Source organism: Astatotilapia calliptera, unplaced genomic scaffold (genome assembly GCF_900246225.1).
Source record: "Astatotilapia calliptera unplaced genomic scaffold, fAstCal1.2 U_scaffold_9, whole genome shotgun sequence".
NCBI lineage: Eukaryota > Metazoa > Chordata > Actinopteri > Cichliformes > Cichlidae > Astatotilapia > Astatotilapia calliptera.
Window position 1 is genome coordinate 366,763 of NW_020535833.1, and position 144,179 is coordinate 510,941.

Below are 144,179 nucleotides of genomic sequence, written 5' to 3' on the forward strand. Positions count from 1 at the left end.
AAGGAAGCAGCGCAGTATATTCACTGAATTATCATCAATTACAAAAGAGAAAAAGGACGATTTCTAAGGATTATTTTCTTAAATGCAGTTAGAGTGTGGCTGGTAAAGATGGAAACATACAGAATGTAAACTGTGTGAGTTTGTGAACTTTGTTAGTAACAAATGAGGTAAAAAAAAACAAAAAGAGAGACAAAAACTCAGTATTCATTAATAATTAGAAAGAAACATTCTGGTCGTGGATTTTTACAGTTTTAGTTCTGCTCGCTGTCATCATCCTAATCATCATGATCAATGGCGAGGTCCTGAGGTGGGCGGGGCTCTCTCTGGTGATGTCACCATGAAGGAACAGCATATGGCACGTGTTGGTGAAACATCTCAGTACACTGGTGTAGTTTCCTCTCCAGCTGTTTGACATGTGACACTTGAACATTAAGGGGAAGAAGAAGAGACAGTGTTAGGTCAGGTGACCACATGGTTTCTAAAGTAACTGACAGGAAGTAACCAGGCCGTCAGAAATGGATGGCATGTGTTTAGAGTTACTGGAGTTGGGTAACTCTACTTACCAAAAGCAGCAGCACACAGATGAAGGATCAGATGCTGAATGTTGCAGGAACATGCTCATGTGTGGTGGTCATTCAATGCTGCAGGTCAGACAGTCCAAGACTGATATGCTGCCCATCTGAGAGTTTGAAAACACACATGCAAAGATTTATTTTGTGTTACAGTCAAAGTTGGATGTTCATTTTTGTCCTTTAAAAATGTTTGTGTATTTGAAAGCACTAACATTTAAGGATGACTTGGATCGTCTCCTTTAAAGGGGAGACAAGTGTATCCACTGATCCACGTCACTTTACCTGGATGATGACTCCTCCCCCCTCACTCAGAAACACTCCTAATATAACCAAGCAAATAAATAATATTGAAGATTTACTTACATCATTACAAAAACAGCAAAAACATCTCCCTTTGATTCTATTTCTCCATTCCTGCTGAACATCAGGCAACAAATATCTCAGAAAATCACAGTAAAATGTAAAGCACATGTTTTCTTTGTCTAACCTCTGCAGAGCCTCTGTCAAGAAAAACATATCTGTAAGCATAAAACAAATATACGTCACTGGACAAACCTCGGTCAGTTGATTTCCTCTGTGCAGTGCAGACGAGCATCAGTCAGCGAGTCAAGGTGGTGAGATGGACTGGTGTCCTTTGTGACTCTGCTGGTTCTTCTGAGGAAATACCACCGTCTCTCCACACCGTCACCATCTGTGAGCACAAACTGCTGCTCTGCTCTGCCAGCATGTAGGAATCACATATCACACACAGGGGTGAAGAAACATCAGAGCTCAACTTTGGATACTTTAGATCTAAACAGATCAAAGTAGCTCTTAGCTTCAACAATCAGTGAACAGACAAACAATGATACCATACTGATTCTGTATGAATACAATATGGTATTTTCAATACAGGTGTCAAATTAATTTATTAAAACTAATACAGATATATGTATATTTTTTTGATAAATTAGTTTGCTAAATTATAAGAATATATTTTTATTTTTTTTCATTTAACAATTGCAACTGAAAGAAATTAAATATTGAACAAAAATATATTGTCACATTCTGAGCATGCTCAGCACGCTGACAGACTTGAAGTTGCTACAGATTTTAAGAAGTGATAATTATGGGGAAGAAACTTCTCTTTTTCATGCGTTTAATCAAACATTTGATGCCTCAGCTGTCTCAGTCCTGTAGCGTTCTGCAACTACAACTAACCTGAGGCTTGGATTTGGCTGCAGGTGCCCCTGTACATCCTTCTCAGCAGCACACATGTGGGTACCATTTAATCCCACTTCTTCCTGAGCTTTGCTTCATCACAAGACCAAAGGTGCATCCCGTGTCACAGTCTTATCATCATCCAGAAGAAACATTTGAAGAAACATCCTGGAGAAGAAACATTTACGCGCCTCCTGGTTTTGTTTTCTGATCCTGCGAAAAGACTGAGGACAACAAAGCCCAGAGAACACGAGATACACAACATCCAACAGACTCAACAGCCTCCATAAATGAAGAGCACCAGGTTGGTTCAGTTATAGTAGATATGAGCATACTTCACATTACTGGGTATGAAACTTTGAAGATGCAGAGCATGATGTCCCATCATCAGACTGTAAACAAACATCCACCAGGCTTCTTTGTTGCCAAAATTGATGATTCTCCTATCAGGGATCAGTAGCGTGTATTAACCTGTGGTATAAACAGCAGTCACTGAAATATTACTCTTTCAGATAAGAAAGCCAGGGTGGGAGGGATCTCCGCAAACTGACTTAGGTCTGCAAGTGTGAAGCTCAACAAAAATCTGACTCTCCAGTCACAGACAAACAAAAACTCCAGCTGGGAGATAGAAAACGCTGTCTGGGTCTTGCTGGATGTTGCTGGTCAGAGTCCCACATTAGCAGAGTGCTTCTTGGTCCCACTGACCCATGTGGACAGCGACTGTGGAGAACTGTTCTGGAAAACAGAAAAGAGAATTAAAATAACAAAAAGCCAAACAGGATTTCCACAAAGACTCTCTTGGAATCAGCAATCAAAAAAACACTGGTTCATATTAAATATGAACAGGTTCCTCAAATGTACGCAGTTCAGATCTGATTTAATTTAATTTCCTTCACACAGCACATTCGTCCAGGCTGACAGGTAAACATAGAACTAATCTCAGGTGAGATGACTCAGAGTAGAGATTCAGTACACTGTAAACCCGAATCAGTTGACTGAACTTAAAACATTTGTGGAAACTGATTACCTCAAAAGTTTTAAGTACACAAACTCATCTTTTCTAAGTATGGGGTACTCAAAATTTGTATTTATTGTTAACTTAAAAATTTTAAATTATATTTTTATTTTATTAATTGAGCTTTACTTAAAAACTATATACTTTAATTTTAATATTTTTGTGTTTTTTGTAGTTTACTATTTTGATCCAACACAATGCAATTATATTACAAACTAAACGCAAATTATATGATTATTAATTAAAAGATATTTATTTTTAAATGTTTGAGTGTAGACTAGTAAAAAAAATTGGAGAAATTCATTTACATTTTGTTTATTTAACATTGTTTATGGAAATGTAAAAACATCACTTAGTGTTTTTATAAAACCACTAACATGGACATTGGCACCATAAAGTGAGCATTATAAATTCAATGTAGAACATGTATCTTTTTATAACATCACAAAGGACAACATCAGTCCTAATTGCATCTTTCTCAAAATACATAAATTCAAAACAAAAAGTCAAATACTAATCACTTTTGTTTGAAAAAGAAATGAAAAACAATTTTATAAAATGGGTACAAATAAAGATGATCATCTTCCAAATAACCAAAGCAAAATTAGGTAAACTGATGGATTTAAATCCACCTAAAGTCTGTAGTAAACTTAAAGTGCTTTAAATAAAGTGCTTAAAACAAAGTGCTCAGTAACAGAGTGCATGTCCTAACAAACATTGCCTTATATTCCTTCTAGAACTACTCTTTCAGCAACAAATCATTTTTAAGAGCATGTAGGCAGGGTTTCAGAGGTTTGCCGTCATCAAGCCCCATGAAGAATTTTTGGACAAAGGTAAATGTGTGAACGAGCTTCCTGGGGTAGTCCAAATGCAGAGCATAGATCAAGCCAAACAATAAGGCAAATGCATCTGCAAATCTGGGAATATCACGCATCACCAAGTCGCCTTCCTCCACAATGGCCATGCTTGAGGAAGTAAAATGGACTGGACTGGTCTGGGAAGCGCCGTCGGTAACCACTGTGAGAAGGGCAACTGGAGTGTCAATGAGGGTCGACTCATCCAATGTGTCCGCCTGGAATAGACACAGTATCAATAAGTAAGGTTGGTTTGAGAGAATGTGACAAGCAAGACCTGTAATCTAGCAAAAAATTCAGCAGTGTAGTGGGTTACTTTGTAACGGGTTAGGGTACTCTACTTTTTTGAAAAATGTACATTAACGCGTTAGCTTCTTGCATTACATAATTAATATGTTTGTTATTTTTCTAAAAAAATAAAAATAAAAAAAAGAAGTCATTTTTTATTTTATGACTTTATCTCAAAAAGAAACTAAAACTTGACTTCAGCCTTGTTTTTGGGGCCACCTGCAGCGTAGCCGAAGTGCTGTGATACACCTGTGCCCTGCTCCTGACCCTGTGTGTGTGTGTGAGGGTTTTCTAAAGAGAGGGTATTTTGCTTGTACAATTTGGTAGCTGCTAGGGTATTAAATTGTATTTTAAAAAAATCCATGGTGTTTTATCTCACTGGCAGAATTTAAGTGATGCAAAAATACACTTACATTACATGTCTTAAAGAATTCTGGGTCCTCCTCCCGCAGGTATACAGGAAGGGCACGAAGCACTGCAGTGCGTTTCACGTTGATATCAGGCGCCTCCTAAAAAGGGAAAAGAAAAGTTCATTGAACACAAAGTTTTCAGGTGTCATTCTTTGGGGAGAATACATGTTTATGAAACTGCATGACATGTGACTCTACATAATTTTGGAGACATTTCTTTTAAGACACAACCTTTCTGTCTCTTATGACAAAGAGTCTGTTTCTTACTCATTTGACAAAAATCCTACACAGTATTTTAAAGTAACATACCAGATCAGAGCTGTAATCTGTATAAAACACAAATGTTCAAAGCAAGGAAAAATTGAGTTTTTATCGGTGAAACTTTTAAGTTGTGGTAATTTTATCATTATCAATATTCACCTGAAGATCATAATGATTCAGGATGGTTCGCAGAGCCTCTGATATCTTGCCAGTCCGTGCAGCCTTCCGTCTGTATAGAGCCATAAGTCGTGGTGTGTGTCTGTCAAGTTCAGCGTAGAACTGGTTCCGCAGGTTGATGTTTGTGACTCGGTGGAACTCCGCACAAATCTAAAATAAAACAGGACAAAAACATCCAACATGAAGCCAAATTACTGACCAAATTTACATCTTATCATTAAAGAGGAATTGCCCAACTTCTGTCTAACCTTGTTTTATAGATGTCCTATGAAGTGTTTTTTTTTTTTTTTTAATTGGACCCGAACCACAAGCACAAGTGTATCACAAAGCTGACATATATTTTTGTTTGTTATCTATTATTTATTTATGTGTTATTTATTTATTATCTGAATCTGAAGAGATCTGCTGAACTTGCATTGTTTCATGTTAAACTGAAGAAGAAGAAAAAAAATCAAAGCACAGATACCTGAGAGTCAAATCGCAGAGCAGGCCATTTCTCTAAGAAGTTCTTTACCATTGGGTTGTCTTGAACTATTTCATGGCGACGAAGTGCGAAGGTAGTCTGCATCAGTTTTTCAATCATTACTTTGTTGGGCTCAGTCTTCTCAACCTCATTTTTTATCTGGACTCTCATATCCTCCAAACTGACCTGATCTTCTCCTCTTGGAAAGTTTGGGAGGTAGTTCACCTCAGCTCTTCTGGCTCTTTTTATGTTTGAGTGGGGATGCTCTCCTTCAGTGTTGTTAACACTCCTCCTGCCAGCGTTGACAGACACCTCCACACATCCAGATCTGGCTAGCTTGGTGCGATAATTTCCCATCTTGAATTTTAAACTGGTCTTCCAACCATAACTTCCATTCCTACTTCCAGGCTCTTTAAGACATGGATGAGTGGTAACAAGAGCTTCTGCTGCCAAACCGACATCTCCATCACTCGGATAGGCTTTGAAGGTGTGCATCGCTGAAGCCATGGTCTCCAAGATGTTGTGCTTTTGGGCTCGAGTCAACTTCAGATGTTTTCCAGACATCTCAAAGGCTCTATTTCCCTCCTCAAGGAGATGTTCAACTTCGTAAGAAAAGGTAGGTACTGGGAAAGTGTCAGGCCAACACTTCAGACGCTGAGCTAAAGGCACATGAGGAAGGATGTCTGTATCAGAACTTGCACAAGAACTGACATCACTTTCAGATCTCACTACTTTTAGTGTGCCCTTCTCCGGCAACTCTTGAATATCCAGTAGGCAGGTAAGTTGCCCATCAAAGTCGGGGTCTTCGTATTGTAAGGTAAACTCAAAGTCCAGCCTTGGGTTGAGCTTCTCACGGAGTATGGTGATTAGTTCTTCCACCGACTCAGGCCGCTTAGTTAGAGAAACCTTCACAACAACATCTGTGGTGAGGTAAACTCTCAGCAGGAACTTTTGGGATACTGCCATCATCCTATGAATAAAACAAGGAATGGAGATGATTTTTAAAAAACGAATCATCTCATATATAAAAACACTGTACATCATACCATTAACCTTATTATGGTCAGTGATAATTATATACTCAGCCATCATTACAGCTTTCAAAAATTTCAAAAGTACACTGTACATTTCATGACAAAATAAACACTTAGCATGGTAAAAAAAACCCTTACAATTACTGCTGTTTACTTTGAGTGCAGTCTTGAATTCTATGGCCGATCATCCAACAGTCCAAAACATAGGTAAGAATTTCAGATGTTACAAAGTCACAGGCCATCATTCCATTTAGTCATGGTAAACAGTAACCCTCTTTTAGTTTTAAGTTTTTACCATATAATCAGCATTGTCTCACCATGTATAAATTCTGTTAAGTTGAAAAAAAAAAAAGAAGCACAGAATACATATGAATTTACACTGCAGTCATTTTAAAAAACCAAGCCAAACTGCGGGATAAATCTTTACAAAGACACATTGTTATGCAATCGTACATAATACATCAGTGAGATACTTGTAATATTACACAGAACTTCTACTTACAAACTACTTCTTTTACAGGCTGCTGCTTAAGATAGAAGTTGCCACTGCTAGCTAAGTCACTTTTGAATGATGCTAATGAGAAGAAGAAAAAACAACGAACAATGAGGCTGCTGTTGTAAAAACGCCAACTTTCTTGCGTTGGCAATGGGTCGTTAAAATATCACTAAGACCCTTTCTTTATGTGCAATTCTTATTAAAACTGTGTTTTAATCGGTTAAAACTGTAAAACTGACGATATCATCGGTTTGAAAAAGAGCGCGAACAACAGCGAACAACAGTTCACTACCTGGGTCTGTGCTGTTTAACACAACGGCGCATTCAAAAACAAGTTGATGGCTGCAACATATTAATATACTTGCTTTTTTACGGAAAAAATAAACATAACGAAGGTTCCGTTTTACTTACAAGTTTCTCCAAATGTGCTCTCCGGTGTTCCAGATCTACTGGCGTTTAGATCAACTGGCGTTGGTCGAACAGATGTGTGTCAGTCTTGCGTTTCAGGAGCTGCTACCGACAAACCAGCAAAAAAACGCCAAATGTGTCATCTGTGTGACATTTGTGAGGTTGTCTCAAACACACTCCGTCAGTCTTGATGCTGTTGAACAACAAAATGCTTAAAAATGTGGCGAGTTTACCTGGTGATATCCTCATGCGCGACGCGATCGCGAAAACAGCAAACAAGTAACACCACGCCGTTGTTGTTCACAGGACAGCAAGAGTAAACGATCGGGAGACTCTTGTCGTCGTTATCGTTCCCCTCGCACGGTTTATTTCTCCGAATTCAGCGTTTTTGCTTCACAACTACAGCGTGCTGTTTACTTTGTGCACTAACATGGAGTCAAGTCAACCAGCGCCACCTCTGGCCAAGTGCCACAGCCTACAGCCAGATCAACCTGTGACACACATCTGCAGCACGTTTGAATTCGTGTCATGCACATTTGTACCTTTCAATTGTGTCTGTTTGTGCGTCATGCAAATAAACCTTTGAAATGAATGAAATGATATCATATATTCCTTATTGGCCTACATTTGTACAAAATTCCAAATTATATACACAAAGTCATAGAAATCACCACTCCAATTGGTCATCATGATTTTGATATTCTCTTTTTCCATAACAATGAAATACACCTTGGACAAATATGACACATCAATATTTCATTAGTGTTGTAACATCACATGTCGCTAGCATAGTCTGTCTGTGTCTTTTCCCTGAAAATGAATATTTCCAGCCAATATAGGCAATTCATCAACATGGCTGGAGTTATATACAGTCTGTATAAGTGTGGTTAATCTAATGAACATTTGTAAGGAGACGGCAGTTACTGTGAATTCACAGCAGTTACACAGTGATTAGTAATAAACAGCCAGTGAGAGTGAGTGGATATGACTGTTCCCACCACTAACACATGACCATAGCCCACTACTAGATTAACTTGTGACACATCTGCACCTGCTGCTATGATCACAGTGAGTAGAGGCTGAGTGGCTGCACTTACCCCTGGTACATCCAAATCTGCCCACAAACATGTTGAAAGATGCAATGCCAGCAATGTGGATTGTCAACACTAAAAACAATCAGTAAGCAAAGACAACAGGGATCATTTGTTTCTGTTTATTTAGCACCCACAACATTTGTAGTCGCCTTCTGCACAAGGGAAGTCCACACACACCGTGTGGTACCACTTTCCACAGAAGGTGCAATCTGCAAGATTGAATGAGATTGTCAGAGTCATTGTCTGGCTGTTTATTACTGATCACCTGCTGTACATTCACAGTAACTGCCATCTCCTTACAAATGATCATTAGAGTAACCACACTTATACAGACTGTATATCACAACCAACTCTAACATGTTTGTTTGCAGAGGGCAGACACAGACAGACTACGCTAACGACATGTGATGTTACAACACTGGTGAAATATTAGTGTGTTCACGACATTTTTCGTATGGGCAAAAGTATTGATATCAGGATGGTGATTCTTATGTGTATGTCATTTGGCATTTTGTACAAATGTAGGCTGATAATAAATACATGATATCATTTCATTCATTTCAAAGGTTTATTTGCATGACGCACAAACAGACACAATTGAAAGGTACAAATGTGCATGACACGAATTCAAACGTGGTGCAGATGTGTGTCACAGGTTGATCTGGCTGTAGGCTGTGGCACTTGGCCAGAGGTGACGCTGGTTGACTCGACTCCATGTTAGTGCACAAAGTAAACAGCACGCTGTAGTTGTGAAGCAAAAACGCTGAATTCGGAGAAATAAACCGTGCGAGGGGAACGATGACGACGACAAGAGTCTCCCGATCGTTTACTCTTGCTGTCCTGTGAACAACATCGGCGTGGTGTTACTTGTTTGCTGTTTTCGCGATCGCGTCGCGCATGAGGATATCACCAGGTGAACTCGCCACATTTGTAAACATTTTGTTGTTCAACAGCATCAAGACTGACGGAGTGTGTTTGAGACAACCTCACAAGTGTCACAGGTGACACATTTGGCGTTTTTTTGCTGGTTTGTCGGTAGCAGCTCCTGAAACGCAAGTCTGCCACACATCTGTTCGACCAACGCCAGTTGATCTAAACGCCAGTAGATCTGGAACACCGGTCGCTCGAGAAGGGCAGCCATATTGAACAGAATTTTCTGTCAAAGTCGTTCAGGTTAGAGAGAAAACGTCATGACGTCATGACGTACAAATGCGGAGCTCGAAAAAAAAAACATTTACTCAAAAATCATAATTAAAAAAGCAGTATTTACTCTTAACTTCTAAGCCATGTACAATTATAACTGTTTGAATCGTTAAGAGAACAGAAAAGTTTTAAGTTGTTTCAACTTTGTGATGCATTTCAATTGTTGTATCCACAAACTTTATAAGTCAGGTGGACTGTTGGGGTTTACAGTGTAAGAAAGATTGCAGGCTCTAATATTATTACCACACAATCCAAGGACACACCAACAGCTCAGATTTCTAGAACTATTTAAACAAATGTCTTCTGAATATTTAATTCAGGTTCACAGTGGGAGGGTGGGGGGTGGGGTGGGGTGTCGTGGAATTTTTAAAATAAAGTCTGCAACACAGAAAGAGCTGTGATCAAGCTATTTATTACTGCGCCAACACACATGAAACATCACAGTTCAGTCATGTCAGCGCTGCCACAGAGGTCGTGCTCCTCCTCCTTTATGCATTCCAAGGAAGAGGGAGGAAATTAAACTGATCACATCACACTTCACGTGTCTCGCTATGAAACCTAACGGATCAATGGTTAAGCTGTTTTGTGCCCTTGGCCTTATCACCACCTGTAAAGGGAGTTGTTTTCTCAAACTGCTGACGCTGAAGTAAGTTCATCTAGTTTTAGAAACATTCACTGAACAGTAACAGTGTCACAACTAAGCATATGCATAAGCACTTAAATACTTTAAATGAGAATAACAGAACATTTCTATTACAGAGGTAGAGCCTGTCCCAGTAGTCACAGGTAGAGCACACCTGGACAGGTCACCAGTCTGTCAGAGGACTAACACAGAGACAGACATCAGAGTAACAAATCTATGTAAAATTAATGTAAGTTTGCTGCAGCTGTATGTATGAACATGTGTTTCTGTGCTCACAGTCCACCTCTCAGGAACCTGCAGTTCACTTTTAGTCTAATTTAAACAGACCTCACAAAAGGCTGATGTGGCTGGATCAGTAGTCTGATTTAAGTACGATACCTTTGGCCAGGGATTCATCTGGTGCATCGCTTCACTGCAGTCTTACGTATTTTCCCCACATCTGAATAAAAAAATACTGATATATACAAATAACAGCTTCAGCTGATGCAGCCTGACTCAATCCTAAATGTTCAGCACACAGAGACACAGAGGTGCCGTTTAAAGTTTAGTGATAACCTGAGTCACTGATCATTTGCAGTATTACAGAGTCTGGCAGTCTTTGCATGATGTCCACGTCACTGTAAGTTTCTAGCTGACTCTCAGGTGTGACAGGTGTGCCAGCAGGAAAGAGTAATAATAACCTGCATCCTGAGGTTTGTCATGCAGGATTAAAGGAGCCAGGCTTTGTTCACACAGCTGGGATTGTATTTTACACTGACCCTGGGTCAGTATAAGTATCATACAGTTTAAACGAAGCACTGAAACTTGCACATATTTATTACAGATGCACTGAAGCTAATCGAGATATTTGCTGTCAGTCTGTGGCTGCGATTAATCACCTTACTGAAAACTTTATTAACTAGTAACTTCATCAGTCATGACAGAAGCTAATATTTCTGTGCTAACATCGTTTAAACAGTAACAGCTTTACTCCAATATAAGCTAACGTTTACACCGTAACTTTAAGCTAGCACCATAAAGACGGTAAAACACGTAATAACATCTACAAATGCATCTTAAAGCTGTTATATTAGCACTCGGTGTATTACTAACATCACCACATTAACATTACTGACACTCGCTGACTTTTAATAGTCATTCTATGAATGCTGTCCGTTTAAATGGTCTTACCTGTAAACACTGCATATCCACCGGATTCCAGCCAGAGTGGATTCTGGAGTCTTCCACGCTCCTGTTAGTGATCCTCCATCTGGATGGATGAGAACAACCTTTTGAACAATCTAGCAGGAGATAGCCCATATCTATGGGACTGATTTGTGCTAATAACGCCCATTGTATGGACTGATAACAGCCGAAGCGGGTGAATAAAGTCACCCAGTAGCGAGCTGTGCCATTACCCAGCATACATCACTCCCTCCGTAAATGCAATAAACGATACAAAAGTATGGTTCTACCTGTTTTTCAGGTAGTTGTTTACATTATATAATTTATTGTGTTCTGTATACGTCACTACAAAGTGATTTCGGAAATATATAAATATACGGACAACAGGCTCTTCCGCGGCAATCTCTTCAATCGGAGGACCCTTCACGTCAATTCCCGACGCGAGGGGGGTACCCTGCGCGTCCATAAGTGCAGCAGAGGGAGCCTGACCATGCGTCACACGTTTGACGAGTTGGGAGTGAGAACGTGTTGCCTCCACAGGACAAGACTCAGCAGTCCATCTGCATCTTAAGGATAAAGGACACTCTTTCGAGGATGCCAATGTTCACATTTTGGACAGAGAGGACAGATGGTTTGAAAGAGGAGTGAAAGAAGCCATCTATGTCCACTGTGAGTGACCATCTTTGAACAGAGGCGGGGGTTTACGACACCAACTGTCTGCCATCTATAATCCAGTTTTGAGATCCCTTCCCAGATGCCTTAACGCCCACTCACATCCTGGGCCATCTGATCTCAGGAATTCGCATGATAAGGTGGGGCCAGGTTTCACAATGAACCCACCCGAAACTCTGGCTGATTGGGACCCACACCCAGTTTCGCACCTTGGCTCAGGTGATTAGAGGATCATCAGGGGGTCCTTTTGTCCCTCTGTGGGGGGACACTCCCACTAGGTTTATATCTGGGACTCCCCACAATTTGACCTTAGAACTGAAGAAGCTTCTCGGATGAGAGGTGAAACGTCTTCAAGTAACTTAAAGAAGTCCAGACGCTTTTCTTTGCAAGCTCCTTTGACTACGATGAAAGAAATTCCACTGTCCTTCACCCCAGATTCTCGAGGTTCTAGGTGGGGGGCTGTAATGTTTTATTGCAGATACAAACTATCTGGAAGATCTGCTTCTTTTGATGTAATTTAATGTAAATTAATGAACAAGAAGTTGTTCGGACATGAAGAGAATATTGCGAAAGGCCCACTCAAAGCCAAGTGCATAGCAACCATAACAATGCATGTATTTGTATCTAAAAAATCACAAAGATGAAACTGAAAACTTAAAGAGGGAAAGGATGAAAATGGTAACAGATATGAAAAATCTGAATTGTACATGAATAGCCCAATACTTTAAGAACATTTTAAAGTTTGAATGGTTGTTCTGTTTATGTCTGCATTTAAATCCTAACCCTGAATAAGCCTAGTCGCCCATGACAAGCTCAACTATTAGCAAAGTAATTATGATTTGTTATCCTTGTGAGAAGCATTTTGTGATCTTTTATCTAGAAAGTATTATGTAAAAATGTTACTTATAAGATAAAAAAAACTAATAATTTGCAGAACCCCTTGTGGGTATACATGACTTTATATAATGGAAGTATATCAAACTCAACCAAATGAAAACCCACAGTTAAAATTGTATTATTTTCCAGAAATCACTAAGACACAGTGACACAACACACTGTCAGGCTGTAAGATTAAATATTCTCAGTGAACGTGAGAGTGGAAACATCAACATGTTGCTGTTTTGATGTTATCTATAAACAAGATGAAAAGGAATGTAAACTGTGATCAAGGGGAATTCCCAGAAGTCAAATTGAAAGTAAAAACGGATTTGGAAGACTTTAAAACTGTAGATAGGTTCACATTCTGGCATTGGGTGGCAGGCTTTCTCCAGCAAAGGTAGGTTCATTTTAATCCAAAGCAAAAATGAAATTGTTTCTGTAAACTTTGAATTAAATAGAATAAATACTTCATGTTTCAGTTATGGGTTTTTCGTCTTCAAAACCAGCTGCTCCATCTCTACGTAAGTTTATTCAAAAGCTATAATGATACGAGTTGTCATCCAATAAAAAAATGCACTATACATTGATGTTATTTTCTCATTAAATTGTTTCTTGTCAGTTCTTGAAAAACCATGGAGGAAAATTAACAATGGGTGAGTGAAGCTCACAGAAAAAAAATACATTTGAATTATTTCCTCTGTTTAGTCAGTAAACTACCCAGATTTTCCATGTCTATTCATTTTTTCCATGTAAGGTGTGAGATAATGTAATATTTCCTTTCCTGAGCAGAGAGAACCCAACTGATCAGCATTTTGTGGAGAACTACAAACCTGAGGTTGAAGAACAAAATCTTAGGATCCTTCTTCATGGTCCAGTTGGAGCTGGAAAATCTAGTTTCATCAATTCTGTAAACAGCGTCTTACAAAAGAGAGTATGTTGCAAGGCTTTGGTGGCTAACTCTTGTGACTGTTTCACCAAAAAGGTATGGACAGAGTACAACTATGCCAGTAACAGTTAATATGTGACTCATGTGGAGCAGGGAAATTATTTTACTGCTATTGTTAAATAATTATCATCATGTAGCATTGATATTGCATTCAGAGGTTTAACAGTGTGTGTCTTTCAGAAAAGGCTAAAAGTCACAGGCTGACAGGAAACAGGCTTGCAGAGAATTTGCAAAAGTGAAAGCAGAGTCTTAAGTTATTTGAGCAGCAGGCTAGACGAGGCTATTTGAATTACTAGGTTATTCAAATTGATCATTGCTTTAACAGAGTAACAGATAGCTTTGAGAAGGCCTTAAGATGTTATGCATACAGTTATTATGTTAACTTTGTATTCCAGATGCAGTTATAACTATTTTATACATATTGCATATCTGTGCTTATTTTGAGTTGATGTTCTATTCTAGAAGGTTTTAAGCTTCACTGGTGAGAGTGTCCAGATGATACATGCTGAGGGAAACTAGAACATAGAAGGATAACTGCAATGCATGCTTACAGTACATATAATACATATAATCTAGGAATAGGCCTGAGCAGAGGCCCCAATGTTTCTAGCTTCTTGTTGCAAACCTGTTGCATTTTATTCTACTTGGTAACAGATGATCAGAGTCAATAATTAGCCTCAGAGACCCTGAGGGCTTAAGATTATTACCTTGTATGGAAGGTGTTATAGAAAAGAGAAGTTCTATGTCTGCTTATAGCTATTAAAAGATGTACACGATGTACGAGTAAACTGTGACTAATGTCTGGAACCTATTCTAATCTGTCTGTGACGTATGAAGGGGCGTCATTAATTCAAACCATGATGCTATAAAAATCTGTGTATGCTTTGATTAAGTTGAAGATCAATTCCTGTTCTTCCACGCGTGTAGTCATTAAAATCATTGTTTGACCAAGAGCTTCTGGAGCTTGTTTGTACTCTCCTTCCTCAATATCTGAACCTTAAGACTCACTAAATAACTTGTAGGCAGATCAGTGATCTGGCTTTATCCATGAATGTGCAAGTTGGTGAAGGCTATTATCTATCTTTTACTGTCATGTATGTGAAGTTAACATGTGGTGAGACCTGGAATTGGATAAATGAATGCACCATGTTCCTATCCTATCAGTAGCGTCAATGAGCTAACCTGGAAATAGTTAGTGCTAATTAGCTAGCTATTACTATATACAATAGCTATTGTTGTCTAATTTTGTTAGCCCCTCCTGCCTCACCAGCTCATGGTACCAATGCCGCTTTCTAGTAGTAGTGGCACTTTAGTTTCTCTATCAGATTCGCCCCTTGCTCACCACTTCTGGTTTCAAAAGGCCAAAATAATAACTTAAGTCTTCACATTGAAGTTTCGGTATGAAATTCCACTAACCCAGTGGTGATGCTGTGGTGGCAACAAGTTATAAAAATAACAAGAGCTCAATAGATTGTAAATTTCTTCTGAATTTATAATCATTATGGGACCTGTTTCTGAGAGTGTTTGAATGTTAAAATAAATAAATGTATTCTCCATATGTGATCCACAGTATACAACCTACAAGATCAAAAAGGGAAATGCCTTTTACCCTTTTGTCCTAAATGACATGGTAGGGTTGAAATTCACAACCAGCAGAAGAAACAGAAGGATTCATGTGAAAGATGTCAAACAGGCGCTGAAGGGCCACATAAAAGATGGTTACGTGGTAGAGTTACTGCATTTTTAAAATTCTGATGTTCAGTTAAAAGAAAAGATTTTCATATTATTTTTGGTAATTTTTCTGTAATTCATCATTTTACATTATTTGTTTTATGTTTACGCTTTATCTTTTAGTTCAACCCTGAAAATAAACTGTCAAAAGGCGATAGATACTACAACAGAACTCCAACTGAGAACGACAAAGTGCACGTTTTGGTTTGTGTTGTTGATGCCAACACTGCATCTCTGATGAATGATGCCACTGCGGAAGCAATACAGGACATCAGAGATGAAGCCACTGAGCTGGGTGAGCAAAAATCACTCCTTCTTCTTTTTACAATGGGACCAATTGCCTTAAAAAATCTAATGTAAGCCATCAGTTGTTATTGTTTGTTGCCATTTCAGTGTTAACACCCATCAATAAAGAATAACACTTATTCACATTGTTAAGCTATTAGTCAGTCCTTAATTCCTTCCTTTCCTTAATTCCTTTCTTATAAAGCGTTACTCTTAGTATATAATTTGTAAATACAGATAGAAATGTATTAATTAGAAGGCTCATACATAAAATATTTATGGTATAATTTCTGAAGTCAAAATATGTGATTAACAAAGTAATTAGATACAAATTTACATATATAATGACTAAGCTATGAGCTCATTGTATGTGAGTGTGTTAATAGAGAGTTTAGAAATATTTTTTATAGTTAAGTATCTTGCGTGAGCTCATCAAAATAGAGGATTATTTTTGCCTTATACAGCATTTATAAGTGAAAATTAAAGTACCTGAGGAATTGAACAAATAAGAGCTATCTTCACAAGAGCAAAATGGCACACAGCACAAAGACATAAAGAATTTACAAATTTGCAGAATTTACAAACAGTATACAAACCTAACCCACCTGATATTTGAAGAATGTAGGTAGGATCAGAGTCTAAACCAGAGTTTGTAAGATGGGTTTAAGAGAGAGCTATACTGAACAATTGGAGCCACAGCGCATCCGTTTCTTTGCTAAAACACCCACAGTTTCCCCGTGTATATCCTGTACATTATCTAATACTATTCCCCCAACGTCAGACTCGTATCTGCCACGCAGCAGCTCCAAGTACCTGGTCTTTGGATTCACAGTTATAATCACAGTTCACAAATCACAGTCATTTGGAATTTATCAAATTTTCACGAGTCTCCTCACATTAAAATATCGATATTTTAGTAATTTAGAGTAAATTTGTAGTTTATCATTAACAGCAACACAGTAGAAAGAAACTATAACATTCGGATTGTCTACATTCAAAGGAACTACTTCCTCTTCCGCCTTTCATAGTCATGTACAAAATACGGCTGTATAAAAGTCTAGAAGCCCCTTGGCGTACGCGCACACAACAATGGCTGAGCGTAACTGGAGTCATGCGCGGACTTTTTTTACCTCCACAAACAGCTGAGACATGGTTTGCAATACATGTGGCAAAAAAGTGCTCCAAGAGTGAGGTGTTGTGGACATAATAGGGAGACATTCAAAAGGCATTATTATTGGTCGTCCCGGAGACAGCGGGGGTGTCCAAATTCAGAGGCTGCTTCCACCTGAGGACCCGGCCTTCGCGGTCTAAAGAAAGCCAGGTAGTACGTCATGAACTCCCTCGGTGGAGTGAAACTCTGCCGTCTGCTCCTTGCTATCTAAAATATAACCGGGCGCTGACGTAAATTCTCGACCGCCTCACTCTTCTGTTTAATCAGTTTCTGTTATTCAGCTGTGTGAAAACCCCGGAGGAACCCACCCGAAGGATTAATAAAGTTAAATTTAATGTAATCTAATCTAACTTTAATATCAGCCAAACCGATTTACTCACGAACAAATAAAACACTGAAAAAGCCAAACAATAACATTTTTAAGTTATCAAAGTGACTTGTATATAATTTTTAACCCGAGTAGTGAAAGACCGCAGGGTTTGAAGACGATGTGTCGATCGGCTCAGATACTTGAAGTTTACACAGCTACATTCTCACCTGAAAATATGTTTAAAAAAATTGCAACCCAGAAAGAGAAATAAGAGTAATATTAAAACTAAGTAGCTGCCGTCATTGTTGGAAACTGGAATTGGCCGGGCTGCGCTTTGAATTCTGCGATATGGTTTTTCAATTTGGGGGGGGCACTGAAATTCGGGATTCTCCCGGAAAAATCAGCAAGGTTGACATGTATGGTTGCAGCAACATCACTAACCTTGTCAAACACCTCAGAGTAAATCATATCACAGAATATGACGAGCTATGTTGAGGCGAACTGAAGAGGAGGAGAGGGACAGGTGCTGCTAGGGCGAGACAGACCTCTCTCATGGAGTCCTTTAGTGATGTAGGCTGGCAAGGTGTTCAAATAGCGCGCAACTTCATGTTTTTTTATTTCTATATGATGAACTCTGCATTATTAAGTGATAAAAACAAGTAATCTGATATGCTGTAATCATTATGATGCTATCATTTGAGATACAATAAATAAAATAAGTTTTTGTACAAAGTATCAGTATCAAATCAGTATCGTCGATACCACCCTGAATGTTACTTGGTATCGGATTGGAAAGGAAATCAGTGGTATCGCACATCACTACAGATAGAAATTGGACCACCATCTTTTATGTTCAACTAGAAGTGTTAGGAAACACTTATCTCACATCACAATCCATTTACTCAATATCTGTATTTTATTTTGTCAGATATTCCACAAGTGGCAATTTTCACCAAAATTGACGAGGCCTTTCCTGAGATAAAGCATGATGTGACAAATGTCTACAGGAGCAAATGTCTGCAGCAAAGGGTACATTATTTTAATAGAACTGTATACAGGAATGCATTATAATTAAACTGTCAAAATAATTATCATATTTTTTATATTTCTTGATTGTTTTTTTAATTTAGATTGAGGAGTTCAGCAAACATGTGGGCATCCCTATTAACCTTATTTTTCCAGTGAAGAACTACCACTCAGAAAGAGAACTGAATCCTGACATTGATGCTATAATAATGAACACCATGAGACACATCATTGACATTGGAAATGACTCCCTCAACAGAAAGTTAAGACCCCAGACCTAGACATCCACTGTACTGAAAGTGTGGTTTTGGTTCAAGTGTTAAAACCATCGCAATCATTGTATGTGTTACATTGTGTGTGAGTGAAAAGCATGGTTCCATCAAAAGTCTGAAATCAAGAAATTTAATTTCTATATTTCCCTGAAAATTTCCAAGATATGTTTTAAGACTAGTGGAAAAATATGAATCCTCTAAATTTGTTTTGTAAATGTAAATGTAAATTTTGTAAATGTTTATTATTAAAGTTGTTTTAGTTTCCTGTATTACCAGATGCTCTGTCAAAGGCCAAAGGGAGACTGAGCCCATAAATACATGCTTGAGGCAATCAGGGAGACATGGAAGCCCTGGGTGAACAAAAATTATTCTGACTATAATCAAGGAAACAAAACAGAAGGAACAAAAGAAAAAAAAATGGTAACAAAAAAACCCCATAATTGTAATACACTACATAAAAATGAGAAATTTCTAAAGTAAATAACTGAGATCTCCATAACTCCATACAATATGGGTGTTTGAGGTAAGTCTGGTGTTACAGGAAAAATGATTCTATGTTTCTTTACCTTCTTTTAAATGTGCAAACATCCCCTTTGTCTATGGTTAGATTAGTTTAGAATTATCTTTTTAGACTTTCTCAGCAAAGACATAATGTTTTGGGACATATTGTTTTAGATTGTTTTATCTCTCACAGCTTTCTCCCAGCTCTCTGCTGACGAGACTAGCGCCACATATGGAGTTGTTTATTTTATCTGTTTTGTATTTTCTTATCCTGTTCTCACTGTGTTTCCTATAAAAAAGTGCCCAGCCTCTGTACACGGTGTGAGTTGTTCTGAACAGCTTACCCGTGCGCACGTTAAAGCATAAAAAGTAACCTTGTCTCTTTGTGTCTTTATTTCTCCTGGGTCTTTTACAGAGTTTTCCCCCAACACATCTGTCTGCTTTAGGCTACGTGTTTGTGAATTATTCTACAGAGTCAAATACTTCTGATTTGAGGACTTATTTTTCACAGGAGCTACAGTATCCAGAGTCGTACATAGTGAGGAGGTGAAATTATTAACAAGATAATCGACCTCTGTTGGAGTAGCGTTCAGATAGCTGCTATGCTCTGTGTTGGTACAGGTCATTGAAGATGATAACAGTGGGTGGATTATATTCTAAAACTTTGTTACAGCGCTTTCAGAAATACATCTACTTTGATAAAGTCTACTCTCCACTGCTGTGTAATCAATTATTGTAAATGTAATTAGGAAATGGTCAGACAGGAGAGGGTTTTCAGGAAACACGGTTAAATGTTCAGTTTCTATGCCATAAGTTAAAACAAGATCTAGAGTGTGATGAAAGTGGTGGGTGGGTTCTTTAACATTTTGAGAGAAGCCAATTGAGTCTAATAACAAATTAAATGCCGTGTTGAGGCTGTCATTTTTAGCATCTACATGGATGTTAAAATCACCCACAATAATTATTTTATCAGACCTGAGAACTAAATCAGATCAAAAGTCTGAGAAATCAGACAAACTCTGTGTAAGGCCCAGGTGGACGATAGATGATAACAAGTAAGACTGGTTTTTGTGTTTTACAGCTGGGGTGGACAAGTTTATGATGTTTTTAACGAACACCTTTTATTGCTTGTAATGCACAGACACACCAACAGAGGGCAGTAATATCCCTTCAACATACATTGTAAAATTACTATTACAACACTCCCACTTAATTTTACCATGGAGTTCACTTACTTGACTGCCATTGCTTATTTCTTTCCAAAAAAACAACAACATTATGCACCTATATCACAGTGTTACTAGAAAATAAAATAAAATAAAATAATAATAAAATAATAAAATAATAAAAAAATAAAATAAAACATTTTCTCTTTTGGTTTGAACTTACAAATAAAAATGTACTGTGTCCATCTTAGACAAAACTATAATTCTTCATTAGGATAGTTCACCCATATCCTTTATTTTGTAGTGTTTCTTCAGAGTGTCCTTTAAGGTCTTCATGCTCTCTGCTGATTCTGTAATCAAAATCAGATCATCAACATACAAAGCCAATATTTCCAACTCCTGACCTGTTCTAACAAACACACACTGATCTGAAGTACTCTGTGTAAAACCAATGCTTTTCATGAACTCTGTAAAAGCTTTGCTCCAGCAACGTGGAGACTGCTTCAGTCCATATATTGACTTCTTTAGTTTGCACACTAGATGTTCCTGCCCAGGTTTGATGTAACCCTCTGGCTGCTCCATGTAGATTTCCTCTTCCAGGTGTCCATTCAAGAATGCAGTCACAACATCCATTTGATGCACATTTAGATTGTTTTGCACAGCAAATGATAACAATGTACGAATTGAACCAAATCGTACAACAGCAGAGAATGTTTCATCATAGTCTGCACCATAAATCTATGAATAGCCTTTGGCAACAAGCTACAGGTACCTTGGTGTTCATCTGAACAACAGAGTGGACTGGACTCATAACTCAGACGCCCTCTACAGGAAAGGGCAGAGCAGGCTGTACCTGCTGCGGAGACTCAGGTCGTTTGGAGTGGAGGGCCCCTTCCTGAAGACCTTCTATGACTCTGTGGTGGCTTCTGCTATTTTTTATGGTGTGGTCTGCTGGGGTGGCAGCATCAAGGGTGGCTGTAGCTCAGAAGGGTAGCTGTAGCTCAGGTGATAGAGCAGGTCATCTACTGATCGGAAGGTTGGTGGTTCGATTCCTGGCTTCCCCTAGTCTGCATGCCAAATATCCTTGGGCAAGATACTAACCCGAAATTGCTCTCCGATGCATTCATCGGAGTATGAATGTGTGTGAATGTCAGTTAGAAAGCACCTAGGAAAAATGTGCTTGTGCGAATGGGTGCGAATGGGTGCGAATGGGTGAATGCACAAGTTGTGTAAAGCGCTCAGAAGAGTAGAAAAGTGCTCTATAAGAACCACTCCATCTCTGCCGGGGACAGGAAGAGACTGAACAGACTGATCCGAAGGGCAAGCTCTGTTCTAGGATGCCCCCTGAGTGACAGGAGAATGGCGGCTAAGCTGTCATCCCTGTTGGACAACATCTCCCACCCCATGCAGCAGACTGTGACAGCACTGAGCAGCTCCTTCAGTGGGAGACTGCGGCACCCACGGTGTGGGACGGAGAGATTTCACAGGTCTTTCCTCCCCACTGCTGTCAGACTCCACAACAAAGACTTTAACTGATCAAACACACACATGTGCAATAATCTTTTCTGGCATCGTTGTATTTTTACTCAGTTGTATATAGCATTTTTATTCTATTTTTATCTTATTGTATATTTTATTCTATTTTATTCTACTGTATATAGTATTTTATTTTATTCTATTCTGTACAGTTGTGTACTGTATTTATTCTTATTGTATTCTAATTGCTTCTTAACTTTTGCACTATCCACTTCCTGCTGTGACAAAACAAATTTCCCACGTGTGGGACTAATAAAGGTTATCTTATCTTATCTTATAAATTGGTGTAACTTTTTCCACCTTCCAACTCAGAGGAATGACTACGTGTGTGATTGATGGGTCACAGGCACCAAAAGACACGATTTATAATGCTTCAGGAAATTGGTACTCATCCCTTGCTTTAGAACTTTTTAATTTAGAGATTATACTTTCTTCTTCATTTTCTGCAATTTTTTTGAATACTGAACTTTGAATCTTGAGAAGAAACATCCTTTTTGGTGTTGGTATTCCCAATGTTTCAATCAGTTCTAACTCCATGATGAAAAAACATTTTTTAAAAAGTGACTTTTGTTTATTCATCTGCTGTGGATAGTTTGTCCTCTGCGTATCCAGTTTCCTCAGATTTGCAGAAAATGCTGTGAAACACTTTTAGCTAACAGCTCTGTGAGAATCACCAAGTGTGTAAAACAATCAATGAGCTCTTACTTGGGGTATTTTTCTAGCTTCAGTTAAAAATCATTCTAAAAGTTCGTGTATTTTTGCAGGCTGTTAATAGAAAAAAAACAACAAAAAAATGCAAAGGTACAATTAAAACATGGTTCAGTTTCTAAATTGTCTTCTATGTGTACCTAGCATAAAGTTCTTCCCTTGTTTGTGTGCTTTTTACACTATAATAATTCAGAGGTCACTGTTAAGTGGCTTAAAATGCAAACAATAAATAAATTCTATAATATTTATTTTTATTATTCATTTTTCTGACATTAAGAATTGAGCAGCCATTTCATTTTTTGCCTTCTCATCATATACTAAAAATAAAAAGAATAAACAGCAAAATAAAAATAACAAGCAAAAAAAAACTTTTAAAAAAGTGTGTGACTAAATCTCTAATCTGAAAACTACAATACTGACAACAGAAATTACTTCAAAGGCACCAAATACTAAAACAAAGATACTATGAGTTGACTTCAAACTAACCACAGAGGGACACTCAGGAATAGATTTGCAGTGTGGAGACATGTTGGGCTTTTCCTATGTTGTTTTTGTCCAGAATTGATGACTCTGTGTGTCAATTTCAAAGTTGTAGCTACAAGAAAAAAAAACAGCTTTCAGAGCCTTCAACCTCATTTTACAGTGTCTGTTACTCTGACTGGGTTAGACTCTACACCAGGGGTCCCGAATCCCAGTCCATGAGGGCCGGTGTCCTTGCAGGTTTTAGATGTGTCCTTGATCCATCACAGCTGATTTAAATAGACAAATAACCGTCTTGAAGTTCTCCAGAGGCCTGGTAATGAACTAATCATGTGATTCAGGTGTGTTGGCCCAGGGTGAGATCTAAAACCTGAAGGGACACCGGCCCTCGTGGACTGGGATTGGGGACCCCTGCTCTACACAGAACTTAAATAGTGAATCTCTATCTCTCTCAGTGTTGGAACTAAAGAGATGATCTGCTGTCCCCTGCTGGAAACTTCTTAAAACTGCTTCTTAACTAAAACCATGCAAACTTTCCTGACCCTTGTTTTCAGGGTGGCATGTTATTAATCATGTGCATTTCCCACATAAGTTTTCACAAAGCAGCAGCATGTGTCATGTATAATATGGGAGATACTGTTAGTGTCTCCTATATTAAAATTACTGCTAATCATGTGCATCATTGTTTGAGCTGCTTGTTGCTCCACGTTTATGTCAACATCTCTCACGGTGAGTGGAATGTGAACTCCAAATTATTTAAAATATAGATGCTAAAGTAGATTCAAACTGGCTAAGTGTCAAGGCAATCGAGAAGGACTCAGGTGCAGACTGAGAGATACAATTAAACAGTCTTTTATTAATCCACACTGGGTGCACTAGATACACGTGGGGGAAAAAGTTCCAAGGGTCCACAGGGTCATGGAGCAACAAGATCTTCACACATGCTCCACTCCTCTCGCTCTTCACAGGGTATCCCTCCCACACAAAACTCCATGCAATGAGCCATACTCACGCTCAGGGGTGAGGGTATGAGAGGGATCAGGGAAGTCTACATACAGAGACGAGAATTACTCCAAAGCAAACACAACAAATGTCAGCTTTCTGCAGAGCTGGGCAAACACTAACTTGAGTTACTCAATATTCCAGCGACGTGTAGCCCGCGCCCCTGCCTTATGAAGAGCCAGCAAACAATAGTGAGGAATCACCGGTGATCAGCTGCAGGTGCGTGAGGCAAGGGCGGGACCTCAGTCTGAGCAGGCAGAGTGACAGGAGCAAGAGAGAGGAGAGAGAGACAAAACCAAAACATTTGTTGCCATGATGGGCTGACTAGGCAGGCGCATGACACTAAGATTGAGGATCAGAAACTTGAACCTGGACGACCACACAGGTGTTTGCGTTTGTTACCCACGAGGTGGAAAATAGACCAACTGTACTGTGATGATTTATAGACCGTTACTAACTTTAACTTAATACAAATCAAAATAAAATCCATGTTAGCAAATGTGAAATGTTTGAAGGATTAAAACTAAACAGTTTCTGTAGCAGAAAAGTTTGACCTTCTTGGTTGATGCTGTAAAAACAGTTCCAGTGCGATCCCCAAAGTCTCTCCCTCTGTTCCTGTGGAGGCTTCGACATTATGTGCTCTTCTAAACTAAAGATAATCCATCACTACACTTCACTGCAGATACTAACTGGAAGTTCATGTTTCCAAGAAGGAAAGATTAAGAGACGCTGAAGCTCAGAGCTGTATTCCTTTCAGAATTCACTAAAATGGAACAAGGCAGGATTCATTTAAATTCATTTAAATTCAGTGAATAAAGCTCAAGTTACACCCAGCTGACTGAACATGAACTCTGTGACTCTGAGTCTGTGCAGCTCAAAAGTGATGCTGAGCAGTCACAGCACCCCTCAGCCAATCTCTGCTCAGTGTGCTTGGGTGGTTCTGCTGCCATGGAGATGATGAAGTCACTTCCTGTAAGTGGAAGATCAGATTTTTTTTAAAGAGGTTAAAGCAAGTCATGGGGAGGTAAACAATGAGGTCAGCAGTTTGAGTTTAACATTTAACAAGACTGCAGAGAAAAGCGATGAACAGTGTGGTCATAGGTTTAGTTGTGTAACACACTGACGAGCAGGAAACTGCTTCTTTTTTCTTTTATATCTAGCTGTGTTTGACCTATGCAGGACCGGAAATGTGATTGCACCTCCATACTCGTTTACTACATGCCAAGTTAATGCCATAAAAAGTATGTATCTGAGTTTTAGCACAGACTACAATAACCTCAGTTTTGTCTGAATTTAGAAGCAGAGAATTAGGTCACCTCAGCCAGTCCTCTGCCTCTACCTCTAACTCTGCATTACCACAATATGTGATTTTTGGATTTCAAAATCAAAAAAATACAAGTTTTAAAAATGAGAGAACAAAAAGAAAAACAAAGTATTTTTGAAACACTTAAAAACAACCTGTGACATCCTGCAAAAGTTAATTAAACTGACTCAACAATGACTTAGTGACAGATCGCAGGAAGAAGTGTAACAGCTGAAATCTGTAACAGCAGCTTCATTTTGGTGCCTCTAATGACAGCCAAAGGCCGAGAGCAGCCAATTAGAGCCAGATCACATCTTTGATTCCCAGGCACACAATAACAGGTTAACAATAACAGTAAAGAGCTTATATTTTGTTTAATCTTTGTGATTTAAAAGTGAACACAGAACCAATGAGTCTGATTGTCCCTGATTGATAAAAGCTTATCAAACAGACATTTAAGGCTGCTTTCATAAAGTGCGCTGTGGTTAAGGAGGAGGATCAGTGATCCCTCTAGTTTCCACTGTCGGTTGCTTGGAGCAAAGCTCAGGAGGGTGAGCTGTGTGCTGTTTGATGATTCAACAGGAGTCCAGAGGGAACACAGAGGGAACACAGAGCAGAACAACAGCTTTTATAATCACGTCTGTGCAACAGAAACTAACGGTGGCTCAGGTACTCCTCATATTCAGCATCACATAAATTACTGAAGAGATATTTCAAGTCCCCTCTTCATTTGCTTCTGCACGTCCAGCTCAGGTTCACAGGGAGATGAAGTCTACCCCAGCTGCATTTCAAGTTATCCCAAATACAAATCTCTTTAGGATGTATTCCTCAGATACATTCACTTTACCATTGAAAAATGTGACTAATATAAAATAATCAACCTCCCATCCAAACAAAGAATCTGTGAATTCAAGAAAAAATAAGTGACGATTTTCACATTTAGTTTTTTATCGTTTTTGTGTTTAGTTTTGCAGAAACGTTTCAATCATTTAGCATTTATTTCTTTTAAATTAATTTTTAAAAGTTCAAACTTCTGAACGTCATTTATACTAAAATAAATATTTATAGCAAGTACATGAATCAGTACTTAGTACTTTTCAGCGTACCCTCACAGACGAACCATCATTTCCACTCCGAAGTCAAAGCCGAGAATTTGCCGACTCTGTAACGTTGATCGAAATTTGGTTGGTAAAACGCATGGAGGCGACACCTCTCCTCATCTGCTTTCAGCCACAATGGAAACATTTACAGCCGCTTCGTTGTACTGGGCCGTGCTCTGCGCCTGCGTCCTGATTTGCGCTGCCGAAGGTGAGCTCTGCGTTTCTTCACACTGTGAGCAACGATGCGCACAGCTCCACATCAGCACACTCAACACTGCACCAGAGTATCGCTGATGAACGCGAACCTTTTTCAAACTTTGGGTTTTCATGTTGGTTTGTTTGTTCTGTTCTGTTTTTGTTTTTTGTCTTAACGTAAAACGTAAAATGTCAGTTATGATTTAATTTTCACTTCTCAGTTGTATTATTTTTCATTTTCTGTAAAGTAATGCAAAAAAATCGGGTCCAAATGCGAACGGTTGTGCGTGATGTAAACGGCTCCACCAAGCCCTTCAACCCCAAATTGCGGATTTTTTCCCCGTTTAAAGGTGAAATTTAGTTTATGTACGGACACGAGTCAGCCCGTATATAAGACGAGTCAGATTTAAAAAGCGTCATCACTGGAAAAAAAAAAGGGAAGGAAATTTGTCTCGAGAAAAAAAAAACCCCAAAGAAATAAACAAAAAAACAAAAGAAAATGTAAGATTCGTGTTTATGTCTGCGGTGTGAACCCACAGAAAGCCAAATATGAGTTGAATCTTATATGAAAAATGCAAAAGAGTTTTCAGCTTACTGTCAGAAGCTGAAGCCACCCACGCCAAAGCTTAAAATAAGGCTTTCCTCAACGTTATTCGGGATTTCGTGACTAAATGTGGATGAAAAGGCGTGAAGTAGACGGTTCTTCTGGTTTCACTGTTAGCAGGAATGAAACATCTTAAACCTGCGTCACTTTTCCGGGGCGTGCTGTGCGTCTGCGTCCTGGTTTGCGCTGCTGAAAGTGAGCTCTGACATCAGCCGAGCCTCAGACCTGAACTTATACCTGACTGAGCGAAACAAAGTAATATCTCTCAATAATGCTGAGGTAACTTAAAGAAGGCAGTCTGACTTTAAGGTTTTATTTATCACTTTTAAAGTCCTTCATGGTCTGGCTCCAGAATATTGCACCTGAGCTGCTGTTCCCGTAACAGCCACCGCGTCTATCCCCAGATCCTGCAGACAGAAACCTGTTCACTCTTCCCACCTCACGCGGAAAGACGCACAGCGATCGAGCGTTTGCTCTTAGAGCTCAACTGTGCAACTTGTTTTCGTTTGCATCACTAATTCAGTCTCGTTTTTATCGTAAGGCTTTTGTTTTATTTTATTTATTTTACATCTTGATCTTTTGTGTTTTTCTACACGTTTTATTCATTAAAACCTGATAGATTTTTATGTACATTTTATTATTTTTCATTATTTTTATTTTGATCATGCAGGTCTCTCTTTGAAATGCAATTTTTAATCTCAATGAGATTTTTTTTTACGCGAAGGGTTAAGAATGTTACACTTGAATCTTGTGTGACAAGTTTTAGTTGACATGTAAACGGTTCCTCCTTGTTTGCTCCTCCAATAAGTACTCGACGACATCTTTATTACCATAACTGTTAGAGTGAATTGTTAAACGTTTGTCATTTTTATGTTTACCATTTGTACATTGTTTTAACTCTGATGAAAGAAATTCCACTGTCCTTTCTCCAGGTTCTAGGTGGGGGCTGTAGTCTTTTATTACAGACACATCCTTGTGCTTTTGATGTAAGCTTCCTGCATTTACGACCCTTTGGTCAGCAGGAGGTCTGACACACACACACACACACACACACAAGCACATTCTTACTTAGATACACAAGTTCACACATATACATACCATGCCTTGTCTGGGCGTGGCTTTGTTCTGACGTGTTTTGTGTGAACTGTCTCTCAATAAAAGGCAGCAGGAGGAGGTCAGATCTGCAGGTCATTTTCGTGGTGGACACAGACGAGGCCTCCTTTGCGCAAATAATCGATCGATCGACTGTCTTATTTTTTTCATGATGAATAATTAGCGAGGCTTGTGGAAACACAGACCCAACAATAACCAGTAATTGAGATTGTCCCAAACGTCCACTGTGCATTAACGCACCACCATAATTGGCTCATAATTCCTACTTCTGATTGATTGGCTCTTTTCTAACAGGTGTATGAAAATCTCCCCAAATCTCCAGAAATATATCATAGAAATATCTGCTCTGTGTTGTTTCCTCTTTCAGACCAGAAAATCATCACAGCTGAGTCTGGACAGGACGTCACTCTGACATGTCGAGCTCCAAACAACACCATCATAGCTGTAGAGTGGAGCAGAGCTGACCTGGAGGTTCAATATGTGCTTTTGTATCGGGACGGTCACTTTAATTCACACAACCAGCATCCATCTTTTAAGAACCGGGTGGATCTGCAGGACAGACAGATGAAGGATGGAGACGTGTCTTTGATTCTGAAGGATGTGACGATTAATGACACTGGAACATACGAGTGTCGTGTAAAGACAGGAAATAATCGCAGAAAAAGAGCAAATCTGAGTGGTGACCCCATCAGCATCATCCACTTGCATGTTGATCCTCCAGGTGAGTGAGTAGAGTTGAGTGTGTGTGTGATCAGAGGTGAAGCTGCTTCCTGGTTGTTGATGTTTGTTTCTAAAGATGTTGTTGATGAGACTTTGTAGAAAGCAGCTGGTCTGAGTGATGTGATCAGAGTGCAGTAGATAATGTCTGACAGCAGTTTGAAGAGGAAATGGATTCTGTTCTGTTCTTCACTCATCACCTACCTGACAGCTGACACCTCACACCTGTTTCTCACCTGCAGCTCAGACAGGAGGAGACACAGAGGATGGAGGGAAGGAGGCTGGAGGGAAGGAGGCTGGAGGAGAGAATAGTGGATCTGTTGGACTCATCATTGGTCTTTCAATTGTTGCTGTTGTTGGTTATTTGATCTACAGAAAATATAAACAACGTAGCCAGGACTCATTTTGCCCCACCACTGAACCACAGATTGAAATGTCTGAGATATTTCTGAACTCTGAATCTCCTGCTGATAAACAAAGAGACAGAAATGACCTAAAAATAGACAGCAGTCACCAACACTCCACAAGGATCCCTGATGTCACTCTGACAGTTGAGAATGAACTACTTCATCCTCCTCCTCCTCAGCAAACAGCAGGACAGCTTCCAGAGTGACATCAGAGTGTAGTAGATAATGTCTGACAGCAGTCTGAAGAGGAAATGGATTGTGTTCTGTTCTGGTTGTTTTTTGTTTGTTCATCTTATCTGCACAAAACTAAGAGATCCACAGTTAACACCAGCCTCCACATGAAATGTTTGGACTCTCTCAGAGCTGTCTGTTACTCTAATAAAACTGCCAACAATTATTCTTAAATACTTGTTTTGTGTATTCTTACTTAAAATGGGGGGGGGGGGGGGGGGGGGATGATACATGCAAATTATGTATGTAAAAATGTAAAAAATGTAAAAAATCCAATTAACTACTTGGATGTTCTGTTAACTACAGTGAAACAAAGACAAATGCTGGTTGTACGTCCTTTTGGCCTGAAAATGTTTAAAATACCCAAAAAAGATGTGACGTTAGGACGGAGATAAACCTGGAGGTCAGGCAACAATAATTAACACACCCAATCTGACTGTTTTAAATTGTAAATGTCAAAGTGGTGTGTCAGTGTGAGTCACATTCAAATATTCCTGCTTATTTCAGTGATTTAAAGTCCTTCTAACTGTCCTGCAGCCTCTGGGCCGTTATCTTTTCTGCCCTAGACACCAAGTCTCCTGCTTACAACCTTCTTTTTATGATTCAACAATAAAGCATGTCAAGAAAACAGTGTAACACATTCACAGCAGATCAAGGATACAGAGTGATGCACATTTATCTAATAAGCTAATATGTGAATATGTTCTGTTAACTCAAAAGTATAATGAGAACTAAACTACATACACAGCACACCATCTAAACTAAAGGATAATATATATCCTACAGTTGTTAACATAATTCAACTACATTGACTATGGTCATAAAATAACATATGTTTTACTCATAATCTTCACAACACACAAATGAAGAAAATCTCAGGCTGGAGATGAATAATTTGTTAAATTACAGAACGGAATAAAACACTCATTAGGAGCTGTGAGTTTATCATCTTTAAGTGTAAAACTGACGACAAAAAAGCTGAAGTATGTTTGGCTCTTAAAGGCTGTGCAGGACCCTGTTTGAGCCTGTCAGAGAGGAGGCAGAATGGAGGAGCTCAGCATGTTTACGGTTTGAACTCTCCTGAATCCTGAAACTGTTCTTTTTTTATTAAACGTCACTGTTCATAACAAAGTGTGTTTGTGTTTCACAAGTTCCTAAAAAAGATTTTGAAGCAGTTAACGTGTTCTGTACATGTAGAGGAGCAGATATACAATGTAAGTTGTATTTAAGTCAATGCCTTTAAAAAATCAATTTCTTAGTCAGTAGCAGACTGCCTGAACAGACTGAAGCTTCCTTCTCGTTTCCTGATGTACAATATTCCTGATTTCAGAGGCTCTTGATAGGTTTTGGTTTCAGTCACATCTTTTCTCTGAGCTGCTGAGAACTGAAACTACAAGAAATTCACTTTCAGCCTCTAAATCTGACCACTTAATATTGTTGTAAACATGACCAGCATGTGTCCTCAACACAGACTTTAATAGAAGAGCTTCTGTAGAGCTGATTCACAGCCAGCCTGATTATTCATGGTGCCCTGACTGTACCAGCTGTCTGTGAAAACTGACTTCAGTCAGCTTTCAGTGATCCAGTCACAGTTTGGGACACAGGATATGTGATATTTATATTTCAAAGGGTCTCCTAAGTTTTCATTACATCCTCTTCCAATTATCCTGGTCATGGACATGGGGGGCTGGAACCTATCCCTGCTACCACAAGGTGAGAGACCTTCAACTTATCCAGTGTGAAATTATGGTGGAAAAAAAATCACTTCTACAGCAAAACAATTGGTGATTGGTGTATAAGTGTGAGTGAGTTGAGTGAGGGACATAAACCAGCAGTGGAAGTTCACTCTGTTTCAGTGTCTAAGGAGCTTGAAAAGAAAGCAGCTGGAGTTCTCTAAGTTTCTTGAAGATGTTTCACTTCTCATCCAAGAGGCTTCCTCAACTCCAAAAATCAAATGGTGAAGGTCCTAGTTATTCAAACTGTTGTAGGTCTGTCCCATAAGAGTTCATTGACCCACAATTGATCATGTGCCTCATCACATGAGACAAGGTTTGAAAAACAAACTGGGTAAATGCATTCCTTGACAGATGAACTATGTCTGAGTGACGTAAAAGCACCTTGACTGTGGGTGTTTGTGTGCGTCAGATCTGATGCAGGATTGCATATTTTCACTTTCAGGCATTCCCTACACTCCTCCTCTCAATCAGAATGAATGAGGAGAATGAATGTCGCAAGTGCACATAATTTACAAATGCTGTAACCCATTCACTTTCTTCCGCATATTAGAGATAGGCCCATGAAGCCTTGTGAAGCTTCTGAGACTTCTTTCTCATTGTACAAGTAAAATATATGAAAGTTCCAAGTATCAAAAACAGGCCCTACCAGTGACATCTGGTGGTCAGCTGCAATTATAGCAGCCACAAACTTTCAAATGATTCACGCATCCAGCTGATTCCAATTCCAACACAAAAGGAATAGTTTTAATTAGTTTTAAGCAGCTGTGTTTTCATTCTAAGAGTCAGTGCCCACAAATGAAAGTGTTACAGCATTTAGAAAGGTAAGTTTATGAAGTTTATTTTTGCCACCAGGACCAGTAATAAAATTATTTTAAAAAAGCAGGTAACTGTGTTAAAATAAATCTCATAGTTCACAGTTTTCCCAAAAATTCATTTATTTATCAAATTGCCAAAAAGTGATTTCCAGTATTTTAACTGTTGTTGGTCCATGTCAAACATATCTTTTGTGGAAGATATCAAGTCATTTGAACAATGTGTATATTTGCAGGTTTTGTCAGACTGAGAGCTGCAACACTTTCTCATCCCAGTGATGAACGGGCAGATGTCTTGATGTCAGCTGGGTTTTTGTTATGTTGCTCTCTCTCTCTCTCTCTCTCTTCCACTCCTCTCCAACTGGGTAGAACTTATTAGAGGTCCCCGCATTTGACCTACGCACCTGCAAGTAACCCGTGTTCCTGCATTTTCCTGCCACTATTTAAGGCAACAGCTCTGTGCTACTCAACACTGGATTGGTGTACTACTCTAGTCAGTGTAGCCCCAGTTACAGATCCCGGTGCTCACATAAAGAGCCAAAATGTAACAGAACCAAGTCATATATGGATATTTCACTCAGCCAAAAGTCAAATTTACACACATAGTCAAGAACCCTTTGGAAACAAAAGTGGGAAGGTGAAATTATTGCTTAAGTATAATGTTAAACTTTGTGATGACATCTCATAATAAGCTAAAATGTAACCTTTGTCTGAGTGTGTGATATTAATACTCTAAATGTGACTTTAAGTTTTGGTGATAAATTTCCTCAGGAGGAGCAGTGATGTCCAAAGTGTTCAAAATGTTAGGGAGAGCATTTAGCTGGTGACAGCTGTTGTCTGTTAGCTCTTTTTGTAAATTACACCACTTGTACTGGTATCTAGTATGCATGTTATTTGACTATAATGCTTTACAGGGGGAGAAAAACCTTTTTTACTTGTTTCATTAATTAATTCTACTTCCTAAATAAAACATTTCTGAAGACATTTGTTTTTGCGACAAGGGTTGGAGCAGCAAACCTCAGCAACCCTACTCCCCACGGGCTTGTGTTGGGGTAACAATACTGTGATGGAACAAAAAATGCAAACGACTGCACATGCTTAGAAGAAAACAGAAGATGCACGCAATGTGTGTTTTAATGACATGATTCATATAATATTTTAAATGCATGTTGGCAATTAACCAATTGCTGTTAGTTTGTCACTTTTGCGACCGTTTTGTCATATCTTCCCAAAAACACATCTGTTGTGCTTTATGAACTTTCTTTTCCAACAGGAGGAAAAGAACACATTGTAAGAAAACAAAACAACAAGAATCACCACCAAAGCTAACAGACCACCTGTTAGTCCAATAAATCCTCCATCTCTTTCATCCTTGTTCCCAACGTCCATACCTCCATTCTCCTCATCTCTAAGTACGGTGACCTCTTGTGCCCGACCTGCAGGTGAGAAACAGGTGTGAGGTGTCAGGTAGGTGATGAGTGAAGAACAGAACAGAATCCATTTCCTCTTCAAACTGCTGTCAGACATTATCTACTGCACTCTGATCACATCACTCAGACCAGCTGCTTGATCACACACACACACACACACACACACACACACACACACACACACACACACACACACACACACACACACACACACACACACACACACTCAACTCTCCTCACTCACCTGGAGGAACAACTGTCAGCTTGATTTCATGCTTGATCTCAAAGGCAGAGCTGCTACTGTCTCTTGTGTTTTGTGCGATGATACGACACTCATACGTTCCAGTGTCTTTAATTGTGGTGTTGGACAAAATGATGGACATGTTCCCATTTTTCATCTGCGGATCTCTCAGTTCCACTCGATCTCTAAAAGTTGGATGCTGGAAGGTTTTATGAAGATGACCATCTCGGTAGAAGAAGACGTATCCATCCGACAACAGATCAAGTCTTTTCCACTCTAACAGGACAAGTTTGGCTTTTTTAGGACCCTGACACTCCAGCTGGGCGTTCCTGTCTGCCTGCACATCTATCTCTTTTAAGCCTGAGCAAAAGACAGAATGAGGAAGTGGGACACACAGTCTTTGTGACGTTATAAATGCAGAAACAAGTAGAAAAACAACACCTTTTTTTCCAATCATATCATTATGACAGACAAGCTACACACAACCCTGTTAGATACACAAATACTGTTTAGAACATTTCTCTTTTTTCCTCATGAGTTTTTTGTTTTGAACGAACTAAAATCAACGTCCCCTTTTTGACTCACCTGTAGATGCCGAATTAAGAGACAAAATGAGAAGGACGGTGAGAGGATTCATCTATGACGGGTCGTGCAGACAGTGGAGTTGCTGCAACCTGACCTGAAGGAAGAAATGTATAAATTGAACAACAGCCTAGCTCACTGCTGAGAGCCTAGCTCATTCAGTTCATTCTGCTCTGTTTTATGAAACTCCCAGCATTACTGAGGAACAATAAGATGATCTAAATGTTTGGTGTGAGGACTGAGTTAAGATTATTAGGACAGAGCCAAACGTTTGGCAATAAAACAAGATATTGAATTATTCTTCTTGTGAAATGAAACTCTTAAAAACATATACGACACAAGTTCAGCTGTAAAAATACTCCTGTTCATAACTGTCAGTCATAAAGTGACAATGAGCCTCTTCAGTCAATCAAGAGGCAGAGTTAGTATTTAATAAATCTGGCCCCTAAAATTCCACCGTTCATAATGAAGGATATTTTTCACAGGCTGTTCTCGTTGCATGACCTTACAAGACCTCCGGTTTAGAGACCTTTGGTCTTGCAGTTCATCTTCTGCACATTGCATTTTCAAAACATAAGGCAGCACATTTATAGGGATAGACTAGAGTAAGATAGTTCCAAACCTCAACGCACAACTCTTCTCTTTTCCTGAGTCCTTAGCAATTCTCGTATGCACTTTTCCTTGACCTCTATGGTGCTTGTATTGAGATCAATAAAAAGAGGTTAGGAACAGTGTTGGACAAGTTACTTTGAAAAGGTAATTAATTATAGGTACTAGTTACTTCTACAAAAAAGTAACTGAGTTAGTGAGTTACAAGATACTAAAAGTAATTAATTACTTGAAAAGTAACTATTGCGTTACTTAAAAAAAAAATCTTTAACCCTCTGGGGCCCAGGGTATAATTGGCCATTTTTAACTACTTTTGATTTGACCTCTACATTTCACCTTTAAAAACTATTTACTTGCCTTGCTTGGTCTCATTCTTTTCAGCACAACCTCACGTGTCTGAATTTACGGTTATGTTTTTATTTTGACATACTGTATTAACACATTTGATCTAAAATCGGACAAAAAACATAAAATCCGAGTAGAAAACGTTATATTTTTACTGTTTATCATGACTCTGGTTTTACGTGGCCCATCAACACAATTTAAAACTTGGTATATATCACCTTGTTGCTTTGTCATTTTAAAGTGGTCATAGGATTGGCTTACCACGACTCATTTATTCTTCCTCAGTCAAACAGCAGCAATCATGCTGTTAATAACAACGCTACTTGTAACGCCATTATTCCCATCACTGGTTAGGAATAGGAGATAGGGGCATTTTTGGAACGCACGCTGAGAAATAAAAGATAAAAGTAATGTATTATAGCAACAACGTGTTTCTGTACTATATTTAAACTGCTATAAATGACATAAAATCTATAATATTAAGTGAGGAAGAACATTCTTGTCACACCACAGAAAAACGTCCAACTACAAAAAATGTATTTAATTGAAGTAAAGCGTCTCAGTGATATTAATTTATTATTATTATTATTATTATTATTATTATTATTATTATTATTATTATTATTATTTCTTTTTCAGTGAGATGTGGCTAAGATGGCAGCAGAAATTTTAAATATACCATAACTGTTCTGGATGATTTGGATTACAGGCTAATAAAGAACGCAGATTAAGATAAAGCAGTCATAAGAACACTTTAACGTCCTTTTAAAAATATATATACAAAATAATATAAATATATATATAAATATATATATATAAACCCTTTCTACAGCTCATATACCAATATAAACATTTAAATTAAGCGCCTCCTAAAATCACCTCATTTCAGAATGAATGGATGTAGTGAGCATCTATGTTATGAGCCACGATCTAAAAAAGTGACCCGAGCATCGACACGGGGTGTCATAGTATGCTGCCGTCACTCTGCACGCAGCAGATGAGGAGGACAGGACATTTAGCCTACCTTGTGCAGTTCTATTAGTTTAAATCGCCTTCATTGTGATGAAATTCGCTGACATCTAAGTCTGTCTGACTTCTTCTTCGGTCAGAAAACAAGTCAGTGAGTAATCACAGAAAAACCTGCCTGTTATACCGGCTGTAGCCCCGCCCCTATCACTACAATCATGGAACGATCCGGAAACTGACGTCACAATTTTGAGATAATACTGTGTGTTTTGTTTCAATTGGCAGCAAACTATAAAATAGGGCACTACACTGTGCTTGCTGACCTCATATCAAATTCTGACCTTCTTATTGTGGTTGTCCAAATTCATAGGCTGCATCCTCCTGAGGACCCGGCCCACATAGGCCGCAAAGGCCGAGTCCTCAGGTGGATGCAGCTTATGAATTTGAACACTCCCTTAATTCAGTTTTTGTGTTAATTTTTTACTTCCAGAGCATTAAAACCCAAAGATACAGCTGAAAACTAAAGCTGCCCTTCAAACTTCATTTGATTAAATCCAACAAAACTTCTCTAATGAGAAATTGAAATGAGCCGTGAATCACAAGTCTGTGGACTAGCAGTGCTGGCACTTTTTTCTGTCTTTACTGTCTTTAAATAGCCTCATCATTTTAAATATATCAGCTGTTGTCCTGTCTTACTGAATAGTGTCCTGTTTTTTTTTGTTCTATATATATATATATATATATATATACATATAAATGAAGATAGCACATACGGTGCTATCTTCACTTTTAAAACTAGTTTGTGATTAGTCATTTGGAGCCACTGTCACCCCTTTAACATGAACGTGCAGGGGAAAGCCTGGAAGTGTATCCTGACTGCTGAGGTGAATCAAGATTAGGCATGTGGAACTTACTTCATAGTGCAGCCCTGTGGTCAGAGTTTTGCATTCTCTACAACACTGGCAGTAAAGAATAGGGTTTGCAGTTTTAATGTTCTTTTACATTCACTGCTGCTGTCTTGGGTTGTTAAGTCAGGGTGAGTGAGAAGGTTCCTTGAAAATTCATAAAACTACAGAAAGGGACCCAAATATCAAAATCGGGAACTCCCAAGAGGAGGTGTGTGGGTGTTGCTGTGGTTTTATAGTCGCTTTATGTAAAACTGAAGAAGAACAGTGCACGTGGTTTTGTTCCTGATGGTGCTTTGTTGGAGTGAAGGACACATTTTTTGTTTGCTTGCTTTATAAAGCATGAGGGTTCAGGATTGTTGCACTGAGGTACTGAGGGTTATACAGTATAGTTATGTTTTGTTATGAATCACTACATATAAGTTAGACGTTATTTTGGATTTGGAGAGATCAAAAAGTGTCAGAATCTGAATCGACGTGTACACAGAAGGTCACAGAAATCTTGAAAAAATAAATAAATAGGAAGCTTATACTTCATATATAAACAGTCATTGTATATATAAGAGGTATACTCTCTACTTGTTTTGTAGACACAGAAACAGGAAGGAAGCAGTATGGGGACATATTTGGACAAAACTATTCAGCCACAACAAAATAGGCCACATGCCTTCACTTCAAGCAAGTTTGAGAGGCTGACTCATCCAAAACCTACCGAGCTGCATTCCCCTCATTTATTCATGTTTATTTGATGTTTGTGAGAGCTGCACAATACACACTCTGTATTATATTCTTTCACTCAGATAACTTTCAGCGTGGATAAGACACAAAGAGCAGTTCAAAATATGTCTGTTTGTAAGAGCAGCCCCACAGTGTTGACCCCTGTTGTCCCAGTTGTTTCATTTGTTGTAACTGTTTCAGCTTTTTGCAGATTTAAACAAAGAACAAAAATAATACCTGCAGCAAAAGTATTGTTTAAGTTGTTTAAGACATCTGTTTAATTCTTGTATCTGTTCTTCATCATGTACTGGTAATTATGTACTGTACTGTGTGTACTGTACAGTACGATTATGTATATACTGTATTATGTGGTCATTAAACATTGCTTTAATTACATATTGGAGATAAGAGTGAAGGCTCAGGAATCAGGTGGGGAAAAGTCCAATTTAAATGATTTACAATAGGTAATACTCTTCAGGTGTGTTAGCCTCCTGGAGAGAATGTGCTCGAGGTAGCAGCTAAAACAAAAGGCTGCTCAGTTAAGAAGCATAAACCACTGTGAATTCGTTTATCTTGCTTTGATGTTAACCAAACAATAACAAGATAACACTCAAAAAGGGAGCGGTTGCCAGTGGTGGCCAAGGATCTCTTCTTGTATCTCTGAATTTCTGACTAGTTTAGATTTTTATTAGAGGCCTTGTCACTGCTGCTATCACAGGGTAGTACTTACAGCCTATTCAGGCCACACAGGAAATCCAGCTCTTCCAGGATGGCATAAACATGTGCAATGTTACAAGAGTTCCTGTGTCTCCCAGCACATTCTCAAGAGTGGACCAATGTCTGACCCTCTGTGTGAGGAGGAAGATGAGGAGTACTGCCAGAGTGCTACAAAATGACCCCCAGCAGGTAACTTGTTTCTGAAATACACTAAATGTAGGTGGAATGACCAGCACCATGCAGCTTGATTAGCATGAGGTGTCCTGTTGTCTTCACAGATTAGAGCTGGTTCACTCTGAGCACAGGGCCCTGTGCTTCGTACGTCGCTCACTACATCCAAGATCAAATGAAACATCCAAGACCAAATCATCGCGCTAACCGTGAGCTCGCTATTCCGGTTCCCCGAACACACCTGTTGTTGACGATTAGTACAGCTGGATGAAGTAATGTGCGATCACTGGGTGCCGTAAAAGGGGATACGCATCGATAGTAGAAACATTGATCGGCAACCCTCTGATTGGTCGGCGAAAATGTCGAAGGGGCGCGCTCGGTGTTTTTCGGCAGCAGAGCAAGAACTCTTGAGTGAGGGATTTCAGGAGTTTCAGAGTTTAATTAAAACGCAAGGGAACACTGCAAAGGCTGCAAAAGCAAGGAGAGAGGGCTGGCAGAAAGTTGCTGACAAATCAAACTCGTAGGTAATTCAATAATAACAATAATAATGGAGTGGATTTATATAGCGCTTTTCAAGGCACCCAAAGCGCTTTACAATGCCACTATTCATTCACTCTCACATTCACACACTGGTGGAGGCAGCTACGGTTGTAGCCACAGCTGCCCTGGGGCAGACTGACAGAAGCCAGGCTGCCATATTGCGCCATCGGCCCCTCTGGCCAACACCAGTAGGCGGTAGGGTAGATTTATCATATCACACCATATTATCCAATATTATATTACATTATATTATATTATAATATGTTATATTATATCCCCTTTCACATTAGAGCCACAACAGGACCCACTAGAACATGGGAACAAGTAAAAGTGGAATATAAGAATATTCTACAGAATGGTAATGTTTATCACTTATATTGCTTGTCGTCTCTTGGAAAGAGACCCTGGAATACTCTGTTTGTTTGTTCATAACAGCAACCAAGAAAAGGGCAGAGCAAAAAAAAAGACAGGTGGTGGTCCTGCACCCCCTCGTCAACGAGTTGGTTAAGTGAATAATACCCTCACGGGAAAATTGATATCTCTCAATGAGCACACTGTCACGCTGAGCTAAAGGATCCTGTCTATTCCGCAATATACGCTGGATTCAGAAAACTCTCCTTATCAATCTTGCACCTTCCGCAATGGGTGGCTCGCGTATACGGACAGGACATGGCTGCGACAGGCTTCCCAAATCCACCTTCGCTTTTATAGCCATGGTCTCTCATCTTGATTACACGAAGTAATTTACAATTACTACTCTGAAATATGAATTGCATCTGTAATAATCACATACATGTAATAGAATGTTAATAGTAAATTTCCCTTTTATAGGAAATGACCTGTATGTATCTGTGTGACATCAATACAAGGATCAAGTGCTGCATTATCTTTAGTTACATTGATGTTATTTATTTATGGTGAAACAGTGGTGGAATATCGCTGTTGCTTTCGTATAAATGAAGCGGACATACCTGCGTGGCCGCGATCTAATCCTGTTTACATAAAGTAAACCTGCTCCAGAGCAGGTTTACGCTTACGGCTCTGTTGCTATGACAGCAAGTCTCGGATGAGCTTCGGGGAACCGAACGATCCAGGATCACGCGAAATCGTCAACAATCAAATCCAGCTAACTTACTTAGCGAGGTACGAAGAACGGACCCCTGCAGTGAAAAATCCTGAATGTTACATTTAGGAAGCTGCATGTATAGATATGCATATCAAGTTTATGTTTTTTCCTTTGAGGGATTTTAATTCTCTAAAATGTTATCCCTGTTACATTTTAACCTTTGTTCCCTTAGGACACAGTAGTGTTTAGTAGTTGTACTATTAAAGTTATAGGAATGTCTTTTCTTTCTTTTTTTAACCAAACTGGTATTCTATCAAAAATCAAATATGGATATGTAAATCATTTCTTTTATTTGAACTTTTTTAGCTTTTCCAAAATTAACTTATTTTTTATGTATTCATTGCATGTTTCACCTCAGTTAAATTTCAATCCTTCATTCATATTTAAACTTTTGCTGTGGTAAAATCTTCTCTTAAATCCTTTTCTCCCAAAACTGCAAATATTTTCACAGCAGTTGCTCTTAAAACTTCCAAAATGAACTAAATCTGTCCACCGGCTTTGAAACAACACCTGCTGTGACTTTATGTCCAGAAAAAAGAAACTCAAGCTGAACTGGTTTTGGGCTGTATTTCCATGTAATACCTTTTTTTTTTTCCAGAAGATGGAGCAGTGATGCTGTGTAACCTTTATTTAATTAGGCAAAGAACACAATATTCACAGTGGCAGCAAAGAACTGTTAAAAGTTAAAAACAGCAGCACACATCAGAACCATTTTAAAGATCACAGGTGACTACTTTTAGTTAATTCAAATCCTATTAAACTTCTATTTTTGGCTCCTCCTTTCACTTTAGTGTATTTACTGTATCCTTGAAGTCCACGTTGTTTTTTTAATGAATTCATTTTGATCCACATGTTCTGCAGCTGTTTGCCTTTTGATTTGAAGTTTGCATTATGAAATCCTGATACTGTTAAAGCATCAGTTATAATTGATGAACTCTGTGTAAAGTTTATTAAACAGTTTGGTGTGAAAAATAAAGAAATGGTCTCACAGCAAGTAGTTTGAGCCATGATTCAAACTAATTTAAATGTTTTTAGTGGTACATGTGGAGGTTTATCAGAGGAGGAGACTTGGCTGCTCTCGGCACGGTTCCTGCAGCTCATTAAAAACTCTGAAATGATCTTCAAGGAAAAGATGATTAATTTTTCTTAAAAACAAGATGTGGGCATGAAGTTTGAACATGAGTGTGTTTAAGATGCATTGTGATTAGCATCTCACACATTCCAATAAAGCAGATGTTCCTGCATTGCAACAGTAGTTTGCAGATGTGTTCATCCCTCGACCATCTGCAAGACTCTCATGCAGCACCAATTTGAAACGCAGCCTGGAAAGTGCGTTCATGGCCCTACAGGTTGCCTAAGCACAAGAGACAAATTGTGCAAAAGGAATTGGCTGAAATGGTGAAAATGCTGTTATCATAGGATGAAATGAGGATTTGTTCCTCAGTGTTTGGTCTCCTATGCTTACCTTTTCTCCAGATGATTTGTCGCAGTTGAGAGGGGCCGGTTGTCTTTAAGGTGCTTCCAGGTAATTAAGAAGTGAGTGCAGGGTTCGTACCATTCATCACACTTCTGTTAGGTTTGTTTGAAGACTCGGGCATTTTTCAGCACCTGCTGTAGCGATAGCTGCGTCCTCACACTGCATATGCTGTTTGCCACCTGGATGATGTTGTCATTCATAGTGATACCACGGTGGAGCATGTGCAGTGGGTGGTCACAGTCCCTGAAGTGTGTGGTTGGATGGAGGGACGTACAGTATTTGGGTACAATTTGGGAGCTGGGTATGTGCATCCACACATGGATAAAACAGCAGCCATCGCATCCTGCCTGTGTCCCAACGCAAAAAAGAACATCCTGATAATGTAATAACGGTGAAGGCGGTCGCACTTTTTCTCCTCTCCTTCTTCCCCTTATCTTCCCTGCTTAGCCTCTTGTGTCCTTGTCTTGTCTCGTGTGCATTACTTTTCCCTCGAACAGTCTCTCACTGTCGTTCTCTAAAACCTAATAGAATTATGAATTTGATAACTGGTCTCTGAATGATATTGACACCCTCTTCTCAACGAGAAGTCTGGGCTCGGGAGAGCCCGAGTGCCCTGGAGGGACTTTCCCTGCCAGATACACGATGGATGGGTGGCAGACCTGGAGGATCTTGTGCCTGGCGGGACTGTCTATCGAGGACGCTGAAGATATCTACCTATTCGGAACCATGATAACAGGGTTCTTGCTGATCGGAGCTGGCTTGGCCCTTACTTATCGGAGAAATAAGAGAGCGGAACCAGCTGTTCAAACCCCTAAGCTGACCGCTGGAATTGAGGCGATCGGACGAGGCACGGCCTCTCACACCGAACGTCGCATGGTTAACACCTTGGAGACGCTTACAGCTGCCGTGAAGACTCAAACTAACACCATTGAGCGTATGATGGGATACATCAGAGAGGGGCCTGCTCGCAATGACACCTTTGAGCGAAAGTTGGATCACATCGCAGAACGGATCACTGCAGCTGTGGGGTCTCAGAATCAAAAGAATGACAACACCACGGAACGGAAGTTTGATACCATCATGGAGAGGCTCGCGGCTCTCCAACGGGAGATCGAGGGACCAGTGTCATAGTGCTAAATTCGCTGCTCGCATAAAGGAGAAATCGACAATATTCAACATATGGACACCACGGCGCCAGCTGCTCAGGCCCGAGGCTGGAGCCCACCAAAACAACTCCCTGATAACGACTGTGTGATGACTATTCTTCCCATCCCATGAAGGCCACCTGGGTTGGCTGGCAGACTGTTTACTTAGCCTGATAGAGCGAAGGACACTGTCTCAGCTGGACTCTGGACATGCACACACATACACTTACACTGATAAGCACGCACTCATCCCCCTCCCTTTCCAAACGCCTTCGATGCTTGTTTCCTGCGGGGGAAGACGGCGGGTCTGCGTGCCGCGCTGAAATGGTAGCGCTGTGTAGGATGACTGCTGTGTTCCTTCGGATTACCCCCCACCCCCCTATCCATCCCCTGTGGCTTGTCATGTGCTCTAATGTTGCGATGTGGACATTAATGTGCTCTCTGTGCAGAGGAGGTTTTTTTTTTGTTTCCTGTTCTCATGCTGTCCTCCCATAGGTGCCCAGCGTGAGAAGAGGTCTCTTTTTTTCCTCTTGTACTTTTCCCATTGTTGTGTAATTTTTCAGTGTTATTCTCTGCAACGCTGCCGATCTCCGACTGTATTCCTATGTGATGTGTTTGTTGTGTGTCTAAGTCGGGGGGGGGGGGGGGGTCCTATTCCTCTGCGGGGCAACCTGCATATGGCCAATAAAGCATTCATTCAATTCAATTCAATTCAATTCAATAATGAATTACAATATTCCCGACAAGAAGAAATAAATGCATGAACGAGTTTTTCAGCATCACTCTGGGACAGGATATTTCTGATTTTCAAGATATTGCAGCAATGAAAGAAAGCAGTCATAAATATTTGCTTAATATTTCCATTAAAGGAGAAATCCTGGTCAAAATGACTCTAAGATTCCATATAGTGTTACTGGAGGCCAAGGTATTGCATCCAGAAAAGGATAAAATCCGTAGCTGTTGATAAAATTGGCACAGAGCTTCCCCCATGCATTACCAAAGATTCACATCAAACTCATTCTTGATTGCTTTAATGAACATTTTTTTATTGTCACAGTTTGATACTGATGATTTCTTGTGAACACTCCTTTAATTTAAACCCAGTGACAGTATCAAGTTATTATGTTTGTTTTCATGTAAGTATCTACACTTATATTATCTATCTATACTTCGTCTGCATCCCTCGAGGCCCCATTTGAAGGCTGATTATGTCCCAACATAGGCCAGAATTCATAGCGCAGTGGTGGCTGTGGCTTTTTTTTTCAACAAAGAAAAAACCCCAGCAGATGGCTGAAGCGTGGTGGCCAAAGAATAAACTTTTAAAAGCAAGTATAAAATTTTAGATCACTTATATATCTGCAAAGAACGTTATAACATTACTGTTGGCTACATGTCCACAAAGTTATGTATAGGGGTGGGTTTTTAATTATCGATTTATCGATTAAAATCAGTTCTAGCTTGGATAATGTGATATCGATTCATTAAAATCCTGAATTGATTTTTTAATACAAATTTATTTTGACCAAAATGCCAGAATTTCAGGTTAAACCTCAGAAAATTTCAACAAATAACAACAGCCAAACAGCTGAAATAGTAAATGAGAGCAGGAACACGATTCTGCACAAAGACGTAAACACAAAGCGTGGATCCACCGACGGATCAGAATCAGCGAGATGTCGCCTTTCTCTCACGACAGCACGGACACGGTCGGGGCTGAAAGCCGACAGCTCGCTGATCCGTGCTTTGAGTTCACGCCCTTTTTCCACTAGATTCTGAAGCTGCAGGTTTTGTCTCTCTCCAAACAATATTGACTAAACCAGCAGCTAAAGAAGATCCAACCCTTCACATAAACATCGTCATGAACTTTTGCTGTTTTACTTCCACAACAATAAAATCACACTTCATGCACAGCTCTCTCCCTCTCTCTCTCTTTCTGTCTATGTGTACTTCAAGAACAGTTTCCCGTCAAAAAAATCTGTTTTCTGTATTATTCGCTTGTTTATTACGCACAAGTCTACTGTTGTTTACAGTGCTGTCGGCCGCTGTTTTTTCCCTTTTACCTAATTCTGAAAAGAAAGTCTCATTTCTGCTGTTCAATAGGCTACTGAACAAATTCAAACTTTTTAAAATTATGCGAAATTTCAAAACACTTAGCTGTGTCTCTAATAAAACCTCTGTAACTTTGCTCTGCTTCACTTCAGCAGCATCAGCTAAGGTTCATATGTTGATTAATGGTTTTCTTTCGTTTTCGATGTACTGCTGAATATTTTTATAAAATCCCAGGCCAGGAAAATCAACTTCGTGTTTTTCTGTGTTTTATCCTCAGCTACTTCGACACAAAGGCATCTGCTGTGATGCTCACACCTTTGATAGAGTCTAGCAAGTGTCGGCTTTTTTTATAGATATAAAAATATGGAAATGTATTGATGCAGGACCTGAATGATGATATATGGAATGTGGAATATCTGTCCATGCAGACAATATTGATTTGTAACTTAAAATTTGTTATTTTAACTAATAATCTTGTCAGCATAAAGTTCTTTATTTGGAGCACAGATCTACAAGAAAGATAAGTTACTGAAACGTGCTTGTGCTTAAATTCCATATCACTCTTTGGCAATATTGTGAGTAATGTTAAACTTAAAGATCATCTCTGCCTCCTGATCTGTTTCCTGCTGCCTGCCACTGAAGGCAGTGGGGAGAGGTAACAATTAGGCAGTGCATTTACCGTGGCATATAATGTCATCTTTTCTCATTACACTCCACTTTGACCAGCAGGTTTGTGACAGTTGGCTTAACATACCGAGCCAAGGAATCTAAATATACATTTGGCATCTCAGTGGGGCTACCAAAAGTCATCACCTCAGTCTTTTTATCATTGAATTTTAAAAAGTTAAGAGACATCCAAGCCTTAATGTCATCAAGACACTGAAGTAATGGTTGTATGGAATATGTGCCTTTATGATGTAGAGGGACATATATCTGACAGTCATCAGCATAGAAGTGAAATGCAATGCTGTGTTTTCTCAGTATAGATCCAAGAGAGAGCAGATACAAAGAAAAGAGAAGGGGGCCTAGAACTGAGCTCTGTGGGACACCACAAAAGAGAGGAGCGGAGGACGGCACATGGTCACAGAGACTGACACAAAATGTTTGCCCCGCCAAGTAGGACCTGAACCACTCAAGTGCCCACCCAGTGCTCCAAATGACAGAGTAAAATGCATGATCCACAGTATCAAATGCAACTGTCAAATCTAAAAGTACAAGAACAACACAGTCCCCAGCATCAGTGGCTAAAAATATGTCATTAAAAACTTGTAAAATGGCTGATTCAGTGCTATGAAAGGGTTTAAAACCAAATTGGAAAACGTGTAAAACATTTTGCTTTTTCAGGAAGGTCATTCATTGACTGTCAACTCTCTTTTCAAGAATTTTGGAAAGAAAAGGTAGTTAGAAGAAAGGCCTGTAATTTGCAAGAATCGTAAGATCAAGAACAGGTTTTTTTTAAACAGGTGTTTGACTACAGTGTGTAAAAAATTTGGGGGGCTACATCTGACAATGTGGATGACAAAAATGACAAAAATGGATTGAAACTGAAAAATGGTTTGAAACCGAAAAAAAATGGATTGAAACCGAAAAAAAAAATTGTAAACGAAAACAAAAAAATTACAGTTTCAATTAATTGTTTATTCACTATCAATTGTTTTTTTGGTTTCAATACAAGATTTTCCAGTACATTTATTTCAGTTACAATATTTTTTTTCGGTTTCGCTTCAAGGTGGCATCGTTCTGATTCCATATTGTCCTCCCCACGATGACGTTTTCATCGAGGCCAAGGAAAAGAGATTAGGAAAAGGAGATTGGCGCTACTTTTGAAATAACACTCCACTGGGTTACGTTGTGCAGCTGAGTCACGTGACCGCACAGCAACAAATCACAGCGGAGTCAGATAAAGGGGGCGGAGCAAAGTGTGTATGCAGGAGAGGAGTCGAGCAGAGAGAGCTGCTTTTTTATGAAACGGTTGTAAAGTAGTAAACTTACAGGAACATATACCACTACCAACGTTTGGATCGATATCTGCATCGATCTGCACACCCTTGTCTCCTGGATCGTAGCTGAGATCAGCGTGAACCACGTGGGTCTCTGCTCCCTGATCTGTTTCCTGTTTTTGGAAAGTGTTCCAGCTTCATCACGGAGTTTCCCTCGGTTTGTGGGCTCGTCTAAAGGTAAGCATCGAGCTAACTTTAATGTGGGTTCAGTTTATGCTGAGTTTAGCTCTGTTGAGAATAATAGATTGCTTGGTAGACATTGGAGTTAGACAGACTGTAGAGTTTGTGATTGCTTGCAACATCATAATATGGCGGTTGCTGGGGGGAAAGAATACATAAAGAAAAATAGTCTTGGAATATGAACAAAAGGATGGGGTGCAGGGCAGGAGAACAACCAACCCCCACCCCAGGACCTGAAGCCACAGGTACAAGCCTGGGGGAGCGCAACTCCAGGGTGAGAGTAGTGGAAGCTTGCTGAGAAGGAGGCCAAAGGGCTTTGGAGCGTGATGTCACAGGGGTGGGCGTGGAAAGGATTTTGGCCTGACGCGCCACTTTCTGGGCCAAAGCTCAAGTATGGGCTCAAAATGTGATCATAAATATTTTGTACTTGTAAATCAGGATTTGTATGTGTATGTGTTTACGACTGTGCGTAAACCCCCCCTAATATTGGTATGATCTGAGCTCAGGCACTAAGCAGGACGGGGCAGCTACTGCCTGCGAGTTAGTGAATGGTATATTGCCTGTATTTAGAGAAACTGTGATATTCTGGATTAGGCTCTTTGAAAAGATCGGACGTGGATAGGTGCCTTTATTGAACAGCAGGACATCACACACTAACTTGTTGTTTTCTTAGCGTGCAGAAATCTACCCTTTTTGTTGTTATATATTGGTCAACCAAGAACTAGCCCTGTAACAGGTATGCCCCCCAGGTATTTTACCACTGGGGGGCAACAATTCACTCTATTACAAAACTGTTTTTGTTCATCTGTTTATTTTTTTATGAGCTTTGTTTGATTTGTTGAGTATCTGAGGCTGAGACCGCAAAAACATGATTGTTGGCCTGTATTTATATAGTGCTTTACTAGTCCCTTAGGACCCCAAAGCGCTTTACATATCCAGTCATCCACCCATTCACACACTGGTGATGGCAAGCTACATTGTAGCCACAGCCACCCTGGGGCGCACTGACAGAGGCGAGGCTGCCGACACTGGCCCTCTGACTACCACCAGTAGGCAACGGGTGAAGTGTCTTGCCCAAGGACACAATGACCGAGACTTTCCAAGCCGGGGCTCGAACCGGCAACCTTCCGATTACAAGGCGAACTCCCAAGTCTTGAGCCACGATCGCCCCGCAGTGATGATGTGATGGGATTTCCGGCTCTTTCAGCTCGGCTCACTACAAAGAGCCGGCTCTTTCGGCTCCAAACCGGCTCTTCAGGTTGTTTTGTTGCTTTAATTAATTTATTATTAACAATAATATAAAATTATGCACAAAAGGAATTACTAATGTAAAAAAAGAAGTGGTTTTATTTATATATGTTTATATATAAATATATGCGGTGGCCCCTAGAGACAAAACACGTACAAACTCCAAAACACATTTCTAACGTTAACTGAACTTTCAAAACCGCTACCTAGATCACTTAAATTACACAATTGAAAGCATGTGTGTATTGTTTGTGTATTTATACACAAGCACTCATATATATTCAAATAATTTAAAAAAAAGTTCATTTACCTGTTACTACCACACACCAAATCCGGTCGTTGGTACTTGCTGGCTTGTGTAGCCACAAGATAACAAAGGCTCAACACTGCGCCCAGCATCCTGGAGCACTTCTGTTGTCTTTTGTACGTGATTTGAAGTTTGTATGTGTTTTGTCTCTAGGGGCCACCGTAAATATACTTTTATTTATTCACTCCACATAAAATGTAATAAATAAATAATATAATACAAAAAACCAACTATTTACATTTCAACTTTTAACTATTTAAATTTTCAGCTTTTTTCCTTTTAAACAAATTTAAAGTGAAAGAACACAAAACACTGCAAACCACAACACAATTAAATATAAATTAAAATATGAAAACAAAAAGAACATGCATATTCTCTGCCATTTGGGCCTGCATGAATAAACTTTCTGAATCCTTTATCATCCGCAACTGAATATAGTTTTGGATGATTACTATACCTTTCTAATGTGACGTTGATGTCCCTGGCTGTTTCCCTCCGGCTCTGTTCCTGTGCTACTGCCAGTGTAACTACTGCCCCTCCCCTCTCTTTTCAGCGCAAAGCACAAGGCTCGAGTGCGGAGTGACGCGGGGAAAAAAGTGCGAGAGAGAGAGAGGAAAAAAAAACGGCCGGCTCGCGTCGTTCACTCCAAAGAGCCGGCTCTACGAGCCATTTCGTTCGCGTCCGACACATCACTACTGCAAGTGCGCTGTTGGAGAAATGGAGCTAGGCAGACAGAGGAGAACTGAAGATTGACCAGGTACCAAAGTAAATCATTCATACTGTATAAAAAATGTAAATATGACGGTGTATCACGAAAGATTGATATGAGTTTCATTGATATGAAACTGATCACTTGACCAATATTACGTTACTTGCTCTTCAAGTGAATCAACAAATGGCGAAATGAAAAGCCGAACAACAACAATGCTGTTTCTTTAGAGAGTCTTAGCTTATGTGTGTTTATTTCATATTTTCAGTTCTTACCCTCCACGGCTAAATAAATCGGTTTCAGTAATGCACTGATATACAAGAATGGACATAAGGAGCTTCTTTCAAAGAAAAAACTCAGGTAGATGTTATTTTATATATTATGCTTTGTATGTTGTTCAGTATATCTATGCAAAACAAGAGGACTTTCAATACACAGCAGTATAGTCACAGTTGAAACCAGATATTTACATACACTTTATGGAAAACACAAGAACATTTTTTTTACTGTACAACATCAATTTAGAGTAAACTTGTTTTGTTTTAGATAAATAAATATTGAAATATCTTTTGAATTAGTTAAATGTCAAAATAAAGAGAGACAGAGCTGTCTATTTTTTATCACTTTCATCAAATTTAGGAGTACATATACACTAAGTTTATTGTTAATTAATAAGAAAACTCCAGACGATTCCATTCTGAGCTGAAGAAGCTTCTGATAGGTTAGTAGAGTCCATGTGAGTAAATTGGTGGAACAGCTGTGGATGCATATAAGACAAAACACAGAGCCTGTTTCTTTGAAATGGAAAATTAAGAGATGTCAACCAAAACACCAGGAAAAGAATTGTGGAGCTCCATAAGTGTGGCTCAATTTTGAATACAATTTGGTGCCATTTAAAATTAAGAAATACAGATAGTTTCTCTATTTACTCTTAAAGTTAACAAATATGTTTTTTTATATTTATCAATCTAAAAAAATAAACATTTACCGTATTTTCCGGACTACAAAGCGCACCTGAATATTAACCGCACAAGCTACAATCAGGGGAAAATCCTGTTTTGTACATACATTAGCCGCACCTGACCAAAAGCCGCAGGTGTTTCAATGTTGACTTATCATATGTAAGAGAATATGCACAAAGCGAATTGTCAGGAAAGAGATGGCTGTTTGGAGAAACACCCCTTTTATTAATATTTTGAAAAACAAGTTATGGGTACATATTTGCATAACTTTTTAGGTATATGTGCAAGTAGCAGTAATTACAAGTACGAAACATGTACTGTGCTTCATGAATGAGCAGGGCTCTAGACTAACTTTTTGACATGGGCGCACCGGTACGCCTAACTTTAAAAATTTAGGCGTACCGGCACAAAAGTTAGGCGCACTCAAATTTTTCAACCGCATCGCTTAACATCGCAGTTTTACATGTGCACTTTCTTTGGGGGGGGAAGTCCATACAGACAATATTAATTTCTAAATTATTAACTAACAAACTTGTGCTTAAAGTGCTTTGTCAATATTGTAGAAAATGTTAAAAACTTAATCATCATCTCGGCCTCCTCTGACGACCTGTTTGCTGCTGTCTGCTGCTGAAAGGCCGTGGGGAGAGGGGACACTTGGGCAGTGCATTTACTGCAGCATATAATGTGTTTTCTGGATACACTGTGCTTTTTCAGCATTCAAATATTGATGGCACCGTGTCAGAGCACTGGCTATGAATTTCAGACAGATCAGGCCTTAACTTAACAAAAAAGTTATCAATAGTTCTTTTCATCTTTTCTTATTACCCACAGCTACAGTACATCCACTTCTCTCAGGCCTAGGCTGCTCACTAGGGCTGAGTATCATCACTGATTTCTATAATCCATTCAATTCCGGTTCTCAAAGTCCTGATTTGATTCAATTTAGCCTCAGACAGTCAGAAATATTATAATTCTGATCATTTATCAGTACTGATACACATGAGACTTCATCAGAATTGTGAAAATCACAGCAGATGCCTTTGTGTGAAAGTAACTGAGAATAAAACACAGGAAAACATGAAGGAGATTTTCCTGGTCTGGCTTTTTATAGCAGATAACCTTAAAAATATTCTGCAATTTTGCATAATTTTAAGAAATTTAAATTTCTTCAGTATTGAACAGCAGAAATTAGGCTTTCTTGTCCGAGGTCATTTAAGTGAAAAAAGAAAAAGCGCTGTAAACAACGCTAGACTGGTGGGTAATAAGCGAATGAATAATGCAGAAAACAGATTTGAGACGGGAAACTGTTCCTGAAGTACAGAGAGAGAGAGAGCTGTGCAGGAAGTGTGATTTTTATCGTGGTGGAAGCAAAACAGCAAAAGTCAGAGGGAATTCATGACGACATTGATCAAATGTGAAGCGCAGTTTGCTGCTTCTTTTGCTGCAGGCTCGGTGAATTTTGGTTGGAGAGAGGCAAAACCTGCAGCTCAGAATCAGCGCAAAAAGACGTAAACACAGCGCGGACCCGAAGAATCGCTAAGCTCCGACAGCGTGTCCGTGTTCAGGCCGTCGGGTGAGAAAGCCGAGAAAGACGAAGCTGATTCTGATGTGTTGGGTCCGCTCCGTGTTTAGGTCTTTGTGTGGAATCCGTTAATGAATTGATATCGCTTTATTCAAGCTAGTCACCTCTCTCTTCCACCTGCACTTTCAACTGGACCACGGCCAATCAGAGAGGTCCCGCCCCTGACTATCTCTGATTGGTTTAGTCCACGATAGGGGCATAATGTGTGTCTGTTGTTGACCACACGGAGAGTTACAGAGATTTTTTTTTTGTCACCGGAACAGTTGGTCGCACCTGTGCGACCAAATATTTATTTTTAGTCGCACCACTGAAAAATTTGGTCGCATTTGCGACCAAATTGGTCGCACTCTAGAGCCCTGATGAGTAACAAATGTAGTACATAACAATAACCTACAGCACACCAGAAAAATAGATTCGGACTACCTTTTAGGCTCAGGTGCAGTGACACGGCTTTAACAAGAAGAAAAGTCAGTCATTCACCACCATATTCCTGCGCACTAAAACCACCAAAGTCCTCTTCTCCAGTGTCAGATACGAACAGGCTCAGGATGGCTACGTCATCCACTCTCAGCTTCTTTCCTTCGTTGAACACCCTCAGAAAGGCCGTGGTGTCCTCCTCTCCATCATGCAGCAGTCCAGCCCTTCGACATCCGTTGGTGATCATGGATGTTTTCACACTTTTCCACGCTGTCAGATTCCACCGGTGGAATTGAGCATAACTTGCTTTTCGCAAGTTTATCGCCGCTCGTCATCCACGACTCCCGCTGAACGCGTAGCGTTAATTTGAAGTTTGTTTTTCGTGCTACTTGTACAGCACGGCCAGCCTGGCGGATGGACACGTGACCAACATACCACTCTTGAACCCCGATACTGTGTGTCTGATCACATGCCCTTCCGCCAGGCAACGTAGTGCCGTACAACAGCGGAACAAACAAAACAAATTGTCTTACGATATGATAAAAATCATGGACAATCCATAGAAAAGCCGCACCTGACTAAAAGCCGCAGGGTTCAAAGCTTGTGCAAAAAGTAGCGGCTTATAGCCCGACAATTACGGTAGTCTGATTTGATGTGTATCTTTACCAAGTGTATCTGTTTTGATCTGAAGAGTATGTAAATATCTGGTTTCAACTGTATATTTGATGATTGTCAGCACAAAGAGGGAGAGAGAGGAGAATGAGGACAGAACAGTAAGGGAACAAGAGCAGGTGAGAAACACATGTTAGTCAAATGGTTGTTTACCAAAATCCGTATCATAGGTACTTGTGTATCTCGTACCTGGTGTTTCTTTTCAGGTTTGTTATTTTTCAAGTTATATATTTATTAAGTTATGCAGGCTTATGAAGGCTAAATAATTATATAAACTTTTCTGAATGTAAATAGTGTACTTTTGGTAGAATTAAAAAACTAAGTGTAGTGCGGGTCTATGATGATTTTTAGTGCTACTATCATCTAGTTCTGGTTCTGTCTTGGTTAAGTCCTAAGTGGTCCTGATTTTGAACTGTTGTAGTCCTGTTTTAATTCCGGATCAGTTCTGGGTCTGGTTGAATTGGGGTTTAGTCCTCGTGTCTTGATGCAGCCCCAACTTTGTTCTGCTTTGCTGATTAATTAAAACACTAGTTTAAGGTGTCCTGCATATGTGATATATATTTTTTCCTATATGAAGTCATTCTTCTTTGAACAAAATTCATAATAAAGCCCATTTCAGTCATTTCTACCCTCACTTAATTTCCTTTTGCTGCTCAGCTCTCACACAGTGGCTCAGTTATGCTCCAATTAATCTTTCAGTAATGTCTACCCCCCCCCCCCCCCCCCCCCCCCCCCAAAAAAAAAAAAGAAGAAGAAAAAAAAGAATCCCACATCCATCCTTTAGGGCTAAGCCCCGGGTGTTTCAGATGTCTGCTTCCGCCTCTGGTGTGGACTATGAAATACGGCAGTGGAGTAAAGACCCAGAGTACTTACCGCCACTGTCCTACCCCGATATCTTCACGTATCTTGTTAACCCTGACCCTAACCCTCACGTTCGGATTTCGGAGTGCCCTATGTTTAACGTTGGTAACCAGTCTGGATTTGTTTGATTCATTTCATAGGCAGGCTTCCCTACAGTTGTGCGAAAGAGTTAGCAAATCGTTACATAGCACGTATGTCTCCACAGTCACTCAATTCTATGTTTGTTTGCAATTTCTATAACCTCCAAGAACCCCAACGATAATATTATTAAGCTATAAAGAGTGATATGAACATACAGAACTTGCCGGAGTTAAAATGTCTGGAGCACACCAACAGATATCTGGAGATGGAAGAAAACTGGATATCAAGCCGTCGCATGGCTGCTATCCAGGCTAGACGCCTTCGTTTTGTAAGGTCCGCCATATAAGATAAGATAAGATAAGATAACCTTTATTAGTCCCACACGTGGGAAATTTGTTTTGTCACAGCAGGAAGTGGACAGTGCAAAAGTTATGAGGCAAAAATTAGGATACAATAAGAATAAATACAGTACACAACCGTACAGAATAGAATAAAATAAAATACTATATACAGTAGAATAAAATAAAATAAATATACAATAAGATAAAAATAGAATACAAATACAAATGCTATATACAACTGAGTAAAAGTACAACGATGACAGAAAGGATTATTGCACTTAGTATTATTGCATATGTATGGATGTGTGTGTTTGATCAGTTAAAGTCTTTGTTGTGGAGCCTGACAGCAGTGGGGAGGAAAGACCTGCGAAATCTCTCCGTCCCACATCGTGGGTGCCGCAGTCTCCCACTGAAGGAGCTGCTCAGTGCTGTCACAGTCTGCTGCATGGGGTGGGAGATGTTGTCCAACAGTGATCACAGCTTAGCCACCATTCTCCTGTCACTCACCACCTCCACTGGGTCCAGAGGGCATCCTAGAACAGAGCTGGCCCTTCGGATCACCCTGTTCAGTCTCTTCCTGTCCCCAGCAGAGATGCTGCCGCCCAAGCAGACCACACCATAAAAGATAGCAGAAGCCACAACAGAGTCATAGAAGGTCTTCAGGAGTGGGCCCTCCACTCCAAACGACCTGAGTCTCCGCAGCAGGTACAGCCTGCTCTGCCCTTTCCTGTAGAGGGCATCTGAGTTATGAGTCCAGTCCAGTCTATTGTTCAGATGAACACCAAGGTACCTGTAGCTGTCCACAGCCTCAATGGCCATACCTTGGATGTTCAGTGGTTGCAGTGGAGAATGCTTGTGCCTGCGGAAGTCTACCACCAGTTCCTTGGTTTTACTGGCGTTGATCTGGAGGTAGTTCAGCTGGCACCAGTCCACAAAGTCTTGGGTCAGACCTCTGTACTCCTTGTCGTCCCCATCAGTGATGAGGCCGACTATTGCAGAGTCATCAGAGAACTTCTGTAGGAAGCACTGGATGGAATTGTGGGAGAAGTCTGCAGTGTAGATGGTGAAGAGGAACGGAGCCAGAACCGTTCCCTGTGGGGCCCCCGTACTGCAGACGACCCTGTCCGACACACAGCCCTGAGCCTGAGTCCTCACATACTGTGGTCGGTCGGTGAGGTAGTCCAGGATCCAGGAAGTGAGGTGATGGTCCACTCCAGAGTTCACCAGCTTGTCCTTTAGAACCGAGGGAAGAATGGTGTTGAAGGCACTGGAGAAATCAAAGAACATGATTCTCACAGTGCTTCCAGCGGTCTCCAGGTGAGCGAGGGAACGATCTAGGAGGTGAATGACGGCATCATCCGCTCCAATGCCAGGCTGGTAGGCAAACTGAAGTGGGTCCAGTGATGAGCTTATTAGGCGCCGAAGCTGAGCCAGGACCAACCGCTCTAGGGTCTTCATCAGGTGGGATGTCAGAGCCACCGGCCTGTAGCTGTTGAGGTCCTTGGGGCGTGAAGTCTTTGGCACTGGTACAACATAGGAGGTTTTCCAGAGCTGTGGGACTCTTCCCAGCCTCAGGCTCAGGTTGAAGAGGTGCTCCATCACCCCACACAGTTGGTCCGCGCAGGACCTGACGACCCTCAAGCTGATGCCATCTGGACCCGCTGCCTTCTTGCCATTAATCCTCCTCAGTTCCCTCCTAACCAGGGTGGTTGAGAGAGACAGGCTGGAGCCTTGTGTTGAGTGTGTATTGGATGCTGCATTTGGGGGTGGGGGGGAGTGAGCAGGGTGAATAGAGGAGGTGTGAAGTGTCTGAGGTGGAACAGCAGCAGTGGGGGTGGGTGAGTCTGCAGCCGATGTTGCAGACTGCCTCATGGCTGAATCAAATCTGTTGAAGAAATGATTCAGTTCATTTGCCCATCTCACATCCCTCCCAGCTCCCTCATGATGCTTCCAGGTTGGGAAAGAATAAAAAAGACAAACCCTTTTTAAGCTTATTCCACAGCCGGCAACACGGCAAGTACGAACCATGGCTGTTGTGTGTGCCTTCGCTCCTTTTTCGCTTGTGCTTTGTTTGGACCCGGAAAATGGCGCATCAGGCCAAAATACTTTCCACGCCCACGCCCGTGACATCACGCTCCAAAGCCCTATGGCGGTGACAACTCTTCCACAGTAGCAGGTAGGATTTTTCTTTTTTTGTTGACGGCTAGTTTTACCTTTCCATACGGATGGTCTGTTTATGTTTTGATCAAGAGCCTTTTTTGGGCAGCTGAAGAGGAGAAGTCCATCTTATGGCCAACCTCTGACTGTTTCTTGGTCATATTACCCAGCAAAACCCAGTATCCAAGTTCATCTGTAACAGTCCTTGTGCCACAGATCCGCACTGTTGCTTCTACATTAAACAGAAGAGCAGCGACATGGCTGCAGGTCTCCGCAACTCCGGCCATACAGGTGCAGTGGACGGCTTCAACCTTCCCTGTGATGCTCACAATGACCCATGGTCACAGGTCATTAATCAATGTATAAAACTAAAATAAAATGTATTTTTAGTGACACAGGATAAAAGAATGGAAGTAAGATGTATAATTAGAATTATTTATAATAAATATGAACAAATTATTGCAATTTCTTTAACTGTAGTAGTGCCATTTGTGGGAGCATTTCAAGTTTCCATATATTAATACAACCGTTATAGCCCAAATTTTAATAATCTGTATGCATATGTATCCATAAGGTCCATAGTAACTACATAAATTGGAAAACTTGTAGTGCAATAAACTACAAAAAAATTTAAAATCTGTTTGATTTGTTTTTTTTACATATCTTTTTAGTTAAAATACAATTAAGAGGTGTATCTCTCGAAATTGTAAATAGAAAAGTTTCCAACCACAAGAAATGTATTTTGAGTGTATTTATAATTGTATTTTTGAGATACACTATTTTTTATATACTACAGGAAAAATGGAAATAAATAGTTTATTTTGATGCATTATAATATTTACAACAGTGTAATTTAAGTTCTAAGCATCCCAGAAACAATACGGAAAAGCACAAAGTCAAACATCATCATCATCATCATTTATTTATATAGCACTTTAAAAACACACCTAGTAGACCAAAGTGTTGTACAATACTAATATGCACATGACTTTTAAGAACATCAACATAGGCTTATAAGGCCCACAAAAATGACGTCACTTCCGGTTTCGGGCAGGTAATGGCGGACATGCAATAATTTGCACTGATGTATATGCCAACGTAAGAAGTGTTATGAACATCGGCAAAGCGTGTTTCTGGAATATTATCTTTTTGTTGCTGCAAGTGCTTCTTATGCAAATTTTTCTAAAGCTATACAGGGAGTGCAGAATTATTAGGCAAATGAGTATTTTGTCCACATCATGCTCTTCATGCATGTTGTCTTACTCCAAGCTGTATAGGCTCGAAAGCCTACTACCAATTAAGCATATTAGGTGATGTGCATCTCTGTAATGAGAAGGGGTGTGGTCTAATGACATCAACACCCTATATCAGGTGTGCATAATTATTAGGCAACGTCCTTTCCTTTGGCAAAATGGGTCAAAAGAAGGACTTGAAAGGCTCAGAAAAGTCAAAAATAGTGAGATATCTTGCAGAGGGATGCAGCAGTCTCAAAATTGCAAAGCTTCTGAAGCGTGATCATCGAACAATCAAGCGGTTCATTCAAAATAGTCAACAGGGTCGCAAGAAGCGTGTGGAAAAACCAAGGCGCAAAATAACTGCCCATGAACTGAGAAAAGTCAAGCGTGCAGCCGCCAAGATGCCACTTGCCACCAGTTTGGCCATATTGCAGAGCTGCAACATCACTGGAGTGCCCAAAAGCACAAGGTGTGCAATACTCAGAGACATGGCCAAGGTAAGAAAGGCTGAAAGACGACCACCACTGAACAACACACACAAGCTGAAACGTCAAGACTGGGCCAAGAAATATCTCAAGACTTATTTTTCTAAGGTTTTATGGACTGATGAAATGAGAGTGAGTCTTGATGGGCCAGATGGATGGGTCCGTGGCTGGATTGGTAAAGGGCAGAGAGCTCCAGTCCGACTCAGACGCCAGCAAGGTGGAGGTGGAGTACTGGTTTGGGCTGGTATCATCAAAGATGAGCTTGTGGGGCATTTTCGGGTTGAGGATGGAGTCAAGCTCAACTCCCAGTCCTACTGCCAGTTTCTGGAAGACACCTTCTTCAAGCAGTGGTACAGGAAGAAGTCTGCATCCTTCAAGAAAAACACGATTTTCATGCAGGACAATGCTCCATCACACGCGTCCAAGTACTCCACAGTGTGGCTGGCATAAAGGAAGAAAAACTAATGACATGGCCTCCTTGTTCACCTGATCTGAACCCCATTGAGAACCTGTGGTCCATCATCAAATGTGAGATTTACAAGGAGGGAAAACGGTACACCTCTCTGAACAGTGTCTGGGAGGCTGTGGTTGCTGCTGCACGCAATGTTGATGGTGAACAGATCAAAACACTGACAGAATCCATGGATGGCAGGCTTTTGAGTGTCCTTGCAAAGAAAGGTGGCTATATTGGTCGCTGATTTGTTTTTGTTTTGTTTTTGAATGTCAGAAATGTATATTTGTGAATGTGGAGATGTTATATTGGTTTCACTGGTTAAAAAAAAAATTGAAATGGGTATATATTTGTTTTTTGTTAAGTTGCCTAATAATTATGCACAGTAATAGTCACCTGCACACACAGATATCCCCCTAAAATAGCTAAAACTAAAAACTACTTCTAAAAACATTCAGCTTTGATATTAATGAGTTTTTTGGGTTCATTGAGAACATGGTGGTTGTTCAATAATAATATTATTCCTCAAAAATACAACTTTCCTAATAATTCTGCACTCCCTGTATGTGGAAGGAAACCGTGACCTAGGACAAGCTAATGGCATAAGATGTAAGTACAACTCCTCCGGTTTCACATGCCAAAAAATAATTTTTGGTTCCAGTTCTACAGGGATTTAAAAATAGTTAGGTAAAACGGAGTGCCTTCTCCGACCGGTTGTAAAGGGTTAATTATATATTTTATGTAATAATTTATAAAATTTGGGTTAAAAACAATAGAAGACAAATGGCACTAGACACTTTTCTATTGTCCACACGATAGTGCTGGGCGATATGACGATATCTAACGACTTGTGCGCGCTGACTCCACTGACAAGGTACGAAAAAATGTCACGCTACATCAATAGCAGTAGGTCTTCAGGGATTCTACGTCACGGCTGTATTTCATGCGGGTCCACATTTCCAACGCAATCAGTCTCTATACAGTCTCTGCTATTTTGAGCTACTTTTAAGCATCTTTCTTGTAGTCGTCGTTACAACACAGTGTGTTTGTTTTGATTCATTTCCCCGGAAGATGGCGCAGCGTTCCCAGCGTTCCCAGCGTTCCGTGATGTCAACTCCAAAGCCCTATAGAGAGAGTAGTGGAAGCCTACTGCGAAGGATGCGAAAGGGCTACATTTGCTTGCTTGTTCAATTATTTCCATCATGCTTTGACTGCGGCTGTAACCAGACCTATTCCAGCAGGATTTGTAAAAAGTGTTTTGCCAGACACACAAAGCCGGACAACTTTTGTTCTGAGTCTAAGAAGATTAGAGAGAAAATGATCGGACTTCTCGTGTGGCTAGGTGCTGTTGAGGTTCACTTTCTCTTGACTTCACCGATTCTTTTGATATCCCAGCTGGAGAAGAAGGGTCAGATGAGGCTGAAGTATGTTTCTTCAAAGCTTTATTACCACTGATCCCACTACATGCAGTCACAGCAAACACCAAGTGGTTCTGAGAAGTACTTCTCATACACACACCTTTATAGGCTGTATTCCAATTCAGGGTCTGCAGCCTTGGAGGATGCGGGCCATGCGGGAATCATCCTCAAAGACCGAAAGTGAGATGCTTGTGTAATGGGACAGTCTTGCCTCCATGGCGCTGCTCAGGTTGCCTAGCAACCATGTCACTAACCGCTGAAACGTTTCATACAGCATTGTTTGAAATGGAAGAGAAACAGTTTTTGTTCATCTGTTTATTTTTTTATGAGCTTTGTTTGATTTGTTGAGTATCTGAGGCTGAGACCGCGGGACTGTAAAAACATGATTGTTGGGCTTCATTTCTGTACTGAACAGTCATTTTAAGATTAGCTAGTAAATAACAATTAGCTAATGTTGTTCATGAGACTAAAGTCATTTCATGTTGGTGATGTAAATATTATACTGCCAATATTACAGTTATTATTATATTAATCATTATTAGTTATTACAGCATTGAACTTGAACTCTGTGTCAAATACTGAGCTTCAGTAAAGATTCAAGTTGCATTTATTTATGTCCTATCACCTTAAATCTTCACTCAAAGACAAGTATCTTTGACAGTGTATTAGGGCTGCCACAAACGATTATTTTGATAGTCGACTAGTCACAGATTATTTTTGCGATTAGTCAACTAATCAGATCATCATCCATTGAACGTAAAACATACAGCTTATTGCACCAGCAGCATCTGCTCTTATATAATTATCATTAGCTTACAGCTTTAAGTGTTTAAGGTATGTGCTAACTAAAAATAAAGACAAAATGATAGTTTATTAAATTTTAATGAAATTTGCAGATTGTTTCAGTGAAGTTTAATAAACTCCTTGCTATCTAAAATATAACAGGACACCGGAGTAAATTCTCCAGCATCTCACACTTCTGACGATCAGCTGTCTGCTTGAAGTTTATTCAGCTGTGTAAGAACTATAACTTTAATCTCAGCCAAACCGATTTACTCAGGAACAAATAAAACACTGAAAAAAGCCAAACAATAACATTTTTAAGTTATCTAAGTGACTCATATATCATGTTTAACCTGAGTAGCAAAAGACGGCGGTGGGTTTGAAAACGATTTGCCGGGAGTCCAGTGCTCTCATGGCTCTAGCGAGCCTTGCCCCCGTCTAGCTGTCGAGCTAGTGGTTAACAGACGTCTCCGAAAACGTCGGAGCGCTTTTGAAAATATGTGGTGTCTTGATAAACTGAGCAGATATTTGACGTTTACACAGCTACATTCTCGCCTGAAAACATGTTAAACGTTTATTTTGTGACCCAGAAAGAATAATAAGAGTAATATTAAAGCTAACTAGCTGCCGCCATTGTTGGAAACTGAGCTGGGCTCAGTGTTGCCAACTCCTCAGTAAGGAAAATCGCTATTGGTTGTCCAAAAAAGTCATTAGAAGTCGCTAAATGATGTCATCGCCTAATTTGCATAATTGGTCATGCTAATCTAATTGTAACCTATGTTGTTGGAGAGAGAAATAACATCATGGAAGAGACATAAAGTGAGTAAAAACGTCCTAAATGCAGTTAGTTTATTTAGAACTACAAATTAAATTTCTTTTAGCAATTATTGTTTTTTTTAATGTCACAATTCCAACCCTGCTCCTTTGCCCGGGCTTGGACCGGCAAAAGTGACCCGAAATAGACACTCTGGTGGAGTTACTTTGTGTGTGTGTTTATAAGTAGTTTTAAACCTTGTGATTCACAAAACAGCATAAGAGTAAAAGAAGAACTGACTGCGTTACAGCACCCGCTGCTTGTTGAGAGTAGCGCTTTCACGTCTTTTTTTAAGGGGTCTGAAAACTCGCTAAATATAGCGACCAAGTTGCTAAGTTGGCAACACTGGCTGGGCTGCGCTATGAATTCTGACTGGGACGGAGCTACTTCTTCTTCGGGGTTTAACGGCAGCTGGCATCCTTGTACATGCAGTGCTGCCATCTTCTGTTTCAGTCCGTTATTACACTCTTAAATCCTGCTACTTATTCCTGCGTCTTTTGGGATCTTACAAAGCTTCAAACGACGCGTCGACTATTAAATCAGTCGTCGACGATTTTGATAGTCGACGTAATCGTGACTAGTCGACTAATCGTGGCAGCCCTACAGTGTATATATAGATGTATCGGAATCGGAATCGTGTTTATTGGCCAAGTATATGTGCAGACACATACAGGGAATTTGGTTCCAGTAGATGGTGGCTCTCAAGCACAGCAATGTAAAACACACACACACACACACACACACACACACACACACACACACACACACACACACACACACACACACACACACACACACACACACACACACGTGTCTATATATACACATTACACATACATACACAAAGCTGTGTAAACCAACTATAAATAACGAACCTAAACTTATATACATAAAATACAGAAATGAATGAGGTGGAATGAATACTACAAAATGTACATAAGGTGCAGTTGCAGTCTGGCAGTGGGAGCAGTGTGACAAGTCAACTGTTAAGAAGGGAGATGGCGAGGAGAAAGAAACTGTTCCTGTGTCGGGTGGTCCTGGTCTGCAGGCTTCTGTACCGTCTGCCAGAGGGCAGCAGATCAAAAAGTCTGTGTCCAGGGTGTGAGGGGTCTGTGATGATTTTCCCTGCCCGTTTCCTGGTTCTTGAGAGGTACAGATCCTGGATGGAGGGCAGGGGGGTGCCGATGATCCTTTCTGCTGCCCGTACAGTCCGCTGCAGTCTGCTCCTGTCCTGTTTAGTGACTGCTCCATACCAGACTGTGATGGAGGAGCACAGGACAGACTCAATGACCGCAGTGTAGAACTGGATCAGCAGCTCCTGTGGAAGAATGTATCATATATAAGATACAAATATTGTTATTTCATTTTGTTGGCATTACTAAATTTGGGTCAGTTCTTACATATATTTGTAACAATATATGTAGATTAATGTTGTTCGTGTGTAATTTACGTTGAGTAGGCTAACTACGTTATTACATTAATGCATGTAAGGTGAACTAGCAAACACCGTCATAGTTACATGGCTTTCTTCTTGTCTGATGGCAGATACTCCCTTCACCCTGGCCAAAAAGGCTAAAATGACCAAAGAAAAAATGGAAAACGGCTAAACATGAGAGGTTTTTGGACCAAGTTTGTGTTTTTTCCATTGTTTAAGCATTGCTTCCAGCCAAGAGTGATACCATATATGCCCTATGGCTGCAGAAAAGGCTAACATTGTTATCTTTTTACCAAAAAAACAGCTGAACATGAGAGGGTTTTGGACCAATTTTGTGTTCTCCATTCTTTAAGCACCAGTTTGAGTACCGTTTAAGCACTGTCACCGTTTCAGAAGTACCAGTTTGGTACTGGTATCGGATAGGGCTGCACGATTTTGCATGAAATGAGAATCACGATTTTTTTCCCTTAGAATTGAGATCACGATTCTCTCACGATAAATATTTATTGCACTTATTAACTGCACATCAACTTCATAACAGTTGAGACTGAACATAAAAACAATAAATAAACATAAAAACAACAAATGTCTCACATTTGTTGTTGCTGCAAAATGTTGTACTGCTTGAAATTCCGTCTCCACCGTTGCTCGACACTACGTGTATAGAGCAGGTAGTGCAACAATAGAAAAATAGTTGCGGGACAGCACTGTGTAGCGTTTGTCTAGGGTGTTGATCATTTCCCTAAATCCCTCGTTTTGCACAGTGTTGATGGGAGCCATATCTTTGGTCAGGTGATAAGTAATGGCCTCTGTAATTTCTTTGTGCCTGCGGGAGTTCGACGGGTATAGGGAAGCGCTGTATAAGGTTCCCGTTATTGATGTTTGAGTGGTTGACCGGGATGGATTTTCTCCTGTCACTTTCTCGTCTTCCCTGACGTGCTCTCCGTTGTTTTTTCCCTACTAATTTTAGCATCACACGGCACAGCTTCTGTATCACGTGGTATAAGGCTCCGCCCTTGTCATTTGTTGAGCAGGAAGAGTGAGCGCTTGTTTTCATGCCGATTACGTCCCGGATCAAAATGCGGTACAGTCGTCGTCTTTTTTTTTTCTTTTTTTTAAAATCGTTGTCATTTGGAAATGAGATCGCACAAAAGTATGAATCAAGATCGCGATTTTCTAATGATTAATCATGCAGCCCTAGTATCGGATAAAACCTTAACGATACCCATCCCTACATACAACCACCCTTTACCTTCCCATATGGAAAAGAAATAGTAAAAAATTATATGATTTACTCATGAAAGCGGCCACTTTCTCATTACTTTCATATATTGTTTTAGTAAGTATCCAAAACATAGAAGTTTCATTATATAATTTTCAAGGGGTCTTATATCTGTTTTCACTCTTGTATGCTTTTCATACAAGTTTCACACAAGACGGATACAAACTTTATAAGATTTATATATATCCTTTCCATGTGGGTAGTCTGGGTGGAGTAGGTGGAATCTAATGAGGTGCTTCAGGTGGTACTGCTACCATTGAATGTGAGCCGGACTTGTGGATCTATAGAAGTCCATATATACAGGGTGTAGCATCCACTGGGTAAAGGTAGTGATATGCAGGGGGGTCAGTGGCTTTTTCCCCTTTCAGGTTCTTGTGACAACTGATGACTTTCTTGTTGTAGCTGCTTCTCAGTTTCCACATTGAAGTTTCATAGGTATTGTTGTCACTGAGGAGTTTAGTCATGTTTATTTGCTCTGCTTTTTTTTTAATTTTTATCAGGGATAAAATACATATACTTTTTGTGTCCCAGCTGAGTAACAGGAGAAGAGTCTGGTGGAGCAACAGAGGAACAATTTCAGCCATTTGGACTCAGCTCAGCCACTACAGAGGAAAAAATGACTTCAACACAGAAGGTGAGAAAAATATCACAGTTACACTGTTATTGAAACTGCACAGCTTGTTGGTTTTTAAAAACATGTTAACAGCAGCTTTATCTTTTCCATCCCGGGCTCCTCCATATATACACAGAATCTACATTCACAAACAAAAAACTCAGATGTTACAAGAAGATACAAACATAATTTTTATCGGCACACATTGAAACAACAATATCAAAAATTGAACTCAATTTTTTATGAGTAAAATATTTTCTCCACTTATCAATATTTCTTCAATATGTATTTTTCATTACGACTGTCATTGTAGCACATCATTGAAATGTGATACTATGACCAGAAGGTGGTGGAAACACACCTACAATGTGTTTGTTGACATGTTTGATTCCGCTAATAGAGGGAGTTACAGTTTGTTCCACGACTGCATTTCACTCACTGCCTCTGTTTGTATCTCTGTCACTGCAGGACCAACATGGAGCGAGAAGTCAGCGCTCTCAGGAGGCCGACAAACCTCACAGAAGAAAAGGAGAGAAAACCTACAGCTGTGATGAGTGTGGGAAGGATTTTACCCGGGGTCGAGATTTAAAAAGACACCAACTCATCCACAGTGGATTTAAACCTTACAGCTGCGACTTGTGTGGAAAGTCTTTTACCCAGGCTGGAAGCTTAAAAACACACCAACTCATCCACAGTGGATTTAAACCTTACAGCTGCGACTTGTGTGGAAAGTCTTTTACCCGGGCTGGACACTTAAAAACACACCAACTCATCCACAGTGGAGTTAAAGCGTACAGCTGTGACTTGTGTGGAAAGTCTTTTACAGAGTCTGGACACTTAAAAACACACCAAATCATCCACAGTGGATTTAAACCTTACAGCTGCGACTTGTGTGGAAAGTCTTTTACCCTGGCTGGAAGCTTAAAAAAACACCAACTCATCCACAGTGGAGTTAAACCTTACAGCTGCGACATCTGTGGAAAGTCTTTTACCCAGGCTGGAAGCTTAAAAACACACCAAATCATCCACAGTGGAGTTAAACCTTACAGCTGCGACTTGTGTGGAAAGTCTTTCACCCGGGCTGGACACTTAAAAACACACCAACTCATCCACAGTGGATTTAAACCTTACAGCTGCGACTTGTGTGGAAAGTCTTTTACCCGGGCTGTACACTTAAAAACACACCAACTCATCCACAGTGGAGTTAAAGCGTACAGCTGTGACTTGTGTGGAAAGTCTTTTACAGAGTCTGGACACTTAAAAACACACCAACTCATCCACAGTGGATTTAAACCTTACAGCTGCGACTTGTGTGGAAAGTCTTTTACCCTGGCTGGAAGCTTAAAAAAACACCAACTCATCCACAGTGGAGTTAAACCTTACAGCTGCGACTTGTGTGGAAAGTCTTTTACCCAGGCTGGAAGCTTAAAAACACACCAAATCATCCACAGTGGATTTAAACCTTACGGCTGCGACTTGTGTGGAAAGTCTTTCACCCGGGCTGGACACTTAAAAACACACCAACTCATCCACAGTGGATTTAAACCTTACAGCTGTGATGACTGCGGGAAGGATTTTACCCGGGGTCGAGATTTAAGAAGACACCAACTCGTCCACAGTGGAGTTAAACCTTACAGCTGTGACTTGTGTGGAAAGTCTTTTACCCAGGCTGGAAACTTAAAAAGACACCAACTCGTGCACAGTGGATTTAAACCTTACAGCTGCGACTCGTGTGGAAAGTCTTTTACCCAGGGTCGAGATTTAAGAAGACACCAACTCGTCCACAATGGAGTTAAACCTTACAGCTGTGAGTTGTGTGGAAAGTCTTTTACGTATCGTGTGGGCTCAAAAAAAACACCAACTCATCCACATTGTAGTTAAAGCACACTACTGTGAGTTGTGTGGTAAAGCTTTTGCTCAAAGTCGAAACTTACAGAACTATCTAGTTACCCACTCTGGAATTAAGGCGTACAGCTGCAACTTTTGTGGAAAAAGTTTCAGTGAAAAACACTACCGAAATATTCACCTACGGATTCACACTGGAAATGGTGTTTACTGCTGTGATCAGTGTGGGAAACTGTTTCCAACAGATGCACAGTTACAACAACACATGTTTAGCCACACTGAGGAGAGACCTTATAAATGTGACCTGTGTGAGAAGACTTTTAAATCTCCACATCAGCTGAAAAAACACCAACAGATCCACACCAGAAAGTAACTCTACAAGTGCAGTTACTGTGAGGATGTATTTACCTTTTTATCCTGTATTTTTAACCTGATTGTTTGGAACAAGTCTGATCAGTAAACTTATGGAGTTATACTGAATGAACTGTTTGGGAAAATGAAGACTCATTTTCTCTCAGTAAGCTGAGTGTTATAATGTAAACAGTAAAAGTAATTGGACGTTGGCAGAGATGCTCTTTATTTCAGGCGACATTCAGGATAAAAATAAACAAAGCAGAGCAACATAGATGGATCCAGTTCTCAGCCCTGTCGTCGCTGTGGTGGTGGGAAAGAGTTTCTTTGTAAGCTTTGTGGAAAAGCTTCCAATCATCAACTGGACCTAAATCCACATCAACGCAGCCACACTGGAGACAAATGAACTACTGCAATGAATGTGGGAGAGGCTTCCACACACCAAGTACATTAAAAATACATGAACTCTTTCACAGTGTGGTCAAAAAGCACATCTGTGACTAGTGTGGGTCATCCTTCACCACTGGACGTGAGCTCAATGAAAAAGGATAAGGGAATCCACACAGGAGAGACACCATACAAATGCAGACAATGTGACAAAAGATAAGATAAGATAACCTTTATTAGTCCCACACGTGGGAAATTTGTTTTGTCACAGCAGGAAGTGGACAGTGCAAAAGTTATGACGCAAAAATTAGAATACAAAAAGAATAAATACAGTACACAGCTGTACAGAATAGAATAAAATAATATACTAAATACAGTAGAATAAAAAGCTTCTCACAATCAGGTCATCGTAACAAACATGAATGTACACACATGGAAGTGAACTGCAGCTGTGACCAGTGTGACAAGAGTTTCAGGAATCTCAGTTCATACTCCAAACACAAACGATCCCACGCTGTAAATAAACTGTTTCACTGTTACCAATGTGCAAAAACCTTCACTTCATTATCTGCTCTGTGCAAACATCAGCCTGATCATGCAGGACTGAAATCACTGGATCACAATGAATCTGAAGAGAGAGAAAGATCCTCTTCTGGTTTCAGGGTCAGACTTAAAAACTTTGAGATCAGGCTCCACAGAGTTCAGATGGAATCTCCTGTAAAGAGTGTCAGCTGATGTCACACTTGGATCTGATGAGGTAGCTCTGATTTCTGGACCTGGGGTCCGTTCTTCGTACGTCGCTTACTACATCCAAGACCAAATCATCGCTCTAACCGTGAGCTCGCTAATCCGGTTCTCTGAACACACCTGCTGTTGACGATTAGTACAGCTGGATGAAATGATGTGAGATCACTGGGTGTCGTAAAAGGGGCTACGCATCGATAGTAGAAACATTGATCGGCAACCCTCTGATTGGTCGGCGAAATGTCGAAGGAGCACGCACGGTATTTTTTGGCAGCAGAGCAAGAACTCTTGAGTGAGGGATTTCAGGAGTTTCAGAGTTTAATCAGTTGTAGCCACAGCTGCCCTGGGGCAGACTGACAAAAGCCAGGCTGCCATATCGTGCCATCAGCCCCTCTGGCCAACACCAGTAGGCGGTAGGGTAGATTTATTATATTACACTATATCATCCAATATTATATTACATTATATTATATTATGTTATATTATATCCTCTTTCACATTAGAGCCACAACAGGACCCACTAGAACATGGGAACAGGTAAAAGTGAAATATTAGAATATTCCACAGAATGGTAATATTTATCACTTATATTGCTTTTTGTCTCTTGGAAATCTGTGATGTCTTTTTGTATCGCTGCCTGGTTTGGTAACCTGACGGTGAAGAACAAGAATCGATTGGGACTTCTGGTAAAAACCGCTAGCAAAATTTCAGGGCGCTGGCAAGATGGACTTTTGGCCATTTACAATAGAAACGTGCTTAGAAAGGCTCATTCTATTATTAATTGTGTGAACCATCCACTTCACAGTGAGTTTGAGTTGTTGCCTTCCAGCCGCCGTTTTAGAGTACCTCAGAGGAGGACTAAAAGACTCCAGGTCTCTTTTATCCCTACTGCGTCTTGTCTCCTTAATGGCAAATAATTGTCCTTGAATTTTCTATCATTATTATTGTTATTATTGTTTTATAGTATTGTTCTGTTGTTCTTATCCTCCTGCTGCTAAACTAATGTCCCCTTGTGGGACAATAAAGAAAAATTGAATTGAATTGAATTGAATTGAAATAATCTGTTTGTTTGTTCATAACAGCAACCAAGAAAAGGGCAGAGCAAAAAAAAAGACAGGTGGTGGTCCTGCACCCCCACGTCAACAAGTTGGTTAAGTAAATAATACCCTCACGGGAAAATCGATATCTCTCAATGAGCACACTGTCACGCTGAGCTAAAGGATCCTGTCTGTTCCGCAATATACGCTGGATTCTGAAAACTCTCCTTATCAATCTTGCACCTTCCGCAATGGGTGGCTCGCGTATACGGACAGGATATGACTGCGACAGACTTCCCAAATCCACCTTCGCTTTTATAGCCGTGGTCTCTCATCTTGATTACACGAAGTAATTTACTATTACTACTCTGAAATATGAATTACATCTGTAATAATCACATACATGTAATAGAATGTTAATAGTACATTTCCCTTTTATAGGAAATGACCTGTATGTATCTGTGTGACATCAATACAAGGATCAAGTGCTGCATTATCTTTAGTTACATTGATGTTATTTATTTATGGTGAAACAGTGGTGGAATATCGCTGTTGCTTTCGTATAAATGAAGCGGACATACCTGCGTGGCCGCGATCTAATCCGGTTTACATAAAGTAAACCTGCTCCTGAGCAGGTTTACGCTTACGGCTCTGTTGCTATGACAGCAAGTCCCGGATGAGCTTCGGGGAACCGAACGATCCAGGATCACGCGAAATCGTCAACAATCAAATCCAGCTAACTTACTTAGCGAGGTACGAAGAACGGACCCCTGCAGTGAATAATCCTGAATGTTACATTTAGGAAGCTGCATGTATAGATATGTATATCAAGTTTATGTTTTTTCCTTTGAGGGATTTTAATTCTCTAAAATGTTATCCCAGTTACATTTTAACCTTTGTTCCCTTAGGACAAAGTAGTGTTTAGTAGTTGTAATATTAAAGTTATAGGAATGTCTTTTCTTTCTTTTTTTTTAACCAAACTGGTATTCTATCAAAAATCAAATATGGATATGTAAATCATTTCTTTTATTTGAACTTTTTTAGTTTTCCAAAATTAACTTATTTTTTATGTATTCATTGCATGTTTCACCTCAGTTAAATTTCAATCCTTCATTCATATTTAAACTCTTGATGTGGGCTGTATTTCCATGTAATACCTTTTTTTTCCAGAAGATGGAGCAGTGATGCTGTGTAACCTTTATTTAATTAGGCAAAGAACACAATATTCACAGTGGCAGCAAAGAACTGTTAAAAGTTAAAAACAGCAGCACACATCAGAACCATTTTAAAGATTACAGGTGACTACTTTTAGTTAATTCAAATCCTATTAAACATCTATTTTTGGCTCCTCCTTTCACTTTAGTGTATTTACTGTATCCTTGAAGTCCACGTTGTTTTTTTAATGAATTCATTTTGATCCACATGTTCTGCAGCTGTTTGCCTTTTGATTTGAAGTTTGCATTATGAAATCCTGATACTGTTAAAGCATCAGTTATAATTGATGAACTCTGTGTAAAGTTTATTAAACAGTTTGGTGTGAAAAATGAAGAAATGGTCTCACAGCAAGTAGTTTGAGCCATGATTTCCGATTCAAACTAATTTAAATGTTTTTAGTGGTACATGTGGAGGTTTATCAGAGGAGGAGACTTGGCTGCTCTCGGCACGGTTCCTGCAGCTCATTAAAAACTCTGAAATGATCTTCAAGGAAAAGATGATTAATTTTTCTTAAAAACAAGATGTGGGAATGAAGTTTTAACATGAGTGTGTTTAAGATGCATTGTGAATAGCATCTCACACATTCCAATAAAGCAGATGTTCCTGCATTGCAACAGTAGTTTGCAGATGTGTTCATCCCCCGACCATCTGCAAGACTCTCATGCAGCACCAATTTGAAACACAGCCTGGAAAGTGCGTTCATGGCCCTACAGGTTGCCTAAGCACAAGAGACAAATTGTGCAAAAGGAATTGGCTGAAATGGTGAAAATGCTGTTATCATAGGATGAAATGAGGATTTGTTCCTCAGTGTTTGGTCTCCTATGCTTACCTTTTCTCCAGATGATTTGTCGCAGTTGAGAGGGGCCGGTTGTCTTTAAGGTGCTTCCAGGTAATTAAGAAGTGAGTGCAGGGTTCGTACCATTCATCACACTTCTGTTAGGTTTGTTTGAAGACTCGGGCATTTTTCAGCACCTGCTGTAGCGATAGCTGCGTCCTCACACTGCATATGCTGTTTGCCACCTGGATGATGTTGTCATTCATAGTGATACCACGGTGGAGCATGTGCAGTGGGTGGTCACAGTCCCTAAAGTGTGTGGTTGGATGGAGGGACGTACAGTATTTGGGTACAATTTGGGAGCTGGGTATGTGCATCCACACATGGATAAAACAGCAGCCATCGCATCCTGCCTGTGTCCCAACGCAAAAAAATAACATCCTGATAATAATGAATTACAATATTCCCGACAAGAAGAAATAAATGCATGAACGAGTTTTTCAGCATCACTCTGGGACAGGATATTTCTGATTTTCAAGATATTGCAGCAATGGAAGAAAGCAGTCATAAATAGTTGCTTAATATTTCCATTAAAGGAGAAATCCTGGTCAAAATGACTCTAAGATTCCATATAGTGTTACTGGAGGCCAAGGTATTGCATCCAGAAAAGGATAAAATCCGTAGCTGTTGATAAAATTGGCACAGAGCTTCCCCCATGCATTACCAAAGATTCACATCAAACTCATTCTTGATTGCTTTAATGAACATTTTTTTATTGTCACAGTTTGATACTGATGATTTCTTGTGAACACTCCTTTAGTTTAAACCCAGTGACAGTATGAAGTTATTATGTTTGTTTTCATGTAAGTATCTACACTTATATTATCTATCTATACTTCGTCTGCATCCCTCGAGGCCCCATTTGAAGGCTGATTATGTCCCAACATAGGCCAGAATTCATAGCGCAGTGGTGGCTGTGGCTTTGTTTTTTTCAACAAAGAAAAAACCCCAGCAGATGGCTGAAGCGTGGTGGCCAAAGAATAAACTTTTAAAAGCAAGTATAAAATTTTAGATCACTTATATATCTGCAAAGAACGTTATAACATTACTGTTGGCTACATGTCCACAAAGTTATGTATAGGGGTGGGTTTTTAATTATCGATTTATCGATTAAAATCGGTTCTAGCTTGGATAATGTGATATCGATTCATTAAAATCCTGAATTGATTTTTTAATACAAATTTATTTTGACCAAAATGCCAGAATTTCAGGTTAAACCTCAGAAAATTTCAACAAATAACAACAACCAAACAGCTGAAATAGTAAATGAGAGCAGGAACACGATTCTGCACAAAGACGTAAACACAAAGCGTGGATCCACCGACGGATCAGAATCAGCGAGCTGTCGGCTTTCTCTCACGACAGCACGGACACGGTCGGGGCTGAAAGCCGACAGCTCGCTGATCCGTGCTTTGAGTTCACGCCCTTTTTCCACTAGATTCTGAAGCTGCAGGTTTTTTCTATCTCCAAACAATATTGACTAAACCAGCAGCTAAAGAAGATCCAACCCTTCATATAAACATCGTCATGAACTTTTGCTGTTTTACTTCCACAACAATAAAATCACACTTCATGCACAGCTCTCTCCCTCTCTCTCTCTCTCTCTCTCTTTCTGTCTATGTGTACTTCAAGAACAGTTTCCCGTCAAAAAAATCTGTTTTCTGCATTATTCGCTTGTTTATTACGCACAAGTGTAGCGTTGTTTGCAGCGCTGTCAGCCGCTGTTTTTTCCCTTTTACCTAATTCTGAAAAGAAAGTCTAATTTCTGATGTTCAATAGGCTACTGAACAAATTCAAACTTTTTAAAATTATGCGAAATTTCAAAACACTTAGCTGTGTCTCTAATAAAACCTCTGTAACTTTGCTCTGCTTCACTTCAGCAGCATCAGCTAAGGTTCATATGTTGATTAATGGTTTTCTTTCATTTTCGATGTACTGCTGAATATTTTTATAAAATCCCAGGCCAGGAAAATCAACTTTGTGTTTCTTCTGTGTTTTATCCTCAGCTACTTCGACACAAAGGCATCTGCTGTGATGCTCACACCTTTGATAGAGTCTAGCAAGTGTCAGCTTTTTTTATAGATATAAAAATATGGAAGTGTATTGATGCAGGACCTGAATGATGATATATGGAATGTGGAATATCTGTCCATGCAGACAATATTGATTTGTAACTTAAAATTTGTTATTTTAACTAATAATCTTGTCAGCATAAAGTTCTTTATTTGGAGCACAGATCTACAAGAAAGATAAGTTACTGAAACGCACTTGTGCTTAAATTCCATATCAATCTTTGGCAATATTGTGAGTAATGTTAAACTTAAAGATCATCTCTGCCTCCTGATCTGTTTCCTGCTGCCTGCCACTGAAGGCAGTGGGGAGAGGTAACAATTAGGCAGTGCATTTACCGTGGCATATAATGTCATCTTTTCTCATTACAGTCCACTTTGACCAGCAGGTTTGTGACAGTTGGCTTAACATACTGAGCCAAGGAATCTAAATATACATTTGGGATCTCAGTGGGGCTACCAAAAGTCATCACCTCAGTCTTTTTATCATTGAATTTTAAAAAGTTAAGAGACATCCAAGCCTTAATGTCATCAAGACACTGAAGTAATGGTTGTATGGAATATGTGCCTTTTTTATGTAGGAAGGAAGGTCATTCATTGACTGTCAACTCTCTTTTCAAGAATTTTGGAAAGAAAAGGTAGTTAGAAGAAAGGCCTGTAATTTGCACAACTAAAGAGTTTATTATATTACTCCTTCTGGGTCACAGAACAAACAATTATTATATTTTCAGGCGACAAAGTAGCTGTGTAAGCTTCAAATATCTGCTTGATTTGTCAAGATATCACATATTTGCAAAAGTGCTTCGACATTTTTAGAGATGTCTGTTACCCACCAGATCGATAACTGTCAAGGCTCAGTAGAGCCGGCGAGAACAGTGAACTACTGGCTCATTATTTTAACATAGATAACATAAAATATTATTGTTTGGCTTTTTTCAGTGTTTTATTTGTTGATCAGTAAATTGGTTTGGCTGCGATTAAAGTTACAGTTTTCATAAAATCCAAACAGAAAACTGATTAAACAATAGCGTGAGATGGTAGAATTTTCTCCAGTGTCCTGTTATATATTAGATAGTAAGGAGCAGACGGCTGAGTTTAACTCCACCAAGGCTAGACCATCCCATTACACAGCTTCGCACTTCCAGCCTTCTCAGCCTTCTGTTGACCCAGTGTTTTGAGTTTTAGTTTATTTGGATGATATGTTTGAGTTCTTTAGGGTAGCTCAGTTGTTTATTAGTTTCCCTATGTGTTTTCTACCCTAAAGAACTCAAACATCCATATCATCCAAATAAACGTGACATGGGTCCTCCGAAGGATGCAGCCCCTGAATTAAGACACAGCCAGTCACTCGTCTTTCCGAGACATTCAGTCAGCTTCAGGTGGCAGTAATAACTTACATTAATGCATCTTAAGCAGACTTCTTCTAAGAAGCTTTAAACATTGTTTTTCTTTAAATAGAGGAATTATCATCAGACCAAATTTCAGTCCAGCATATGTCTCACCCACCTTCCTCCCTACATCCTCTCATTCATAAACCTGTGAGGTTGTTCTCTCTTTCCTCTTTGGATCCTGCTCTTTACTGAATGCCAGGATGATAGTTGACTGTGGACTATCATTTTGGCTGAGAAAAGCTCCGAGACATTTCAACACACTGCGATTCAACATTAAGCTGCACTGAGCTACCACTCTGTTGTTGGTCACGTGGTTTTAAATAAAGAAAAAACAAAAACACTAAAAGCAGCAGAAGGAAGACTGAAGATTTAATATAGATTAAATTTTGTAAAATATGTGTACACACACACACACACACACACACACGTAGAAAAACATTTAGTATACACATCCAGAAATGCATATACTATTATATATTCTACATATATTTATTAGTTTCAGATGTAGCCATTCTTGTATTTTGCTTGTTTACATTATTGTATTTTGCACAACTCTGTTGCTTGTGAAGCTCGCACACAAGAATTTCACTCACATGTACTGTACCAATGTACCTGCACATGTGATGTGACAATAAAAGTGATTTGATTTGATTCCTTCCATCATCCCATAAATACTACTTTAATTCACTGTGCTATTTCTTTAATTTAGACATCATACAGAAATATCAGAAATATCATCCTCACCAATTTATCAATCCAGACCTCTGACCTCCAGACAATCTAAAAAAATCTATATTTCTTTGTTTTGTTTTTTTTTATGTTTGCACAGGAACCAGTTGCATAATGGACAGTTTTTATATTTGTTTGTTTTTCAAAATACAGTTCTCCTAAGTCTTAAAAACCCAGGAACAAAAATTTTTTTTTTCATTTTTAAAAAAGACCTTTTGTGTTTTTCCCAAAAAAACTAGTTTCAACAGTGAAAATGACTTTGACCTCTTAAATGGTGACCTTGCCACAAAGTCCCATGAAACACTAGTCAAAACATATAGCATATGCAACATAACATAACACGTTTGTAAGACTCATGAGAATACGATGATGACGATGATTGATGGGTTTAGATTTTATTATTGTCATTTGTATTAGGAAATATTTAACCATATATGCTTAGAGGTGTATAATCAATTGTGTAGTGATAGGACTGTGGTCTTTAGCAGACTACAAAGGCTTGGTGTGCATTCCACAGTGGTTGATCTCCACATGATCCCGCACCTCTGCAACTCCGATGTTTGGGATCAGACCTTGGAAGAATTTAGCTCCTCCACTCCAAATGTGAAATTCTCGCGGCACTCCAGTGTCTACTGTCACTCCAAAAGAGTTAGGTGAGGCTCTTGTTCCTTTACTGCTCGGCACCGTCCTTGCACATCCTGTCCACTTCTGACTCTTTGCTTTTACTGGTATTCTGTAAGCCAGGTTGGACTTGCATTCAGTCCTCCTTAATGTCAAGTTCTCAGCACACTTCGCACTGGTCAAGCATTTCATACACCTGCTCTCATTCTCTGGAGGTCAGTAGGTGTATATGTACCCACATAAGCGAAGCGGCAACTCCCCCACTGACAGTGATCCATTGTTCATCACACACAACGGCAGTTGAGCTGCGTTCAGCTTGTTCAGCAATATTATGTCTGGCAGTGGGTCTGACACTTGAGGCCAGGCCAATAAGTCAGTTTGCCCAGAACAATTCACGTGTAGAAGTGGCGACTTACTCCAGGTGATGTTCAAAGGTGTACTATAGTTGGCCTTGGACCAGAGGACTCTGTTGCCAGGATGAGTTGCTAAGCCCAACAGACACCAACTCCTGTCCTCTGGTATGCTGTACGGCCACAGTCCAGATGTATATGCGGATAACGGCATATGAGCACACACATAGCAGTCCGTTCTATTGTTCAAGTGAGCAGTTGTATTCATAAACTGCCACCAAAAGTTTGTAGAATAGCCATGAGGGTATTGGGTGTGGTTTCCTTGGACATACAGGGTCTCCACAGCTGACCATGATGACATCAAAGCCAGCAGGGTACCCAGCAGGGTAGACGACACTTTACCACTTTACCAGCCATTACGACACTTTACCAGCCATTCTGATGAGTACCTGTGGCTCAGTTGGTTTCTTCACCGGATTGAGACGAAGGGCCCTAGAGGCTTTCCCCCCCCCCTTTGTACCCGGTCTTCCTGCCACTTACTCCGCAATTTCTTGCAATTTTGTCTGCAAAGGCGTTGCCTAGTACAATGGGGTCAGTGCCACGTGTGTGTGCTGCACATTTACAAACTGCAACTTTACTGGGCAGTAAGACTGCTTTCAACAGGTCCTGTAAAAGTGTCGCATGCTCCACCGGTTTCCCTGTTGATGTTGTCATGCCTCGTCTTGACCACTGAGCGGCAAAGAAATGAAGTGTAGCATATGCATACTGACTGTCTGTATATATAGTCACTGCCTGCCCTTCAGCTGCTTTGCAGGCTTCCGTCAGAGCCACTATCTCAGCTGCTTGGGCAGACATGGAATGTGATAACTGCCCGGCACGAATGACCTGCACATCATCCACAACAGCAAAGCCTGTTTTAGTCTTTCCCTCTGCTGTTTTAAAACTGGAACCATCAACAAACCAAACCTTGCCCTCAGTGAGTGGTATGTCCGTTAAGTCACTTCTAGGTTTACACTGTGTTTCCACATGCTCACTACACACATGTGGTGTACCCTCCTCCTCTGTAGGCAACAATGTAGAGGGATTCAAAGTTGTACACCGCTTAATAGTTATGTGTGGCTGGGAGAGCAACAGTGACATTAAAGACAAGTGTCTTGCAGGTGACAAGAATGTCATTTTAGTCTGCAGCAATAAAACATCAACCTCATGTGGAACCAGCAGGGTCAAAGGGTGAAACAAAACAATTTCACCAGAACACTTTACGGCTTCAGCGGCTGCACACACAGATCGCACACAGTGAGGTAAGGCACAAGCCACTGGTACCAGCCTCTTAGAATAATAAGCTACTGGCTTCATTCCACCTCCACATTTTTGTGCTAACATGGATGTCATAAAATGTCCTTTACAGTCAATAGTTTGAACAAAAGGCTTGTTATAGTCTGGAAGCCCTAAAACCGATGCTCCTGTCAGCATCTGTTTCAGCATGCACAGAGCTTGCTCCCCCTCAGGGGTCCAACTTAAACTTTCTGACATAGCCAAAGGTTTACTCTACATCATATCTAATAATGGCTGCGCAATTTCAGAGTAATGGGGCATCCACGATCGACAGAAATTTAGCAACCCTAGGAATTGCATCATGTGTTTCTTTGTCACTGGCCTAGGTGCTGCCAAGATAGCTGTTTTCCTCTCTGGATGTATGCTCCTCCCTGCTGCACTAAGCAGATGTCCTAAAAATTTCACTTCTGTCTTTACCCACTGTAGCTTGGAAAGTGAGGCCTTGTTACCTGTCTCAGCTAAGTGAGTCAGCAATGCCAATGATATGTCTTTCCAGTTCTTCAATTAAAATGTCATCGACATATACCAACATCTGTGGATGTGATGGAATCACAAAATCAGACAGACAATTTGTAATATTCTGTGTGAAAATTGTAGGACTATCACAAAAACCTTGCGGCAATCTGGTGTATGTGTATTTTTTGCCTTGCCTTTGCCTTTTTGCCAGGAGTACGCAGAGACTGTTACTGCCTACATCAACAAGTGTATTGAGGATGTAACAGTCACGAAAACCATAACTGTCCGGGCAAATCAAAAACCATGGATGACAGGAGAGGTCTACAGGCTGCTGAAAGCTCGGAATGTTGCCTTCAGAGATGGAGACGAGGCGAGCCTGAGGACAGCTAGGGCCAACCTTTCCCGTGGCCTCCCAGAGAGGCTAAGAGACAGTACTCCAGGAAAATATCTCATCACTTCAAAGACAGCAGAGACTCACGGAGCCTGTGGCGGGGCATTCAGACCATCACAGATTACAAGCCCCCACCACAGACCTGTGATAGCACTATCCCCCTGCTGTATGAGCTGAATACTTTCTTTGCTCGCTTTGAAGTCCAAAACAGCACCACTGCACAGAAGACCCCACCCCCTCCTGGTGACCAGGTGATGACTCTGTCCCCGGACAGCGTGAGGAGATCCCTCGGCAGGATCAATGCACGTAAAGCTCCGGGTCCTGACAACATTCCTGGTCGTGTACTGAGAGACTGTGCAGTGGAACTCACTGATGTCTTCACAGACATCTTCAACATATCACTCATCCAGGCTGTCGTCCCCACATGTTTTAAAGCCACCACAATCATTCCGGTCCCAAAAAAGTCATCTCCCTCCTGCTTTAATGACTATCGTCCTGTTGCACTTACTCCCATCCTGATGAAGTGCTTCGAACGACTAGTCATGCAACACATCAAGACTGTCTTGCCCCCCTCCCTGGATCCCTTCCAGTTTGCGTATCGGCCAAACCGCTCAAACGATGATGCTATCTCCACTGCACTCCACTCAGCACTCACACACCTGGACAAAAAAGACTCATATGTTCGAATGCTGTTCATAGATTTCAGTTCAGCATTCAACACTATAATCCCCCAACAGCCCCAGCTGGACCAGTTTTTGGTCCAGCTGGGGCTCAACACCTCACTGTGCAACTGGCTGTTGGATTTCCTCACCGGAAGACCTCAAGCAGTACGGGTCGGCAGTAATACATCCAGCACCATCATTTTAAACACGGGGGCCCCGCAGGGATGTGTGCTGAGCCCCCTCCTCTTCACTCTGCTGACCCATGACTGCACTCCATCATATAGCTCCAACCTCTTCATCAAGTTTGCGGACGACACAACGGTGGTGGGTCTCATTAGCAACAGGGATGAGACCGACTACAGAAGTGAGTTGAGACGCCTGGCCACGTGGTGTGCTGACAACAGTCTCTCTCTGAATGTGGAGAAGACGAAGGAGATTGTCGTGGACTTCAGGAGAATGCACACCCAACATGCTCCTCTGACCATTGACGGAGCGTCTGTGGAGAGAGTGAGCAGCACCAAGTTCTTGGGTGTGCACATCACAGAGGATCTCTCCTGGACGTACAACACCACAGCACTGGCCAAGAAATCACAGCAGCGTCTCTTCTTTCTCCGCAAACTAAGAAGAGCAGGAGCACCAGCCCCCATCATGTACACTTTCTACAGAGGCACCATCGTGAGCATCCTGTCGAGCTGCATCACTGTGTGGTTTGGAACCTGCAATGCGTCCTGTCATAGAACCCTCCAACGCATAGTGAGAGCTGCAGAGAGGATCATTGGTGTCTCTCTCCCCTCCCTCCAGGACATTTACAGCACCCGTCTCACTAAAAAAGCCCTTTGCATAGCGGCTGATCCCACGCACCCAATGCAAAGCTTCTTCAAGCTGCTGCCGTCAGGGAGGAGACTGCGGAGTCTCCAGGCCAGGACCAGCAGGCTGAAGGACAGCTTCATCCATCAGGCTGTCAGGAAGCTTAACTCCCTCCCGATTCTGCCCCCTCTCCCCTCTTCTCCTCCACGGTCTCACTGAACTCTGTCACATACACACACACACACACACACACACTCTGACTCACTCACTGGCCTGCACCAGTTACCAGTCACTTTGTGGAGCATTGGACTGCCACTACCTCATAAGACTTTGTTGTTATACTATCTCTTACCGTATATTACTAGATCTCCATTTGCACTATTTGCCTATTTGCACTACTCTGCCTGGTTTACACTCAATGTCATTTACCCTTACCTGAATATTGTATATTGTATATTGCATAGCTTTCTTGTTAAATTGTATTGTATTTATTTAAATTTTTACTTTTTAATTATTTTATTTGCATTTTTTAATCACTCTCTTATATTTAAATGTTCATTTGCTATTTCATCTAGGGTTTGAGAGTAACGAAATTTCTATTCTCTGTATGTCCTGTACATGTGGCAGAATTGACAAATAAAGTTGACTTTGACTTTGACTTTGATACGTGAAACCAAGCCAGCCTTGTGAATTCTCATGTACTGGTATGGAAAAGAAAGCATTACTTAAATCTACCACGGTGAAGTGTGTCATGTCTGGTTTAAGCTGATTTAATAAGGTGTGGGGGTCGGGGACACATGGAGCTATACTCTCCACTGCCTGATTTACAGCTCTTAAATCTTGAATCATGCGCCACGACTGTCAATCAGCCTTTCTTACTGGGAAGATGGGTGTGTTACATACTGCTTGTGGAGCTTCAACTAGTATCCCTGCTTTAATCATATCCTCTATTACTGGTTTAATGCCTTCTACTGCATCAGGCTTCAAGGGATATTGTTTCACTCTTGGCCTAAACGACGTTTTGGGCTTTATTACTACTGGACTCGCTGTTGTTATTAACCCCACATCAGTCTTCCCAGTAGACCAGAGGTTCTCTGGGACCTGTTTAAGCTCCGGGTGATCTTTGACATCTACAACATATCATTCTGCTGTGTCATTCTCACTCCCCTGTAAATGTGTTTGTGGTGTAGTATGTGTCACCCATCCCAGCTTTTTACAAAAGATGCTGTGCTGCACGTCTGTCTCCCAACCCCCTCCTGCTTGCTGCCACATTCCAACACTCTCCCCCTGTCTCACCAAAGATGCTAAGTCTGTCCACTCAGCTGTGCCACTCTTTGTCAGTGAAATATGTGGTGTTTGCCCTGTAAAAAGTTGTTGTGCAGCTTCAGAAGGGATCACACTGCATCCAGCCATGGTTTCACCATCAGTATATATTGCTTTTATGGTGATTCTCTGTGGCCCTAATTTCAGCACTTTATCTGTGTAGGCCTCATCAGGCCGAGGCATGGTCTTAAATCTCAGTATGACATGCAAGTCTTCTGGTGGCTGTATGTCATGGCTAGTTGTCAACATTTCCTCAGCTGCAGCTAACAGTCTACAGTTTATTTGATCAGGTCTGGAGGCCGAAAGGTCGAGTGTCCAGTAATAATGCACATCCCCACTGTCCTGATGAACCATTGTCTCAGCAGTTTCACCTTTTCCTGCAGCTATCATCCCAATGGATGTTGGAATTATTGAAATTCCAAGTTTCATCATCATATCTCTTCCCAAGAGGTTCACCGGACAGGTTGGGCACATTACAACTGAACCCTGAGCTGCCTCTCCTGTGGTAGGATCTCTAATCCACACTGGTTTAGAGATTCTATGCCGATTTAACTGACCATTTGCAGACTTCACATAAATTGTGCCATTTGAAGGATCAACTCCTGACACATGATCTTTTAAAACAGTTTTATCTACACCTGAATCACACAGAAATTGAACAGTTTTGCCTTGCACAGTTAACGTGCGAACTGGTTTTACTTCTTTCCCTGACAGAATTAACAATACTTCTGTCAAATCTAGAGTTTGAAACACAGGCTGTTGTAAATTCTGACAAAGTAAGGGATCATTTGTACATGTATGTGTGTTAGCAGTGTCAACAGGTGCTAGTCATTTATTATAATAAGGGTTTCTTGGATCAGGGCGTTTATACTCTTCAGGCATGTGATCAGGACACTCCCTTGGGTCGGGTGATAAATTCATCAACATTAGTCAACGGGTTTCCTAAATCTTTACATGCCTCTGCACATTCAGATTCAGTCCTGTAAACACAAATAACACGGCTTCGGTCATCTTCAACACCAAAATGGGGATTCGCAACCTCCACCATGGGAAAGGTATCATGGAAAGGGTAGGCAGGCATACCAGATGCACTCGCCTCATCCCTTTTAGTTTTGGATCTAGTGTTATAAGGGCTTAAATATCGTACTGCGGCATAAGAGAGGTCCTATCTTCTCTTTGTTGATATATGGTATAGCAAACACACGTATATCTGTTTAAGTATAAGAGCCTTTTGTTCAGATGGACCCGCTAGACTCCTGGCACCAGCTTTGGGGAGTCTTCACAGGGTCACATCTTGACCTCACACAAATCACACACACACACACACACACACACACACACACACACACACACACACACACACACACACACACACACACACACACACACACACACACACACAGTATTCTTTGTTCACATGTATACCTATGTAAGATGTTATATGTTAATGACCCTATGCATATTCATGTAACCACAATAAAAGAAGTGCTATGGGGAACCTGGCTGAGAGTCTGACGGAGGTCAAGTGGTGGGACGACGCTTGGCTCCAGGCAGGTCTCCCTCATGCATGAGTAAACCAGAGAACTTTGGTGCCTCGTGTCTTGCTTTTTGCTGCGTAGCAGATTGTCCTTAACGTTCCAGCGGATAGGTTCAAGCTACAAACCTATCAATGATGACGATGATGATTATCTTTGTCATCGTATGGTTCTCAGGATTCATGCCTCATGCTGATGAGTCAGCAGTAATAACATTAATACCACTGCTGTCACGTCTGGTGAAGCAGACAACATGAAGTAAGAATATAGTGGACGCAAAGGAGGCGAGGGTGGATGAATAGCAAAAGGCAAGCTTTTATTTTGTAGACTGAACAAAACACAAACAAAAGTAAATGATTTTTTTTTTATGAACATAAATGTGACAGAGGAAACTTCTACATGTTAAAGAGGAAGGTCTCTGTTTAACTCTGCTGAACTGTGTTGGGTGAGCTGTAGCCGCTGCTTTTTCTAATAAGAGCTTCATGTTGTTGTCCCAGATTACAGGAGCAGATCCAAAGTGGCCGATTTCATCTTTGGTTCTCACACTAAAATATTAATGTATCAAGGTTTTTGTAACTTTTCAAAAAGTTATCTAAAGGTTAATTTAGAAGATGATTAGTGACTCTGTCTGCTGTTTTCTCAGTAGTATTTACTCCTGAAGAACAGAAACTAAACATGGCTCAATCAGTGTAGGGTCTACCTTACAATATTAAGCTCCTTGAGGCAACTGTTGTTGTGATTTGGCGTGGTATAAATAAAAAATAAATTGAATAGGACAGCTCACATTCAATATCAGATAAATTATTGCCAAAAAAAGACAATTCAAGTTATCTTTGATTTAAAACAATCTATCCAACAACCTTTAAAAACAAAACAAAACATAATCTTCAATCAATTCAAATTTCCACCAAAGTAAAGGGTTAAAGAATTTTAATTGTCAGCTTCATTCTGATCACATGACGTCTTTAACAGCAATAAAAAGAACAGCCTGCTTTTTTTTCACAATACAGACCATGAAGCAACAATAATAAAACATGATTCATATAACAAAGAAAGAAACTCAGAACTTCAGAACAAAACAGACAGATTGACGAAGTGACGATTTTTCCATTTGGTGTTTATTCATGATTTCATTTATACACAGAATATTTATTTCCTGAACATGGATGTTATTGAATACACATGAAAGAAATCATGTGAAAAGTGTTCAAGGATATGCAAATAGTGGATAAGAAAAAAAACCCACACACACAAAACTTGGAATTACAAAATAAGAATGAAAACCGGAAATCTGTGAATGTCAAATCAGATAAAACTGAGGTTACCTTGGCCTCCAGTAACGCTGTGAGGAACCTTGGAGTCATTTTTGACCAGGACATGTCTTTTCAACGCACATATTAAACAAATATGTAAGACTGCTTTCTTCCATTTGTGCAACATCTCTAAAGTTAGAAATATCCTGTCTCAGAGTGACGCTGAAAAACTAGTTCATGCATTTATTACTTCCAGGCTGGACTACTGTAATTCATTATTATCAGGATGTCCTAAAAACTCACTGAAAAGCCTTCAGCTGTCATGGGCTGGGTCTGTGACCCAGTGTTTGAGTTCTTATATGTATCTTTTGTATTCATTTGTGCCTAGCTTAGTTCACCAAGTTAATTTCTAGATTGCTGTTTAGTCCTGTTTCTTAGTTGTTTGTGTCATCTCCCCCTGTACTAAGTCTCCCTAGTTCATGCATCATGTCTGCGTGGTTATGTTTAGTTCATGTCATGCCTAATCTCCATGTTTACCGTTTTACTTTGTAAGTTTGTGTCTAATGTCAGTGTATTCAGTTGCACCCTCCTGTCCTGTCGTTAGGTTCATGTGTGTCAGCTGTGCTCCCATGTGTGGCCACTTCCCCTGATCATCCCTCATGTGTATTTAGTCTCTGTGTTTCGTGTAGTCTGTGTCACGTCGTCTGTGTTCCCACCCTCCATGTTGTCACAGCCAGTCTTAGTACTCATAGTTATGGTTTCCTGTGTCTTCATAGTTTTTCCTAGTTTTACTTTCCCAGTTTAGTCATAGTTTAGTTTGTCACTGCGTTTCTTCCTTGTCTGCACTCCTTGTCACCAGCCACAATAAAGGCTCGCTTTCAGTTAAGTTTACTCCAGTCGACTCTCGTGTGTTCGCACCTGGGTCCACCACACACACCACCGCACGGTCTGCCTCCGCAGATCGTGACATCAGCTAATCCAAAATGCTGCAGCAAGAGTCCTGACAGGGACTAGAAAGAGAGAGCAGATTTCTCCTGTTTTGGCTTCCCTTCATTGGCTTCCTGTTAAATCCAGAATTGAATTCAAATCCTGCTCCTCACATACAAGGTCTTAAATAATCAGGCCCCATCTTATCTTAATGACCTTGTAGTACCATATCACCCTATTAGAGCACTTCGCTCTCGCTCTGCAGGCCTACTTGTTGTTCCTAGAGTATTTAAAAGTAGAATGGGAGGGAGAGCCTTCAGTTTGAGTTTTCTGTAAAGTAACCAGCTTACAGTTTCAATTCCTCCACAGCTTCCATCATTCCCATGATGCATTGACTGTTTTTTCTTCAGTCATTTTTTTCACCAAATATGACTCTGCATGGAATCATTACTTGACAGGTGGCATTGAGCAACACTCCACAGAAACCATTAATTTCATTTTGACACTTGAGGACGACTTTATCATTGTCAGTCTCAGCAAACTGACACATATCAAAAGACTATCACGCTGTGATTTGTTGCTAGATTTTTACTTCAAGTTCGATATCTATCCACTATCTCAGCTTTAGTTAAGCACTGATTCACCAAAACTGTGTTATTAATCCAGGTTATGAATTTTGATGAGGTTTAGTTACAAGGAATTAAAATACAGGTATTTTACTGTGATCAATTTTAAACCCATTAAATGTAACTGTATTTTTAAAAAAAGTGTAAAAAGCCAGAATAGATGCAACACAGCTGTATTATAGTGGTTAAAGTTGGATGGCACAAGCCCAAAATAGATCCAACCTGGCTAAAGCTATAATGTGTAAAGACATTTGTAATGTCTCATTTTACAGTATGAGAGCATCTTTTCAGCATGTAATCGGTAAGAAAGTTTCAGTCCTTTTCAAAAACACAGTCTACTCACTCATCAGAAGTTCATCTTTCAGTCTCAGCACTTACCAAAGTACCTGATAGCTCTGATTAAATCCAGTCCCAGTGGTATACTCATCCAGCCCTCTCCTCTCCTTCCTCTTCTGAGCACTTTCTTTTTTACTTTGGTTACTAAGCCTCAACTAAAAGGTCGCTGCCCTGACAAACTCCTCTATAAGACGCTCGCAGGAGACAAACGGGTGCATAGTTGATGCCAACTGGTTCTCCATTTTACACATATGACATGAAGCAAGGTCTGGAAATTACTGTAATATATTTCCCAGCAAGGCTTTTCAACAACGGTATCTATTTTAATCAGTGTAGGTCAAATGAAATATGCAGTGTATTGTAGGCATGATGTCTCCCTAATAGTCATTGTGACTGGGATACTCTTGAATCGTGAATCATTTTGCTGTGCTGTTGAATATTACGCCTGTGGATCAGAGTAAGTTAATTATTCTTTTTTTCCTCCTTCACTCACAGTCTAATTGTATTGTTGTCAAACGGTAAAGTTGGTGGTTTGTGTGTTTGCCATCACATGCTCTGTAGTCGGTTTCTCCCTCAGTGTCATAGTCATAACAAACTATCATATATTTGAAGATATATTATATTCATTATACAGTTTGGAATTTTATTGACTTACAGTCTAATTATGTGGCTGGAGGAGTCATGAGGATTATTGTGTGCTTTTTAGTCCATTTCCAAATAAAAAGCTCTCCCTTTTGACTCAGAAGATAAACTAAATACACAGAGGTTCTGACTGTTATCAGTCATTTATTGATTTATAGAAGAGAAAATCATAACTGTAGCTAATAATGAAACAAAAAAATGCATGTTTGCTCTGAAGGGGAATTCAGGTCTCATTTGGCCAGATTCCTGAAAGACAGCAGAGGAAACAAAGTGAAGGACTGGAGTGAAGTTTTTTGTAGTTTGAAGTGAATTCAGCTACATCTCCCACACCACATTCTAAATCAGAACATCTTTTAACCGTCTTTTTTTGTCTATATCTTTTTCATTCTGATTAGTCGTCGTCCCTGATTCAGACTCTTACATTTACAAAATGAGTGAGAGAGCTGCTTTGGACTTTAAAAGGCTTTTTCCAACCAGCCTGAGTGTACAGCTTCATCTTTCACACTTGGAAGTTTTACAGATGTTTTACACAGTTAGACAGAATACAAAAGACGCTTATCATGTTGACCTCAGAAAATGTTGTATTGTGAGAACTTGAATTTGATACTTTTCATACATGGGTAACGCAGAGATGGTTGCAAAAGTTCTATTCAGCAAAGTGACCACACTGCTTTTATTACAATATGAGAGCAATACGCTTTGCCAGGTGATGAACTCCATGACCGTGTGATGGAAATGTATTTTATTTTATTTTTTGTATTGGTGATATGTTTTTATTACAGTTTTTTCTGAATGCTTAAACCCTAACTGTGATTCCTGTAGCACAATCTAAAACTATTCAGACTTATAGCAAAACCACTCACTGAGTTTGCAAAACTAAAAGCACAAAAACTGCTTTGCACTCAGTTTGCAATTCTGTAACACACACTTTGCAAAACTGTAGGCACAATTCACTGCACAACACTCAATTACCAAATTTCCAACACACTCCCTAGCAAAAGTATGCACATGTATGGCTATCATTAACACTAATTTGCCAACTGTCTGGCACACTTTCACATGTGAAAACTTTTTTAGATAATTCGTTCACTTTGCAATCAGCCTAAGCACTATAATACAGGTAAGCTGTGTGTGCGGAGTACAATGGAGGGAGCAGAAAGAGTGAGAAGTAGAGGAGGCCGAGGAAGAGGACGTGGAGGTGAAGAAGTAGGATGAAGAGGACGACAAGGACAAGGAGGAGCAAGAGGAAGATGAGGAGGGAGGAGAGGAAGATGAGGAGGGGGGAGAGGAAGGGTAGGAAGAGTAAGAAATAGAATTGCTGATGACATCAGAGCTACAATAGTGGACCATGTAATCAACCGTGGAATGACCCTGAGGGTAGCTGGCCAACAGGTCCAGCCTAACTCGAGCCGCTACACTGTAGCAAGCATCATAAGGACATCTTGAAATGAGAATCGGTTACAGTTTTTTTTCAATCGCTAACAAGCGCCTACCCATACTTCAGATACTTTTTCTAAACTCTTAACACAGACTCACACCTACAAAAACACAATTGGCCAAATGGATAATTTCCTTCTCAAAAATACATTTTGTTAAATATATACTAACTCTTCATTTCAAAATAGAACACATCTTTCTCTGCACACACTAACTGTACAAAAACACTATAAATCTGACTCAAAATGAAATAAGTCTGTCAAAGAATAACACTTGTTTTCACTTCACAAGGTACATGCAGTCAATCAAAGTACACCAGGTTTCAAAATACTGGCTATTATTGACATTACAAAAACTGCATAGACTTTTATGTTTCAGTTTTACAGGTATTTGCATGCGAAACATGCAATCCACCATTTTGACACCAGAAATGTCTTGGTTGGTAACTGTATGTCCACATGTACAGTAATGTTCACATTCAAAAGCATTCCAGTAAAAAGCAAACAAGTTTTTGTTTCTTTACTGTTTACTACAGGAGGTACAGTAGAAACACGGTATGATAGGACAGAGAAAGTTTTACAGTATTGCTTACAGTGAACAAAATATCCATGAAACACACAAGAGCATTCTGAACAAAAAAACAACAGCAAAAAGCCAAGATAAAAAAAAGGGGGGGGGGGGGGGAGGGGGGCTAAAAAAAGGCAAAAAATTTGCATCTAATCTCTGCGATCTTCAGGGTTAGGCCACATGTTTTCATCAACATCACATCTGATGTTATCCAAGTCGATACACCTGGGATAAAACTGCCTGGTATGTCGGATCCACCCTTGGCAATCGTCAACTGTGATGTCCCTGGAGCCAGCATCCATGGCTTCAAGGAGGGACATCTGGTCATATGGCTGATGGTCATAAACCTTCCACCTCCATGCAGAAAAGAACTCCTCTATGGGGTTGAGGAAAGGTGAATAGGGTGGAAGGAAGAGACTTACCAGTCTTGGGTGGACTTCAAACCATGTTGTTATTGCTTGCAAGTGATGGAAAGCCACATTGTCCCAGGTAATTACAAAGGTCCTCATGTTTTCACCCTCCTGACCCTGCTCTGGAACCAGGCGCTGGTGGAGATCATTGAGAAAGGCAAGCAAGCGCTCTGTATTATAGGGTCCAACCTGACATCTGTGAAGGAGTAATCCTGCATTTGCAATTGCTGCACACATGGTAATGTTTGCCCCTCTCTGTCCTGGCACATCAACTGTGGCCCTTTTTCCAATTACATTTCGTCCACGTCGACGCCTTTTGGCCAGATTGAATCCTGCCTCATCGATGTATATGAATTCATGAGGGGCCTGGTTGGCCTCCAATTCCATAACTCTCTGAAACAAAGTTTATGTAAGTCATGTTAGTACTGTATACCATACTGTACTGTAACCTAGTATTGTGTAGGTTACCTACTTGCAAAGTGCAAAGCTTATAGAACTGGACATTGGATTGAATATGCACTATACCTGGACATATTGTCGTCGTAGCTCCTTGACCCTCTCACTGTTCCTCTCAAAGGGAACAGTGTAGAGCTGCTTCATCCGCACTCTGTGTTTGGACAATGTCCGCGTAATGGTTGTGAGGCTGATTCTATCGATATTGTCAAATATCTCATGGTCCGCCACAATTCTAGTTTGAATTTCACGCAGTTTTATTGCATTATTTGCAGTAACCATTTCTACAATGGCAAGCTCCTGATCATTACTGAGGAGCTTTCCTCTTCCCCCAGAGGGTGGAAGACATTCTTTAGAAAGACAAAAAATTCAACATATGCATTACTGTATGACCATATTGACATGTCAAGTGAGAATAGAAACAATCCATGTAAAATGCAATACTTACCTGTTGGTTTGTTGAAAGATGCGTATAATGGAGGCAACCGTTGACCGCCTCAAATTGGGCTGCACTCTTTCACCAGCCTCTCTTAGTGAAAGACCATGGTTGATTACATGGTCAATGATAGTGGCACGAATTTCATCACTGACTACTGTTCTTGCAGCCCTTGGAATGCCACCACCACGCATTCTTACACCTCTACCTTGCCCTCTCCTTGGGCCTGCTCTTCTCCCTGGGCCCCTTGCTCTTACTCTTCCTCGACCAGACATTACAGTGTTTGTCTTTTTTTTGTTTCCAAAAACATCACTCCTCAAGGTCTTGCCTTATAAACCCCACTGAGTCTAAGCCAGAATGGAAGAAGCTGTCGTTGGCCCAATTTACCCAACATAAATAAGCTGTGTCTCAATTATTCAGTTGTTTGTTTATTATCAGCTGAGATATATTTTTGATATTGATATTGTTTTTGTACTGATATCATTGCAGAAGCAGAGGCTTTTATACTGTATCTAAGGTTTGGAATATTGTTTTTGCTATTGTGGGATGTTGTGTGTTAACATTCGTAGATACTACAAAAACAGTCCATAATTTTGTTGGGAGGTATAGCTTGTCTGTTAAGAAAATGTAAGCATTGTGGAAATGTGTTCACTGACTGCATATTGGGTGAACACGACATGAAATGTGTGAATGGTATGGCCACAACAGACCGATGCTGTGCTAATTGTGTTTAGAGTTTTGCAAATGTGACAACTGTTTGGACAAACGCTTGTTAGCGACTGAAAAAAACTGTAATGCAGTCACTTCGCACAAAGATTTGTAGCACTGCCATATGCCAACGAGAAACACACCAATACCATTGATGTAAAAATACTGAAATTGTTACTTTACAGAATTGCTAGATGACCAGATGCTGGGACAGAGGAAGCATGTTCACTGCAGACCAAGTAACCCATATAGTCATTATGGCGATTGCAAATAATCCTATACTTGGAAATAAACACTTGTGTTTGTTTTGATGTGTTTGAATAAACACCAGTACTTGAAGTTTGGATCCCTCTATGCTTATGGATCTATGACAGCAGTATGAGCTCAAACTGACATAGCCTACCTTGTGCACAGAGAAAGCAAAAGCCAGATGTGTTTTGTATTCATACCATCAGTGTGCAGTTGGCGCATTGTGTGCTTAGTAGATGATGGCTTGTGTGTACTGTTTGATACGGAAACACCATTTTTACGAAGGTGTGAAGAGTTAATCTAGCTGTGTTTGCTTTTGCAAGAGAACTACAATGTTTGGATAATTGGGTGACAGGTTTTCTTATTTGTGTGAAGAGTTTTGCAAAATTAGCCAATAGTTACATAAAATGTGCTTAAGCAATCAGAAAAAACTGTAATATCAGCTTAGGCATCCACAGGTAATGATGCCCTTTGTTTCATGTCTTTAGGGATGGAAAAAGACATGACGTGTTATATGTGTCACCCCCCTCCCACACACACACACACACACACACCACCCTCCGTCTGGAGGGGTCAAATGTGTAAACAACAGCTGTGGAATGTGTATCTGCCAGCTCTGACTAAAAGGCTTAAAGACTACCCTATGATTTGTCCTGTCTCGAACCAGAGTGTTTTCTTTGTAAGAAAAAGGTGGCTGGGAAGGCTTTGGGAGGAAGACATTTGTCAGCTGGATGAATTTACTAATTTACTTCACCTCAGGGTTTTTTTTTTTAAATTTTATTTATTTTTTCTTAACTGTGCCTATGTACTGGAGTTCCTAGGGGGGCAGTAGCTTAGAGCCTAAACATCCTGTAAAACAGAATATAAAGAATCTTCTTAGTTGGACTGAGTCACCAGTTATTCCTGCACTAGAAGTCTGTGCTCTCTGTCTAAGAGTATTTTAGTTTACTCACACATGTGTTTGAAGCTTTACAATTAAATAAAAACGAAAAAATTGGACTTTGATTGCAGGTTTATTTTAAGATTTTAGCAGGTGACAAGAGAGCAGCTCAGACAACAGAACAATTCATAAAAAAAGAACTGGTATAAATCACTTCATTTGAGATGACGGTTGCTGGGCACTGGTTAATCCTCTGGTGTAATTTGCACAAAAATCTGCAAACTCCAGCTTTTCTTCCTGTTATTCCTGCTTCATGGCGACTCATAGAAAAACCCTAAATCCATAGCTGGCTCTGCGCTGGGCAAGAGGGGAAAACAAACTTTTAGAAGTCGAGAAAGAAAAAAATAGATTACTAAAAACTGCACATGGACAAAATGTACTGCAATCCACTGGAAAAGGCCCAAATGAGATGGTTTCATTTTTTCATTTCATTTTTCATCTCTTGTTTGCTCTTTCCCTCTGTACTCTCCTTGTGCGCAGGCTCACACAGCACACACTGCTGGTAACTTTGAGCCTGTCTGATGAATAGAGCCAACTCGAGGACGCGTGTCCGTCAGACCCGAGGCTTTCAACTCTCAACTCAGATTCCTCGTTTCATATATTGATGTATTCACAGTGATTATTCACTTTTAAATACGGCTTTCAGCAGCTCACAAAGGGAAAGTTAATAGTGTGTGACGCATCCTTTTTTTCAAGCTTTTAAATAGTGTGGTGTTGTGCCGTCTGCCTTGTGTCCAAAAAATGATGTGGGCTTTATAGTTTATTGGGAAATTGGGAAACTTTCTGTTGGAAACCAAAAGTAGTCTTGTTGTCCATCCCACTTTGGATGGAGCAGCTCTCATTTTTAGAAATATGGACAAATTTATTAAACCCCCCAAAATATGACTATCCAGAGTTGGGACCAGGAAGCAGCGTTGCAGTCTCACACGCCTCTCTGCAGCTTCTCACGTCCTGTTATCCCCCCAAAACCCATCTCCATTGAGAATGTGTCAGCTCCAAAACCGACAAAAAACTAACTAACAATCAACAAAAAAGACTTACACATAAAAAAAAAATCACAAAGAAAGAACAATACAACATCCACATCTGAACCAAAGAGTAAAAACAGTGAGATGTAGTTATTATGTTATTAAACATTAGGTCTCTCCCTTCCAAGTCTCTGTTAGTACATGACTTAATAATTGATCAACAACTTCCTTGTACCAAGACAGAGCAGAAGCTACCTGAATGCTGCTCCAAGTGAGGTTGATTATCTTGTTAATAATTTTACATTTTCAGTACATATGTAATGTATGAATTAGTTAGAAACATCAGCTTTTAAATAAGAGATATGTAAGACATTATGAATGTGCATGTTGCATGGCAGCTTCACGCAAAATGCTACAGGACTGATTAGGGCATAGGTTTTAAGGGTTAAATACAATTGTGAGGTTTTGTGCCTAATGGAACATACTTGATGGTGAGCCATACTTTCTGTTGTGGTCGGTACTGGGGTTCAGGAGTTAAGCTGGGCAGAACCCCCCCTCCTGAACTCAGAAAGCACCAATTATGCAGAAAAAAATCTCTGCTTACCTTATTTTTGCAGCTGCTTAGTGCTTTCTGGGTTTCATAGATTGGCAATCCCCACAGGCCCCGGTTGTCGCCTCAGACTCCTTGTCCCTTCGTCCAGTCGCCAATTGTTGAGTTGCAAATTTTGAAGTCAATATGATAACCTTATCCCACCAACGCTGTGGAGGTCCAGCTTTTCAGATCTAATTAGAATCAAATCACTCAAAAAGATCCTCTGGAAAAGTGAACAATGTTTAGAACTGAGTCTATTAAACAATGTCATATGAATAGCAGAAAAGTACATTTACAGCAGAAATAAGACAAAGAAAGAAAGCAAAACGAACAAAAGTGAAGCAACCTTGGGGTGTAGAGCCTTAAAGCACAAACAGGAAAAAACACACAAAAGACTGACAGGAACGAAGCAGCAGTCCGGGGCATATCGACCCTTCTCTTAAATAGTATCAGCGACCTCTCCTCCTGCCACTGGGTACTCTTTCATGCTTTGTTCTTTCTTTTCATCTTCCACTTCTGATACATACGACCCTACACCATAACGTCTTGCAAATCAGTCTTTCATCCATCATTTAATTGTGTCCTTTTGTCGTTTTGATGGCCAAACTGAGTCCGAAAGTTTGCAAAAAGGCAGTTGATTCGACAATCTTGTTTGGTGTGCATGCCAGATGTAAACTGTTATTTATGCTTAGGAAGAGTTTTTTTTTTGCCTTCTGGCATTTGAGGCGAGAAACAGAATCCCAGACACCTGCCCTGCGAAGGCCAGGTGTTTTTGCTGTACAGCCATTGAAAGGGCCGTACACGTCATGAAGCGGTACAGCTAAATAGAGCTAAATGCTGAGAAGGGGGCCTATGCACATATTTTAGCAGTACCAGCTGAATTAACCCGATGTTGGACTAGTCACCGTTGGCCATAATACTATCAAATGTTAATTACTGACCCTATCGTTACATTTTCAACCAGCATGTGTTCATACAACAAGTGACACAAACTTTTTCATTAATATAATGGTAGATATTTTTGACCTAAATATATGGGTCATGTGATTTGAACATGCAGGTTAAACGCTTAACACAATGACCTCACTATTTAAGACACTTCATTTTTTTATGTGAGTAATTATGATTGCACGTGTATACAGGTATATATGTCATAATAAAATCCACAACAAAGTGAGCTGTCTTAGAAAAATGATCCACAATGGTTAATATCACAGTGTCACCTGCCAAGGGGGGAAGACCAGTGATGAAATCCAAAGCTATATGGGACCGAGGTTGCCAGGGAGTTGGTAGCAGTCGGAATAGTCCTGCAGGCCGAGAAGTAACAGATTGATTCTAGTCATATACTTGACAGGCTGACACATAGTCAAGTGCGTCTTTAATGAGCTTAGGCCACCAGAACAATCAATAAAAAAATTCTTTACCAGGATGGCAGGCGAATTTGGCTGTATGTCCCCAACTTGGGACTGAACTGAAGAAGGTACAAACAAAGAGTTAGGGTTAGGTTTGTCTCGCTGCACATTGCAGACCAGTGACTCAATCTCCCAGGTCAGCGAACCAATGGATGCAGGAGGGCAGCAGAATAGTGGTTTTCTCCACTGTGGTGTAATAGCTATACCTCTGAATAGGTGGGACAAAGCATTGGATTTCATGATCCGAGAGCTGGGTCTGTAAGTGATTAAAAAGTTTAACCATGCAAAGACGAGAGCCCACCTGGCTTGTCTTGAGTTCAGCTGTTTGGCCACTTTGAGATATGTGATAGTCTTGTTGTCGGTAAAAGTCAGCAAACCAATAGAAGTGTTGAAACTGCTTCTGAGTAGTTGGCATGGGCCAGTCAATTACCATTTGGATTACAATTACTTCTCTGTGATGTAGCTGAAGAAGGAAATAGAATGACTGTGAAACTCCTATTCTCCCCTTTAACAGCTTACACTCCAGCAGCCGTTGGAACAACACACAGACGTCAGATATGTGTTTTAAAAGAGATTAAAATCAGAATGCCATTCAAGTATATGAAAAAAACTCCTGTTGAGGTAGTACCGTCGAATGTCATTTACCAAGGCTTGGAAGACAGCAGAATGACACAGATGAGTGTTAAATGGGGTTTTCCATTCATCTCTATCCTTTTTACACACTAGACGATATGTGCTGCTAAAGTCCAGCTTTGTAAAAATGGTGGCTGTCTGCAAAAGCTCAGAGTCAGAGGAGAGGAGATCCAAAAGATACTTATTCTCTACAGTAATGCAATGCAAACAACAATAGTCTCTGGAGAAAAAAGATAAGACCTCACGATCCTGCACTAAGAAAAATCCTGCAGCTGATGCCAGCAAGCAAAGGAGTCAGCTTCATGCTCAGGTTTTGATGAGCTGTACAACCTGCTGGTGGGGAGTGGAGCAGTAGGAAAAAAGTTGATCACGCAGTCATACAGCCGGTAAGGAGGAAGAGACGAGACAAAATTCTTATGAAAAACCTCTGACAAGTAATGGTAGACAGATCAGGTGGTTTGAGTGGTTTTTCTTTTGGAGGCATGGTTCCAGGAGGAAAAGAAGATCTGCTTTTTTTGACTTCGGGCTCATTCAGGGTAACTCCTCTGGAACTGGAAGAGGCTTGGTGTGATGTAATATATCTACATATCTTTTATTCACTTACTCACTGACAGAAAAAAACACCATCATTTCAATAAAAATAGGTACAAAAGCTAAATGTACCTATTTAACAACCTCCACCTATCCAGGCCCGAACACACCAGACACACACTCCTCTACATTCGATACACACTCCCATACATGAACATAGAGAAAGCATAGGCTTTCAATTGCTGACATGAGAAAGGAAAGCAAAAGTAAACATTCATGTACAGCATTCAGATTGTACATGTGATACGTGCGACCTGTGACCACTGGGGTGGCTGCATGTTCAGGCTGGGATCAGAGCATATACCATATTTGGGCAAAGGCAGCTTTCCCATTATGCAGTTGCCCCATATAAACAAGCAGGACAAAGCCCTTTGTTCAGCATGCGACATCTGAACAACCAGCATATGCCCACGTGTATCAGACAGGTCAAACTGACTGAGAAAAAGTGAGTTTGGAGACCAAGACATTGATTTCTCTCTATATTAGAGTGGATGCTCATATGCTGGACTACCACTCAAAAAAGAACTACAAATCCCAGGGATCCATGTATGCATGTGTGAATGTTGCTGTGTCTGAACCGTGATGCACTCATACCTAATTAAGATTAAAAATCCTTGTCTTTTACTCATCACTTCTGCAATGATTTATTTGCTTCATCTTATTTTTATCAATGGAATGGGTGTTGTTGATTTACTGTTTAATGCTGTTTCTGCCTTGTTTTCTGCAGATTTAAAACGAGCAGCAAAGCTTCTGTTCATTCCTCTGAGGCTCATATAATTTTCTTCATGTCATTGAAATGTTCAGAGTCATAGAATAAATGTTAGAAATGTTGCATCTGATAGGTAGCAAGTTTCACTAAATCCCACCCTGATTAAATAAAACTGTTTAGCACGAAGGCCTCTGTAGAAACCTTCTCAGTACCAGAAATACCAGGAAGGAAGAAAATACCAGGGTAATGAGTTACTGAGGCAGTTAAACTGAGAAGCATCAGTTCACCACTAGCTCTTGAAATTTTAAGAAATAATAATAATAATTATGGAATAATAATAATAATAATAATAATAATAATAATAATTATAATACATTTTATTTGAGGGCGCCTTTCAGAAAACCAAGGTCACCTTACAAAAAACACAATTAATAAAAGGAACAATAGTCATAAAATACATAAAATAAGTTAAAATTACAAAACAGAGCGTGACAACAGATAAAATCAGCATTAAAGCGAATAAGCCAGTTTAAACAGATGTGTTTTGAGCTGTGTCTTAAATACGGAGAGGGAGTCAATATTTCTTAGTGCAGGAGGAAGAGAGTTCCAGAGCCGAGGAGCAGAGCGACTGAAAGCTCTGCTCCCCATAGTAATAAGATGTGAGGACGGAACAGTAAGATGAATAGCGGATGATGATCTAAGAGGGCGGGAAACAGTGGTGATATGGAGCAGGTCACACAAATATGAAGGAGCAGATTTATGGATACACTTGTATGCAAGAAGTAAGATTTTAAAATTTATCCTGGCTTCTATGGGCAACCAGTGAAGCTGCTGAAGAACTGGGGTAATATGAGCACTTAACGGAGTGCAAGTTATGACCCGAGCTGCAGAATTTTGAAGAAGTTGGAGTTTATGAAGGGACCTTTTAGGGAGACCAAATAGGAGGGAATTACAGTAATCAATACGGGATGTAATAAGACTATGGACAAGGATGTGAATGAATGCTCACACAGTAATGCAGTATTTCAGATATTTCTATGCAAATGTGTATTTTTCTAATCAGAGAAGTTAGGTGAGCTTTGTTGTTTCACAGCCATATCATCATTATATGTCAAGCAAATTTAGGAAATATTGATTTTCTGTCTTTTTAAAAAAAAAAAAAAAAAAAAACATCCATCTATCCACACTTTCATCAATCCATCTTCCTGTAACAGCTGTTAATGTGTGATTAAAGAGGTTTAGTATGGTGAAATAAAGAATAATAATCAAGTGAAAAGCTATCAGAGTAGAGGTCTTTTTTTAAATGGATTGTTATTTTTATGTGTTTATTTTAAAGAGGGGGAGGAGATAGAAACAAAACCTGAGCTTGAAAAAGTCAACTATCAGTAACCACCAAAGTCATTATCAAAACCACTACTCTGATTTTATGTTTTCTAAATATAGCGGCTCGGAGGAGCTTCTGTTTGTAAAGAGTAGAGCTGGAGCTGAGAGGGAGGATGACCACTGCTGGGACTGCATCACTCTGCTGCAGGACTCTCCTCTGCATGTGTCTCCTTGTGGTTTGTGCCGCCGAAGGTGAGCTCAGAATTTACACACACGGAGTAAATGCATGGCCATTTGTTTTTTCTTTCTGTGGGTTGGTCAAAAGCACTATTTTGACTTACCCGCTATCATATGTACTAACTCATGTGCTGGAAGACAAAATTACAGTTTTCCTCTTTGAAAAGGGAGAAAAAGCTCTTCTTTGGGGGCTATTGGGTTTGGAGATTCGAACATTCACACAGCAGTTTGAATCCTAAACGTGGCACTTTCTTTTGCTTCATTTATATTATTTTTACATGTTATAATACCTCATGAACTTAAAATTTGTGATTAATTATCATTAAAAAAGTGTCTTGGTTAGGTTAACAAAAACTGTGAAAGCAAATAGTTTAAACTAAGAGAAATGATCAGAGTATAACAGCTCAGAAACGATGTGGGCTTCATAGATAATTGGCAAACCTTCTGGAGGAAACCTGGTCTTGTTAGGAGAGATGGCATCCATCCCACTTTGGATGGAGCAGCTCTCATTTCTAGAAATATGGACAAATTTATTAAACCCCCCAAAATATGACTATCCAGAGTTGGGACCAGGAAGCAGAGATGCAGTGTAACACGCCTCTCTGCAGCTTCTCTCCTCCTGCTACCCCCCCCCAAAAACCCATCTCCATAGAGACTGTGTCAGCTTCCAAAAAGACAAAAAACAAACTAAAAACCAGCAACAAACAACTTAAACATAAACAATTACAAAGAAAGAACAATACAGCATCCACATCTGAACCAAAGAGTAAAACAGTGAAATGTGGATTATTAAATATTAGGTCTCTCTCCTCCAAGTCTCTGTTAGTACATGACTTAATAATTGATCAACAAATTGATTTACTCTGCCTTACAGAAACCTGGTTGCAGCAGGATGATTATGTTAGTTTAAATGAATCAACACCCCCGAGTCATTCTAACTACCAGAAACCTCGAAGCACAGGCCGAGGGGGCGGTGTGGCAGCAATTTTTCACACCAGCCTATTAATTAATGAAAGACCAAGACAGACTTTCAATTCATTTGAAAGCCTGATGCTTAGCCTCGTCCACCCCAGCTGTGAAACTCAGAAACCAGTCTTACTTGTTATCATCTATCGTCCACCTGGGCCTTACAGAGTTTCTGTCTGATTTCTCAGACTTTATATCGGATTTAGTTCTGAGCTCAGATAAAATAATTATTGTGGGTGATTTTAACATCCATGTAGATGCTAAAAATGACAGCCTCAACATGGCATTTAATCTGTTATTAGACTCAATTGGCTTCTCTCAAAATGTAAAAGAACCCACCCACCACTTTAATCACACTCTAGATCTTGTTTTAACATATGGCATAGAAACTGAACATTTAACAGTGTTTCCTGGAAACCCTCTCCTGTCTGATCATTTCCTGATAACATTTACTTTTACAATAATTGATTACACAGCGGTGGAGAGTAGACTTTATCAAAGTAGATGTCTTTCTGAAAGCGCTGTAACTAAGTTTAAGATTATAATCCACCCACTGTTATCATCTTCAATGCCCTGTACCAACATAGAGCAGAGCAGCTATCTGAACGCTACCCCAACAGAGGTCAATTATCTTGTTAATAATTTCACCTCCTCACTACGTACGACTCTGGATACTGTAGCTCCTGTGAAAACTAAGGTCTCTAATCAGAAGTACCTGACTCCGTGGTATAATTCTCAAACACGTAGCCTAAAGCAGATGACTCGTAAGCTGGAGAGGAAATGGCGTGTCACAAATTTAGAGGATCATCATTTAGCAAGGAGAAATAGTTTGCTGCTTTATAAGAAAGCTCTCCGCAAAGCCAGAACATCTTACTATTCATCACTGATTGAAGAAAATAAGAACAACCCCAGGTTTCTCTTCAGCACTGTAGCCAGGCTGACAAAAAGTCAGAGCTCTTTTGAGCCAACAATCCCTTTAACGTTAACTAGTAATGACTTCATGAACTTCTTCACAAATAAAATTTTAATCATTAGAGAAAAAATTACCAGTAATCATCCCACAGATGTAATATTATCTACAGCTACTCTTAGTACCATTGATGTTAAGTTAGACTCTTTTTCTCCAATTGATCTTTCTGAGTTAACTTCTATAATTACTTCCTCCAAACCATCAACGTGTCTTTTAGACCCCATTCCTACAAAACTGCTCAAAGAAGTCCTGCCATTAATTAATTCTTCAATCTGAAATATGATCAACCTATCTCTAATGATCGGCTACGTACCACAGGCCTTCAAGCTGGCTGTAGCATGTCTTTATCCTGTCTTCCTTCTCTCACCCCAACCGGTCGCAGCAGATGGCCGCCCCTCCCCCCGCCTGGTTCTGCCGGAGGTTTCTTCCTGTTAAAAGGGAGTTTTTCCTTCCCACTGTTGCCAAAGTGCTTGCTCATAGGGGGTCATATGATTGTTGGATTTTTCTCTTTATCTATGAAGCACCTTGAGGCGACTTTTGTTGTGATTTGGCGCTATATAAATAAAATTGAATTGAATTGAATAATAACCTCTAATACTTAAAGTACACTGTAATAAATAACTGCTAAACGTTGAGGTGTTGCTTCTTCTGGTAGTGAGTTAGGTCCAGACTCGAGTCTGTTTTTGTAAAATTGATTTTGCAAAGTCCATCCGCCATCATGGAGTATCCGTAGCACAGATGCCAGGAAACACCAGCGGGATCGCACAACTTGAAGGCTATCAGCCAATTGAGGGAGACCATGGAATAAAAAAACGTTAAGATTATTTAAAATTTCCTATATTATATGGCTATTCTGCCCTCCCCGTACCTTGATGTAGATGCCTGGTTTAGTGGATAGGCAGTTCCTCAAATGGAGAGGCAAAAACTTTCAGTTGTCATTGCAGGGTTTATTTGTCTCCCTAATGAAGGCACTGTAAAACTACAAACATAATGTGGTGGCGTGAATGCGGGATAACCGATCCCAAGTGTTCCCTAGCTACCAAAGCCCACAGACTCGTTATTAACAGCAGACGTGAGACATGGATGTTACAAATCAAAATTTATTAGGAAGAACTACTAACTTTTTTTCCCTCTTCCTTTCTCCCTTTTCTTTTCCTCATTCAAGTCTGTCCCGTATCTAGCAAGTGAAAATAAAAAATAAAATAAACAATAAAAGGTGAATCAAATGGACCATTATGGCAAGGCTGGGATGGTCTATTTGGTAAAATAAATCCGTTGGGCATCTTTCTTTGCCTTTAGACAATAATTCTGATGGCAAAAGAGCCAAACGGGACAGGCAAAAAAAAAAAGAAGGAAGAACTAAAAGCAGGGTTGAGACGGCAAGACCGTTAATTAAAACACTTTATGAACAACAGTTGATTAAAATGACCTGACTCACTACCACAGTGCTACCCTAGAACAATCACAGCTTGGTAAAAATAACTAAACAAAATAGTAGAGACTGGCCACTTGAGGAGGCAACCTACAGAGAAGAGTGCCACCAATTACTCACCCGTGTAGTTCCACTGCATGAACGTCATGCTTTGCTTCTTCTAGGCATTAAATGGATAAGCATGTGTAAGTTTAACTGCCAGCAGGTGGTGCTAATCTATTCAAATCCAACAAATCACTATGAAGTACAATCCAGACTCCTGCTATACCGGGTTGGAAATTTCAGCACTGAGTGCCTAGTGTACCGTGTCTGCTTTTTCACAGTCTCTTTTTGTAGCTCATCATGACGGTTCTGTGCAAATGAGACATTTAATGTTGACCTTTTTAACTCTCTGCTGCATATCGGCTCTTCTCTTTCAGTCAAAATAACCATCACAGTGGGACAGACTGTCATTCTGCCGTGTCAAACTCCTATCAACAAAAGTGATCCCATGATAGTTTTAGAGTGGAGCAGACCTGAGCTTGGGACAGAATATGTCCTCTTTTACCGAGACAAGAACTTTGATTTGGACAACCAACATCCATCTTTTAAGAATCGAGTGGATCTACAAGACAGACAGATGAAGGACGGAGATGTCTCTCTGATCCTGAAGGATGTGATGATTAACGACACTGGAACATACGAGTGTCGTGTCGTCCAGGGAAGAACAAATCGCAGGAAGAGATCTAATCTGGATGGTGACCCCATCAGCGTCATCTACCTTCATGTTGTTCCTCCAGGTGAGTGAGTAGAGTTGAGTGTGTGTGTGATCAGAGGTGAAGCTGATTCCTGCTTGTTGATGTTTGTTTCTAAAGATGTCGTTGATGAGACTTTGTAGAAAGCAGCTGGTCTGAGTGATGTGATCAGAGTGCAGTAGATAATGTCTGACAGCAGTTTGAAGAGGAAATGGATTCTGTTCTGTTCTTCACTCATCACCTACCTGACAGCTGACACCTCACACCTGTTTCTCACCTGCAGGTCAGACAGGAGGACACACAGAGGATGGAGGGAAGGAGGATGGATCTGTTGGACTGATAGTTAGTCTGAGTGTTTTTATTGTGCTTGTTGCTGCTGTTGTTGGTTTTGTGATCTACAAAAAACACAAACAGAGTCAGGATTCAGAGCATCCAGAGCTTTCTCAAATTTCTAAGAGCTTTTTCCAGATGAAGTCTCCTCCTGCTGAGCAGAGAAGGATGACCTGCGGACAGATAGATAACCTGACTACAAGTGGCATTCAGCAACACTCACTTTGACACTTGAGGAATGACTTCATCAGCCTCAGGAAACAACTGGACTCCATTCAGTGAGGAACCAGAAATCCACCTTAATTGTGTTGTTGTTGTTTTTTGTTTGTTTGTTTGTTTGTTTGGGGGGGGGGGGGTATATTTTTTATTTTCTGAGGGCGATGGTACATATTTGGGATGAAATTCAACCATTTGTGAAACAGAAAATAATGAGAACATCAGTTGAATAATCAGAACATGGAACAGTTGTCCAACAATCAAGTTTTTGTCTGCACTAGTGTACACATGACGCACAGAGAGTGTGTGAGAGCGTGAGGGTCAGCACTCTCATTCTCGTCAGATGAGAATTCCTTAAAATCAGGGTCCTCCTCAACACAATCCTCTCTCTCTGACACTTTCTCCTCTATGTTACTTTCACTATCAAAGAGTTGTGCCAAAACCTCAGTGACAGTGAAGCATTTCCCATTCATTAGAGTTAGAATTTAAATTTGAATAATTTTTGTATTTTTTTTTTAAATTTTTTCCTTATGTACTAATCTTATAATATAATAATATAGCACAACGCATAGTTGCTATTCAAATGCTTAGAATTTTTCTTCAAGGAGCGACTTTTTACTTTGAGTACGTTTCAGAGCCTTCACTTTTTCTTGAGTAAAAGAAGTTGCTTCACTTCTTCAACCTTTACTAGAGTGGGGTTGTTTCTCTTCATCAAACCCAGGTGTAGGCACCATATGAGTTGTTCCTTTTTGACTAAGTGACTTGGTTTAAATGGACTCACTGTATTGGTGCACGGGTGTGGGGCGTGTCTCGTGGGTGTGGTAGATGATAAATGTGGTTGCACTCACCTGTTCACAGTACCTGATGTTGATGAGCAGAAAGGTAGGGTGAGCATGAGGCAAAACTTTCTGTTGACCGCAGCTTGAGCGCAGCTTGAATGATTTTGATGTATTTTGACTGTAACTTGATGGTTTTTGTATATTTATGCACTAACTGATGCCATAGGCCAAATTGTAAGTTGGCATAGTAGTTAGTGCAGTTATTGGTGAGTTGCAGTTATTTGTTTGTGCAGTCTGTGCATTTGTTTAATAGTTAATCCCATGTGCTGATTTATATATTGGACATTTGCATGTGGAAATAAAGAAGCAAATGGTACAGAAGTGTATTTTATACGTTTATTGTTGCGCGTCATCTGTGTCCTCATGTTTAGCCGCGGCAATAGGTTGGAAGAGCCGCAACACCAGGTTTAATGAAAATGTTACTTACTTAAAGGTTACTTAAATACTTACACACCACATTCTGAAATCTACTGCACCAAATTCATATTTTCAAAATAGTCAAAATGTGTGTTTTACCCTTGATTAATCCTTTTTGTACTGACTAGAATTTCCAAGGTGGGTGTCCTCAGTCGCCTGTGTGGAAATGTTCTCAGCATTAATCTTATATATGAGGGACAGCCTGATTTTAAGAAAGGGAAAGTAAAAACCCAATTCTTATGTTTGTTTTCACTCCTTCAGGTAACAGAGTGCAATAAAGTTTAATTTTCAGTGTCACATGCAACTGCCTTCCACTAGCGCTTTAATGTAAACAGACGGGGCTCTGAGGCATTTCCTCTCAGGTTTCACTTTCTTGGGCTCATTCTATATCAATCCATGCTATACAGCATTCAAGGAACAGAACACAATATTTGTCTAAATATATCTAGGAGTTGTGCTCAATAGAAGCTTTTCATACAGTTACAGCTGGATATTACATGCTATACACATACAGCTACTGCAGACTGTTAAAACATCCTTTGTATAAAATGGATCAAATGCAGCAGCAAAATTAGTGCTGCAGATAAATGTTTCCGCAGCTACGGCATTTTTCTTCATTTTTCCGCGTTTTTATTTATTTTTTTGCTGTGAGAGAATCAAACAGTGATGCAGACATGATGATTACAGAGATTTTATCAGCTGGTTGATGTCAGAATCAGTGAAAAAACAAAAGAAACAAACAAAAAAAAACCCCAAATGTTGAGTTTATCAAAATAAAAGTACAGTTTTATTACAAATGTCAATACTGATGCTAAAGTTAAGACAGCAAAAAGTAAGTTGAGGAGAACTCTCATTAAAGGTGAAGGATGTTTTCTTGTTACGGAGTCAAACTTAAAAAAAAAAAGTACCTGTTCATTTTAGATTTTATCATGTGTGAAACCCCCACAGCTTCACTTTCAGCTGACTCTTTTTCACCAGAAACAGGAAACTCAAGAACATGCGAGGTGTTTGCTTTTATTAACCACAGGCTAAAAAAAGACTATCCTGCTCGCGAACAACAACACCCACCATTGCCTGTCATCCACAAACACAGTCCAGCTGTGGTGTTATCTTTTATTGCCTGAAATAATAAAAAATAACTGATCCATACGGGCGAGAGATGGTCTGTACTAAGGATCACAACTAGACTGTTTCTGTTTTTTAAAGAATTAATTCTTTAAAAGCTCACGGAGCTCGTCACTGCAACTCCCCCTGACTTCTGCTCCGCGGCTGCTGGGCGAGCCCTCATCTGGGACTCTCCTCAGCTCTTACTGGAACAGTGGCGCGGCTGTTGGTCTTCCATGGTCTCTTGTGTTCTGGGGGCCTCTGGATGTCTGGAGTTTTGATCTCCTCCATACCCGCTTCACACCCTGGAGGACGGGGCTGTGGCCCCCTCACACTCCCTAGCAGATCATTACATGGAGAAACCTTTGGAATGCAAGCATGCTGATCCACACAGGTATGCACACATGGGTATTCACAGACGCGGACTAAAGCTTTCTTGGCTGCTGCCTCAAAGCACACTGTGCGCTGTCTATCTTGCGTGCTGCACAATATCGTTTATTATTTAGTAAATATTGATATCTATGACTAGCTAGTTTATTGTGATGGTGCTTTGTTTTCTCTATTATTATGTTGCTCTTTGTTGTTTGCTGTCTCCTCTGTTTGTTTTTTTTGTTTGTTTTTGTTTTTTGTTTTTTTTCTCCATACAGGTGACCCAGGAGTTTTTTTTTTTTTTTTTCTCTCTTCCCCCCCCCTTCTCACCGTCTCTTCTCCCCTTTGGTTTTCTTTCTCTCTCTCCCCCTCTTTCTCTCATTCATTCCCCCTGTCCTATTTATTAAAAAAAAAAAAAAAAAAAAAAAAAGACAAAGGATGAACTGAAGCTCTGCCATCACGTAATGTCGCATACTGCTGTTTCTGATGTCATTTAGAAAAAAAAAAAAAAAAAAAAAAAAGAATTAATTCTAAACTTTACTGTCTGTGATATGAAAAAAGAAGTGTTTATATGCTGTTCCAAACAAACCAAACATGATATTTAATTAGAGTCCCATTCTGCATTTACATTTTATTGAATAAGAGAAACCATGAATGTTAGCAGTACAAAAGTGCAGAGTAATGAAAAACACACACAGTTGGCAAATGTAAAATAGAAAGCATTTTTTGGATTACTTCAGCTTTATATTAAAGCAGTGACTTCATGCATTGTTCAGTCACAGCGAACTAATAACAGCTGTCTGACTGATGGAACAGGAACTGTCTGTCATGGCTGTCAACCCTTAGCCAGTCTCTGCTCATCAAGGGTTTGTTGTGCTGCTGTCATGAAGATGAGATTATTTACTGTCAGATGAAGCAATCATAATTTTTTTTGTAATGGAGTCAAAAAGAAAGACGCTTGATAGGTAATTGGGGAGGGTTAGCATCAGAATGTTACCTGTGCCTCTGCTTCTGTATGAAGACACCATGAGGAGAGTGGAGATGAAGTACAGGCAGAACATCAACGGATAAAAGAGCTGCAGGAATGCAACCCGGAGAGAGGTGGAGATAAGGGGAGGAGCTGAGGAGGTGGGCAGGATTTGAGAGTTGGTGGGCGTGGCTGTAGCTTGACCTGCAGAGAGAATTCCAACTGCTCAGGTGAACATGTGGATGGAAATAAGAATATAAGGCGAAATCAGAGTGAAGCTCCTCACCTGTGACAGTGATCCAGCTGGATGGAGACTCTCCATGACCGCTGATGTCACACTTGTAGAGGCCTTCATCAGACCTGGAAACATGCTGGATGGTCATGTGACCTGTAGGCTGCTTCCTGATGAGGGAGCCATCTTTATAGAAAGCAGCTGGGAGGTTGGAGGGAGTGGTCTTTGTTTTACAGAGCAGAGTGACGTCATCTCCCTCCATCACAGGGAGGACAGGACTCTGCAGGATCACTGATCCACCTCAACACAGAGACAAACTACAGCATTTCATCCATTTACACACAGCTTCATCAACACTAACTCCACACACTCAGCTTACCAGTGACTGTCAGGTTAACCATGTTACTGATGGGACCCTCTCTGGACTCACACCAGTAAACTCCACTGTCCCACGTGGTGCTGTAGCTGATACTACAGGAAGAATTAGTCAATATTCCCCACCCAGAACCGCACTCTGTCATTTGTTTTCTGCTTGTGTTTCTCTTTACAGTCCATCCAGCAGAGCTGTCGTCCTCCTCACAGCTCAGCAACATAAAGTCTCCTTTAACCCTTTACAGCCGATCGGAGCGGGCACGCTCTGTTTTGCCTAACTATTTTTAAATCCCGGTAGCTCTGCAACCAAGTAAGCTAGCGCAATAATTTTTTTTGCATATGAAACTGGAGGAGTTGTACTTACATCTTATACCATCAGCTTGTCCTAGGTCACAGTTTCCTTCCACATATAGCTTTGCAAAAACTGCATAAAAATCACTTGCAGCAACAAAAACATGATATTCCAGAAACACGCTTCGCCGATCCATCAGCTGTTTGTAACACTTCCTACGTCCATCAGCGCGAACTATCACATGACCGCATGACCTGCCCGAAACCGGAAGTGACGTCATTTTGCGGAAATGTAGTTTTTTACGATCGGGGCCTTATGAGCTTGTGTTTTACTTGTTATGTGTTTTAAAAAGTTATGTTTGACTTTATGACTTTCTGTGTCGTTTCTGGGATGCTTAAGACTCATATTGCACTGCTGGAAATAGTTTATTTTGATGCATATGCTGTTATTTTGCAAATTTGCACTATAATATTTATTTTCGTTTTTCCTGCAGTATATAAAAATTGGTGTATTTCAAAAATAAAACTATGAAGACACTCAAAATAAATTTTCTGTGGTGGGAAACTATTTTGTGCAACTTTTTTGTATTTACAGTTTTGAGGGCTAAGCCTCTTAAATTTCTCTAACTAGAAATATATGTTAAAAAAACAAAAACGATTTTCAATTTTTTTGTAGTTTATTGCACTTTTTTGCAATTTATGTAATTACTATGCACCTAATGCAGACATATTATTAAAGTTTGGGCTATAATGGTTGTATTGATGTATAGCAACTTGAAATGCTCCCAAAAATGGCTCCACAGCATGTAAAAATATAATATAAGCTCTGGCGAACTTGGTTCTATGGTAGGTCTTAAAGGGTTAAAGAACTGAGAGCTGCTGGGACTCACAGTCAGACCAGCTGTGAAGAGAATGTATTTTTATGATTTAGTCACTTTTAAGAGCTATGAGGAAAAACTGCCAGGGGAAGGTTTTGATTTTTGCCTAGGGCAGAAATGGTGATCCTGACTACAAGCCCATCGAGTTCAGCCAGCGATTGGAAAAATGGTGGTAAACTGGTTGGTGTAAACTACAGACTCCTATTTCCACCCTAATAACCGTAATAACTAGCCAAAACCCTGATCTGGTCTTCTGGTCTAAGTCCTGTCAGTTTGTCATCATCACTAAGCTGATAGTCCTGTGGGAGAAATGGTAAATGGCCTGTATTTGTATAGCGCTTTTACTAGTCCCACCTAGGGACCCCAAAGAGCTTTACACACCCAGTCATCCAGCCATTCACACACTGGTGGAGGCAGCTACAGTTGTAGACGCAGCTGCCCTGGGGCAGACTGACAGAAGCGAGGCTGCCATATCGCGCCATCGGCCCTTCTGGCCAACACCAGTAGGCGGTAGGTGAAATGTCTTGCCCAAGGACAGAGACTGTCCGAGCCGGGGCTCGAACCGGCAACCTTCCAGTTACAAGGTGAACTCCCAACTCTTGAGCCACGATCGCCCCACATAAGGATATCGATGAGCCATATGAAAGAAATTTAAAAAAACCTAATGATGCACAACTATTTATAAAAATGGCTTTAAGTTTATTAAAAGTTATTGCATTTTTTAATAAAGCTGGACCTCTGCACTTTATATTTTTTGATTAAACCTTCAGCAGCTCCAGGGTTAAATTGATGTAATAATTATATAATTTTACATGAAGGCATGGATCCAGAACCAGAGGACTTACAGTTCATTTCAGGTTTAAACTGTGACAGAAGAAGGTTACTGACCTTGGTTTGTTGTGCAGCTCAGCAGTGAGATCAGAACTAAAGAGAAATGACACTCAGATCAGTACAAAGTTTAAGATTTAACAAAACAGCAGAGAAAATGCTAAACAATGAATTTGGGAAATGCATGCATGATTGGTTTGGTTGAATTATGCACTGATAAGACAGACAAAGATTGGAAGCAGTTTTCTCTTTTATCGCTTACACTGGAGCATGTCTACTGGACATTAGGGCCTGAAACATGATTGCACCCATGCTAGTCTAAGTATTTCTATTTTTTTGCACTTTTCTGTTTCGGCTCCACCACAATCTGTATTAAAATATGGTACTGTTACTATTGTAATCTCCATCTATAACACCAAATTGATACACAAATGAATGAATGAACTATTCGCAGGATACTGAGTCCAAAGTTTTTATTCACCAGTTTCTTTTAAAAAAAAGTCCTTAAAGATCTTGTGCATCCTCATTTCATGTCACATATCTGTGTGAGAGTTACAAGTGAATCTAGAAATAATTTTTTCTGCCCTGCATGCATTTCTAATCAAATATTCAGATTTCTTGTCGACCGTCTTCCTTCTTCTTTAGGGTTAGAGTGTCTCCCCCTCTGAAAAACCCAGACTGGATGTTTGTGACATAGAAAGACCTAACAAGAAACTAGAAGAAATAGAGGGTCTCTAGTTTTTTCAGATATGTAATCATTGTACTTACAGAGCAGCCACAGCAGAGATGTTTGCTTCATCCTAACTCTCGGAGGATTTCAGATCAACACTTTGACCAGCTCACAGTTACATCAGTTCAAACCCTCCTCCTCTTTTTCCTCTGTGACAGGATGCCACTGTTGTGGTTATCATCAAAGGGAAACTTTTTTTTTCTCCTTTTTCACTTTGATTGCAACAAAGCACTGAAAATAATTTTTTAAAACAACTATAATCATGGAGGATCATCAGTACTTCACTGGCAAAAACCTGTGACAATCTCAGAATTAAGGAATCAAAGAAACTTGTGGATATTTGAAACTTTGCTTGTGGTGATCATGCTTCAGGTCAATGGAAACGAGTTATTTTTTTCCTGTACCTGACTGTGGTTTAGCTGAGGGGAAGTGAGCTGCAGGTAGTCTGCGTAAGTGAAAGATTTTCAGTTTAACTGCTATTTTAAGACTGTAGTTGTTATTTTTCTGCATGGAGAGGGGCTTTCTGTTACTGAAAGTCAACAACGTTTTTTTTATTAAACAGACAACCACAAATAAAACAGAGTTAAACCTTTGGATAATATTGTCATGTGACTAGTTTTTTGTTTCTTTTTAAGTCCTTTGAGATCGGTTGGTATCCCGGGGGGTGAAATGTTTGCAGTTCAATGGCAGCATAAGTTTGAATGATCAGGCTCTATCATCGCACTATCATCATGTGAATGTGATCAGTTTTTGCTGCGGGTAATCATATAGGTTGTTACGAGTTCAAAATATTGGGGATGGAGACAAGAGAAAAACCACAATAACAACACTGGTCCGGTCGGGTTGAGTCAAACGATGATTTTTAATGATCACACACGTGGGAGATGGACACTGATGCAGACAGTCTCAGATCTCAAAATGGTGGAGCATTGCTCAAACTTTTATAGCCTCTGGTGCCTCCACCTTATCATAAAAAGCCTAAACATTCACATGCTTTCTCTCACACAGTGCCTAAGCTACAACCTTGGCTCCCTGTTTATCTGCTCCTGCTGAGATGGGGCAGAAAACTCCAGCATATTCTGTTCTCTTCTAATCAGACAAATAAGACAATAACCTTCTGCGAACAGTATTTCTTATAACTCAGCAGTATAATGCATCATAAAACAATATCATTCATTCACAACAAGTCAGCAGTTTAATGTAATGCAAATCAGTTTAACAGCTTCTTCTAACTCAGGAGAATAATGCAAACTAAAACTACATAATAATTCACAATCTTTAATTAGGGGTATAACATGGCATAAAATAATATTATAATCTAACAAGGTCTCACTGGAAACATGCTGATTCAGTTCTATAGAAACCAACAAAGCACCTGAATTCAGCTCCAGGTAAGAGCAGGTGAAAACTACACTGAGACAAACTTCAACACTAAAGGCTTAAAAGGAGCTGATCAGTTTTATCCTCAGGCTGATCTTTATGGAGTGGGTCAGATTTGGCAGATGTTTGGTTCATGCATGGTGTCTGTGAGCGCAACGTGAACATTTATCACCCCGTTAGTTGGTAATCCGAGGCTGGTTATAAGGAACAGCTGTGGCTTACTCCTGTCGTGGCAATTTGCACTCATTCCTGTTCAAGGTGGAGAATATTAGAGGGTTTTTTTAGTATTGCGGATCGGATTCGTGTAACTGTTAAAGGGTGGCCTACACGCTGCTGCTGTCTTGTTGCTTTGTGCATGTGGGATTGTTTCGAGTGTGTGTGTTTGTTCTTTTATTTGTCATTTACTCAGCAGTTTGGAGTATTTCATTTTGCTTTAGTGGAGGCACAGCAGCTTGTTGTGGAGTCTAGGTGGAATTCCCTCTGATGCATGTGAGTGTACACACTGGTAAATAGGTTTAATGCACCGTTTGAGTTGCAGAGAGGCTACACGGGTGAGTAACTGGTGGCCCCCTGGGCACTCCTTCCTGCAGTGGCCGATCTCCCCCATTTTTTTAAAATATTTTACTGAGCTGCTATTTCAACTAGGGCAGTATCATTGCAGCGAACCTTGTTCCTTTAATTGATGTTGGCTAACAAGGTGTCATGATTCACGTTTCTGTATTGCTGGCCCTGCTACCGAAGAAGTTTCTGTTCTGCACTCTACATTCAGTTATTTTGTCTAATAAACGCTGTTTTAATTAAACTGACCTACCTCACCTCTGCTAACGAGCCTGTGTGCCTTTTTCTAACTGTTGCAACCTTTGCACTGGCTATTGTAATCTCTCCTGGGGTGTAACTTCCTCCCCATGTTGCATTGTCAACATCAACTTCACCTGTTTTCTGCCCTCATGCTGCCACATTAAGATGTTGGCTTATTGACCCTGTGCACGAGAAAATGCTAACTTCCTGGTTTGAGACCGGATGTGGGGTTGTACATTTCCGGTAGCTTTACGTTGCGGTCAATCGCTACTGCAAAGATATCCTCCACAATCATGTCCAAAACTCAAAAACAGAAAGCTCGCGTTAAGTTACAAAGAGCAGAAGGTGGGAACACTCACCACTGTTGTGTCATAAAAATCTAATGATCAGTTTTGACGTTTAAAGCGTTTAGAGCGATCAGTTGTTTACATCACTCAACACAAGCAGAACTGCATCATTACAGCAGACGACACATCGTCCACATTCAGAAGCACATCTCTGTATAGTGACAGTTATTATGATTTAAACAGGCAAATGTTCAGCATTCAAACTACAGGTGAAGAATAGTCAAACCAGATGTTTCCCCTGTTATGTCGAGATCAGCTATTCAAGTACACACCTACACAGCATGTTAACAAACCGTGAAAAAAAGCCACACAAAAAAATGAATGATTGCTGGTAAATGTTTCTATACATTAGTATGTATGAAGGGTATGTTGTGACTTACCTTAAAAATTACAGCGGTCCCTCGCTATAACGCGGTTCACCTTTCACCTCGCTGTTTCGCAGATTTTTTAGTGCAAGTTTGCATGCTTTTTTTTATGTCACATTGTGTCCTGCATCCTGATCGCTGCAGACGATCTCTTCTGTGACGTCTCTCCTGTACAGAATCGCTGCATCGATCGCTAGCAGTGTGACTCTGAAGTGCAGTACTGTATGTCCACGATGTCAACGTAACGTTTTGCACCGTCAAAAAATAAAATTGGCTACTTGATTTCACCTATCGCCGGTTATTTTTAGAACATAACACCCGCGATAAACGAGGGACAGCTGAGAAATATAACATTTGAATCCCTTTTCTCTTTTGCCCTAAGGCGCGGGGAAATTTATCACAAGTCGATGAACATCATTTACAGATATATTGGGTAAATGCCCAAAACATCTATAGAAATGTAAATCGCCGCTTGATTCATTCACTTGCTTAACTTGTTTTGGACCGTAAACCAGCCGCGAATAGGACACCGGAAACAAAGCTCCCCACAGGAGTTTCCGCACCGGAAGTAGCATATGCTAACGTGCACATAGTCTATTCCAACATTTCTGACATGGTTCTCATCCATCTGATGCAAAAAAAAATTCATAAAACAGACTTCACGTCCAGTGAAAGCTGATAAATATTTCCACCTCATTTAACAACAAATGGAAACATGTATTTTGAGTTTCAGTTCCACCTTCTCGAAAGTTTTAAGAGGAATTCTTTTTCCTCGGAGAAAAGACAAACTATCCACCAGGTCTTCTTCTAAAAGCAACAGTACTTTTAGGATTTTGGGAACATGTAATTTCCAAAGCGTCAGCTGAAAATGTTCAGATTTAAGTATCAGTTTGTATCTGCTCTATTCGTTTTCCGTAGTTTGGCTCTCTGAAGCAGATGGGAAATCTTTTTTGTGATCAAAATAAAGCTGCTGATGTTACCTGCATGTGCTAAAAAGAAGAAAAGTCACAAAAAATAAAATAAAACTCTGGATTAAATGGAGTTGAACCTGGAAGTAACACAACATTGTTGCCTCTAACTTTAAAAGACTGTTTCAGACTCCAAATGTGGAGGGGGGTCAGAGTCAGCCACATTCAAATATCCACATTTTAGTGGTTAAAAGCCTTAAGTGAGCTATTTAAAAAGCCTGAGTGTGTGTGTGTGTGTGTCAGAGCAACATGAGGAAATGTATCTTCCTTCTTTTTTCCAGCTTTTTCCCTTTGTCAACAATAACTCATGTGAGCCGTCTGATGTGATGAACGTAACATTTAAATGGTAAATGGCCTGCATTTGTATAGCGCTTTTCTAGTCCCTAAGGACCCCAAAGCGCTTCACACTACATTCAGTCATTCACCCATTCACACACACATTCACACACTGGCGATGGCAAGCTACATTGTAGCCACAGTTGCCCTGGGGCGCACTGACAGAGGCGAGGCTGCTGGACACTGGCGCCACCGGGCCCTCTGACCACCACATTTGAGTCACATCTGGTCCTGACAGCAGCTGTAAGTCACGTTAGACCTGGCTGATGACTTGCTGAGATGAAGATGAGACAAAATACTTTAAGATCTGATCATGAGCTCAGTCATAGCTGACTGCAGGAACCTCCCAGTTAGTATTTCCCAGTTACAACTCAGCTGCACCCTGTAACCATAATTATTGTATTCCAGTCACACTTGGTAGATAAACACTACATCCCATAGCAAAACAACTTTTATGCTTCAGCATTAAGTCAACACTGGAGGCACATAGTAACTGCAAACATAGTGTATTTCCACAGTATCATGAAGCTTAAACTTCAAACTGTTACAGTGATGCAGGATAACTCCAAGCACATGTGAGTCTGTTCATATTCTTTTCTCTGTTTCAGTTCACAGCTAAAAATCAAACTTCTCACAGGAAAACATTTCATTGGAAAAAAATGACACGATGAGTCAGTTTCTAAAGATGGCCAAAAAGGTCACAGCACACTAATAATTGTTGAAATGTTATCAGTAATGAACACAAACAAGTACAAAGTCTCACAGAGAACAAATAAAGCTCACACTGAAACCGTGCACAATGAAAGACATGATTTAACTCACTCAAGGTTATTAGCTAATTTTGATCGTCAGATCCCCAGATCAGCCAACGATCTGATGTGCGTTATTATTTTATTTTATTCCCATTATTTTGGAACTGGATTTCATTTCTTTGTTTTTTTTACAGTACAGATGCAAGTGACAAATGGAAATGATGTCACCCTTCTGTGTCCAGCAGCAGCCTGCATTCAGTCCGATTACCTTTAGTCATAAAGTGGCACATCCTAAGGAGTGGATATCAGAAAAACCCTTTGACCAGCACACATATTTTAAGAACCCTTACTAACTTACTCTGAAAAATGTAACAACTGCAACCTTCAGAGTAACTTTTTTTTTTTTTTTTTAGCTGAAATCCATGAAGTCCATGATGAGGCAGGAAACCAGAAATAAAACAGCCAGAGTTATACCTGTTTTATTTTGATATTCCCTCACTCCTCGTCTATTCTATTTTTATTTTTATTTTTATTTTTATTTTTTATTCCTATTTATTCTATTTATCCCCTTCGTATATTTTATTTATATTGTCTCTGTATTTATATATATGTGTGTGTGTGTGTGTGTGTGTGTGTGTGTGTGTGTGTGTGTGTGTGTGTGTGTGTGTGTGTGTGTGTGTGTGTATATGTATATGTATATATGTATATAATATTCTGTAACTCTGTAACTCTGTAACTTCTGTCGGTGCTGTGCTTTTTTGGAAATCGAATTTCCCAGAGGAACCCACCCGAGGGATTAATAAAGTTCTATCTTATCTTATCTCTTATCTTATTCCCAGGTGTCTCCTCATGTCTATCTTTGTCGTGTTCCCTTCATGCTGTCTGCCTTGTGCGTTTAAGGGGTTCCTCCTTAGCCAACACGTTCTCACTGTTAGTGAGTTTGTAGTTTCTGCATAGCCTGTGTCATTTTGTCTTATGTTTGTTTTATGTTCAAAATAAAGCTGCTGACTTTAACCGACAACAACAACAAAAAAAGTCATCAGAACCCAGAGCAAAGATCGTTCTCCATAACTCAAAAGGACTATTTAAAACTTCAAAAGTTCAACTTCAAAAGTAAGTCAGAGTCAGTCACATTTATATATCCATATTTCAGTGGTTCACAGTCTTTGTAAATGGGCTTCAGGAGGCTGACTATGTGCATCAAAGCAACAATAGAAAAGTTTTCATCCTTTTCTTTTCCCACCTTTGGCTTTGACGGACAGCTTTAACTCAAAGCAAATCTGATTGCCTCAACTTCATGTGAACCCGACATCTCATTAGTTTTAACAGTTGAGCTGAATCTGTTTCACTTGTACCAGTTGCTGTAAGTCTTCTGTGTTGCAGCAAGATTAGATGCAGATGTGGCTGACAGAGAGATTTAAAAACCACCTGCCACCATTATTGCTCTCCAGTAGCACATAAAGACTTCACCCCACAACGTAAAACTTGTGCTTCTGCATTAAATCAACACTGTAGGTACATAGTAACAGCAAGCACACCGCACTGCAATGATACCATGAAGCTTAAACTTCAAACTGGTACATGATAAAGGATGACTCAAATTGCAAAGAACTCTGTGCTCGTTCTCACCACTGTTTCACTTTGTTCACTGTCGAAAGTCAAACTTCTCACAGTAAAACATTTTATTGTATAAAGCAATAAATAAAATACGAACAAAAACAAAAGTACATGACAAACACAGCAAATAAAAACCCACAAAAACATTCACACTAAGCTTTAAAACAATCACCAAACAGAGCAGAGGATTTAGCTCATCTTCATTAATTTAAATGACCTTGGTCTACATAACAACTTAACCCACATGGAAATAAAACAGGAATGTGGGCGAAAATTTTTAATAAAATTGTTGAGAAGAATAGGAAACAACTGTGACAGTAATTGTCACAGTTCCTGACTCTGTTTTTATTCTAAGTTCTGGTTCTGGAAGTTACGTGTTCAAGCCACAGTCGTAACTTTTTGGTTTATGTATCATGTTTATGTTTCCACGTCCTCATTTAGTTTTACATGTGTCTGTCTTTGGCTTCAGTCCTTCCTTTTGCCTCTTGTTCCTATGCATTCTTCCAGTTGTGTTGATTATAATTCCTTGGCTCCCCCTAGTGGGGAAACTGTGTACATTTAAATATAAGATTCACATCCTTGGATTAGATGGTTTTAACATTACTGAATCTGCTGTTCAAAAACGACGTGGTCGCTTTTGGCGCTTTCGTCTTTTTTTGTATTCTAGTAAAATCACAAAGCTAACAACAACAAGAAGTACAACAAAAACTTGCAGAGCAACACCTCCAACCATCTTCCCTCTATCCTTTGTGTGTCCTCCTGTCTGACCTGCAGGTGAGAAACAGGTGTGAGGTGTCAGCTGTCAGGTAGGTGATGAGTGAAGAACAGAACAGAATCCATTTCCTCTTCAAACTGCTGTCAGACATTATCTACTGCACTCTGATCACATCACTCAGACCAGCTGCTTTCTACAAAGTCTCATCAACAACATCTTTAGAAACAAACATCAACAACCAGGAAGCAGCTTCACCTCTGATCACACACACACTCAACTCTACTCACTCACCTGGAGGATCAACAACATGAAGGTAGATGATGCTGATGGGTTCACCACCCAGATTAGCTCTCTTCCTGCGGTTCCCTCCCCTCACAAGGACACGACACTCGTATGTTCCAGTGTCATTAACTGTCACATCCTTCAGAATCAAAGACACGTCTCCATCCTTCATCTGTCTGTCTTGCAGATGCACCCGGTTCTTAAAAGATGGATGCTGGTTGCTTGGAATAACTTTTTCATCCCAGTGAAAAAGGACACGTTCTTGCTCCAGTTCAGGTTGGATCCACTCAACGCCTTTGATGGTTTTGTTGTTTGGAGCTTGACATGGTAGAGTGATGTCCTGTCCAGACACAGCTGTGATGTTTTTCTGGTCTGAAAAAGGAAACAACACATAGCCGAGATGTTAAAGTAACTAAAACAGCGTCCAGTGAGACAGACACCAGAGCAGAGAGCTCAGGGGGCTGTACAAGGAACTGAAATTCATGAGTTAATCCACTGTTTTGAACTTAAAGTTCCAGTTTTCATTGGCACAGAGGTGGCTCTATTTTAATCCAACCATCCATCCATCCATTCGCTTCCGCTTATCCTTTTCAGGGTCGCGGGGGGCGCTGGAGCCTATCCCAGCTGTCATAGGGCGAAAGGCGGGGTACACCCTGGACAGGTCGCCAGTCTGTCGCAGGGCCAACACACAGGGACAGACAACCATTCACACTCACGTTCATTCGCACATTCACACCTAGTGGCAATTTGGATTAATCAATTAACCTATCCCCACAAGCTGCATGTCTTTGGACGGTGGGAGGAAGCCGGAGTACCCGGAGAGAACACACGCATATTTTAATCCAGTTCATTTCAATTTGATTTAATTTCATCTTTATAGCCAAAAATTCCAACAACAGTCACCTCATGGGACTTTATATTGTAAGTTAAAGATACTTTAATAATACAGAAACTCTAACAATCAGACGACCACCCTGTGAGCAAGCGCTTTGGCAACAGTGGGAAAGAAAAACTCCCTTTTAACTTGGGGAAACCTCTAGCAGAAGCAGGCTCAGGGAGGTGCGGCTAATTTGAGTTGAGGGGAGAAGGACAGGACAAAAGACATGCTACAGAAGAGAGCCAGAGATTAATAGTAACAAATGCTTAAATGCAGAGAGGTGTACAAACACATAGTAAATGAAGTAAGGAGATTGGAAAGAAAGTGAAAGGACTTCTTTGAGATTTTGAAGATGTTTGAGAAGAAGTTTCTCAGATGAGAGGGGAAACGTCTTCAAGAAACGCAAAGAGGTCCAGTCGCTTTTCTTTCTAAGCTCCTTAGATTACCATGACCTGGATGACTGAGATGCTTCACAGACATATTGAGTGAAGAAGAAACAATGAGTGATCCATAGGAAAGTTTTAAGCCTAATCTTAAAAGTAGAGATAGTGTCTGTCTCCTGAATCCAAACTGGAAGCTGGTTCCACAGAAGAGGGGCCTGAAAACTGAAGGCTCTCCCTCCCATTCTACTTTTAAATACTCTAGGAACAACAAGTAGGCCTGCAGAGCGAGAGCGAAGTGCTCTAATAGGGCTTTGGAGCGTGATGTCACGGGGGTGGGCGTGGAAAGGATTTTGGCCCGATCCGCCATTTTGGGGGTCTAAGTAAGGAGCGAAAGCATAGCCATGGTTCGTACTTGCTGTGCGGTCGGCTGCAATGTTCGATCTTACGACCGGCACGGGAATAAGTTTGGATTGTCTTTTTATGCTTTCCCAACCTGGAAGCAACATGAAGGAGCTCATGTATCGGATATTACCAAACGAAGGCGTCTAGCCTGGATAGCAGCCGTGAGACGAGCTGATATCCAGTTCTGTTACGTCTCCAGATATCAGTTGGTGTGCTCAAGACATTTTCATTCCGGTAAGTTGTAAATATGTTCACATCACACTTTATAGCTGAATAATATCATCGTTGGTGGTCTCGGAAGTTATAGAAATTGCGATCAAACATCGAATGGAGTGACTTGATTGGTTGATGTAAAGACAATAAATGAAATGAGACAGGAAGGACACAAATTGGCGTTAATAATTTGCCCGATTATCAAAGTGTTAATTTGCATGTACTTTACAATTACGGGCATATAATATGATAACGATACTTTAGCAGTTCAATGATAAATGTATAACATTAATTATGGTGGGGGGTGGAAAATGGCTATTTCACTCGATGCACTCCAGCTGACTTACTTTGAGGACGTACTCAGAGTTTGGCGGCTTGAAAATAGCCAAATCTTGCACCCAGCTATTTGTAAATTGGATGTGCGCCTCCAGTGACTTGTAATTACGAAACTGGTTCGCTGTGTAAGCGCTTACTCCACAAACAAGATACGTGAAGATATCGGGGTAGGACAGTGGCGGTAAGTCGTCTGGGTCTTTACTCCACTGCCGTATTTCATATGGGTCCAGATTTGCGATGCACTCTATTTTTTTCAAGTACTGCTGCTTCGCCTCTGGACGCAATCGTTTTCTTTTTTAGCTGCTTTTAAGCGTGTTTCTTGTCGTCGTCGTTCCAACACAGTGTGTTTGTTTTGATTCGTAGACCCCGAAAATGGAGCTGCGCTCCCACAATGCATTGCGGCGTGACGTCAACTCCAAAGCCCTATAGGGTGATATGGTACAATGAGGTCTATAAGATGTGACACGGCATACCTTCTGTGACTAGACGAGGTTGGTATGTATGCAGTGGTATGTCACGGTATGGAAAAACAATCTCAGGTATGAGGAAATGAAAAAAAGAGGCCGCGAGAGTCAGATAAAAACCGAGTGTAGCAGGTAGAGTTTTTATTATCTATGTTCCTGGATCCTCATCTGCTGGTTAGAATGTTCTTGAAAAAAGACCTCAAATCATTTTTGATTTAGGTTTGATTCTATGTCCAGTTGAGCTCTGACTGGTCCTTAACCTTAGCTAAATAGAATAAAATAGAGGAGCTACTTTACTCATTATCAGTCAGAACATACACCAACTGATGTATTGTGATGACGCAGTACTAAAACAATATAATAAATCTAAACAAGAAAAAAGAACCAAAGATATTTGCATTATAAAAATGAGTCTTTTAACTGTGCACATAAACATAACAGTAAAACTGTACTGGATCTTAGAAACAAATATATTGAAAGCAATAGATACACAGCAACAAAACCCCATTCCAGATGTGTTTCACTGCCCTAATACAACATGATTTAGGAGAGTCCAGAAACAGAGGCTGTTTAAAACATGAGGGAATCCTGTTTGGTATAAAATGAGTTTAATCTCACCTGCAGAGACGAGTAGGAGGCAGACAGACAGTAAAGTCCAGCAGAGAGACACAGACGCTACAGCAGGCATTTCACACAGATGACCTAGAATGATGTGAATATTTCCAGAGATAAAAACCTCAGTAAACTACAACTTATCAAATAAAGTGAAAGGAACTGAGAGTTTTACCAGGTGTATGCGGGTGGGTGGATGCCTTCAGCTGCTCTCTATGAATGGATTCTGAGAAAGGTGGAGTCAGAGTGATGGAAGTGTTTCGGAGCTGAGCCCTGAGATCCTGTTTTTCAGCTTCTTCCTGGTATGCAGAGATTCCCCTGCATTCTTTGAATCTTTGAGTGACAGTTGAAGACAGAAGCATGACAGGCCATCAGTTTTTCATTGTAACCCTTACAGCTCACCTGGCTGTGACTCTCAGCACTTCTCAGTTTGTTATAATCTGTTTCGTGAAAGTTTGAACTGTTCCTTAAAATGATCAAGAAGTGTTTCAGCAACATGAGCAGGAGTCAGGGCCGGATCCAGTGTTGTGTTTGGGTGGGGAACTAGAAGTAAGAGCTGGGTGTGTTCCTTAATAAACAAAACCTGACCTAGAATAGAAGATTGGTGTGTCAAGATGTAGCAGCTGACTCATTACCTGCACATTTCTTGTTTACAACAGGAACACAGATACACACACAGGCTCATATTTACAACTCTGATTCATCAGAACAACGACAGAGTCACCACTGTACAGACATTTCTATTAAACATGCTGCTTTTTGCTGGGGTACTTTCACATTAAAAGCTCATTAATGAAGGAAGGTGAAAGATTTGTAATGTGAAAGTTCTGGAGTAAGTACTGAGTGTTGGCACTATAGTCAGTGAACTCAGTGAAGTGAGTTTAGGAAAGCCTTTGTGTAATCCTGTCATTGTGTGTTATGTAAACTGCACAGAAACTGTGTGTGTCACTTAGAAACTAACCAACACAAACAAACTAAGATGGCAGATTTTTCAACCTTTAGCTAATTGCTTGATTTAAATTAATTACATGATCACGATCTAGTTTTATGTGACTAAAAAGTCATAATTTTGACTTTTATTTCATAAAAAAAGAAAGTAACCACTTGAACATGTTAGCTTAGATTTATAATTTCATTATATTTGACAGTTGCACTAATTCCAGTCATGTGGTGTAACAGGAAGCAGAGTAAAACTATGGCTATCAGTTTAGAGATCGCTGTTTGGATGTTTGTATTTTAAATGCCCCTCCTCCACGGAGATTCACTCAGTAGTTTAACATGAACACAGAGAGCTGAGATGATTCGGTGTCTGACAAGCTTCAAAAACTCATCAGCTTGTGACTCAAACTGAGCCTGAAGATATTTTTTAAATCGTGTTTTCCTTTTTCCTGAGTCAGCACAAACCCCACACACTCTGTAAACTCCCACTGAGGCTAGTGATGCAGATTCACATTTAAAGTCTTCCGCCATCTGTTGGTAATCTTGGTGTATTACAGCAGAGCGACATATTTCTGCTACAAGAAACATGAAAGTTATTTTAAAATATCCATCCATCCATCCATTTTCAACCGCTTATCCGAGGCCGGGTCGCGGGGGCAGCAGCCTAAGCAAAGAGGCCCAGACCTCCCTCTCCCCAGCCACCTCCTCCAGCTTATCCGGGGGAATACCAAGGCGTTCCCAGGCCAGCCGAGAGATATAATCTCTCCAGCGTGTCCTGGGTCTTCCCCGGGGCCTCCTCCCGGTGGGACAATTTAAAATATATTCTATAATATTTTTAATGATCAGTTCACTGTGGAGTGACACTGATATGCATATTTTATTTTTATTGATCCTGATAATATTGTGCCACAAAGAATTTCTTTTTTCTTTTTCACCACTTAACATTTCATGGACAGATGGGAAAATACTAAACTTTAAAAACGGATACAGTCTTTTTTTAAATCAGAGTTTAGCAACAATCAGGCAACTCAACCCCCCTCATCTTTTCTGATTTTTTTTTTACTAGTTTTTCATTTGGCTGGGGTCAGTGTCATTGCTGGTAGCACGAGTCTATACCTGGACCCTACACAGGTTGGCAGTTGGTTGTTGGTCAGTGATGGTCTGGCATATCCTGGATCCTGGGTTCCTCCTGGTGCACAATAATTCCCAGTGCTATGTGGCAAGAGTATGCAGGCAGTTCCTGAAGGCTGAAGAAATTGATGCCACTGACCGGTTCAAAATCCAATTGAACACCTCGGTGACATTAAATTTTCGGTCCACCTCAGATGGTCGAGGAGCTCAGTGATGCCTTATTCCAGGTCTCGGAGGAGACACCATCCATCATTAGCATGACCTGATGTTGTCAGGTAGACATACAAGCACATGGGAGCCATCCAAACTGAGCACCAGTATGAGTTACTGAAAAATGGACCAGCCTTCCACATAATCCTTTCACCTTGATGTTTGATGTTTCTTTAAGTTCAGTCTACTAGATAAGTTTCATTTCCATGAAACTATGTGGCATCCCTTTTAACACGCTACCCACTCCATATCATATACCTGTCTAGCATGAGCTTTGACGTCTGATCTATTTTTAAAGTGCTCCTTTAATTGTTTTAAGCAGTATTTTCATGCGGGAGTCCACAAAACAAGTTTGACAAAAAAAAACGGCAAAACACCTTTCTTTGTCTCTTACTCATCAACTGTAACCAGGCAGAAACAGATGTCAGATAAGATCCAGTAACTCTCTGATCTATCAGAACTGACCTAGTATGAGTGGTTCAGGTTCACCTCCCCAAATACTTACTTTTTTTTTTTTTTTTTTACAGTGAACAGATTTTAATCCGACTGTGATGGAAATACTTGCATCATTTTTTTCTGCTTTAAACCTTGATCTCAAGATTGTAAACTGTAGGAATCTAAAGAATGTCTAACTGCCTAAGTGCCAGAAAGGTAACAGAGGTAGATTTTATCATTGGTGGGTTTTTCTTTTTTTCCAATTTTCTTTCTTTTTGTTTGTTTGTTTTATTTTCACTGCAACTGAAAAGTGCTGTCTTTGCCCCTTCATCCAGGCTCTTATCACAGGTTTTTTTCTGTTCATGGTTTTGTGATCTGAAAGAAATGAGAGTAATAAATATATCACATGATATAATATATAAGTAATCCTAAATAAATAATTTTTTTTACAATGAGTGACGAGTGTAGTTTTCATTGTGAGCCAGCATCTTCACAGACAGTCAAAAACCTCACAGCAGGACTTATGAAATCACACTCAACATTAGCACATGTTCACACTTTATTAATAATAAAATAACACAATCGATATAAACTTGGGAAAGGCACAAAAAAATGCATCAAAACTGATGAAGAAAGTTGATAAAACAGGTAACTTCACTACAGAAATGTTCTCATGATCTTCACAAACACAACTCTTTTCCTCCATAGAAAAACATTTAGGCGCTCCAAAGACATTTCCGTGTCCCCCAAAGGAAAACGATGAAAACTGTCATTTTAACTTATTATTATGATGGTTGATTTCTAACTATTTGCAGACTAGACGTACCCACTCCCAAACGCCACCAATCCGAACCAGAAAAACTCCAAAGATGGAAAAAACAAACTCAAGATAAGTTAGACATTTACAGCTGACTACTGTCTGCTGGATTCCCGTCACTGTGAACTCACATCTGTCTTGGAAGCATCTGTCTTTTTGCTACGAAAGGTGGGACGAGTGACACGAGTGGAGCGTTTCAGCTTGCTGCTCGTCTGGGAAGTGCTGTTTTTTTCTCCTTCTGTATTTTCTATCATTTTTATGTAGTATATTATAGTTGCAAAAAGAGCAATAGAAAGCACAATAACAACTGTTAGTCCAACAGCCCCATCCTCTCCGTGTCCTCCTGGCTGACCTGCAGGTGAGAAATAGGTGTGAGGTGTCAGGTATACACAAGCTTCACCTCTGATCACAGGCAACATCTTTTTATGCATTTTGAGTTATCAGTTCACAGCCAAACAACTCTGACAATAACTGAATGCGTCCAAAGCCAAAATGAATTCCACTGACTTACCTGGTGAAATAACCTTTAGGTGGATGACGCTGATGGGCTCAGTCTTTAAAATGGCCAACTTTCTACCTTCTCTTACTTCATGGACGACACAACACTCATATGTTCCACTATCAGCCGTCGTAACATCCTTCAGAATCAAAGACACGCCTCCATCCTTCATCTGTCTGTCCTGCAGATCCACCCGGTTCTTAAAAGATGGATGCTGGTAATATGGAACAAATTGTTTTTCCCAGTACCAAAGCACATATTGTGCCTTCAAGTCACGTCTGCTCCACTCTACACCTGGTATGAGGACAGTGTTTGGAGCTCGACATGTCAGAGTGACGTTCTGTCCAGACTCAGCTGTGATGTTTTTCTGGCCTGAAAGACAAAACAACACAGAGCAGAGAGGTTAAAGAACTAACCGATCACTATAGCAGCCAAAAAAAAAAAAAAAAAAAGTATCATGTTTATTTTTAACTAGTTCTTCAACATGTAGCCCTTTACCAACTTTGTCTAAGTTACTGTGGCCATCTAAGAAGAACATATGTTTGTCCACTTATGTTCTACAGGCTGCAGCCAGTAGGAAATACAAGGCACAAAGATCCAAGCTTTGGACCTCTGCTACATGTTTAACTCAAAAAACTTCAGACATCAACAACCAGGAAGCAGCTTCAACTCTACTAATAAACTAAACTCTACCAACTCACTTGGAGGAACAACAGTCAGGTAGGTGGTGCTGATGGGGTCACTATCCAGACTGGCTCTCTTCCTGCGGTTCGCTCCTCTCTGGACCACGTAACACTCGTATGCTCCCGAGTCATCAGTCGTCACATCCTTCAGAATCAGAGACACGTCTCCATCCTTCATCTGTCTGTCCTGCAGATCCACCCGGTTCTTAAAAGACGGATGCTGCTCTTCTGTATCAAGCTTATCGTCCCGGTAAAAAAGGACATATTCTTGCTCCAGGTCAGCTCTGCTCCACTCTGCAGCTATGATGGGGTTGCCGCTGTTTGGAGCTCGACATGGCAGAGTGACCGTCTGTCCCGGCACAGCTATGATGATTTTCTGGTCTGAAAGAGGAAACAACAGAGTGGTTAAAGAGATGCAAGTAAAACCAGTCACTACACAGTTGGGAGCTACTGCGAGATAAGTGAGCTTTTTACTGTAAATTGCTTCAGACAAACACAAGGGGCACATTCATTTAAATACATTTCTCTTCAATCAGGCAACCAACTAATATAATTCCCTTACCCATGTTGATCAGCCAATGGGATAGTTTTAGATTTGAAATCAGCTTTTAATGTTGTGTCATATTTCAAATATCAAGTTTCAGAGGAGGTCTACTATGCACTGGTGCACAGCACTAAGTGGTCAACCATCCATTTCTGTGTTTGGGGTCACATCCATTGTATGTGGAAGAAGAGTGAAATGATGAGTCCAACAACTCTTTTTTATGTGAAAAGTGAGTGCTCACTGGGCCTGATCAAGAAGAAAAGTTGATGAGCTCCATCCAAATGGCCTAGCTTTGCAAGGGAATCCTAATGAATCTCGCTTGCAAAGGTAGGCAGTAAAGCTCAGAACAGCCATTTATGCTTCACTCAAACGACTGATAATGGAGCATTAATCTGGAATCTTGCAGCGAAGTCTACTAAATTCAAGTTTTACATTTTTAAATATCTGTTCTAGCTACTAATGCTGTTTGAAATTCAATGACAGTGACACTTTTCTGTGAATAGTGAAAGGTAAGGTCATGCAGTTAGTTCAAAAATAAAGATCTTTTTTGTCCCAATGAGAAGCTTTTATGAAAGATTATTTTTTTGCCAACTGATTACTGCACCCATCCTTGTGCTAATGACAGACTGCTGTGCAAGAACTGATTCAACCTGACTCGTTATGCTTGAAAAACACAAACTTGTGCAGATAAGCAGATATCAGATGTGCTCTGATGTGAACTTTGACATGACCTGTAGGTATGAGGAAACGAAGCAGGTGTAGCAGGAGGAGAGGACAAGCTCGGGTAAACAGAGTGTTAATGCTGTTAAACGACTCAACTCTCCTCCTGGAAGAAAGCCACATTTCTTTGTGAATCACAGTGTTTGCTGAAACTGCTCTGGAGCAGGAACAGTCAGAATTAAGCTTTAACTCTTTAACTTTAGGCATATCTGGCAGGTCATACAGTTAAACACACTTTTTTAAACCATGAACAGAATTCTTAAAGAGGTATTATTTTATCAATCAGAAATTCAATCTCACCTGCAGAGACAAACAAGAGGCAGACAGACAGTAAAGTCAGGCAGAGAGATGCAGACGTTACAGCAGACATTGCTTCTTCATTTAAAGTGCGATAAATGTCCAAAAGATGGTGGTATTTTTCAAGAATCACAGAATCCCTGAGTTTAAAATCTGATAAATGAAGCTGAAAGTCTGTGAGTGTGATAGCAGGTATCTATGTTGTTCTTGTCATGGCCATCTGCTGTTTCTCCCTCCTCATTTCTGCCTCTGTCTCTCTCTGCAGGTGAAGAAGAGATTGAGGTTGTCTGGTTCCCTTGTTTGGCCCTGCCCAGAGGCGGAGTCTCTCCTGTTGACCTTGTTACCTGTTTGCCTTAAATTCTTTACTGCAGCGGATTTAAAGACCAGCTTTCGCCTTGTGTCCCCCTCTAGTACTTTGGCATTGCAATGGATACTTCTCCTCTTTCACTTCTACACTAAGAGAAAAAATAGTGATAACCATGTTGAGTTTTATCTCTCCTGATTAATTTTTCTGTGGTTTTACTTTTGCCAGTGTCCTCCATTATCCAGCATGGCATGCCGTTTTCCCTTTTTCATCAGCTTTTGACCTTTATGTCCTTGCGTACTGGAAAATGCATCGAAGGACCAATTTAAAATGTGGCATATTTAAGTTTCTGAAACTCTTCTTTAGCGTGTGAGTAAAATGTAACCATAATACAAAGTAGGTTGATGTTGCCTGCTTGATGTTTGGCTGTTAAACTGCTGTCATTTATAAAGCAGCTGCTCTGCTGTAAAACTTAGATTAACCAGCAGATGGCAGCAGAATTTAAAAGTTATTAGTAATTCCAAAGTTCAATGGTGAGCGGTTTAACAGGAGATTGGTGGTTCAGGAGATGTGGTCGAAAAATAAGTCGGTTCTGATTCACATGAATTCACAAATTTAGTCTGGTGTGGTTTGATGTTTATTTAAGTTTCCGTTTTAAATCTTTTTAGACTCACAGAAACACACGAGGAAAACACGCAAGACGAACACTCAAAGCACTTTCGCTTTCTATTGCAAGTCTCATTCACACATACATTATTGCAAGGATAAATATTGTAATATTCACAGACACACTCATATGCATGCATTGGGGGAAGCTCAAAGTTCAGTATCCTGCCCAAGAATCACCTGACAAACTACCAATCAAATTACCATCTGAACCACAGTCACCAGAACATTTTAACATTTACTGTTCACATTTTAAATTTTAGAGAAAATTCACATAAAAGATAAGATAAAATAATGTATACAAGTTAAATAAAAACATATTAAAAATATATATTGTTAACTTGTGGATCTCTGGTTTGAAGTGCTGGGGAGACCAACTAGAGACCAGCAGCTGGACGTCAGTGGTTGTACTGGTGGACTACTTCAGTGAAGAGTAGACAACGTCTGGCTCTGGTTTAAAGTCTGAACACAAACACACACAGTTCAAACAACAGAAAACATGATTAAAAGCTTTGTAGTTCAATCAAGACCTCGGTTGCTCTCTTATTTACACTCTTACTTACATTATTTACAATCTCCACCTCTCTGCATCACACACAGTCCCAGTTCAGACTGAGCTCGAGATATGATGCAATTATATTAGCTTAGCTTAGCATGATGGTGAGCCGGGGGAGCAGCTAGCTTGTTTAAAGTTAAAGTTAAAGAGCGGCTGTACCTGGTCCTCCTGGCTCTGATGGCTGTTCGTCCATTACTCATATCTTGAGTTTTCACTGCGGAGTAGACTGCAGCTGAGTAACTCTCTGCAAAATAAAAAACCTTTGACATTGTACAAAATCTGTATGACTGTCATATTATTGCAAAGATTGTGCAACATTATGAATAAAACCAATGTAGAGATTGAGCAATAGGTTTTATAAACTGCAGCTTCACACGCTTTTCTTATCTTAACATCTCTGCTATGAAACTGACCACATAAATCTGAAGGATGTTTCTGTGAAAGAGAAAAGAGGACAACCACAAAGCTGCAAACATCTGCTTTTAGTGCACACTGATGCACTTCACCACAGAGCAAAGACCTTCACAACATCAACGCTATTACTGGCCAAACCAAGAGACACTGTGTTGAGAAGTTTCACTATCTTCAGACTACTGTAAACTAGAATCATCAGCAGGATGACTGTATCTGGTCAACATGCCATAAAGAACAAGATAATTATAAACTTTATTATAGCCAGATTCTGATTTTCATTTTCAAGAATTAGAAAGACTGGATTTAAAATGTTAGCATCATAAAACTATAAAAAGACGTCCTTGATGAAATTATTCACTTTGAATTCATGATGGTCTGTGAGCAGAGTTTAAAGAAATCATTTTCCAGATGACGTCTCCATGTTCCTTCCTGTTTTTAAAATGAACAGCCCTGTGTTGAAACACCTGCAGCTGAAGTGTTTTCTTTCTATCAGAAACAGGATGCTGGACGACTGCAGAGATGTTAGCTTCAGTTAACCACAGACCACAAACACACAGTCCAGCTCACAGTGAACAACAGTAAGTACAGTGTGAGACTTTAGTCAAAGGAGCTTGCAAAGAAAAGTGTCTGGACTTCTTTAAGTTGCTTGCCCAGGATGTCAGTGGGCCATCCTGGGCCATCTGACCTCAGGAATTTGCATGATAAATTCAAATTCTGTCCCACCTTATTTTGCATGATAAGGTGGGGCCAGGTTTCACAATGAGCCGAAACTCTGGCTGATTGGGACCCACACCCATTTTCACACCTTGGCTCAGGCGATTAGAGGATCATCAGGGGGTCCTTTTGTCCCTCTTAGGGGGGACACTCCCACTAGGTTTAAATCTGGGACTCTCCACCATTTGACCGTCTTCAAGTAACTTAAAGAAGTCCAGACACTTTTCTTTGCAAACTCCTTTGACTACGACGACCTGGATGACTGAGAACCTTCACAGACAGTGTGAGACTTTACAGACAGACGGTTATATTTGACAAAACTGATCAAATTTTACATAAAGAAATAAAATTCATTTATAATCTATAAACATAAACGATTTATTGTGAAAGCATCAAATCATAAAAATCTTTATTTTACTGTTCAACAATCCACAATTTTACACAAACTGAAATAAAAAAAATACATGATCACACATAATCCAGAATGTCCTCTTAACCCAACACATCATAATGACAGGCAAGTGTTCATGAACCTATATCTGATTTTATTTTCATATTAAACTAACTTTTAGATTTAAATCTGAGGAGGAAAATGTTTGCTTACACACATTGTTACATGTTTGCAGTTCCCTGACTATCTTCACTCCTACTTTCAAAACATTATCTCAGATTGTAAGGCTGCATTAAAGCCTTTCTAAAAGCAAATCTAACCACTCGGTGTCCTGCCTGGCAACGCCTCTAAACAGATATTTGGGAAGTTTTATTGAAATCTACGGCAAATAGATAGAAAATGTCATTTAAGCTGTGAAGTCTGCACATGAAAGAATGTGTGTGAAAAATCAAAAGATAAAATCTGCGTAAAAATTTGTTATGATGAAAAAAAGAGCCCACTACCTTGGATTTCTCTGATTGGCTCTTGTTGATTTTTTGATATGTTGATTATACTGCACATGATGTCAGTGATGACTTCATCTTCTCCAGCTTTGTCTTGTTCTGCTAAGATGATCCATTAGATTAACTATCTAAACAGAGATTACATGTTAGAACGTTTCACTGTGATCATAGTGAATGTGAAATTTATTCTACTGAACAAACTCAGACATGAAAGATCAGGAAGTCTGAGTCTCACCTTCAGGTTTCCTGTGAACACATCGTCTCACCAGCAGAACCAGTAACACCAGTAGAACCCCAACACACACTGATCCAACATATGACAACACAGAGAGAGCAGGAGGAGAGAGTGATGGTGGAGGTGTGGATGTAGGTGGAGGTGTGGATGTAGGTGGAGGTGTGGTGGTGTGCTTCTCTAAAATAAAGCAAACACAGTCATTAAGTTGTCGTCACATTGTGAATGTTGAAAGCTGCAGAAACACAGACAGGTGAGTGTGTCACCTGTGACAGTGATCCAGCTGGATGGAGACTCTCCATGACCGCTGATGTCACACTTGTAGAGGCCTTCATCAGACCTGGAAACATGCTGGATGGTCATGTGACCTGTAGGCTGCTTCCTGATGAGGGAGCCATCTTTATAGAAAGCAGCTGGGAGGTTGGAGGGAGTGGTCTTTGTTTTACAGAGCAGAGTGACGTCATCTCCCTCCATCACAGGGAGGACAGGACTCTGCAGGATCACTGATCCACCTCAACACAGAGACAAACTACAGCATTTCATCCATTTACACACAGCTTCATCAACACTAACTCCACACACTCAGCTTACCAGTGACTGTCAGGTTAACCATGTTACTGATGGGACCCTCTCTGGACTCACACCAGTAAACTCCACTTTCTAATGAGTAGATGTGACTGATGTTACAGGAAGAACCAGCTGGTGTTCCCCATTCCTCACACTCAGCTCTGTTGTCTGTTGCTGTGTTTCTCCTCAGAGTCCATCCAGCAGAGCTGTCGTCCTCCTCACAGCTCAGAGACACAAAATCTCTTTCAAAGAACTGAGAGCTGCTGGGACTCACAGTCAGACGAGCTGTGAGGGTTAAAGTGAAAAACGATTAGATTTTATTTTTTTCTTCAGTTTTATATGTGAGCTCCATTGTGGAACATGAACCCAATCAGGTCATATCAGTGAGCATTTCTCAGGTTTAAACTGTGACAGAAGAAGGTTACTGACCTTGGTTTGTTGTGCAGCTCAGCAGTGAGATCAGAACTAAAGAGAAATGACACTCAGGTTGATTTGAGCTGAAGATAAAGAACAACTCCACACAAACAGCTGACAAACACAGATAATACACTCTTCTGGGTCTAGGGGTCTCAAAAAAACTAAACGTAGAATCTATCTTGACTAATTCAAACAGAATGAACACTGGAACCAATTCCAATAACACATGTCCTGGCACTTTGTCTCTAAATTTGGGCCAATTGTTTAGAAAGATTTGTGTCACATTCAGACCTAAAATCAGCAGTTAACCAAACATCACAACTGACTCGAACCACTGCACCACTGTGACGTGTGTACTGTTAGATATGATTTAAAAAATAAGTTCTCACCACTTTTTCAGCAAATGTGCTGTTGTGCCACTTTAGAATATAATTTACAGATCTTTATATATTGTTTTTGTTAATAATTGAATAGAACAAAAAGTTTTGTTGGTGAATTTGATTTGATTGTTAAACACTCAAAGCAGTTCACACAGGTCGGACTAATTATGTTGACTCTAAGATTATATTTTAAAAAACAACACTTAAAGTTATTGTTTTGATAGTGTGCATTGAATGTTCTAAGTATATATAAAACACTACTTTTACACAGTAAAGTCATGTGTCCACTGTGCAGCTGTGTTGATATAATGAGTGAATGATTTGATCTTTTCACTGCCTGCTGTGTTTCCTCGACTCCTGAGCAAAGATAAAGAGTCAGTTCAGACCTGCAGTTGGTCCTTGTGGTGTTTGAACTTGAATTCAGCCTGATTTGTTTTTCATGTCTTCTCCTCCATCATCAGTTATCAGGAGAGCAGACAGTCAAAGTACAAGAATTCAAACAAACACAGAGATTCTACTTACAGAGCAGACACAGCACAGATGTTTCCTTCATCGTCCTTCTCACTCATTTGAGCTTTTTTTCACTTCTGTCACTGACACCAAGTAAAGCCCGCCCTCTTCCTCTGAGTCTGTGTTTTTTCTGTTGGTACAAAGGCGGTGGTGGGTAACTCGCTTTTTTACTTGTGTACAGATGCCTATGCTAAATTATATTAAAATATAAACTCAATGTCAGTGTCAAAGATTCCCTCAGTCTGGTGTTGATGAGCTGTGATTTCGTTAATGAACAAATTCAAATAACCGTTAAGTGGTTCATTCAATTTTATAATGTGTTAGTGGTTAAAGCTTTCTTTTGGGTGTCATGTTTTTAGTATTTTTGGTTGTGAAGCACTTTTTAATATTTCCCTTTAAAGGGACTGTATAAATAAAATCTTGCTTACCTCACTGATGAGTATGATGTGAAACACAGGAATCGAACGAGGGACGCTGCTGTTATGGAGCTGAACTGGAACCATTCAGACACTGAGGCCCTCTGAACACATTTTAATTACAGCTGTGCAGAGACACACTGATGACTGACTGGAACACTATGATTCACAGATTGTTGAAATGCTACCCTTCAATGTTGCCACTTGAGCGAGATATTTGACTTTAAATCTTGACATGGATACAAGCAGATCATCAGTGAGAGTCACTTAATATTAAAATTAGTACCATCCATTCGCTTCCGCTTATCCTTTCCAGGGTCGCGGGGGGCGCTGGAGCCTATCCCAGCTGTCATAGGGCGAGAGGCGGGGTACACCCTGGACAGGTCGCCAGTCTGTCGCAGAGCCAACACACAGGGACAGACAACCATTCACACCCACATTCATTCGCACATTCACACCTAGTGACAATTTGGATTATCCAATTAACCTATCCCCACAAGCTGCATGTCTTTGGATGGTGGGAGGAAGCCGGAGTACCCGGAGGGAACCCACGCAAACACGGGGAGAACATGCAAACTCCACACAGAAAGACCCCGGCCTGATGTTGGAATTGAACTCAGGACCTTCTTGCTGTGCGGCAACAGTGCTAACCACCGGTCCACCGTGTTAAATTAGTACCATCAGCGTTAATCTTATTAAAAGGACGTTAATATCATAACCGTATTAACGCAGCAAATCTCAGTTAGCTAGCTATCACGGATCGCCCTGCGCGTGGGGCTTGTTGTATTACCTCTTTATTTCCCTTTAACTTATCTCATAATTGTAAGGTAAATAGATTTGTGGGTTAAATAGCAGAGTTGAGTATGTGGGTTGAAACCATCACAAAATTGTCAAATTTTCTCTGGCACAATGTATTGTTACAATCAAAATATAACTGATCAAACACAAATTTCCTTATTCTTTGTGACTTTTTAGGAGTTTATATGTCTATAGTGGTCCTGAAACAGGCTGTGGGCAGTCTTTGTTTAAGGGCTTCCTCATCAGGTTGTAATAAATATTTTTTGGAAATATTTTAATAACTCACACATCCTTGCATTGATATGTTGGCAACACCGAGATTTATACCTCCAGATGAGTCCAGGTGACCTTATAACCCAGGCTTCTGTTTAAACATCCTCACTGTTCTTAAATGTTGGACATCATGACATTTTCATGGCTCAGTGCTTTAAAATAAGAGAACCTGTTGTTCGGTCCCATGATCATCTGACTCATCATTTGACTCTTTGTACACAAAGGTTTAGCCTGATGGCATCTCTGTTCAGTTTGCCCTTTGCTTTGAACTTTACACATATAAAAATCACACAGTCTCATCCTTTACAGATGGCTTTAGTTGGATTCTCAATTTCAATCATCTTTTGCATAAGACCTGTTTCCACAGAGTTTCAGTTCTTTTGTAATTTGGCGTATCGCAGTGTCAAAGAGATTTAGATCCCTAATTGCATTTTATGTATACTGGTATATCATAGTACGCCAAAGCTGGAAGAGAAGAAAATTTGTAACTATTGGAAGGATATTTAAATTCATGACTGCACTTTCAGACTAAAGATATGAACATTAATACCTATGTTTTATCGTCTTTCAAAGAGTAATATTTCTACATTATCGAAGCAAGAAGAAACAATATAGAGCAACATCATTACATGAGTTTGTGATGCAGTTTTTGCGAGCACTGTTGCATTAAGCCTACAAAGTTCTGGGTTCTAACTTCCTTCAGCTGCTATTATGGGATTGTGTGTTCTCCCACAGTTTAAAAAGATATGCTGTGTGGAAATTAACTGAAAATCTTCCACAGTTTTTACATGAAAAGCTGACATCAATAACACTGTATTATTCATATTAATGTTTTCAACTGGTGGATGTTAAGAGGTTATATTGCTGGCATTTACAAAGCAGCTGCCCTGCTGTAATGCTCAGTGTTGCCAGTAGGTAGAAGCAGACTTGAACTCTGAGTCATGTCCCTTTGTAAATTCACTGAGAAGTTTGAAAGGAGGAGCTCTGTGCTGTGATCCAGAACGAAGTCCAGCCTGGGTCATATAGGTTTGAAGGTTTTCATACAATAAAACACTTCTTTGTCTTCATGGTGAAGTCCTGAGTGTGGTACTACATTTCCATGGAAGAGGAGCATTAAATGCTACCAAATACATTTCTGTATATCCAATCCTTAATCCAAATAAACAGAGTAAAGGGAAATTTAACTACTTTTGGAAGTTTGTTTTACAGCCACTGAATGGAGTTCCTGCTGTTTTATGTATGTGGCTACAGTTTAACTCATTTTGGGATTCATTTATTTTTCACAATAAACACAAGTGTGTATCAGCCAGAACCAAACCAGCCAAACTTTCCATTTGACTTTCTTTATTAAACCCAAAGAACTACTCAAGGAAATATCCGACACAATGTAGAGCACTATGTCTGGATAAAACCAAACACAGGATATCATCACAAATACATCATACTGTACTGTCCGCAGTGGTGGAGGGGTGATGATTTTTGGCTTGTTTTGCAGTGACGGGAACGGGTCACCTGAAAGTAATTGAGGCTATCACAAACTTCTCTGTATATTAATATACTCTAGACTAGAGTCATAAATGAGCATCAGCGTCTAGACCTCAACCTGAATGATGCTGTGGTGGGCATAAATTAATGGGTGCAAACCTCACTACATAAACTGATTCCGATAGATAGATAGATAGATAGATAGATAGATAGATAGATAGATAGATAGATAGATAGATAGATAGATAGATAGATAGATAGATAGATAGATAGATAGATAGATAGATAGATAGATAGATAGATAGATAGATAGATAGATAGAAGAGCTCTATTAGACACACTGAATGACTACAATGTCTTTCTTGCTGCTGTTACAACCAAATTTCCCTTTGTGGGACAATCAAAGGATTATTCTATTCTATTCCATTGTATTCTATTCTACTCTGTTCTGTTCTATTCTATTCTACAAAAGCATAAAGAATAAAAATATTTTTTTAACGTGTGGTGGGGCCCAGTTAGAGACCAGCAGCTGGACGTCAGTGGCTGGACTGGTTGACAACTTCAGTGAAGAGTAGACAACGTCTGGCTCCGGTTTAAAGTCTGAACACAAACACATACAGTTAAAAAAAACAAAAAAAAACCCAACAGGAAACATGATTACAAGCTTTGTAGTTCAATCAAGACCTTGATGCCTCTCTTATTTACATTTGCATTTGAAGTGTGAACTGGGTCAGAGCTCTGAGCTTCAATCGTGTGTTGTTCTTTTTTTTTTTAAGCTTAGCTAAGCATTATTGCTGGAAACAGGGTGAGTTACCTGGCCCTTCTTGTTCTGATAGTTTTTTGTCCATAACTGTCATTTTTAGTTTTCACTGCTGAGTAGACTGCATCTGAATCCGTCTCTGCAGAAGTAAACAATCAGAATTATGTGAAATTACAACAGGTATAACAACTGCACAACTTTTATACTATAGCAGAGCTGTGGGAAACTTTCTACCCTAATTTTGCATCATGAAGAGAATAAGCGACAACTTTAAAAAAACCACAGCAGCATTTCATAGTTTTTTTTTAATCTTAATGCCACTGCTATGAAAAAAAAAAAGATTGGCCACATGAAGCTGAGGGGCGTTTCTGTGAAAAGAAAAGCGGACGACCACAAAGCTGCTCCTGCCTTCAGTACAGATTGACTTGCTTCACCTCAGCACAAAGCAAACACTTTCTCACAGTATAACCATTATTACTGTCCAAACTAGGACAAACTGCAGTGAGAAGCAGCTTCAGACTACAGTTAACTGGAATCATCAACATGTGCTCAACGTGTCAGGATGGTACAGAAACTACTAAATTATCAACGTTATAGACGTCAGATTCGTTATAGAGACTGGGAAATGCTTTTAAATTAATTTTAAAATGAACAGTCCTGTGTTGAAACACCTGCAGCTGAAGTGTTTCTTTCTATCAGAAACAGGATGCTGGACGACTGCAGAGATGTTAGCTTCAGTTAACCACAGACCACAAACACACAGTCCAGCTCACAGTGAACAACACTCACAGTGTGACACTTAAGGCAATTAGAACTGACTAAGCTGACCTATTTTCAGACAAAGGAAACAAGTTCATAACTACACTTAGCAAGTTTTGTTTGCTTGTTTTACTGTTACAAACAGTCCACATTTTTACACTTCTGAACTTCCCTCATATGGTCCATAATGTTCCCATAATCATATCATCAAAGTCAGCAACAGTGCTAATCTTCTTCTACCTTCATATTCAACTGTGTGCCTGATACATTTGAAGAGGAAAAAATCAGAGATGTTATTCATCGTCCCAAACTATGATCAAAACACACATTCTCAAACATTTCCAGTTCCTTAATTAAACATAAATTTGTTCACATTGTAAAGCTGCATGACAGTCCTTCTAAAAGGAAATCTACCCACTCAGTGGCCTTCCTGGCAATGCCTCCTAACAGATATTTGGGCAGTTTTATTAAAATCTATGACCAAATAGAAAGGAAATGCCATTTAAGCCACAAGGTCACCAGCATGTGAGAAACTGTGTGTGTAAAATCACAAGTCGAATCTGATGAAACCTGCTTAAAAACTTCCTATATTGGAAGACGAGCCCACTACCTCGGATTTCTCTGATTGGCGCTTGTTGATTTTTTGATATGTTGATTATACTGCACATGATGTCAGTAAGGATGTCATCTTCTCCAGTTTTTTTCTTGATCTGCTGAAATGATTCAAAATGATCAATAATATAAATTAAAATATGTAAACAGAGATTGCATTTAAGAAAGTTGTTACTGTGATCATCATGAATGCGAACTTTATTCTACCAAATAAACTCAGACATGGAAAATCAGAAAGTCTCACCTTCAGGTTTCCTGTGAACACATCGTTTCACCAGCAGAACCAATAACAGCAGTAGAAGCACAACACACACTGATCCAACAGATGGCAACACAAAGAGAACAGGAGGAGAGAGTGATCGAGGAGGTGTGGATGTAGGTGGAGGTGTGGATGTAGGTGGAGGTGTGGTGGTGTTTCTCTCTAAAACAAAGCAAACACAGTCATTAATTGTCGTCACATTGTGAATGTTGAAAGCTGCAGAAACACAGACAGGTGAGTGTGTCACCTGTGACAGTGATCCAGCTGGATGGAGACTCTCCATGACCGCTGATGTCACACTTGTAGAGGCCTTCATCAGACCTGGAAACATGCTGGATGGTCATGTGACCTGTAGGCTGCTTCCTGATGAGGGAGCCATCTTTATAGAAAGCAGCTGGGAGGTTGGAGGGAGTGGTCTTTGTTTTACAGAGCAGAGTGACGTCATCTCCCTCCATCACAGGGAGGACAGGACTCTGCAGGATCACTGATCCACCTCAACACAGAGACAAACTACAGCATTTCATCCATTTACACACAGCTTCATCAACACTAACTCCACACACTCAGCTTACCAGTGACTGTGATAGAGATCATCTTGTTACTTGCTTTATTTTTGGATTCACACCAGTAAAGTCCACTGTCAGATGTTGAAATGGAGCTGATGTTACAGGAAGAACCAGCTGGTGTTCCCCATTCCGTTCCACAAAGAGTGATCATAGTTGTTGTTGTGCTTCTTTTCACAGTCCATCCAGCAGAGCTGTCGTCCTCCTCACAGCTCAGAGACACAAAATCTCCTTTAAAAAACTGAGAGCTGCTGGGACTCACAGTCAGACGAGCTGTGAGGGTTAAAATAACACAAACAAACAAACAAACAAACAAACAAAAAAAACTGATATATTTTGTTAGAACTGCAAAGATGAACCCAATCAGGTCATATCAGTGAGCATTTCTCAGGTTTAAACTGTGACAGAAGAAGGTTACTGACCTTGGTTTGTTGTGCAGCTCAGCACTGAGATCAGAACTAAAGAGAAATGACACTCAGGTTGATTTGAAGTGAACATAAAGAACAACTCCACACAAACAGCTGACAAACACACAAACTCTTATCTCCGATATGTGTGCTCATTTTCAGCTAAAGCTAAAAAAATCCAAAACAAAACAAAAAGGAAAAACAGCAGATCAATTGGACTTCATGCACTTCTACTCTAATATGTATCTCAAAAAACAGCTTGTAGTACAATCTACAGGGTGGGCCATTTATATGGATACACCGTAACATGGGAATGGTTGGTGATATTAAAGTCCTGTTTGTGGCACATTAGTATATGTGAGGGGGCAAACTCCTCAAGATGGGTGGTGACCATGGTGGCCATTCAGAAGTCAGCCATCAAGGATACAACTTTTGTTTTTTCAATAGGAATAGGCCATGTGACACATCAAACTTATTGGTAATGTCACGTCACGTTCTGGGTGGTAACCTGCATGTGCGGCCATATTGGAGGCACTCGGAGGTAACCACTGCAATGGATCAATGTCCGAAACCACAGAAAAGCTCCTCAAAATGCGTTATAGATGCAAAGGTATACAGGGAAGGACTTGGTCCACAGGTAAGGGCACGATATTTGGAAAAGTTAGGTTTTATTTGTGTGCAGATCCAAACGAGTTGGCTCCTTCATCTTGGATCAATGACAAGCCGGAGAGTCTTCCGTCTATTGCGTATCTTGATATCAACTACCTGGTTTTCTTGCCCAGAAGACAGCAGACCTCAAATCTTATAAAAGTTTGGAGGCCTATAACCAGATGGTGTGTGGATGGGTGAGGGAGATGCAGTATCAAGTCATCAGTGACAGATGTGTTGTGAATGCCAAAGTAAGTAACGCAATAACATCTTTAATCAGCCAAACCTTAACTGTATGATATCATCCCTTACCAAAAAGTAGCATACTTCGAGTATATTTTATTAAGTATGCTTAACTATAGGAAAGAAATGAGTGGAACAAATTCGGATGTTGTCCAGATTTTTGCCTTGTAGATCCTGGTTTAGCTTCGCTAACCACAACCGCCTCTTTTCCTCTGATAACTTTCGGCATTATTCTCCATGATTTGTAATAACTTTTGGCTGTCTATAAAACTGCACATATTTTTCACATATCAAACGATCACTATGGCATTACTGAGAGTTGAAAAACTGTCTAAAGTCTTTCATCTTTAATAAAATGATCAGCGTTCTGCTCTACCAGGTGTAACAATTGAGTTTAACATCCAGGCATCCATGAAAACAGAATGTATGACATTTAACGGAGTTAGAAGTTAGCAGGGAGTTAGCTTGCTAGCTTCTATCTAAATACAATATAGCATGTCCTGACTGCGGGGTTTTGGAAACAAATTAAAACGTACAGCTCTGCTATCACTTCCAGTATGAATGAAGACAGAAAACTAAACAGCAGTGACGTTTGTAGGGTTACTGAAGTTGGGCTAGCTGGTATATAATGATGTGCTACGTGACCGCTAGCGACACAGCTATGTTAGCATAATATAAACAAGCTAACTTTTTTTCCACTCGATAAAAGTTAACGTGAGTGTTCTCGGTGGTCAGGAACAAATGTAATCGCATGGCAGGATGCTGTAAAAGGACCAAACTTCAGCCAGGAGAACAACTGAGATAATCCATCCACAATACGAGGTTAGTCATTCATATACTGCTGCATGGGCTGGGCTGTAGTTACATCCTAAGGTTTTAAAAACTGAGCTTAAATAAATGATTAGCGGTAATAAAAGCCGAGGGAGGTCAACAGGGATCACTGACTGTTTTAGGAGCTTTTTGAGATCAAATAGAAGAAAACACATAACATTAAACATGTTAACAACACAAAAGCCATATTAAACGCAGACTACTTTAGACCCGGAAGTAGGATTCGTCGCGTCATCACTGAACAACCGGATAGGTGTTGACCGCTACTAAAGGTAAAGGCTAAGTTTTCACCCACTAGAGGGTGCTAACGTACCTCGTCATGTTTAGGCAGCGATGCAATAATTTACAAGTTTGCTACACACATATCTAAACAGCATCTCCTAAAAATGATCATTGAAATAATAAACATTTGACTAAACTTTTAGTATATGCAAAACATCCATTACTTTTAAATAACCCTGTAAAGTCATGTGTCCACTGTGCAGCTGTGTTGATATAATGAGTGAATGATTTGATCTTTTCACTGCCTGCTGTGTTTCCTCGACTCCTGAGCAAAGATAAAGAGTCAGTTCAGACCTGCAGTTGGTCCTCGTGGTGTTTTGAACTTGAATTCAGCCTGATTTGTTTTTCATGTCTTCTCCTCCATCATCAGTTATCAGGAGAGCAGACAGTCAAAGTACAAGAATTCAAACAAACACAGAGATTCTACTTACAGAGCAGACACAGCACAGATGTTTCCTTCATCGTCCTTCTCACTCACTTGAGCTTTTTTTCATTTCTCTCACTGACACCAAGTAAAGCCCGCCCCCTTCCTCTGAGCACCAGCTTTCTATTGGTTCAAATATAGTGGTGGGAGACTACGAATAATTTTAATTCATCAAGTGAATTAAACACAATAACTATGCGCATTATTTCTTAATTTTTCTGAAGTAAAACATTTGTCAGTTCACACATATGAAAAGAAACATGGCAGAAAATCTCCTCTGCTCTCAGTGATCTGTAGTTTGGTTGATGAAAAAATCCATTTCCATGCAGTGGACGTCCCCCTCAGTGAGAGAGGCAGATATGAGCTGAAACACAGGAATCAAACCAGGGATGCTGCTGTTATGGAGCTGAACTGGAACCATTCAGACACTGAGGCCCTCTGAACACATTTTAATTACAGCTGTGCAGAGACACACTGATGACTGACTGGAACACTATGATTCACATTTTACATGAACACCATCCTCAAACATGTTCATATATGACCACTAGAGGGAGATGTTGGACTTTAAATACTAACATGGATACTGGCAGATCATTAATGCTTCCATACTCAAAAATACATTTTAACAGCGACGGTCCACAATATCAGATGAGTTTGTACAAGTGACATGATAACATCATGATAAATCATGATGACATGATTTAGTGTGGCATGATTTGTAAACATGACTAAATTGGCATGATTTTGATTATTTCTCATTTCTAATATTTTTAAGTGGCAAGGTTGATGTTTGTTTTCTTAAGACTGATTAAAATTCAGATTATTCTATTTCAGTTTTTCTTTAATTATGATTTTATTTTATTTTTTTTAATTCTAAGCACCAAACACTGTAAACAAATTAGAGTAAAAAAATAAGAACATTATAAAGCATAAAATAATACAAAAAAACATTTAAGATATAGACTGAATTACAATGAGCACAAGTATCACCATCATCTTTTAAAGCAACCACAGCTGGCGCAAAGTGCTATAGATCGGAACTAAATAATAAAAATAACATTTGATTTAATTGAAAGCAAATAAAAGAAAACTAAAATAATTAATTAAATAACACATTTAAATACAAGAGACACTAAGTCTCACTGAGGTCAAAGGCCAAAGGCGTGTTTTAATAGTGGACAGAGATGGGACCTCTCTAAACTCAGGAGCCACGATAGAGAAGGCCCTGTCCCCTCTGAGCTTCCTCCCAGATCTCGGTACTCCAACTAAGCAAGTAAGAGACCAACAGGGTGTGTAGGGATGAAGAAGCTCAGAGAGGTAAGGTGGGGCAAGATTGAGAAAACATTTAAAAACAAACATACACATTTTAAAAGAAACAGGCACATATCAACACAGCAACACATGTTCAGTCATTAAAATACAATTTGTATTCACAGTTAAGACTTTAAAACACTGTAAAAAGAAACCCAATAAACAGATAAAAATGCATATTGGGTTGGGCGGTGAATCAGGAACTTCAGCTTTAATTTCATTAACATTAACAATAAAATGCATATTAGAAGTAAATATATTGACAAATCCAGACATGTGCAAATACATGTAAGCAGTGCTTAAAAATGTAATGAATAAAAGCTGCCTAGCTTTTCTTTAAAATGAGAAAACTCTAATAAATATTTAGTAACAATTGCAAGCGACTCAGTTCACAGTTAAAAAGCTCTGAGACATTTTAAATACACTGCTGTTCAACAGGAAGGACGTGTGAATCCTATTTGTGGGGTTTTCTTCTGTAGATCAGAAAACTGACCACAATAAAGACAGTGGAACCAAGTAGACAAAGTATCAGTGGGACAAATCTGCCTCCTCCTGTCTGACCTGCAGGTGAAAAACAGGTGTCAGCTGTCAGGTAGGTGATGAGTGAAGAACAGAACAGAATCCATTTCCTCTTCAAACTGCTGTCAGACATTATCTACTGCACTCTGATCACATCACTCAGACCAGCTGCTTTCTACAAAGTCTTATCAACAACATCTTTAGAAACAAACATCAACAAGCAGGAAGCAGCTTCACCTCTGATCACACACACACTCAACTCTACTCACTCACCTGGAGGATCAACATGAAGGTAGATGGTGTTGATGGATTCCCACAAGCGTGTTTCTCTCATGAAGACACGACACTTGTATGTTCCAGTGTCG

General features: G+C 40.1%; 6 protein-coding genes and 2 long non-coding RNA genes across 12 annotated transcripts in view; 3 read left to right on the forward strand and 5 right to left on the reverse strand.

Annotated features, from left to right (window-relative positions):
- Positions 1-13,834: 13,834 nt before the first annotated feature.
- Positions 13,835-18,730, forward strand: LOC113018461 (interferon-induced protein 44-like). Its single transcript, XM_026161522.1, has 5 exons — positions 13,835-13,840; positions 15,350-15,505; positions 15,634-15,805; positions 18,205-18,305; positions 18,407-18,730. Exons 1-5 carry the CDS (start codon positions 13,835-13,837, stop codon positions 18,581-18,583), a joined length of 612 nt encoding a protein of 203 aa, XP_026017307.1. The 3' UTR covers positions 18,584-18,730.
- Positions 18,731-28,660: 9,930 nt separating this feature from the next.
- Positions 28,661-103,510, forward strand: LOC113018487 (V-set and immunoglobulin domain-containing protein 8-like; the record flags this gene model as incomplete). Its single annotated transcript, XM_026161557.1, has 3 exons — positions 28,661-29,003; positions 102,558-102,917; positions 103,156-103,510. Coding segments are annotated over 3 exons (978 nt in total), but the record flags the coding sequence as incomplete, so codon positions are not given.
- LOC113018479 (uncharacterized) lies at positions 33,193-36,493 on the reverse strand. Of its 4 annotated transcripts, none has more exons than XM_026161548.1 (4): positions 36,417-36,493; positions 34,442-34,535; positions 33,860-34,216; positions 33,193-33,621 (listed from the first exon to the last, which is right to left on the reverse strand). In XM_026161548.1, the coding sequence occupies exons 2-4, from the start codon at positions 34,491-34,493 to the stop codon at positions 33,404-33,406; spliced, it is 627 nt and encodes a 208-aa protein (XP_026017333.1). In that variant the 5' UTR covers positions 34,494-34,535; positions 36,417-36,493; the 3' UTR covers positions 33,193-33,403. The 4 variants fall into 4 exon arrangements, with proteins under 4 accessions (XP_026017333.1, XP_026017334.1, XP_026017331.1 ...); XM_026161549.1 differs by lacking the exon at positions 36,417-36,493 and adding an exon at positions 35,061-35,186; XM_026161546.1 differs by having other exon boundaries at positions 33,860-34,535.
- Positions 47,276-67,663, forward strand: LOC113018476 (zinc finger protein 347-like). 2 transcript variants are annotated; one of them, XM_026161543.1, is made up of 5 exons: positions 47,276-47,382; positions 65,157-65,259; positions 65,707-65,792; positions 66,120-66,793; positions 67,116-67,663. In XM_026161543.1, the coding sequence occupies exons 2-5, from the start codon at positions 65,242-65,244 to the stop codon at positions 67,454-67,456; spliced, it is 1,119 nt and encodes a 372-aa protein (XP_026017328.1). In that variant the 5' UTR covers positions 47,276-47,382; positions 65,157-65,241; the 3' UTR covers positions 67,457-67,663. The 2 variants fall into 2 exon arrangements, with proteins under 2 accessions (XP_026017328.1, XP_026017327.1); XM_026161542.1 differs by having other exon boundaries at positions 65,707-67,182.
- A 14,693-nt stretch (positions 103,511-118,203) lies between the features above and the next one.
- LOC113018492 (uncharacterized) lies at positions 118,204-121,505 on the reverse strand. Its single transcript, XR_003271805.1, has 3 exons — positions 121,468-121,505; positions 121,299-121,382; positions 118,204-118,377 (listed from the first exon to the last, which is right to left on the reverse strand). It is a non-coding gene; the product is annotated as an uncharacterized LOC113018492 (long non-coding RNA).
- A 3,089-nt stretch (positions 121,506-124,594) lies between these two features.
- Positions 124,595-127,967, reverse strand: LOC113018477 (matrix remodeling-associated protein 8-like). Its single transcript, XM_026161544.1, has 4 exons — positions 127,571-127,967; positions 126,025-126,387; positions 125,336-125,695; positions 124,595-125,176 (listed from the first exon to the last, which is right to left on the reverse strand). The coding sequence occupies exons 1-4, from the start codon at positions 127,638-127,640 to the stop codon at positions 124,941-124,943; spliced, it is 1,029 nt and encodes a 342-aa protein (XP_026017329.1). The 5' UTR covers positions 127,641-127,967; the 3' UTR covers positions 124,595-124,940.
- Positions 127,968-136,640: 8,673 nt separating this feature from the next.
- On the reverse strand, positions 136,641-138,704 carry LOC113018489 (uncharacterized). The gene is made up of 4 exons (XR_003271803.1): positions 138,569-138,704; positions 138,323-138,425; positions 137,008-137,092; positions 136,641-136,793 (listed from the first exon to the last, which is right to left on the reverse strand). It is a non-coding gene; the product is annotated as an uncharacterized LOC113018489 (long non-coding RNA).
- Positions 138,705-143,622: 4,918 nt separating this feature from the next.
- The window catches only part of LOC113018486 (ICOS ligand-like), a 2,777-nt gene continuing 2,220 nt past the window's right edge, over positions 143,623-144,179 (reverse strand). Inside the window, exons 2-3 of the mRNA XM_026161556.1 lie at positions 144,088-144,179; positions 143,623-143,856 (exon numbers count right to left, since the gene is read on the reverse strand). The exon at positions 144,088-144,179 is cut by the window's right edge and continues 250 nt beyond it. Of these exons, the coding sequence (XP_026017341.1) occupies positions 143,750-143,856; positions 144,088-144,179 (199 nt within the window). The 3' untranslated portion in view covers positions 143,623-143,749. The remainder of the gene's footprint in view (positions 143,857-144,087) is intronic.

Excerpts from the sequence above, each read along its gene's own strand:
- LOC113018461 (XM_026161522.1), top strand. Across the intron at positions 15,506-15,633 it reads ACATAAAAGATGGTTACGTG|TTCAACCCTGAAAATAAACT; the intron begins GTAGAGTTACTG and ends TTTATCTTTTAG. Across the intron at positions 15,806-18,204 it reads AGATGAAGCCACTGAGCTGG|ATATTCCACAAGTGGCAATT; the intron begins GTGAGCAAAAAT and ends TTATTTTGTCAG.
- LOC113018479 (XM_026161546.1), bottom strand. The coding sequence starts at position 34,313 with ATGATTGGAAAAAAAGGTGTTGTTTTTCTACTTGTTTCTGCATTTATA. Across the intron at positions 33,622-33,859 it reads GCTGACAGTTGTTCCTCCAG|GTCGGGCACAAGAGGTCACC; the intron begins GTGAGTGAGGAG and ends TCTCACCTGCAG.
- LOC113018477 (XM_026161544.1), bottom strand. The coding sequence starts at position 127,640 with ATGTCTGCTGTAACGTCTGCATCTCTCTGCCTGACTTTACTGTCTGTC. Across the intron at positions 126,388-127,570 it reads CCTCTTGTTTGTCTCTGCAG|ACCAGAAAATCATCATAGCT; the intron begins GTGAGATTGAAT and ends TTCCTCTTTCAG. Across the intron at positions 125,696-126,024 it reads CCTGACTGTTGTTCCTCCAA|GCCAGAAAAACATCACAGCT; the intron begins GTGAGTTGGTAG and ends TTTGTCTTTCAG.